The 118,473-nt window shown below is 40.9% G+C and overlaps 6 protein-coding genes across 7 annotated transcripts; 3 read left to right on the forward strand and 3 right to left on the reverse strand.

Annotated features, from left to right (window-relative positions):
- Positions 1–14,225: 14,225 nt before the first annotated feature.
- nt5c2l1 (5'-nucleotidase, cytosolic II, like 1) lies at positions 14,226–26,198 on the reverse strand. Its single transcript, XM_004538195.6, has 18 exons — positions 26,037–26,198; positions 24,902–24,975; positions 24,110–24,227; positions 23,903–23,998; positions 20,847–20,938; positions 20,668–20,725; positions 20,458–20,551; positions 20,312–20,365; positions 20,153–20,236; positions 19,693–19,728; positions 19,496–19,603; positions 19,348–19,414; positions 19,079–19,249; positions 18,951–19,002; positions 18,383–18,443; positions 16,580–16,756; positions 16,399–16,489; positions 14,226–16,307 (listed from the first exon to the last, which is right to left on the reverse strand). The coding sequence occupies exons 1-17, from the start codon at positions 26,093–26,095 to the stop codon at positions 16,400–16,402; spliced, it is 1,491 nt and encodes a 496-aa protein (XP_004538252.1). The 5' UTR covers positions 26,096–26,198; the 3' UTR covers positions 14,226–16,307; position 16,399.
- Positions 26,199–27,728: 1,530 nt separating this feature from the next.
- On the forward strand, positions 27,729–30,608 carry LOC143419501 (uncharacterized). Its single transcript, XM_076886440.1, has 4 exons — positions 27,729–27,893; positions 28,890–29,038; positions 29,748–29,912; positions 29,990–30,608. Exons 2-4 carry the CDS (start codon positions 28,982–28,984, stop codon positions 30,155–30,157), a joined length of 390 nt encoding a protein of 129 aa, XP_076742555.1. The 5' UTR covers positions 27,729–27,893; positions 28,890–28,981; the 3' UTR covers positions 30,158–30,608.
- A 996-nt stretch (positions 30,609–31,604) lies between these two features.
- On the reverse strand, positions 31,605–43,550 carry slc2a11l (solute carrier family 2 member 11, like). The gene is made up of 12 exons (XM_076886441.1): positions 43,444–43,550; positions 43,050–43,144; positions 42,794–42,954; positions 42,542–42,666; positions 42,300–42,429; positions 35,855–36,003; positions 35,574–35,761; positions 35,232–35,342; positions 34,594–34,695; positions 32,873–32,948; positions 32,629–32,756; positions 31,605–32,525 (listed from the first exon to the last, which is right to left on the reverse strand). The coding sequence occupies exons 1-12, from the start codon at positions 43,469–43,471 to the stop codon at positions 32,319–32,321; spliced, it is 1,500 nt and encodes a 499-aa protein (XP_076742556.1). The 5' UTR covers positions 43,472–43,550; the 3' UTR covers positions 31,605–32,318.
- A 14,212-nt stretch (positions 43,551–57,762) lies between these two features.
- On the forward strand, positions 57,763–84,842 carry kcnn2 (potassium calcium-activated channel subfamily N member 2). 2 transcript variants are annotated; one of them, XM_004538192.2, is made up of 9 exons: positions 57,763–58,667; positions 59,068–59,163; positions 73,375–73,793; positions 74,069–74,210; positions 74,367–74,477; positions 74,556–74,683; positions 76,492–76,500; positions 79,345–79,414; positions 82,826–84,842. In XM_004538192.2, the coding sequence occupies exons 1-9, from the start codon at positions 57,888–57,890 to the stop codon at positions 83,099–83,101; spliced, it is 2,031 nt and encodes a 676-aa protein (XP_004538249.1). In that variant the 5' UTR covers positions 57,763–57,887; the 3' UTR covers positions 83,102–84,842. The 2 variants fall into 2 exon arrangements, with proteins under 2 accessions (XP_004538249.1, XP_004538250.1); XM_004538193.3 differs by lacking the exons at positions 76,492–76,500; positions 79,345–79,414 and having other exon boundaries at positions 82,826–82,979.
- Positions 84,843–86,983: 2,141 nt separating this feature from the next.
- On the forward strand, positions 86,984–97,691 carry drg1 (developmentally regulated GTP binding protein 1). The gene is made up of 9 exons (XM_004538191.5): positions 86,984–87,184; positions 88,738–88,861; positions 88,990–89,165; positions 89,271–89,340; positions 92,807–92,976; positions 93,660–93,790; positions 96,328–96,495; positions 96,641–96,763; positions 97,325–97,691. The coding sequence occupies exons 1-9, from the start codon at positions 87,146–87,148 to the stop codon at positions 97,422–97,424; spliced, it is 1,101 nt and encodes a 366-aa protein (XP_004538248.1). The 5' UTR covers positions 86,984–87,145; the 3' UTR covers positions 97,425–97,691.
- Positions 97,692–104,512: 6,821 nt separating this feature from the next.
- On the reverse strand, positions 104,513–109,626 carry stard7 (StAR related lipid transfer domain containing 7). Its single transcript, XM_004538190.4, has 8 exons — positions 108,696–109,626; positions 108,291–108,454; positions 108,074–108,123; positions 107,579–107,689; positions 107,308–107,390; positions 107,104–107,203; positions 106,921–107,005; positions 104,513–106,363 (listed from the first exon to the last, which is right to left on the reverse strand). The coding sequence occupies exons 1-8, from the start codon at positions 109,148–109,150 to the stop codon at positions 106,185–106,187; spliced, it is 1,227 nt and encodes a 408-aa protein (XP_004538247.1). The 5' UTR covers positions 109,151–109,626; the 3' UTR covers positions 104,513–106,184.
- Positions 109,627–118,473: the final 8,847 nt, after the last annotated feature.

The following is a 118,473-nucleotide window of genomic DNA, read 5'->3' on the forward strand; positions in this document are numbered from 1 at the left end:
CAGTGCACTGATCCTAGTGGGATAAACACGGTCACCACCAATACCTCAGGTAAGCGGTGGTGGTTAAATGATGCTCGGCTGGTACTAAGGCGCTCAGAGGGTTGCAAGAAAATCTCCCACACTATTACACCACCACCAGTTTGAACTTTTGATGCAAGGCAGGATGTATTCATATCCCAAATTCTGATCCTACAGTCAGAAAGTTGCAGAAGAAATTGAGACTCATCAAACCAGGTGAAGGTTTTCCAATACTGTCCTGTTCTTCATGCGAGCCTTAATTGTAGCTTCGGTTTCCTGCTCTCAGCTAACTGGAGTGCTACCCAGCGTGGTCTTCTATGGCTGTAGTCCATCACCTTCAAGGTTCGACGTGTTGTCCATTCAGAGAGGCTCTTCTGCATACTTCAATTGTACTGAACAGTTATTTGAGTTGCTGTTTCCTTCCTATCAGCCTGAAGCAGTCTTGCTATTCTCCTCTGACCTCTGATAATAAAGCATTTTGTCTCAGAAAGCTGCAGCTCACTGGATATTTTCTCCTTTTCAGACCATTCTCTGTAAAATCCAGAGATGGTTGTGCGGGAAAACCTCAGTAGATCAACAGTTTTCTAAAATACTCACACTTGCCTCATAGAAAGTTCAAAAGTTACTTAAATCACCCTTCTTCTCCATTTCTGATGCGACAATTTGAACTCCAGCAAGTGATCTTGGCAATGAGTAAATCCACTGAATTGCTGCCATTTTATTAACTGATTGGGACAGTTATACAGGTGTGCCTAATAAAATAGCAGGTGAGCGTAATAAACGTTTTCCTATGCAACAATTTTACATGACATGCTAATATTGACTAAATAATGGGTGTCACACTTTTCATCAGCTCTGTGGTGTAAATCATCAACTCACACCAGAGATGGGTGATGAAGGCATCAGCAGTACAACCAAGTAAAGGTAACAGATATCGAGCAAAGAAAAGACTGTTTTTGAAGTCACCCCCCGCTGAATTCCAATATACGGCGTTTAAAAGAAACCACTGGAGGAAACGTCTGTGTCAGCATCCTGTAATATCCACAAGGTCCACTGGCAGAACAGAAGCCAGCTAGAGTTTTGGTCAAAGTAATATACCACATATAATGTGTGCCGGAGTCTTCACCCAAGCCTCTGCTCGCGTTTATGCGCACCCTATGGGCGCAGTGATGTGGTTTGCAGGTGTAAATTGGTAGAAAGAAAATAGTTCCCGTGTGAAACTGCTCACAGTAAGAATAGTGGATTATGATTTCTATTTTATGATGTACACTTTGGAGAAATACTTTAGCTAACAAACCTAAAAAAAAAACAAAAAAACTTACAGGTTTTCCCATTTACGTTAGATAAAAATAAAGAAAAATATATTGTCAGCCTAGAAACAGAAATTTCAAGCCATTTTTAAGGCAGAATGCATGCACTGGTGATAGATTCTGGCGGTTTTCATATGCAGCTACAGAATCGACCCCATATCTTCCTATCGAAAATGAAATTTTCCATTAACTATCAGTTGCATAATTCTCTGCAACATGAACATCGCCCAGCAGATGGCAGCAGAGCACAAATATCTGAAAACCCTATGACACCAGTCAGTTATGAAAGGTTTTTACTCCTAAACTCAGCGTGTGTATTTTCACTTATTGGCCGATGTTATAAGCTTGTTTTCCATTGTATATGAGCAGCTTTCACCCAATGTATCAACACGCAGATGAGCCGCAGCGTTTACAGTTCACATTTTCACAGCCAGGCTACATTGGGAGAAGCAGAAAGCTGCAGAATCAAACAATCAAAGAGAGAAATCATCCCTTGATTAAGCAGTTAACAGAAATGAAAGGTGTGCTCTCATCAAAGTACAGTAATTGGTTCCTGCAGGGCTCTGTAGGGAGATCTTAATGGGGGGAAATGGCTGCCTCAATGACAGACCAAAGACGCTGAGTCAAGAGTTTACAATAATGTTGAGATCTTCACTCCGTGCTTGTGTCTGTAGTGGATGTGAGGCATTTTGTCTGATCTGCTGTGGCAGATCAGCGCTAAAATATTTGAGTACGAGCAGGGTCAGGATTGAGCTCCAACGTTTATGGAGAGGAAGCCAATTTACTCTAGCAGGGACCAGTTTAATGAAAAGATGCTGGTGTAACATTTGGCTGAGGTTTCGTGCTAAAAGAAACGGCTCCATATTGAGTGCTCGTCATTGCTTAAAGACACCCAGAAGACCTTCAAACTGCCATACAGATGAACAGGCCGACCCACTGACTGACTGATTGACTGGCTCGGTGGATAGGTGGATGGTGTGGATGGTGAGGGGGTGGATGAAGGCCAGGACACTGAATGCGTGGCTGGGGGAGGTTTTTTGGGGGGGAAGGTCTCTGAGGTCAAAGCAGGCAGGGTCCATCCCCCTCCACCTATTGGCCAGAGCAATCCACGATTCCTGCACAGCTTTGAAGCCCTGAAGTGGACAGAATTCCACCACAGTCATGGGGATTGTAGCATGTCATTTGTAAGATATTTTGGCGAGATGGTCCTAAAACTCGGGAAGCTGGCCCTTGCCTGGAATGCAGGGTTTTGTATTTAGAGGCGCTCGTACCGCTCTCTCCTTTTGATCCTAAAATTAGAGACATGCAGATCAAGACACAGTCCCAATTAGCCAGCAACTGCTGTAGGAATCAATCCTTTGTTTTAATTTATGGGGACAGAAGATCAATAAAATCCAATGAACTTTCAGGATATTTGTCTAGTACTAAGTGTGAAAGCTGCACATGAAATAGAGACAAATGTGGATATAAGCCTCGCTGGTGTGTCTTAAGGAGTGCCAAACACAATTCATATGAAAGGTTTTCCAATAATATCAAAAATATTTGGATGAATTCTGCACAAGAGTTTTAAAAAACAATGCAAAAGTCACGAAAAACAGATTTGATTGGGCTTAACTAATAAAAAACAACAACAAGCCTATATTAATCTACGCAACACTGTCAGTATGTATATTAAACTGAGTATAAAGTCTATATGTATTCATTGTCCATCTTCAGAGCTTCTCTGTTTCAGAGGTTGATTGCACTTCCTCAGTCTGCACGGCACATCTGAGCACACATAGTAATTTCACCTATCATTACAGGAAGACTCATCTAAGCAGTAAACATCTAATGAGGGAAAGCTCATAATAAATTTCAGAGTCAGTAGCAGATGAACTCATCCAGTGCGGGTAATTTAAAAAGTGCTGGTATTCATTGGCAGTGGCCCCTTAACTCATTTTAATGGCATAGAGGTTCCTTCCCCTTCTTCTTCTCCTTCTTCTCCTCTCCTCAAACCAGGCATTCCTGGCTTGTTTAAATAAGGCCTGCCTGCCTGCCTGGGCGGGGGTGGATTCCCCTCTGGCCCTTTGCCCTTTGACCTAATGTGCATTCCGTATGTAAAGTGAGGAATTCCTCTGAAGTTCAGCTAATGGGGTTGAGTTTTTTCATCCTTTGGACTCTGCTCCTGCACTCGCCCGGTGGAAGTGAGGGGGGGGGGGGGGGGGGGAACAAGCCTGACGTAGCCTTCGCTGTGAGTTATGGACGAGGTTTGTTGTTTGTTGGTGGTAGGAGAGGAATCGATGTCTCCCACCCGCAGGTTTTGAGCTTCAGTAAGTTTCTGCAGTGATCCTCATGACTAATTGATTTAATGGAGGGTGCTGTTGAATGGAGGCATGAAGGTCTGTGGAAGCTGAAGGCTGTTTGGTGCTTCCACTCCCTGCTACCACTACAGCTCAGCTGTTGGGTTAATATGATGACAATAAAATTATTACTGATGCTTTTGAGTTTTTTCCCCGTTATTTATTCCAAGGGGGGCTGGGAGTCTCTGGGTAGAGGGGACAGATTGAGCCCCTTGTGGCAAATTTGTGACACTGAGCTGTATAAATACAAACAGAACATGTGTCAACAAGCAAAATCACAAATTATTAACCTGCGCTGACATGATTCATAGTAGACTGGTGAACAGTTTCTATAATTTTTAGTCGAGCACTGAAAGGCATTTTGTTTATTTTTGATATCCTCTTTACTTCTTCATAAACTCCACTCGTCTTTTTTAAAAACTACCAACTTTACTAACTTTAATAACCCTCACCCTAACTTTTAGAAGACCGCCATAAACCTTTGATCACTGGTTTGTGGTGCATGATAATGTAGTTGTGACCAGCTATAAGAACATTTTTTGTAAGGTTTGTAGGTCTCAGTATCCAATTTTGTCTTTTTGATTCCTGAAGCTGAGTCGTTAATGTAAATTATTACATTAACGACGTTATCATGATCTCTATCAGAGAAAAAAATGATGGTTCTGCCTTCAGTCAAATTTCTATTCACCAACTTTATTTATTGTGTGCTTTGTCTATTTTTTAACAAACGAATTACACGTAAAACAAAAGTATAGTGAAGGCGAGGGAGTCTCTGACCGTAAGAGTACGAAAGGTGCAATTAAACCTTTGAGCGACTTAATACATGTGCATGCGCAATGTTTATTCACTATTTCCTTCCACTAAATATCAAAGTTATTGCCATTACATGGATATATGGAGAACATTTTTGAGGTGAACTGAAGAGCAAAACGAAAAGTATTGTGATTACACTTACTAAAGATATAGTTCAAATGTTATATATGATATGGAAATGTATTAAAAATGTGAGCTTTCTTTAAACACAAAGGTAGGTTCCAGACAAATGTACACACTGCTGTAGATTCTGACTTTACTTATGAGACATATAACTGGCTATTAAAGGCTTTTAAAACTCCAGTAATGGAAAAGCTACATATTTATCACAGATACAGGGCACATGAAAATCTTTCATATTAAATTGTGTATTAAAGCTGCTGCCTACAGCTATTTCCCAAAACATATAACTAATTAGAAAAATCATGTTTAGAACAAAAACATATTTTTGAACAGCCATGAGGTGTCAAGGTGGTAAAACAAAATTCCAGGAATGCTTCTGAGCTCCTTAAAGCTCTTAAAACACAAAATCAGGGTTAAAGATAAAGAAGAGGGGAAAATGTGCCGCCTTGTGACTTATTCTTTCACGTGTCCTGCCCTGTGAACTTTTGGGTCATCAGATAACGAGCCATCAACATTTGTGATTACATTTCTCAGGTAAAACCGCGGCACAGAGCTGAAGTGATGAAGTGTAAGTGAAGATGGATCGTGGGCTCCTTTGCTGTTGTGCTTTAGGAGCCATGTGTACTGTTGGAGAAGCTGTAAAGGCTGTGCCACCCACACAGCTGGAATGTCATGTATGCAGTCCATAGAGTCTGTTTCAAGAAAGAGGAGAGAGGGGGGAGGTGAGGTGGGGAAACCTCTTTTAGGAAGGGAGCCGGTGCTCGAGGTGGGGTCTTCTACTACTACGTCTTCCACTACTAGCACTAATACTACTGCTGCTACTTCATAAAAAAAGATGAAGCAGAAAACACCTCTCTCCACTGACCAAAACCTTCTCCATTAACCTTTTTCTGTGTGTGGGAAATTATCAATGACGATCCATCACAGTTGTTTGGTCTTCAGCCGACGAGAGGCGAGAGGAAATGTTGAGGGGGAGAGACACGTAAGATGGAGGGATAGGGGGTTGGTAGAGGTTAAAGGGCAGAGGAAGAAAGGAGGTACATTTTCGGAGGATGGGAGGTTGGGAAAAAGAGAGGGAACAATAACTCCCATGTTTAAAAGGCTTTTCTCAACCCCCATGACACCTCACACAGGCAGCAGTTTAAAGTCAGGCCTTTTTTTTTAGCTTTTAGCTGGTAATTTTCTCCCAAGCTCGAGCTCAGAAGAAACATTTTGTGAAAAATGAAACATTTTTTTTATGTTTAAAAATATGTTTTTTGCTTCTGTTATTTGCTTAATGAAAGGAGGATTTGAGTGCACCACATCCTGTGTTTCTATAGGTGTATTCCTTCTTTAATGTCCTCTAGATTAACCAGTTTAATTAAGGTGTAGCTATCTCTGTTTTGGGAAATACTGATCTTCTAAATGTTTTTTAAAGTTAAACCAAAAAAAGAAAAATAATTGAAAAAATCTGATAAAACTGAATTGTTTGATCCTTTTAACTCGTGGTTTATTTATTAAATTATATCAGACGTAATTAGCTCAGAAAACATCAGCCCTAAATGTCAGAAATGTAGATAAAATGTCCTAAAAGGTGTAAAATTAACTTATAGATGTGTCAGGAACTGCAGTATATATGTGCATAAATGAACGGTGACATTATTGGTGTGTTTTCAGTGATAGCTGCTTTATCAGAAACTGTAAACAAATTTGCTTTATTAACAGTTTATAGTTTAAACCTAAAATGTAAAGGTTGAATTGTGGGATCCTCGTAAATGTGAGTCAAACACTGTATTTAAATCAGGAAACACATGTTTGAAATAATCATAAAACATATGTTGTTTTAGTCTTTGTTATTTACAGAATAAATTATTCAGTTCTGTAAATCTCTTAAATTACAGTTATTAAAAAATCCAACTGGATTTCCCTGAACTGAAGAATGCAAATCGTCATATCTGAATTAAACACAGCTGAAAATCAGCCTTTGGTGACCACAAACCTGATTTGAGTTTAGCTGTAAAATGGTTTAAATTGTCCAATCAATAAATGTATTTTATCTCCTTTTGTTTGATGTTATTTTATTTCAAAATATAAATATGTAATTGTGTCACATTTTAAATGAACAAATCTGAAAAGAAAGTATCTCTTTGTACTTTCTAAATTTGATTCCTTTTATTTTACCAAAGGTAAACCAAGTGTGAACAGAGTCTAATGAAGTGTATTCAGTTTTATAATCTTACAAAATATATACATATAAATTCATTTTAACAAATAATCAAGTCGTATCATAGATTAGTCGTTGCTGTGTCTTTGAAACAGTAAAATGTTTTTTTTGTAAAAGTAATTATGTCAATCCTGTTAAATACTCATTAATCTTTCCTCAAACATTTTTGAAAATATGCTTATTAATAATAGCAATAATAATAATTCATTTTCACTCCTTGTGAAACCAGATTTTTATTTTAAATCCAGCCTGAAGCAGCAGTGAATCAGCTCATTTCTCCAAATTGTTTTTGAAACTGTCTATTTCCTTTTAATAAATTAATTTCTTTAATGTGAAAAACAGGTCTATTTCATACATCCACCTAATATGGATCCACTCATTTTCATATATTGCATGTCAGTGTTTTTTAAACAGATTTCCAGTGTTCCTGGTGTATTTATCAGATTCATTAAAACGGATTTCCTGTCTGTCTGTTTCTATTTGGTTATGAATGAGGACAGAAACAATGTGTGAAAATGGGCTTCAGCAGCAGTGATAAAATCAGAATATATATACCATAATTGGTCTTTATGATCAGTTTCAGAGGTAGTAATAAACGTTGACAGGACTCGGTCCAGCATGCGAACAGTCACAGGAGGGGAAAAAAGCCTCTCTGTGTGGATTCAGATGGGACATCACTGGCCCAAACCTTCACCGGATCCATCATGCCTCGCCTTACATCAAACATATTTTGCCGACTGGCTGCACAATCAGATCCCTTCTGAGTGGGCTAGAGTCGGGTGGGTGTGTGGGGAGTAAAAAGTGGGCCCTCTCCCACTGGATAATGCCATTATTTCAGCTCCTCTGGCCAGGAATGCCAAATTTCACAGCCCGCTACTCCTCTCTGTGCGTCAATCAAAGCTCTGCGAGGGGCCGAGGCGCCCAGTAGGTCCGCCTCCAGCACCGTGTGATCCGATCCAAGCATTGACCCCTCACAAGCTGATCCATACAGGCTAATTATGGATATTCTTTAAAAGAAAAACTGTCTTAGTGGTTTAAAGCCTGTCCAAGTTGAATTTATTATTCTAATTTCTTTTAATAAAGGTTGCATATCGGCGCCCACTATGGACTACATACTACTTCCGCCTTCCTGTCATAATTATATTAAATCGATTATTTTAAATTTTGGGTCACTCCTGATGGTCTGATCCGAGCTATCCAAGCCGTGAGAATAAGCTGGACTTAGTCCACATTTTAACTAATGAGAAGCTTACTGTCCCCTCAGAGACCAATTACACACCAACCATAATCTCCTTTATAAGCGCACAAAAGGTTTGTGCGCCACGCAGTAAACGCAATAATTAGTGATTAAGTATCCAGATAATGTGCGGGGCAGATGATGAGAAATTTGTGAATGGGAAACATTTAATCAGGTATTCGTTGTACGCTGTGACGCTTCCACGCCCGCAGCCAATCCCGTGCGCGCTGAAAATGTCGAACACGCCGAAACCAAACCAATGGCGCATCATATAGCAAAGACTAGCGCAAGAAGAGGCCAATCAGCGGGAGGCATGCAAACGAGGAATTTGCTCCGGCAGGCTCTGAATGTCAAGTAGTCAAAGATGGAGTCCGGGTCTGCGAGGCCGTGTGCTTGTGCATGGAAGACTTGCGATTTTTTCTGACTCTCCGAGCTCCGCAGATTTGATCTGTATCCACCCGCAGCCTCGCAGGATGACGGCTCGAATCCTCAAACTAGCGGAACGCGAAGTGTGGTTTGTGGAGAGGGCTGCTTTTCTTTGTTTTATGGACAACTTTTTCCCTTTTCTCCCCCCCCCCCTTTCTCTCTCTCTCTCTTTTTTTTTTTTTTTGCCCATAACGGATTGTCCCTCCCTGGCTTGATACTATTCATGATTTTGGAGGAGGAGGTTATGGAGGTGGAGAAGGTGGAGGAGGGGGAGGTTGGCCACGATGAGTTGTAGCTGATTTTTATTTATTTATTTTTAAAATCTTTTCTTTTTTGTGTGCGTAAATTGTCAGGAGCTCAGTGCAAACTTGGAAGTTGCAAAGGTCGAGATACGAAGATTTTCCTGTTTCTGTGACCTAAAGGAGCAAAACGGCGATAAGAGTTGAGTGAATCCCGCGCGCTGCGCATCTGGAAGCTCGTTTCAAAACTTGATCAGGACACGATTTAACGCCTTGTGGACAGACACCCCGCGTCCTCCACCTTATCGCACCGTTATCTTAGTGCGGTGGGTCTCTCCGAGGGGGGTTCGGTGGGTGGGGGGGACATTTTCACGGTGCTAGCGTGTGCGTACGTTTAGTGCAGCCTATATGCTGTTGTGCAATCTAACAAGTCGTCAGTATGGTTCTGTGGGTTTGTGAGAGCTGGCCGGAGTGGCTCGCACAGCAAAGCCAGCGCTTCTAGATGGCGTATAGGCCGCTCACAGAGATGTATGGCGGATAAAGCTCCCAAGAACAGGTAAAAAAAGGGGGGAAGAAAAAAGGGGTGGGTGGGGGGGAGAGGAACACCTTGAGGTGTATTTATAGGAATCGTCAGATGTCTGAGGAATGAGGAAGCTACGCTGTGTTCTGGACGCTTGCAACGCCTCTTTCCTGTCATGCTATAGATTCTGTACGTTGTGTAACTGCGCACCCATTGTGTAAACTTGCAGGATTTGCTTCACTTTTATTTCCAGGGAGTGCTACAGTTTACTAATTTTTTCCTGTATTGATGCAAACTTTTTTTTCAGTTTGAATATGTTAAATAATTTAGCTCAATTTTTCCCCCACCATGTGTTCGTTTTGCACAAAACTAATATTTATTTATTTTTAAAATGTGTTTTTATAGTTTGGCATTATCAGCCCTGGCTCTTTGAATCCTTTGAGAGAGAGAGAGAGAGAGAGAGAGAGAGTGTGTGTGTGTGTGTGTGTGTGTGTGTGTGTGTGTCCCCCCTCCCCTGTTTCCAACCTCCCATTTCTCCACCAAAATTAGAATGCATGTCATTCACTGGAGAGAATAGTATGGGCCCACATGCTGGGAAATTCCCATTCTCCCAGGGTGAGAGTAACCAATGCTGTTTAATTTGGGAAGTTCATTTAACTCCTCAGCTGAAAAGCTATACTGTTAATCTGTGACATCCTAACTTTTGTTTCCAGGACATGCACGCTTGCAGGGCTGAACTTTTTTTGAGCTAAACCCATGACTTTGTGCAGAAGTAACAATTTGTTTCCGGTTTAATTTAGTTAGTTTGCAAACTAACTTTACTTTTTTTTCCCTCTTTTTTTTTTTTTTTTCTGATCCAACTGTGTGTGTGTGTGTGTGTGTGTGTGTGTGTGTGTGTGTTTTAATTCATTTGTGTGATTTAAGCAACTGTTTGTTGCAGGGCTGAGAAAACAAGGTGGGTAGTTGAGTCAGTATGTGCAGTGGAGGCTGATTGTGTCCATGTTGTTGTCCACTGCCCTTTTTCTGTTGCACTACTGGACACTGAGATGAGCAGTGCAATATTAAAAGGGCATTGGCTGATGAAACAGACACTCAAACCTCCCTTTACTGCCTTAACTCTTAACCTGCGTGTGGAGAGATTTATTTTTATTTTTTTTTCCCCGGGTGTGCTTAAATGTGATGCAACTGTGTCTCCTGCTGCACGGAAACCTGTAGACTTAAGTCCACACTCGACAGACGTTATCAGCCACATGGAAGAAGACAGGTAAATTTGCATTTCAACACCCACCTTCTTGTTTTGTTATAAATAACACCTTTGCTTCTTATTTAAGCGTAATTGGAGTTTGGCTGTGAAGAATGGCTGTAACCCCCCCCACCCCCCCACCCCCACCCCATGTCCACGTGCTGACACATGCTGAGGTCAGCTGCTTTGACAATGTTGCACTACTGTACCATCCATTCTAGCAGTGCAATAGTATTGTCATAGCATTTGGCCTCAGTTCACACTAAAACCGGTGCTTAAAGGGCTCGCTTCAGACGAGCTTGTGTAGAAGTAAAGCCAGTGTCTGATGGCAGGTAGAGGCAGAAAGCCTCCTAAGCTGTTTACCTAGTACTGTATTTACAGAGCAGAGTTTACACACATTTTCTAGGCTGACATAAGTCCTTGTGACCAGAGTTTTGGGTAATGGTTCACAAATGAGGCACATGAAGTAAAGAAGACACATATGGTACAGTTGGGTTTTTCTTTTTTTAGGAGGGGTCAAGCTTGTGATGGAAATCATCACATATTTCCATCAGGCGCCAAACAAAGTGTGAATTTAACTTAAAAAAAAAAACCACACACACAACTGTAGATGGATTTGAAGTAAAAGCGGACACTGCAGTTTATTTATGTTAAAATGATTAAACAATCAAGTTTTTCTCTTCTTATCAGACTTCTACCTTTTTTCTTCATGGTGTTCTGTTGTCAATGAGATGGTGAGCATGGATGTTGGGGTAAAATAAGCAGATGAAAAAGAAAAGGAGGAGGGGTGGGAGGTCAATGTATGTGGGGGGGGGGGGGGGTTCTTTCTTTCTGAGCATCCTCGGTGGTAGCAGGTCGATGGGGGGAGGGGACGTTTGTGAGGAATGTAGGGAGCAAGGCCCTCTCACCCTCTTGCCTTTTGCCTTCCCTTTATTTTCTTTCTTCCTTCTCTTTCCGTGTCGAGATTAGGTGTCACTGCTCCTGTGTGCGTGCGTGTGTGCCTCGTGTTTGAACCCTGAAGTAGGAGAGCAAAGACGTTTGTTTTGATGACTGTCAGCGGACCTTTCTGGGTGGAAATGTTTAACCACAGTCCAGTTGCTGTTACAAGCTGCTGGAGAAGGACTCAAGGTATTATTAAAAACAGACAGGAAGCATATTTTGGGGCACAGATTGCCCCGCTGCAGTAAAAGGTTTCAGGTGAAAAGAAGGTTTGCTGTGACTGTGTAGTAAAGCTGGTTTATAGAATCTCATTAGGTCTCTCCAGAAAGGAACAAGGGAAAAAAAAGACAAAAAAGAAAACGTATGATAGTAATAATACATTTTAAACGGTGACAGAGGTGTTTCAGATGTAAAGGTGGGTCTTTCTGATTGCTCACCAGAGGGAAAACAAAAGCAGGCTTCAGTCACTTGACTGTGTGAAATTCTTCCTGAGTAAAGAACGTGACTTGTTTAGGCTTGCTTGCAATGCTTGCTGGGAAATCCTGGAATGTGTGGAATGGGGGACGGTGGTGCTTCTGCAGCTATCTGACTGCATAGAGCAGCAAGTATCCTGCAGTGAAACCCAACATGTCAGCAGTGCTTTTTGAGCAGCTTAAAACCTCAATCAGAGAATGCACGGTTAAACTCCAGGCAAGAGAAGCTAATTAAATGATTACATGAACTCAATTACAGAGCAAACGCTGTGCTTGTTTTGTTTGTCATTTATTTTTGGAGCTACTGCTCACGAGTTAATGTGTTTGATTTAGTTTTTGGTAATGTACATTTTTGAAAAGGGGGAAAAAAAACAAGTTAAATTATGTGATGCATTTATATAATTGATCTTAAACCAAGTAAATGTGTATTTCTTTTAAATAATTTATTTAACAGGTTTGTGAAACCTTTCTCATTAATCTGCTGTCATGTTCTTCTGTCACCCTCTCTCTAAATAAAGTCAGTTAAATTTACATCTTTGTCAGTTTTTTATTTTTTTTGCAAAATGATGGGTTTAAATGAAACCACACGATTGCACAGCAGATGCAGCATTCTCATAAAAATATAAATTGCCCTTTATACTCCAGTGACAAAGTCTAGAAAGTAGAGGGTGGAAAAAAAACATGAAAATTGTCAGTTTTTGTACCTAAACTTTGAAATCCCTGCAGGCCTTAAACGGACGGTTTAGCAGGGTGCACTTACAGCTTCGACAGTTTTGATGCACAAACAGATTTTCGCTCTGGATCTTGTTGCAAAATTGTGTTGCATTTATTAAAAACATTTATTTATTTATTTATTTTGCAAAACTTACAGAACTCCATTTTTAATTTGAGAGGAAACTAGAAAGTTTAGAAAGATAGCAGAATAAATAATCAACTATTGTGAGTACGTGTGAACCGTATCGGTGTTATTGTGTCGTGGAAAAAATAAAAGTATATATTTGGGTTTAAATTTCACTTGGTGTAGACTATCCAGTCAAGTGGAAGACGGGGAAAACACTCAGAGCTTCACACGCAGTGAGGAAAAATGTTTGTAAATGCAAACAATGACCCAGCAAAGGCATAGGATCAACAAAGTGAAAATCATTAGGTTTGAAATTCATATGGCAAACATTAGGGGGTCAAACTCATCTGACTTCATGGGCCTTATACAGCCCAGTTTGACTGTAAGTGGGCCGGAGCAGTAAAAACCACCAGTAACTTTCAAATTACACCTCCAAGACTTTCCATTTGTTTTAGTGTAAGTAAGCACAATTTATTTTTAAATGTTTATATTCACTGAACCTTCCGTTTGCAAAGTAGATGATGAACAAGAAATAAAATATGATTTTTTTTAGTTTGTTGTGAACAATAGTATCTTATTTGTAGGCTCAGATCTAAAACCACTTTGGCATTCCATACATTTTCACTCTCGTGCAGTGATGCTGCTTTCGCTGCATAACAAAGCAAATAACTGGAATTATTAACGATTTCTTTGGCATTTTCACACTTTGCAAAGCCATTCAGTGTGGTGACATTTTTCACATTCTAATAAATGCAACAAACAGTTCAGAAAGGCCTCCAACCAAAAGCACATTAGCCACTGTGTTTAAATCAAACAGCAGGTTCTGGATGCTTCGACGGTGTGATGAGCTCTCTGGAGAGCAGACATGCTGTCATCGTTCAGCCGGGGTGCCATGTTAACCCTGACTGATGATAAAATACATCTAAACTGTGGCAGTAATACACATGTTGCATATATTGTAAAATATTTGCATAATTGTTCCCATTATATGCTTTTAGAAATTCATAACCACAGACTCTTTCACCACGTCTGTGCACTTGGATTTTGAGTCACATTCATTTCCCCCCAAAACACAGAACATATACGTGTTTTAATGGATTTCACCAACAGTATTATGGCTACTCGTGTTTCAAGTTCTCCTTTAATATCATGATAAAAATCATTGCTGTGAATTTTGTTTGCCAAAAATAATGCTGGTGTGAAACTTTATTAATGTCACGGCCCTATTTTGGATCCTGATGGCACTCCTCTTCCTCCTCTGTTTAAGCAGTTAGGCTATTAAAGGAGTGATCAGACGCTAAATTATTTTAAAGACAAACAGTTGTGATTTACAGTTCTCCCATCAGAGAGCGGTGTGGTGGCTATTGTGTGATGCGTAGGGTAGATTTGTATGTTAGTCTGATTTTTGGACAAGTCTAAAAAGGAAATTATTGTATTTTTGGCAGGGAACAAGTTTCCTATTTTATATAATCTCTTTTGTATTTCAGCAACTTTCAAAATATTTGAAACAGGAAGCAATGCTTTATTTTCATATTAAAAATGGGAGCTGGTACATTTGAAAAGAAAAGCAAAACTTGTCGTTTCTCTCGGCTCTTTTCTTTGCTGAGAGATAAATGAAGATGCACAGCCTCTCTGCTGATGTGCTGACCGTGCCCATCATTTAACCCTCTTCAAAGATTCATCCCTGCTGCAGAGAGGCAGTTTAATGCCATCCAAAGGACAGGCGCTGTAGTGCAGAGGCAACTAGTGAATTTGACACAATCACAAAATGCTCGTTATGCTGATGTGATAAATGATTAATGATGAAATGAAAATTTACCACAGCAACAAACTGATCATCAGAGCCTGCTTTAGTTTCACTGAACATCAAATAGCAGCGGACGCCGAGTGTGGGTTATTCTCACAAAATGCATTCATTCAAAAGCAGATTAAACAGAAGCGATCAGCTGATTTGTGCAGGTGAGAAAATACAACAGGGCAAAGCGAACACAATGACTCAAGAAACAGCAACAATAAACACGGGTGACCAACAGACAATGGGCAGGCAGAAATCCAAATAAACCAAAATAGCCCCGATACAAGAAGTGAAATCATCAAGGAAATGTTTATGTGCCTGTTTTGACAAGGAGGAGGAGGAGGGATTGAAAACTGAGCATTGGATTTACCTCTCGTGGCTTATCTGAAAACAATCTGAAGCAAGCAGCGAAAAAACGCAAAAGAGTTCATCTGTGTTAATCTTAAAGCAGCTGAAAGTTTGAAATATTTTTAAAACAATGATGACTTTAGATTAAGTTAGATTCACATTTAATCTCTTCACACACATCATCTTTACTAATGCTCTAAGTAGTTAATAAATAAAATAAAATAACACGATCAGCACATCACTGTGAAGCTGAAGTTTGGCTCCAGAGTGAAGCGTCACTGATGGTAAAGGATTTCACCATTTTCACCATCGTGACACTCTGATAGAAAATTCCTCCACAATCACACATGAGCGCGGAAATCCTACAGTAACAACGGAGAGAAAGTGTGTGTGTGTGTGCGTGTGTGTTCCTGAGATACAGAAGGAGAACAAATGCTAAATGTCCAGGTGCCCTGTGTCCTGCAGAGCCACACATATTTGTGAGTGTGTTTAGGTGTTTGCTCATGGATTGCGTCACATCTGTTTATGTTGGTGCTCTCCATGATGAATGAATACCCAGATGGAGGCTCCTGATATTAACATCTGCTTCTGCTTTCATGTATTCAAAATAAATGTAACTTATTTAAGTTTAACGATCAAGACGAGCTTCTGCAACAGCTGTGAGATAAATGTTTCTGGTATAAAAGTGATGAGAGCTTTTTGGAAGATTAAATATTTGTTTAAGGAGATAAAACTATTCAATATGTTTGTTGTGGGTATAAAAATAAACTCATTCAACCACACAGGAATCAATCCTCAGGTGGGCTGCAGAGGTGATCAGGCACCACCCACTGGACAAAAACTTTAATGCAGAAAGTAAAATCTTTAACTACACGTTATTTTTCCTAAAGTATGCTATATTGCTATATTTTTAAGATTTTGCCTCCTAGTTTAAACGATCTGTTGCTGAGCTTTAAAATAATAATACTTATATTTTTGTGTGAAAAATCACATCTAAAAACTGTGATTGCAACAACTACAAAAAAAATTCTGAATATTATTTATCTCTCTTAGACAAAACTGATTTATATGCTTATTTAGGAGCTTTACTTCATTGAGAACAATAAAAACGGATTTTATGAATGTTTTATTGAACCAATTCAACAGATTATGGAGTAAAGCTCCTTTTTTTGAACATTTAAAAAAAAATAATAAACCATTACATAACCTTTAAAACTAGAAGTAAAAACACTGAGTCTGTTTCTGTTTGAAATCCTAAACTGTCAGCGTGCATGTGGAGCAGTAAGTTAATTTCGTGCTAGTGTGTGCACCTTAGGTTTACAATAAACCCTTCATGTGTGCACGGGTACAAGCAGCCGTCTTCAGTGTGTGAAATGTTAATGACAAGAAGATGCACATTACTCTGTAGCTTCTTCATCCCTGAGTCTGACTCTGCCGTCACTGCAATGGAAGAAACAAATGAACTACTTGTGAACTTTTTAACATGAACAAATGTAGAGAAGAAATACAGTTTATCATAAAGATCTGTTACCTCAGTTTTTGTTTGTGAGAGGATAGCTGTTGAGAGTAAGCGGCGATGACACAAAGTCTGGAGATGCCTCAGAAACAACCTCGTGGGGCATCTGAGAGAGAAAAAAAAAGACTCTCAGGATAAATGATGAAAGAGACAAACATCTCCTTTCTGTGATGTTTGACCAAAGAGGAGGGCTGACCAGGACTGGAGGAGCCATGAAGAGGTAATTGACGGGGTAATGCATCAGATTCAGGCAGGAGGAAGAGTACAGATCTGCATAGCGCATGAGCTGGCTGGCGAACAGCGTCTGCCTGGAGCCGCTGCGCAGGAGGCTGCCCATCTGGCCATATGACATGTCCATCCTGTAGGTCAGCAACTGCAAGTATAAAATAAACAATGCAGTGGCTTAATGGCACACATCACATCGAACATTTTAAATGTTGATGAGTGAAAATATACCAATCTGACTTCCTGCTTAGTCCAATTTAATTCTAAGAAAGTTTACTTTTTTGGGAATAGACTTCTTATAGACAGAGGGAGTCAAAAGTCATAATCTACCTCTGACGTGTTGTTTTAAGGAGATTCGTGTTACGCTCAGGAGCGTGCAGAGGTTTCCCTGCAGTCTTGGAGACCACAGATATTATCTGTTACTCGGTCATTAGTGTTACTGTCCTTCTACAGTTTTCATAGCAGAGTGCAGTTGCTGTTGTGTTGGAAATCATGTTGCACCATGAGTGTCCATGGATGGTAAATTTCCACAGAGGAAATGTGTCAGTGTACAGTTCAAGTCTCTGGCATGAGAGACACATTCCAGGAGCATGTTCATTCTTGCTCATTCAGGGATGATTTCTTGTTCAAAAACAGCTTCATTTTAACCATAAACTTTTTTGTACTGTTTTCTTTTATTCTGTCCTTTTAGCAGTAGACTGTATATGAAAGCTAGACACAACCTCAGGGTCTGAAAACTAAAGCATATTTTGAGGTGCCTTAAACCTGTATTTTTTCCAAAGGCCAGCAGGGGGCATCACCACCAGCTGGCTACAAGTCAGAATGTATAAAAGTCTATTGTAACATGACTCCCTGTTCACTTGATTTATGACCTCAGCAAACACTTTTATTGTTAACACTCATGGTTATAAGTTTTAAGTCATACTGAAAAGTTGATTATGGTCTGGTTTATGGAAAGATTGGGTATCCTTCAGTATGACACACGAATGAGTTACATCCTCAGGTTTTTTTGTAGCCAAACTCACCTTTTGCTCCTCGCTACCACTTTTGAACAGCCTTTGGTGGACTCTGTTCCATCTTTTTCATACAGTCTATGGTACTGGGCGTGTCAGTGTAATCGGGGATTGTAAACAGACTCCGAACAGTTTCCATAAAATACAAATCAGCACATGATTTCAACATCGAAGGCAATTTTATGTCTTCCGTACTGTTAACATGCCAACACCTGTATTTACTATTAAAAAATACACTTATTCTGTGAACCTTAACACTATGGGTGACTTGTGCCAACTAGTGCTGCAACTCGGTGACTGTGGAAAGTTACTCAATACTTTAAAAAGTGTAGTTTTAACCATATGTAGAGCGAAGGAATAGAAACACTGTCAAAGTGGTGAAGTGAACTGTAATGGTGCTGAACGACAGTTATGCTGCACAGACACATTTGGGTTTTCTTCTGCTACAATAGTGAAGCATTGCTATCGTAGTGGTAAATTTTAGAAGTGCATTTATGCATTTAAAATGACATAAAACGTATTCCAGGTATATCTCAGGACATATGAGACATATTTATTTCATGGTGGTGATAATTTAGCTCCCATGCAGGACTTTGAGCTTTCAACATACAGAGAATGAGGCAGAATTTGAATCCAAAAAAGCATTTCTAATACCAGCTGAAGGTACAGTGTAGGTTGTACGAATGCATTGAACTTTACGCGCATCCACAACTAAGGTGTGGAAATGTTTAAAATACTGTGTTGTGGTGTGCAGAGCTCACCTTCATTCTCATATGAATGGAACCGATGTCACGATATTCTTGACTGGTGGTGTCTGGGTGCCTTCAAAAGACACATATAGAAAAATGAACACGTGCTATGTCACTTTATCTAACTGTGTCACATGTAGGAAATGAAAAATCAAATGCAAGTCTTATCAGCATTAGTGTTAGTGAGTAAATACGCAGCGAAGAGTTCTCTCGTTTGGAATCTCAAGAGCTGCAAAACATCAACAAACTTGTTTAATTTCCAGTAAAAATGCATGAATTAATAAAACATTTAAAATCTTACATATGGTTACTGAATAAAATGTTAGTCTATCCCATCTATTCATGACACAAGATGGGATTTTTTTTTTCCAAAACTGGGGCTTGTGGGTGCTTGTGCTCCACCTGCTAGCCACATATAGAACCCTGCACCTTATGAGAACATGTTGATTATTTCATTGGGTTTAACTATTTTAAATTATAGTAATGGTAAAGGCTCACCGATCTAAAAACTGCAGATCTGAGTGCCTTTCAAATCTAAACATATCTACAGGAAATATACCGAAACAAAAAATAGACTCACTTGTTAAGTTCAGCTAAGTAGAGATCAAGACACTTGAGCTCCTCAAAGATATCTGAAAAACCAAGTATTGCATCAAAACCATGACACAACAGTAAAACAGCACACAACGAGTGGATCATTGTTCTTACTTTTCCTTTCCTCCCACACTTGCAGCTCTTTGGTGAGCTCAGGAACGACCAGGAAAGTCTTCCAGCCCTGTCTCTTCTTAGACTTCAGGATGTCGCCAAAGATGTGATCTCCGACATAGAGGATGTCCTTGCCTATGACGCCCAGCAGATCACAAACAATGTCTGAGGATCCTGTAACCAGAAAACACAAGTTAAGCAGCTGAACTGAACAGAATTGAACGTTACTAATAAGGACAAAATAGTCAAAGGAAAACTCAGTGCTGTCTCACCTCCTGAGTAGACTGTTCCATGCTGGAGGTCACCGGTGTATGTCCCGATGCGAAGCTTTCCTGTGTTCTGTGTATAAAAAGGAAACAGATTACTGGAAACTGTTGATGCTCAACATTGTGATGCAACTCTTCAAACACTCTTTCACACCGTGTCCACTTGTCTCAGCACAGTCCCCTCTGCAAAGAACAGCGGCTTTTTGGTGTCCACAACGACAAGGTCGAAATACGAGCGCCAGCTCTTTCTGGGGCTTCCAGGCTGGAAGGAAAAAAAATTTTTTTTTAAATGTCATTCTCATGATTCTCTTTAGAGGACAGAAAGTCCAACCACAGTTGAAGATGCCTTACCTTCACATTACTTTCCAGCAGGTATGTCATGATGACCTTGATGAAGAAGGTAAAGTGTAAAATATACAGTTAGAATGATTTAAAAGGCAGAATGATCATTTACAATGATCTCATAAACATTAACAGGCCGCTTCATTAGGTCTACCTATTCAACTGCTTGTTAATGCAAATATCTAATCAACCAATCACATGGCAGCAACTCAGTGCGTTTAGCTGTGCCAGAACCCAGAGAAGCCAGACTACTTTGAGCCATAAAGGAAACAGTATCTCAAACTTTTGGCTTCAACATTCAGACTCAGAATTTGTTCTCCGAGGAAGGGCCTTGTTGAATATATGCCACAAAGAATTGAGGCAATTCTGAAGGAAAAAGGGGTCCAACCTAGTAATAGCAAGGTGTAGCTGACGATGGGGGCATTGATTTTCCTTTGTAGTTGGAAGGTTTTAGTCATGGCACACTCACCTCGGTGTAGTAGTAGTCACTGTTAGTGGCGAGGAAAACCTTGGCCACCTCTTTGATCCGGGTGAGGAGCACAGGGAGGTTTGGCTGTAAACATTTATACTTTCAGTGTTTCAGTCTGCTAACATAAACTCAGACTGATAATCTTTTCAGTTTACTCACATCTCTGACAACGTATTTCTCCAAATTCTTGGTAGTTAATTCTTTCAAGGATCCCTAAAAAACAGTTTGAACATTTTGTAATTTTGAGAAGTCCACACATTTTCTTTGTGTTTAACGTTGCACTTTGGCGGGTTTTGTGAACTCACCGTATCATGAGTGTAGTCCACGGCATCTCGAACATCCTGGAACATGCTTCTGTACGACATTAGCAAGTCACCGTGCTGGAAACCTTTCAGGAGGCTGGAAGAGTTTAACACAGGTATGGAAGGGACAAAGAGTTTATTCAACAGTGAATATTTCTCCAAGTCTTGGTGGGATGATAGTTTAATATAATATGGATAAAATATGTGACTTACTTTGTGTATCTGGTACATCCAGTAAAGAAGTCAACCAGGCAGGCATAGAGATAAGTCTCTGCAGGGTGCATATAAATCGTAAATTGTTTAGAATGCATAGGAAAATTTGAAAAATTGTAGAAAAGCAAAGACGCTAAACAAAATTTACACAAAGTATAGCAGAGTGCAGGATTTTATACCTGAAAGATTGAAGAGAGTGTTCAGGATGTAAAAGCGATCAGTGTCGTCTCTCTGGATGAACATGTTCGGGTAATATTTGTGAATGTCTTCACTGTGGCACAAAATGATAACACGGATCAATGTTAACAACCCAGATGCACTGACTGGCTGCAGAGAAACAAAAACATTTTTGCAAACGTGCGTGAATTTACATCTAGTTTGTGTAAATTCTTAGCTTTGAACTCACTTGCTTGTACTGACTGCTGCGATTTACAAGCAAAAAAGAAGAAGTTGACAGCCATTTCAGTGAGACAATATAAAGGCCAAAACAAAACTACTCAATTTTGAGATTTTTTTTTCTTCCTTGTCTGTTGGATATCAATGCAAACCAGTGTTTATTCAGTGAGGTAATATCTCATTTTCATATTTAAAAGGAAACCTGATGTTGCTTTTTTTATAACAACAACAAAAAGGTGGGACTTAATTACACAAGTGAGACCGCTGATGTTGATAACTGTTTGTTGACATTGTGTCTATATCTAACAATTTTATGCTGACTTGATTTTTTTTAAAACAAGTTTATGGAATTACAGCCATGTTCATACACATTCCCCTGTTTTCAGAGGCTCAACAGCAATTGAACAAACCAAAATTACTTTATATATAAGAATTGCTTATAATACTTCAATAAAAATCCTTTGCAGTCAGTAACTGTCTGAAGTCTAAAAGTCTAGAAGAATGGATGTCACCAAGTGCTACGTTTCTTCCCTGAAGTTTATTTGGGATTTTCAGTCTGATGATGGCCTTCTTCACTTGCACTGACAGCTCTTTGTACCTCCTGTTGAGAGTTTCAAATATAGTTATGCACTTGGACCAGGACCTCACCTGGCTATGAAACTGTCAGGGAGCCCTCTGTCACAGAAAATAGGGGACTGTGTATAAAAATTACTGTAATGTAATTTTTGAATTTAAGCTGAAAGTTTATAAGTTAATCACATCTTGATTGTTTATATATATATATATATATATATATATATATAAACAATCAATATATATATATATATATATATATTTATATTAGGGGTGCAACGATACACAAAATTCACGGTTCGGTTCGGTTCGATACTTTGGTGTCACGGTTCGATATTTTTTCGATACAAAAAAATGTTCATGCCTTTTTAATTTGTCATTTATTAAAATTATAAATATATATTTTAACTCAAAAGTACAGTTTTTAAATTTAACCCTAACCCTTGTGTGCGTTTTTTATTTTGACAGCGAATGCGCACCTGCGGACCACTTATGTGCAGCCCTGGTTATTTAGCTCGTCATATTGCAGCCACAGAAATTCTTTTGTCCATGAAACCATAAAGCTGCACTTTCTTTTTGCCTTATAGTCTGATTTGTCATAACTTCTCCGTTTTGTGGTAAGCTTTTCTTTGGCTGTCACTTCTTCACCCTGACCTGTCTTATTTGGCTCAGCAGAACTGAAATGCTTTTACACACTCACTCACATAAGCTCAGCGATTCTCTGCGCGATCAACCTCTCACATGTTTAAGCTGTGGGAGATTTCACTTGTCATGTTTGCGTAGTAAGCTAACGATTAATAAGACGATGTCAGAGGAATTGGTGCACAAATTATCATCACTCACAGATCAGTGCTGTCGCTCTCTATACACAGTTCGCACGATTGCAAAGTGAAAGCAAAAAAACAAGCGCAAATTCAAAGGCGACTTCAATATGTCACATATTGACAGTGGCTCACCGATGCCAATGACATAATTACCCAGCTACATTTCTGAAAGAATGCAAAAGCATTGACATATATTTTTCCTACAATAGCCCGACGGGCAGGGAAGAGATAGATTTTGGTAGCCCGACTGAAAAAAATCGCTAGCTCCGGGACGTCGGGCTAGCGATATTGCGAGCCCTGTATCTGATTGAGGAATCACTCATCTTTGGAAAAGAGAGTTTATTACAGAGAAATGTCTCTTTCGAAAATAAAAGCTATACTATCCGCTTCTTCTGGGCTATATTCTCAGCAGCATAAGGAGAATCATGTGCTAACAGCTGTCTAAATGACTCGGCTAAAGTTAGTAGCATGCTTGCTTTTTTTTGTCTGCTTCCACTTGTCTTTGCACTAGGATGATGTCGGCGTAAATGTGCAGTCATATTCGTTGTGTTCCCACTAGTGCTTTCAGGTTAATCTCGTTGAAATGACCTTAACGCCACAACACAGCAAATCTCCGTTAACGAGCTACCGCCAATCGCCCCGTGCATGGGGCTAGACGGCCAACATGTTAACGAGCTAACTGCGCTAACACACTAGTTCCCACCCATGTAATTGAGCATTGCATGGCACATCCAACATACTGTTTTACTTTAGTCCATGACTCGCTTACCTTCAGGGTCATACGTCACATGAAAACCAAAATAATTCCAAACGCCAGATCTGAATGAGGGTGGGGGAGGTCCATGTAAGGAGAGCTTAACTTCTGTCTCGCTAGCTTGCCCTGCGCTCTTCCTTCTGACGACGCTGTCTGTGTTGAGCGCTCAGTGGATCTGCGTTCGACTACTCCGCCTAGGCTGCACTGTCGACCCTAGGCGGAGTAGTCGAACGCAGATTCACTGAGCGCTCAACACAGACAGCATCGTCAGAAGGAAAGTTGATAAAATAAATTACAAATTTTGTATTGTTCGATACATATGCGTACCGAACCGAAAGCACTGTATCGAACGGTTCAATATCGATACGAGTATCGTTGCACCCCTAATATATATATATATATATATATATATATATATATATATATATATATATATATATATATATATATATATATATATGTGTGTGTGTGTGTGTGTGTGTGTGTGTGTGTGTGTGCGTGCGTGCGTGTGTGTGTGCGTGTGTGTGTGTTGAATTCAACTGGCCCAGCCTTGCTTGGGTTTTAGTCTTTATGTTTCTGTCTCTTTCTCTCTGCCTGTCCTCACCTCGATGATCTCTATCATTCCAAACAGTACAAAATAGATTATACAAACATTTTCTTTACTGTATTCACTTGTTTCCAACTTTACCCTTTGAGGAACTGAAAGCCATGACTGCAGACTAATATATTTCCATTTGAGTCCACCTTCAGGAGGTTCCCGTATGTAGTGTCAACCACTAAGCCACTGAGGGGGAGAAAAGGGGAGAAGGTTTATCAATAATAGACAAGAACAAAAAAAAATATAAGAAGAATTGATTGGCTACTTCATTGTAGCGTAAATCGACTTGGAACTAACCGAGTGGGGAAGCTGGGGTCGTACTTGTAGCGCAGAATCTCATGAGGGTATCCAATGGACACCATCCTGTCTCGTATCTGCTCAAAGCCCAAGCTCTCGTAGTCAGGAGACGTATACGCTGCAAGCAGAAATGCACACAGCAAAAGCATGAATACACAATCATCCACTGTTGTGCAGCTTGTTTGAAAGGAAAGTCAGAAACTAAAATGAAGAATTCAGCACAGAGAGTTCAAAATTATGAATGAAGACAACATGTAGCATCTTCAGGGTGATTTAATATTTTATACACATGCTGTAAAAAGTATGATAAGCAAAATATAGTTTAAAAATGAACAAATATAGATTAAGTACCTTATACTTCATTCTGCTCAGGGAAGGGTTTTATCCTTTGTTAAGTAATAATGACTTTATTGGTAGGATACATGGTATCCTGTTGGTATCTAGACCATTATACACTCTATATATTGTACTATAGATAAATAGGTGGCAATTTTTAAAAGTGTGCAGTAAACATAAATTAAACAATCAAGTTAAAGTAAAAGTAAAAATGACGTTATTATACAGTTATACATAAACTGTACTGTTCTTGGCCAAGTGTATCAAATGTAAACATTGTACAGCTGACATCATCACAACACTGCAAACTTAAGGATTTGTAGGTAAATAATAATCCTATGACTCTCTGTGCTAGACACAGTCATGTTCCTCAGAAAGCAAGGAGAAGTACAGATAACTCAATATCAAATAGAATAAATAAAGATGATTAAACTTTTTTTTTTTGCTTCTACTTACTTGCTAGCGTGTAGTCCATGTCGAAGCCATAGCATTTAATATTTTCCAGCGTCAGGCTTCTGTTGACAAACACCCTGTGATCAAACAGAAACACAGCTGAAGGCAGACAGTCATAGAAATTCATTTTTTATGCACTATGGTCAATTTGATGTTTTCATTTATCAGAATGGGTTTCCTAAGGTTCAGTTTGCGTCTTGGCTTTTTGACATCAGGTCTGCCCTGAGATGTGGATTAAATGAATCTTCAAGGGGCAGAAGTCATTTAGTGTGTGAAGCTATGATTTAATTTCTCTTTTCCACCAAAGAAATTCAGAGACTTCCATACTTAGTTTGAACCTATCCTACCCTTGAAGTCCCTCAAGTCAGGGTGGTGCTGGGTGGAGGCTAAAGATGTTATCAAAACCAATGTCATCACAGATGTTTGAAATGACTGCCAAATACTTAACATGGTGTATTTTGAACAACATATTAAAAATAATCATGACGTATTTTTGTCTGTCATGTATTTTCTACATCATTTGCCCCCAGATGCTACCTTTTAACCACACAGAGCAGGGAGGCCTGTCTGCAGCACCAGGATGGCCCAGTCTCAACCTTTCCTGACAGTTCATACATATAGAGTTGCTGTAAATAATTAATCTGTAAGCTCTTGTTCTGTGAATGTGTTTCTCCTGAGTTCCACACAGAAAATAAAAGCTGTCAGCAAGGGAGTGTTTCTGATGCAGGAGCACTTACTGACAGGAAGCAGCTGAATAAGCTGATGATTCAAATAGTTGTGTAGGTTAGAGTGCAAACTTTCAGAATAGAGAAATAGGTCAGAATGTCAGAAAGCACTGGAAGTTGTGGAAATATACCAGTGGATTTTTTAAATTTATTTTTTGCAATTCATTGTCTAACTTATTATATGAGCAACAGTATTCTTATGATGTAAAAATACGTAATTAACTTGTGATCAGCAAAAATGCAAAGAAAGAGCTGAAACTGACGACTTTTCTTTTCTTTTTGTGTTCTTTTTTTAAAAATATATTGTAAAACCTTAGAAATTCTGATCGTGGAAATTCATCTTTAGGTTAAAAAGTGTTTCAATTAGCAGCAGTTTACATATTCGTGTGCAATATTACCCCAGTTGAACTTACTTTTGTTCAAGGCGCCTCTTCTTCTCCTCGGTGGAGATGCTTGTGTCCATTGCCTCCATGGTCCACACCTGCTGATGTGCAGCTCCTCTTTTCAAAGAGGTATTTAAATTCTCAAATGTACCCAAAACTTTGTAGGCGTGCCGCTGAGCGTCTTCTCTGTTTTTGTGCACATGTTGAAACCCCTCCTTTTGACTAAGTGCTCATTAATGACGTAAACGGCCGTGGGACACGCGCACGCAGCCTGCCGCCCCCCTGCATTGACACCCATGGTGCTGCGGAGCTTTCAGCTTGGAGTGGGTAGATTGTGTTATCAGAGGCACACACATGTGCACAGGCTACATGTGTGCGTAACTAATGGGAGTTTTGCTGATGGCTGTCAGTCCCGCTGCGACTCGAGCAGCTCAAGTACACGCTGCATGTATCAAAGCAAAACATTTCTGATATTTGATTTATGAATCATTTGGTTTGCGTTTCATGTGCAGAAGCGTTATCAGCAGCATGCGCTCAAAGTAACAGCAACAATTTGGAGACATACTGTCCAATTTCACCCAGAAACACATCCCCATCCTCACATTTATGCACAAAGCAGCCTTAAGGGTCACCAGGAAGAGAAAAACTGTATACAAGCATCCATACATTGGAAATCATTTCCATTTCTCTTTCAGTCTCCCTCTCTTCGTTTTTACACTGTTAACTTCATATGTATAGTGTCACACAGGTGCTTTTACGTAATTGAATGTTGTCATTTTGTTTATGCATTGTGAATGTAAAAGCCCAACAAGGGAAACGTGTTGGAAATAGGCTACAGCTATATACTATGCACTCAGAAAAATTATGGTTCTTAAATGGTTCTTCAGATGGCTTCATGGTTCTTTAAAGAACCATCATACGTCAAAGAACCTTTTTATTTTGTGGATGGTTCTTCAGCTATTACAAATGGTTCTTTAAAGAACAAAAGGTTCTTCATCCTTAGCAATCTAAGTTTGATGGTGTAAATGGCATAAATATTTATTCACTATAATGAGGCTGTGAATTATACTGTGTGTTTTCTTTGTGTGCATGTGTGTGCGAAGGGAGAGGGCGGGTTACCTGGCAATTACCCTTTAAGAGAAGATGGTAGGAAACTGAATATTCAAGTAAAAGTTAGAAATATTTGCTTAAAAATATACTGGTGGCAGGGGTGGGGGCCAAAGCCTAAAGACCCTAACCCCCCCCCCCCACCCCCCCCCCCCACCCCCACACACACACACACACACACACACACCCCTAACCCCACAAACACATTATGAATATGGTGAGTTAACAAACAGTAGACACAATACACACATTCAAGTACTGTACTTTAGTTTTAAATTTTAATAAAGCATTAGTATTTTCTACTCCAAGGCATTACTTTTGAGATTATTATATATTTTTGAAAATACAGCATAATGATAATACTAGTTATTGTAAACTTTACAAACCACCCAGCAGTATGTAAAGTCAAATTATAAGATACAAGTAAATAACAATTGCAGAACAGAATGTCAGTGTAATGAACACACACTTCGTTTTGACAAAGCACAGCTTAGGTAAATGATCTGAGTAGTTGTTCATCACTGAGCAATTTGTTAATATGTGTTTCGAGCCAAATAAATGACAGGGAGAGAGAGTGACGTCAGAACACGTCATACTATAACCTCCCGGGAGCGAACGGAGGGGGTCAGTCGTTGGGATGCGCATGCGCAGACAGAGTGTGCGAGCGGCGGGCCTTGACCTTTCGGGGAAAAAAACTCACGGACGGTGACAGCGAAACGGATAACAGTCTTCAGTACCTGCTGGACTTTGAAGCTGTGGATTCTGGGACTGTTAGAAAAGGTAAAACATTTCCATTAAAACCTTATTACTGTTTTGTTTTTGTTACTCGTCATTGTAGCTTGCTGTTAATGTTGTGCTAACAGTAGCGATTAGCTAGATACGTTAGCCGTTGAGGTCAGCGCAATTTAGTATCCGGTATACAGAAACTGTTTTCCTAACAAAACCACTGTTATAATTAAGTGAAGGTGCTCCCAGCTAATTTGAACCTTTGGCTTCTAAAATATGTGGTTCAATTGCGTGCTGCGTACATAACCTAATGTCAGCTAGACCGAAATTAAAATTTAATATATTGTTAAAGTCACTAAAATGGCGCCTGAAGCCTGTTGTGAGCTCTGTGTCTGCTCTAGAAACTCTGAAATTCTGTAGATCTGAGCCGTACATTAAATACTCACATGAACCTGTACTTTGAATTCTGTATGAGCTGTATAAAATACAGCTATGCATAAGAGTTTTGAATGAATAATTAGATTAGATAACTCTTCATTGTCTAATCGAATTATATAGAAATGAATAGAAAGTGGTTCTTTAGACTGATGCCATAGAAGAACCTGTTTTGGTGCCACAAAGAACCTTTCAAACAATGGTTTCAAACATGAGAAGGTGTGTCTTTGACTGTTCCTGCATAACTTAGTTTCGGACTAGTTGACAAGTTATGCTCCGGTCATTTGATGTTTCCAAGATAGATGTTCTTTTGTAATATAGTTAAATTTTTTTGTATATTTAATTTATCCACCATCATACATCATACATACAAGCTAAGAAGAGGTCGTTATACTAACAAGAGGTATCAACGCTGGGCCAAAGTTCAGCACATGGTTAAAGTTTGTAATCCAGCCAGGGTGTAAATATCACTCAGCAGCCAGAGCTGAAGCAGGCAGCATCAACACATAAATCTACTCTACCCGGCTTAAATCACAAGAGCACCTCTGACCAAAAAGCTGTAGATTTTTCTTGTTTGCACAAATTAATCCAGATTCACATTAACTGTGTTCACAGCTCCAACAAAATGAGGAAGAGGAGGGGCAGAAACACAATTAGATTGAATTACAATTGGATGGAAGTTGAGGACAAGGAGAAGGAAGCTTTGGATGAGGAGGAAGAGAAGCAGCAGGAGCATCTTTAGGGATCCCTATGATGTCATTGAGGTTTGTTTCATTAATATGGTCCTCTCACAAAGAACGATGACATGTTTTAGTTCACCTACTTCCTGTATTAAATAGTGATGTGCAAAATGTTGTGAAAAACCATGGAGCAGGTACGTATAGTGCATCTGCAGGTAAATGAACATCAAATCTCTAAGACAGACTGAAATCTGTATATTTATCACCCTTATGATAAAACCCATGTCAGCCATTGGTTTATGGACTTTGTATTTTGAAGCCTCAACATTTGCATTATTGCTGTTGCTATGTTGGGACCATATTAGGATGAGGGATCAGAATCTGGAGTCATGCACACTATTATTTCATTTAGTGTGTATCCATAAGATTCGTACAGCAGATCCAAGTTGTGCCTTGAAAACAGGAAAGTCGTCTGCATAGAGGAGAACTGTAATAGCAGGCTTGTACAAAGTGAGGCTTTGTGCTCACATTTGCTGCAAACACTCATTTTACCCTGTTTTGATGCAGCTTTCACTTGAAATCAGGCAAGAACTGGACTTATTTTTTACAATGTGTTCTTGTGAATTGATTGTGTATCGCATATGTTTGGTTTGACTTTCTGCAAGACAACAGTCGTCCACTGGCCAAAACAATTTTCCAAATACCTCCACGTGATCTAGCCTGGATTTAGAAAAGAATAGCAAAAAAAATCTGCACCTCCTGCTTCAGATGCAATTTGTGTTTGTGCGTTCAGAGGCAGCGGCGAGAGGGGAGACCTCGGGTCATCCAGCTGGAGAGCCTGACCAGGAGGAGTCGAACATTAACTCAGCTCTTCCAGGGCACCCTGCAGACTCGGCTGTTGGCATCGACAAGGGATGACGTGAACGCCAAACTGGAGTCCATCACAGGTCAACTGCAGGTATGCGAGTCAGACCTTCTGAGGAGGGTTTCACTTTTCTCTCTTCTTTATAATTGACTCTTTTCTCTCTCTTTCAGCTCCTTGTCTCAGAGTGGGAGGGATTTGAAGCACAAAGGGAGGAACTTGTCATTTGGTTGGCTGATATGGATGTCCGCCTGAGTGAGGTTGACCAGCTGACAGGAAACACCAGTGAAAAACTGAAACAACTGCAGGTGTGGGCTTGTTTTGATATGACATATATTTGATATGAAACATACGTCAGAGACATTGTCCTAAACTGGACTAACAAAGGACCATGAGTACAACATGAAAAGTACATTACATAGCGTAAGGCTGAAGTTCATTGATCATTTTAATCATAAACTTGTTGTTGAAATGTTTTTACTGAACATGCAAATATCTGCTGATGAAAATGTGTTGATTTATTGGTCTGTTATGAAGCTATTGCTATTTCTAATGTGTTTTATCACTTTCTGATGTTTTATTAATTAAACAATACATGTATTATTTGTTGTGTTATCTGTAGATATAGTATTTATATATATATTTATTTATAGTATAGCCAATATATTTAATTATTACTTTTTAAAACACTAATATGTGACATGTATTAGTAGTGATGTTGTGCTGAGGGTTAAAATGCCTTTTTGTCTTTTGGTAACTACAAAATGACAATAAACCATTAATATATGTCTATGCTGTGCTCGTATTTATTTTACCCTACTCAAATTCAATTTATGATGCATTTTATTTTGAAAGATTTAAAATGGTTTTTTTAAAGAACCACTCAAAAAAGGTTCTTTAAAATGGTTCTTTTAAAGAACCATTTGAAGGACCTTTTTAAAAATGGTTCTTTAAAGAACCATTTTTAAAAAGGTTCTTTGAAAAACCATTAAAGGTGCCCCTTCTTGATGGTTCTTTGGGGCACCTTTAAAGGTTCTTCAATGAACCACTGAAAGAAATGGTTCTTCAAAGAACCATTGTTTGAAAGGTTCTTTGTGGCACCAAAAAAGGTTCTTCTATGGCATCAGTCTAAAGAACCACTTTTGGTTCCAGTTGGCACCTTTATTTTTCTGAGTGTGTGCTGCACATCTGTCTCATGCTCCATATATGTTAAACTGCATTGCCCCTTTAAGAAAAATAAGAAAATGCGTTTTCAAGTATGCTTTTAAATCTCTTCACCTTTTAGTAACTTACATCAAACTTGAGCTTCGCAGTTTTTGGGTTTTTTTTGTTTGTTTTGTAGCAAATATTATTTGTAAAACTCATGTTTTGTACATTTGTGGTTTGTGTAGTGCGGTTGTTTCTCTATGTGCTGTACTGTAAGTCCCTTTGGGCTGGGACTTATCTGCATGACACACCACCGTGACATAACCAACCCTCTTTTTCTATATATAGTGTCACACAGGTGGAAAAACGTCATCAGTATTTAAACGGCACTCCAGTGATACAACTGGTCAGGATGGAAAAAGACTGTGGAGCAGTTTCAACTATAGAAATGCATCATGTTTCAGACGAGTTAAATATTATTGTGTAATTTATGGTTGATTTACCACATTTGAGGAGAAATTAAAAATCATAGCTTATAGCAAAAAGCACAAGAGCAAACACAACAATATTTTAAGGTCTGATATTAAAGTTTTAGAGTAAAGTAAGAAAACGCAAATAGAAAAAAATGCTGCTACAACTCACTTTAAAATCATTTTTTTAATAATCAAACAAGAGTGAAAGATCTATAACGTGTCAGTAATGTCAAACTCACAATATGGGTCATGGGCCATATGCAGCCCACTTTGATCATAAGTGGGCTGGACCAGTGAAACTCTCCTTTCTGTCTGTGTAAAGACATTTAACTACACACTGAATCCCTAAGACATCTTAACATAAGAAAAAGAAGTGCAGTTACAACAGCACAGCTCAGTTTTTCTACGCCATATACTATACTGTTGTAGTAAATGAAAGAAAGTTCGGGTATAAACTGTAAGAAAATGTTTGACAGAAATGTTAAAAATTACAAAAAAAGTTCAGGTATGAAAACAGAAATAAATTATTCATTGACAGAAAATGTCCTATTTTATATTTAATTTTTTGTTTGTTTGTTTTTTATCTTACTGCGTATCCATTGTAAAGAAAGAAAAAGAAAAAAAGAATACGTTTTTATAGTAGATAAAATGACTTTTCTGTCATTTATTTGTTTTTTGTATTACACAGTTATTTTGGTGCAGTGTGAATGTCCTTCATCAGTAAAAAAAACAAAAACAAAAAAAACCTCTGTGCTATGTCCTTGATGACCAGTTTAATCCTAAATATTTATTAACGTCATTCATATCCTGTCTGTCTGACATACAGTGACTAATTCAAGCTGCACATTTAACAGCATATTTTCATTTTTTTAAATAAATCTAATCACAGTTTGGTTTCGTATGATATGATTCTATTGGCGTACTTCTCAGTCACGTCTTCTCTTTTGGGTTTGCAATGCATCTTATCAAATTCTGCAGCGATCTCCAGCGGTGTCTTATTTTTGATTTCGGGGACGTTGAACTTCATATAAAGCCCACAGATGAAGCAAGAAAACAGAAAAATGAGAAAGCAAAAGTAATCCAGTTTCTCCTGGAAATAAAGCATTTGGAGGCAATTTGTCAGTCCTTGTGCTTGACACATTTCAAATGATCTTAAAAATATGCCACATTTTACATACTTTTAACATACTTACCACTAGGATGGGGAAGACCATCCCAACCACAAACAGGACTAACCAGTTGAGGCTGCAAGAGATTGTGTACGCAGCCGATCTGAAAGGCTGAGCAAAGAGTTCCCCTGGAAGACTAGGTGTAACTCCAACTTTGGGGAAAATGTACATGCTACAATAAGATCTCCTCATTGTTTGGTCAAAAAGAAAAACTTCTTGGTGTTAATTTTACAGTCTTTAGAAATATTAGCTTGAGAGAGAAACGTACCTGGACCAATGGCAAAAAAGACTATACAGAGGAAAATAAGGACCATGCTGCAGTACGGCATCCAGGAGACCTGACTCTGAGGAAAACAAAAGGGTTTAAGTTTGTTTATTTATTCAAATATGCAGATGTATATACTATCTGTCAAAGGTTTCAGAACACCCCAATTTTTCCAGTCATTTATCACAATTCAAGTCATTCAAGTCCAGTGAATAGTTTGAAATGGTACAAAGGTAAGTGGTCAACTGCCAGATGTTTTTTTTTTTTTTTGTGAAGGTAAGTTTACCCAAAACTAAAAAATAATATACATTTCAAAATTATTTAAAAAAGGTCTTTTTCGGGGAACACAAAATGGGTTAACAATTTAAAGCTGTCGTTCAGCAATGGAGGTTGATCAACCATTGAAAGCTGGTGCTACTAATTGCAACTTTTCTGGATTACTTACTGGCCCCTCTGTCTGCATAAAAGCAGTGCTGGAACACACTGTGGTACCATGCCCTCGTGAGCATCAGTTGAACAGTATTGTACTACAGAAAGTGTGTGGCTACAAAAATGGCGAGAAAAATGGAAGAGAGACAGACCATCATAGCACCTAAAAATGTAGGTCTTTCCTACAGAGAAATTGCAAAGAAAGTAAAGGTGTCAGTGAGTACAGTTTCCTTCGACATCAAAAGGCACTCAGAAACTCAGACGGGAAGAGCTCTGGCAGACCCAAAGCCACAACTGAATCAGAGGACGAGTTTCTGAGAGTTAACAGTTTGCGTGATAGGCGGCTCACAGGACAACAGTTTCAAGCACAGCTTAATAGAGGTCGTAATAAGCAAGTCCCAGTTTCAACTGTGAAGAGAAGACTTTGAGCAGGTTTAACAGGACAAGTAGCAATAAGAAAGCCATTGCTAAGAATAATCAGAATAAGACAAAAGGCTTGCCTGGGCCATGAAACACTGCCATTGCACTACTGAAGACTGGAAAAAGGTATTATGGACTAATCAAAATTTGAAATCTTCCCATCATAACTACCCTTTCGAGTAGGCGAAAGGATGGTTTCACAGTGTGTGGTATCAACTGTCAAATGTGGGGAAGGAAATTTGATGGTGAGAGTGAAAGGGACCCTGAACCAAAACGGCTACCACAGCTTTCTGCAGCCCCAAGCAACACCCTCGGGTATGCGCCTAGTTGAGGTTTATCCTACAGCAAGATAATGACCCAAAAGATAAGTCCAAGCTTTACCAGAACTACCTCAGGAAAAAAAGAATGAGATAATTAGCTTGAAAACATGGAGAGGCCAGCACAGGCTCCAGACTGAAACCCCATCAAGCTGGTTTGGGATGAACTGGAAAGAAGAGTGAAAGCAAAGCAATCTACAAGTGTCACACATTTATGGGAACTTCTGCAAAAGATATGGGAAGAACTTCCTGAAGAATATTGGATTTCTATTGCAGAAAAAATGCCACGGGTGTGTTCAGCTGTTATATCTGCCAAAGCTGGCTACTTTGATAAATCAAAACTTTAGAATACATTTTTGTCTATAAATTGATTCCATGATTTCTCTTTTAACTCCAACAGCTTATTTGTACTATGCTTTCATTTCAGGGTGTAATGAGACATTAAACAGCGTAATTTTCAATTAAAAAATGGAAAAAAAATAATGTGTCCTAAAACATTTGACTGGTAGTGTATATATAAATATATTTTTAAAAGTGGTTAGTTTTGCAGTGACTTACTTGCAGGTACAAAGTGATGGTGAGGAAAACTAGTGTCACAGACATTCCTGCGTAGCCTCTGAAGAGCAGGGCCGTTTTTCCTGTTCTGTTAATAATCATGAACTGCAACATGAGAACAGATTTAGCCTGCTGCTGTAAATGTTTTGCACAGAATTAAAATTAAACAATTAATTAAACAGCCACATGGGGGAGCTACGATTACACATGAAAACAGCTGCCACAAGGCATTTACATCACTGGTGAGACCTCCAGACGTTTTTTCCCTTAAATGATTTGATACATCAGCAGGAAGTAAATAAAACAAACATTAATGATAGAGTGTTTACAGGATGTTAAACACAAAGTTTCCCTAAAATTGGCTTGTGCTAAGTGACTAACATTTCAACAGAAGTCTGAACAAAGAAATGACGATGAGTCATAGGACACAAGTTGCCCTTGTTAGTTTTTGTCCACTCTGGCTCCACCTGCTGAAATGCTAGTCTGTTTGCACAAGTAAACACCTTTGGATCAGTCATTGTGCTGCACTACTTTTTGTCCTTTAAAGTTTGTCGTTCTTGAGCTGAGCACCTATATTTTGCTGGACAGTCCGTTTTTTATTGGATACAAACATGATTGGATATCAGTGAAAGAGTACTTACACAGGATACAACAGTAGAAAATTCACAGAGCCCTGTCCCCAAGGCAGTGTATCGTAACTTTTCTTCTGGGATTCCCGCCGCACGAAACACATCAAAAGAATAAAAGTACACCTGTAGAGAAGTTAAACATACACAGATAAGAAACTGTGTAATGTTTCTATTCATTTTACTGAAACTGGCCAGTTTTCCTGCTGAATATTTCACTGTTATTGTTAGTTATGTATTTATTACATTTTATTATATTTAGACATTACAGGATTTTTTGAAAGAACATAATCTAAAAAAGGAGATTACAGAGACTGGTGAAAGAAAGACTCCTCTCTTTCTAGCATATACACTCACAGCATTGATGCCACAGAGCTGCACTGAGGTGAAAGTTACAGCGACAGTGATCAGCTGCCAGCGGATCGTTTTGTTCTGAATCAGCTCCAACACTGAGCAGCTGCGGACACTCTGCAGGGCAGCTTTCTCCTCCAGCATCTCCTCGATCTCTCTGCTGTAGTCCTTATTGCCCCAAAGCTGCTTTAAAGCTAAGGTGGCATGAAAAAACATGAGATTTAAATGGTAAGTTAACAGTCACTAAGTAAAAAAAATCCCCTAAGGCTAAAAATGTTTTTGTACACCTTTTTCACAGGTTCGTTGGTCTCCTCTGTCCAGCAACAGGAAGCTGGGAGATTCTGGCAGGAAGAACAGGGTGATGAGTTGAAACAACCCAGTGAAACCGATGAAACCAAGCAGCCAGGGCCACAGCTTCTCTGTACCAAGTAACTCACTGCAAGTATAACATCAATAGTCAAGTTATCACAGGTTAATATCTAAAATAGCAACATGCTTCCAAAAACACAGTTATGAAAAGTTTTAAAGGGACAAAGATTTTTGCATATAATTCTTTCATACATGGTAACAAAGTGCAATAAATTGCACTTAAATAAATTGCAAATAATCCATCCATCCATTTTCATCCGCTTTGTCCGGGGCCGGGTCGCGGGGGCAGCAGCCTAAGCAAAGAGGCCCAGACCTCCCTCTCCCCAGCCACCTCCTCCAGCTTATCCGGGGGAATACCAAGGCGTTCCCAGGCCAGCCGAGAGATATAATCTCTCCAGCGTGTCCTGGGTCTGCCCCGGGGCCTCCTCCCAGTGGGACATGCCTGGAACACCTCACCCAGGAGGCGCCCAGGGGGCATCCTTGTCAGATGCCCGAACCACCTCAGCTGGCTCCTTTCGATGTGGAGCAGCAGCTGCTCTACTCTGAGCCCCTCCCGGATGGCCGAACTTCTCACCCTATCTCTAAGGGAGAGGCCAGCCACCCTTCGGAGGAAGCTCATTTCTGCCGCTTGTATCCGCGATCTCGTTCTTTCGGTCACTACCCACAGCTCGTGGCCATAGGTGAGGGTAGGGACGTAGATTGACCGGTAAATTGAGAGCTTCGCTTTTACACTCAGCTCCCTCTTTACCACGACGGACCGGTGCAGCGTCTGCATTACTGCAGCTGCAGCCCCAATCCGTCTGTCGATCTCCGGCTCCCTTCTCCCATCACTCGCGAACAAGACCCCGAGATACTTGAACTCCTTCACTTGGGGCAGGAACTCATCCCCGACCCGGAGTGGGCACTCCACCCTTTTCCGGCTGAGAACCATGGCCTCAGATTTGGAGGTGCTGATCCTCATTCCCGCTGCTTCACACTCGGCTGCGAACCGCTCCAGTGCGAGCTGGAGGCCCTCACCCGATGAAGCCAACAGAACCACATCATCTGCAAAAATCAGAGATGAGATTCTGAGGCCACCAAAGCGAAAGCCCTCCGCCACTTGGCTGCGCCTAGAAATCCTGTCCATAAAAATTATGAACAGAACCGGAGACAAAGGGCAGCCCTGGCGGAGCCCATCACCCACCGGGAACGAGTCCAACTTATTGCCGGCAATGCGAACCAAGCTCTTGCAACGGTTGTATAGGGATCGAATGGCCCGTAGCAATGGGCCAGACACCCCATATTCCCGCAACACCTCCCACAGGACACCCCGAGGGACACGGTCGAATGCCTTCTCCAAGTCCACAAAACACATGTAGACTGGTTGGGCAAACTCCCATGCACCCTCAAGTATCCTGGAGAGGATAAAGAGCTGGTCCAGTGTTCCGCGACCAGGACGAAAACCGCATTGTTCCTCCTGTATCCGAGGTTCGACTAACGGACGAACTCTCCTCTCCAGCACCCTGGCATAGACTTTCCCAGGGAGGCTGAGGAGTGTGATCCCCCTGTAGTTGGAACACACCCTCCGGTCCCCTTTCTTGAAGATGGGGACCACCACCCCGGTCTGCCAGTCCACAGGTACTGCCCCTGATCTCCACGCAACATTGCAGAGGCGTGTCAACCAGGACAGCCCTACAACGTCCAGAGCCTTCAGGAACTCGGGGCGGACCTCATCAACACCAGGGGCTCTGCCACCAAGGAGTTGTTTAACTGCCTCAGTGACCTCGCCCCCGGAAATTGGCGGGTCATTCCCCTCATCCCCAGACTCTGCTTCCTCCTCGGAAGACGTGTCAGTGGGATTAAGGAGGTCTTCGAAGTATTCCTTCCACCGCCTGACAATTTTCTCAGTCGACGTCAGCAGCGCTCCGCCAGCACTATACACAGTGCAGGTAGAGCACCGCTTTCCCCTCCTGAGACGTCTGACGGTTTGCCAGAATCTCTTCGAGGCAGCCCGAAAGTCTTTTTCCATGGCCTCTCCGAACTCCTCCCACACCCGAGTTTTTGCTTCAGCCACTGCCCGAGCCGCATTCCGCTTGGCCTGTCGATACCTGTCGGCTGCCTCCGGAGTCCCACTGTCATGATCCTGGGTCGTTTTGTGTTTTCTCTTCACGATTTTGGTTCTGTTCTCTAATTGGTGTTTACCCTGTTCCCCCCGTGTGTTCCTGTTTTATTGTGAAGGTCTGCGTCTTATGTGAGTGTTTTCAGTTTGCCTCCCTGGTCTCGTCATGTTAATCACTCCCAGCTGTGTCTCCCACCTGTGTGTAATCTCCCTGTGTTCTGAGTGTATTTAAGTTGTATTTTCTGTCTTAGTAATCGCTGGTTCGTCTGTGTTGTTTCCCCTCGGTCTCCCTGCGTCTCCCCGTATGTATTTCTCCGGACCTCCCTGCATCCTCATTCTGGTTTGTCTTATTAGTTTACCCAGTTTAGGTTTCCGGTTTCATGTTTTGTCGCCACCGCTGTTTGTACTTACACCCCTGTAAATAAACACTCACCTGCACCAGAGCTGCCGCCTTTTGGGTCCTTACTACAAATCCACACGGCTTGCCCCGCAAACCGTGACAGAACGAACCAGCCACCATGGACCCAGCGGCAGTCAATCCGTCCGAGGAGCTCCAGGATGACATCGGCTACAATGTGGAGATCCTCCTCGGGCTGTGGCTGGAGAATCCTCCGTACGAGCTTCGCCGCGCCGTGGAAGGTCGGCTACAACGTCTCTTTTCCGGCCTGCCATGGCTACTGAATTCACTTCCTCCGACCATACAGGCTTTTCTCCGGCACACACCTCACCTTCTCTCAGCCACTCCTGCCTCGCTGCCCGACTCGCCGGATGTGATCTTGCCCGGCCCGTCGGAGCCGTCTGCGGGGAGGAAACGCCGATCGCGCCGCAAGCGCGCCACCCCACAGCCGTACGTTCGGGCTTCTAAATCACCGGCTGTGGTGAGTGAGGACTCTTTTTCATTTTCAGACTGCATGACTGTTCATTCAGGGGCTGCGTTTTGTGTGGCGGATGTCAACGCGAGCTGCTTATCGCCTGTGCAGCTACCGGCAGCTCAGTTAGCTCCCCCGCAGCCACTCTCAGCTCGGTTAGCTCCCCCGCAGCCACTCTCAGCTCGGTTAGCTCCCCCGCAGCCACTCTCAGCTCGGTTAGCTCCCCCGCAGCCACTCTCAGCTCGGTTAGCTCCCCCGCAGCCACTCTCAGCTCAGTTAGCTCCCCCGCAGCCACTCTCAGCTCAGTTAGCTCCCCCGCAGCCAGTGCTCCTTTCAGTTCAGTCTCCAGTGCCACCCTCAGTTCAGTCTCCAGTGCCACCCTCAGTTCAGTCTCCAGTGCCACCCTCAGTTCAGTCTCCAGTGCCACCCTCAGTTCAGTCTCCAGTGCCGCCTGTAGCGCAGGCCCCAGTAGCTCCAGTGCCGCCTGTAGCGCAGGCCCCAGTAGCTCCAGTGCCGCCTGTAGCGCAGGCCCCAGTAGCTCCAGTGCCGCCTGTAGCGCAGGCCTCAGTAGCTCCAGTGCCGCCTGTAGCGCAGGCCCCAGTAGCTCCAGTGCCTCCGCTACCCGTAGCTCTGGCTCCAGCAGTACCGGTTCCACTCATTCACTCCATGCAGGGAGAAGATTTAAGGTCCAGTCAGGGAGTTTCTCGCGCTTTAGCTGCTTCAAGCACCGTTCTGCACTCCAGGGCTTCCCCAGAGGCTAGGTCTCAGTCCCCAGCTGATTCTGGACCCCTGAAGATTAAGCAGCCCTCAGAGAACAACTCCGTGTCAGTGCTGTCTGAGCAGGGCCAGTGCTCAGCACAGCACCCATTGCGTTCATGTCTGCCAGAGGACTCCATGCCTGCTGGCTTTGTGATGGCTTCTGCTGGAGGGTCCAAGGGGCCCGTTCAGCCACCTGTCTCAGCTGGAGGGCCCGAGGAGCCCGTCCAGCCACCTGCTGCAGCATCATCATCATCCTCGCCGGCTGCAGCATCATCATCATCCTCGCCGGCTGCAGCATCATCATCATCCTCGTCTGGTCCAGCCTCAGAGCCTTCAGCCTCGTCTGGTCCAGCCTCAGAGCCTTCAGCCTCGTCTGGTCCAGCCTCAGAGCCTTCAGCCTCGTCTGGTCCAGCCTCAGAGCCTTCATCCTCGCCTGGTCCAGCCTCATCCGAGTCTTCAGCCTCGCCTGGTCCAGCTTCATCCGAGTCTTCAGCCTCGCCTGGTCCAGCTTCATCCGAGTCTTCAGCCTCGCCTGGTCCAGCTTCATCCGAGTCTTCAGCCTCGCCTGGTCCAGCCTCTGCAGCCTCGCCTGGTCCGGATCACCATCGCCTGAGTGGCCGCCGTTGCCTTCCGCACGGCCGGCCCCCGGACCGCCATCGCCTGAGTGGCCGCCGTTGCCTTCCGCACGGCCGGCCCCCGGACCGCCATCGCCTGAGTGGCCGCCGTTGCCGTCTGCACGGTCGGACCCCTGAACTGTTTTGGACTCCTGTGCTGTCGGCCCCCTGAACTCTTCTGTTTTGGGCTCTGTTTTTTCCTGTGTTCTGGTGTGCTTCGTTTCTTTTGGTTTTGGGCTCGTTTTTTGTTTTTGTCTTTTGGCCTTCTGGTGCTCCGGTTTTGTTTTGCTTCGAGCCCTCCTTCCTGGGCACCCGCCGCCCGCCCTGGTCGGGTTGTTTTCTGTTTTTTCTGGCTGTTTTGTTTCTTGTTGGGCTGTCTGGAGCCAGCCTTTGAGGGGGGGGGGGTACTGTCATGATCCTGGGTCCTTTTGACCCAGCGTTTTGTGTTTTCTCTTCGCGATTTTGGTTCTGTTCTCTAATTGGTGTTTACCCTGTTCCCCCCGTGTGTTCCTGTTTTATTGTGAAGGTCTGCGTCTTATGTGAGTGTTTTCAGTTTGCCTCCCTGGTCTCGTCATGTTAATCACTCCCAGCTGTGTCTCCCACCTGTGTATAATCTCCCTGTGTTCTGAGTGTATTTAAGTTGTATTTTCTGTCTTAGTAATCGCTGGTTCGTCTGTGTTGTTTCCCCTTGGTCTCCCTGCGTCTCCTCGTATGTATTTCTCCGGACCTCCCTGCATCCTCATTCTGGTTTGTCTTATTAGTTTACCCAGTTTAGGTTTCCGGTTTCATGTTTTGTCGCCATCGCTGTTTGTACTTACACCCCTGTAAATAAACACTCACCTGCACCAGAGCTGCCGCCTTTTGGGTCCTTACTACAAATCCACACGGCTTGCCCCGCAAACCGTGACACCCACAGGCTAACCAAGCCCGATAGGACTCCTTCTTCAGCCTGGTGGCTCCCTTCACCTCTGGTGTCCACCATTTGGTTCGGGGATTACCACCACGGCAGGCACCAACCACCTTGCGGCCGCAGCTCAATGCAGCAGCTTCGGCAATGGAGACGCTGAACATGGTCCATTCGGACTCAATGTCCCCAGTCTCCCTCGGAATGCTGTTGAAGCTCTGCCGGAGGTGTGCGTTGAAGATCTCGCGGACTGGGGCCTGAAACTGAAGCGGGACCTGCGCAGTCATGTTCACTCAAATGTCCCTGATGTACCATCCAACCCTGTTCCCTCCACTCCCACATCACTTTAGCCTCCTCCACTGCCTTTGAAGTGTGGCCATCCATCCCTGCAACTATCACTTTTTTGTTCTTTTTCCTTTTTTTGCAATTGCAAATAATACGAACCATAAAGGACTGTTTTTCAGAAATACAGTTAAATACTATAAAAACCTTAAAGTAGTGATGTTGTGTAGAATGCAAATAAAAGCTGAATGCAAATGATTTTCAAATTTCAGATTTTGTTCAAAATAGAAAAGATATGTTGTTTAAAATTTCATGTAAAATATTAGCTCATGATGAATTTCATGGCAACAAGACAGCTCAAAAAAGCTGGGAATGTGCAATGAAAGGCTGGGAAATTAAGTTTTACTAAGGAGTTGAAGGAACATTTTGCATCTAATTAGGCTAACGGTAACAAGTCAAAAGAGCATCTTACAGAGAAATGGCCAGATGAAATTTACCAATCCACAAAAAAATGTCTACAAATATGTGAATATGTCCCACATTGTAATACCACATGATCTGACCCTTTGCAGTCCTGTTGCATTGGCTGCAGTGACTCAGTCAAAATTAAGACCTGACTGAAATGCTGTGGTGAGCTCTTAAGAAAGCTAAATGAATGCCCAAAGCAGTGCTGTGAAGAAGAGTGAGCCAAATTTCCTCCACAATGAGAGAATGATGATGTTATACAGAAAATGATTACTTCTGGTTATTTCTGCTGAAGGTGTTAGAATCACGAGATGTACTTAGTTTTTCACAGGACTGTGAGATACTTTCGTTTTCACATGTAGGCTACCTCACCTGATCCCCAGCAGTTGGCCAGAGAACTTCCCCAAAGACATGAAGGAACCAATGAACATGCCAACAATCCCTTTCAGCTTCCGAGGAGCGATTTCCATGACGTACATTGGATAAACTGCAAGACTGGCTCCTAAAGTAACAGGAAAAATCAACAACACACATACACAATCTGACCAGATTCAATGAGGTGACAGTTTGGACAGCCGGGAAACTAGCTCCAGTGAGTTTGCTCAAAAGGTTACCTGAATTAATGCCAAAGAAAAATCGTCCTGCCATGATCATCTCAAAGGACATGGCTGTTTTACTCAAGAGCATCAACACGCTGCCAAGTATAGCCACAAAGGTGTTTAACAAAAGGCATCGCTTTCTATGGGACAGGAAAACAGAGACTTAGAGCCTGAGGCCAACGCAGAACATCTATTTATGCATGTCTTTGACAGTGCCATGTTAATAGCTAAACAGAATATGGAATTTTTATGCTCATGTACACCAACCTGCCAAATTTTGACGCCAGTGAACCAGCTGTTAGCGACCCCAGTAAACCCCCAATGCAGAAAATGGACACTGTGAAGGACCAGATGAGCGAGAGCTGCCATGGCTCCAGGGAGAGACCGTATCTTTGCACGCATGTTTGCTTCACCAGCTCCTTTATAAACTACAACAAGGTGAACAGGTATAGACTTGTCTATGCATGCTGAAAATACAGCTTAAGGTTGTCTGTATTTTAATTTAGTAAAGTATCTCACTTACAACAGAGGGGGAGGTCATCACAGACACGCTGTATCCATAATGAAATGTCCCACCGATACCACACACAAAAATGGCAGCAAATACAACAGGATAAGCTACCTGTAAAAATGTTTTTAAAGAAATCAAGAAATGTTTTTATGGAAAATGTAGGTACATTTTGTTTAACGTCAATCATGCTAAATAATCAAATTTTAATTTTTCAATACCACATTTCCCTAAACTTACATCTGTCAGTCTGTATGTTCAATTATTTTTATGGATTGTGTCAATTCTCCATATACAGCAGTCATTTAAATATCAAAAAAAAGAAGTTTTCCTTTCATTTATATGCTTGAGCTAGCCATTCACAATTCAAAAAACATAATGTAAACATAAAAATAGTTTTAACTGTCACCTACCAGGAGTCCTAAGTGCTGAATCATTGTTGTAGGTCTGTCGCTTTCGGGTGAGAAGTCTTTTCAGATCATTCACATGGATGCAGCACACATTTAACTGAGCGCTGAAATGATTAACTTTTTTCTGGGCCAAAGAATAAAAGGTGTTTGGAACAAAAACAACAACTTAAAAAGTTATGTGTCTGATGTGGAATAAGTCATGTGGGCATGACTTTTGTTTGCTTAAGGATTCTGCCCAGTGATCATGAAAGACCCTTAACCCTCTCCAGGCAGAAGTTGCAGATTTGCAACAGTTAAAAACTAACAACCTGATTACCCCACATACATATTTAATGAGTTTTTTTTTACTCAGAAGTACCACTGCAGGACTTGGTTGTGCATTAGCAACAAAAAACTTAATTTGGGCCTGAGAGGGTTAACAGGCTGCTCTAAAGAAAAGTTATTTATTGTCCTGCAATCTGTTTAAAAGTTTGAAAAAGTTACACAGAGAGAGACAAAGACGTGATTATGAAGTTAAGCCAAAACCTTTAACCTATTTTTATTTGTCTCAAAGCTTAGTGGAGAATTGCATCACAAAACACAACAGGAAAATCATCTCATGGAAGGGATACAGAGCCATAAGTCTCAAAAGAAAGGTTACATTTTGGAAAATGTATTAGCTATCCAGACAGGGAAAACCTCAGTGTCAGTTGTCAGTAAACATTAAGCTACAACCAACATAACTTCCTTAATGTTTGCACATACCTCATTCAGTTATACAAACAGTGAACAGGAGAAACTGGATGTTGCTGGAAGATTCTTCAGCAAAGAAAGAAACACATTGGTCTTGCACTTTTGTTTTGTAAAAAAAAAATATTGTGTGGGAGTTTCTTTTTATTCTAAATCCTTTGTTAATTGTGTATAGTAATCTGTCTTTGAAAGGCACAGTGAGATGTCTATTTATTCAAAGTGTTGCTTATTAGGTTTGATACCCAAATTAAGCTGTTTCAGTCGTTTCCACTAGAAAAACAAGAGTGGCCCAACACACCTATTATTACAAAACTCTGGTTCAGAGTCAGAATCACAAATATAAAGTATCAACGAACGATCAAAAGCAGCAGTAAGATGCTTCACTGTGAAAAGCACAAATTTTGTTACATAACATCTGGTTCTCAAAAGTAAGCCGGTTCTCCAAAAAGGACAAAAGCTGTGCACAACTGTCCCAAGGAGACAGTGTGTCTGTGTCTGACACATGATGCAGCCAGATGTCACACAGCTGACCTCCAGAGAGGAAGCAGAGTCAGCTTCAGACTAAAAACACTGTCAATAAAGCACTGAAAGACCAGAACTTAAAAAAATAAATTCCTGCTGGTGAATGAAGCTTTTGCAACTGCCGTTGAGGCTGTATTTTCAGCTTGACTGAAGGAGAAACAGCTGACACTTTATGAGAAAGCTGTAAGACTTTTCTTACGGAGTCATTACTGCGAACTGAATGATGAACCAGTGTGTTTTTTCTTTCTTTGGAGAACCACACATGCACCCTCAGATCAAATTATAAAGGATTCAATCTTTAACTTGGGCTCCAAATTGACTCGTTGTCAATAGTGAAAAGGACTAAAGAAACAATGGGGATAAAGGGGAAAATAATCTTCATCTGAAATCAGTAAAAGATACATAAATATATATTTCACCAAGGAAGGCAAACCTACATACATATTTAAAAAACCCCACAATATTCATGAAAAACCTACTAATGCAGGGCAAAAATAAAACCATCAGTATCAATGTTGTACAGGTTACACACGTTGCTGTTCAATTCTCTGACTTTGTTGTTGGATAAAAGTTATTTTGAATAGCTGTGAGTCTCTATGTCAGACTTCCCACTCTGAGAAGCATAGGCCGATCTTCTTTATAAGCCTGTAACTGCAGCCACATCCACCTGCCCATCACTCTCCTGTGTGAAGAGAACATTCCTGTCAAAATACTGTGATGATCTATCAAAACAAACAACTAGAACTTAAATACAATACACTGGTTTTAAATGGTGTTGGTGAAACATGAGCAAAGTTAAACCATGAGCAATCTGTGTTGTGTGCTAACTGAGACCAGCTATACCAAGCAAACATGGCTGGAGCCCCAGATGGGTCCCAAGCCCATACTATGTGCCCCATGGTACACTATCACCGTGACCTGGTGTGGCTTTGTAGTATGTTTGCTGGGTACTACAAAGACACTTCCACATTATGATGCTTTCTTTATGCTAGCTATCCTCAGAAAACATAAAGACCCCGTCAGCAATAATAGGGGTGACATCAGCGTTATCGACTTTCTTTGTTAACTCGTGCTCTCTCCTTTAGGCTCTGTTCTGAAAAGTTCCACAAACTTTACCAGCGAGACACATCATTGTGTGCCTCAACTTCACAGGGTGTTTTGGTCTTTTATCCCCAGGCTAATCCACCATTTTTTACCCTCCTTGGTTAGGTTTAGGGATTAGAGATCTGGTCTACATTATCATATTAAAATTTGGGACACATCGTCAGTAGTGGACCTTGGATTCATCGGGTGTTATCACTAGACACCCTCATCCAAGGAGGCCCTGCCAGGGTTGATCAAGCCCCAGAGTGTGTCAGTGTGTCAATTTAAAATAAACTTTTAAATTGTTATTTCTCTTCTACTTTCTTCTGTTTAGTTTTCTACAATTTATTTTCTTCTATCAATTCACCGCAACTGAGAAATAATACTTACCTCTCTAATATTTATGGAGCCTCACTTCTTCAAAGGAATAGAAAAGGTAATAGAGAGAAGTAAGACAAAAGAGACAAAATAGAAGAGAGCAGAGAGTGCCTGGCATCCCGCACCTCCCCGCCGGATCGGGCTGTGCGCTCTACCTCCCCACTGCCTCCCAGAAAAGGGAAGAAGAGCAGAGGGGAGAAGAGCAGAACATTTTTTTCTTTTTCTTTTTTTCTCTTTCATTCCTCCTTTAGGTTTCACTTTCATGAACTGCACAGCTCCCAGTAGGCTCTTAGCCAGCTGTATCAGTCAACCAGCAAAACTTCTACTGTTAGGTTTTCTACCCTTTTGACACCCTCTCCTGAGGCAGGCCCACCACGGGTTGTCTCACGGTTAGCAGACTGCCTTAGCTACCCAAGTGATGTCAGCCCTCTTTAGCCATAACCAGTGACTGGTCCTCTCAGCAGTGTTAGCTAATTCTCTTATAGCCTGCTGTCGTGCCTGTCCTCTGATCCCAAACTCTATAAACAGGTTTGCTGTTGTACTGGCAACAAAGCACCTGCACCCCACTTCCACCGGGCACACTTTGATCTTCCAGCCTCTGTCCTCTGCCTCAGCTGCCAAGTTGGCATAGCGCAGTGTCTTACGCTCAAATGCTTCTTCAATTGCTTCCTCCCATGGTACCATCAGCTCAGTTACGTACACAAATTTTTGGGAGTTAGACCTAAGGACGCGGTCTGGTCGCAGAGTAGTTCTTACGATCTCTGTGGGAAAAATTTGCCTCTGATCCAAGTCCACTTGCATCTGCCAATCCCTGGCAACCTTCAGTGAGGTTGAAGGGCTAGTCCTCAGCTTGTCCCCCTCCCAGACAAATGCTGATGAATACTGACGCTCCTCTTGGTTCATGAAAGGTTGAGCGTTGATGGATTTTATCTTGCTCTCAATTTTCTCAGCTAGACACCTGAGGACCTGATTGTGTCTCCATGTGTATCTGCCCTGAGTAAGGCTAGTCCTACAACCAACCAAGATGTGCTTAAATGTTGCTGTGACTGTACACAGGGTGCAAGATGGGTCCTTTCCAAACCACAGCTGCAGATTTATTGGGGAAGGTAGCACATCGTATGTCGCTCGGATGATGAAACTTAGCCTATTGGACTCCATTCCCCAGATTTCACTCCATGTGAGTTTCCTCTTTTCAACACTCTCCCAATTCATCCAGCGACCCTGCTTGGCCAGCGCTATGGCTCTGGCATGTCTTACTGTTTCCTCCTGTCGACGCACCTCCTCCACCACCATTTTTTGACGTTCGGTTACAGATGCCTGTTGCCACAGAGGTGTTACTGCTCCAAGACCAAATCCTCTTCTGCCAAGTTGGACGTGACCCACCACGTCACAATGGCGAAGAGCAGATTTGGCCCGTGGCACAGCTGTGGCTGGGGTCCACTTCCTCCCTGTTGCTAGGGTGGGAGCAGTGCCTCTCACTATTGGGTCCCGGAATTCCGTGAGTGTGATCTCAAGCCTCAATTTAGGGATAGGCAATGACAGTATCCATTCACTGTAGATTCCAACTCTGCTGAGGAATTTGGGAAGTCTGAGCCACTTCTTATCGTAGGAGCTCATTAGCCTCTTTAGTTGATTGGCATGACTGAGTGAGACCTCGTACACTGTCAACGGCCACAGTAGTCTGGGTAATAACCCAAACTGGAAGCACCAGCGCTTCAGTTTCCCTCAGAGTGCAGTGTTGTTAATCCGCTTGAGGTCGTTAGCCATGTTCTGCCTTAGTTGTTCAAGTTGCCACATCTGCATTATACCACTGTCCCAGGCTCTTGATGGACTTCTCTAAGACTGTTGGAATTGGTTCTCCACTGATATAGAATTGCTCGGCTGTCAGTTTTCCTTTTATGATGGAGATGCTGTGAGATTTACTTGGCTTAAACTCCATTCTTGCCCATTCGATGTTTTCCCGGAGCTTATAGCAATCACCTAGTACATGGTTTTGTTTTCGTAATGATGGTCATGTCATCCATGTAGACTCTAATGGGAGGAAGATGAAGGCCACTACTGAGTCTCTCATCTCCCGCTACCCACCAAGATGCCCGCATGACCAACTCCATTGTCATGATAAATGCCAGAAGAGAAATCGTGCAGCCTGCCATAACTCCAATTCCCAGATGCTGCCAGGCTGTGGTGGTGTTCTCAGCTCTCACACAAAACTATAAATCCTGAAAATAGGTCTTGACCAGTCCTGTGATGTTGTTTGGTACACTGAAATAGTTGAAGGCCATCCACAAGATCTCATGCAGAACTGATCAAAAGGCCAGATGAAGGTCTCTTCGTTCTTTCTTGGCAGTTTGAATCTGGTGCCAGATGACGGTGGCATGCTCCAGACATCCCAAGAAGCCCCGGATGCTGGCCTTCTGCACTGATCTGTCAGCATAGTTATTTCTTTGCAAGAAAGTAGATAGTCTTTGACCAAGACACTGAAGAAGATCTTTCCCTCTACATTCAGCAGGCTAAACTGACGAAAGTGGCTGATGGATGAGAAGTTCTTCTCCTTAGGGATCAGAATACCTCCTGCTCTTCGCCAAGCCCTTGGAACCACTCCTTTATGCCATGCTACCTCCATCAGAAGGTGAGAACTGTTTCTTTTATCTGGCAGGGTTTGGCCTGGGATGTTATAAGAGAGAGAAAGATGCCACTGAAAGAAAATCAAACTGAAATCTGTGCTAAAACAGCAAATACAAGGGTGAAAGTACAAGTTAAAATAGGAAAGCTTGTTAAACCTAAATTTGAAGCAAAGTCAGCAGGTTTGAAGCTGCATTTATCAGATTGAACTGGTGATTGTACAAATGTACTTTTTATGTCTCCATTAAAATGTAATTTAATTAAGGTTCATTTAGATAATGCTTCAAAATTACTGCTCAAATAAATGTCCAAAGTGGTTTTGAGTGGGTGCAAAGCAGTGAGACTCTTCTTATATTTTCTAAGAACTTCAAACTAAACTGTGTCAACAACTACCAGATATCCATAAGACAAACCCTAATAACCCTGGTGATCCCTAGCCCTTTTATTTAGCATCACCAGCAGGACAAATCTTCACTTAATGGTAATGATAACAATAATAATATTATTAATATACATTCTGTATATAGACAGCCAAAGCGTCCCCGCACAGAGATGGAGGCAAAACTCATTCTTGTTTTAAGTGGTCTCTTGTGAGCCCTCCAGTTTAATAGAAGTGCAAAATGAATCAGTGAAGAACGCCTTAAATGAAGTCAGCCTGAGAAGCTGCTCCAAACCGAGGTGTCACTTAGCATTTTCATGAGTGCTGTTATTTTTCCATTGCATTTATCCAAACTGTCTTCACTTTTATCCAAGCAGTTTCGGTTCTTGCAAACTTTTAACCACGGTAGAGATTTTGTTTATATTGTGTATGGTGTAAGAATGTTTAGTACACAAATGGGAAAAGCAGCACAGTGGTGCAGTACTTAACACAGTCACCTCAGATGAGTTTGCATGTTCCTCCCATGTATCTGCGTGAATTCTGTCCGGGTCCTCTGGGATCCTCCCACAGTTCAAAGACAAGCAGTTAGTGGAGTTGGGATAATTATTGATCCTAAATTTCCTAGAGGTGTAAATGTGAGGGCAAATGGTTGTCTGTCTCTTTGTGTTGGCTCTGTGATAGTCTGGTGTTTTCTCTTGTCATGTGTCAGTGACATGTTTTGCATCTTCCATCCCTTGCACTGACTTTAGATTTGGAACAATGTGTCAGTTTCTCCATTTATATTCCCAGGAAATAACTCTGTATTTCTGAGTCTGGGCTCTTTGTTTCAGGCTGTCTCAGAAACACTTGGCAGTAGAAACTGACACTCAAGGCCTGGTGCCAAACTCGTGAAGTCCTCCTAAGTAGACGGAGACCCATGGCAACGCTTGATCACGATAAATAATGAATGCCTAACAGGTTCACTTTACAAGGAGCTTTTCAGGTTCACACACACACCTTCTATATCCTCATTAACTCCAGTCTGGTCAGGGTGACTTAAACTGTCTAACAGTTTTATAACCTCTCCTCTCGGCTGATTATTTCCAGAAACACTGCACCCCTGCTTGGCAGGAATCAACCCTTTCAGCTAAAATGAAAGGCACATGATTGCAATAAATTATGGGGATGGGGGGTCTCTATCAGAACTTCCACTGACTCTGTGGAGAATCAGACTAAAGAAAACTGTTGAATAGGCTTCCTTAGAGCACACACAAAGCAATCACAATCCTACTTCTATTCAATGAACTTAAACTAAAATCACTTTTTTTATAGTTCAGGGAAGTGAGGTTGTAATCACTTGATTAAACATACAGATGAACAAAAGGGGAGAAGCAGAATATCAAACTGAAGATATAACCAAGCCAGTCTGAACGAGAAACTCAGAGAAACCACTAAACAGGAAGTGGGAAAAACTGGCTAGTTGATCAAGACTGGAGGAAAGCACAAAGAATAAATTTACGCAAGGGAGGCCAGGGTGAGCACAAACAGTTCACAGCAGAGCAGGCCATCACAAGGACAGGAAAAGAACAAAGACAGGATGAGGCACAAAGAAAAGTATTTACCAAAATAAAACAGGGAGAGCAGATAACTGAGACCCAGAAAGGACACACACACACAAACACACAAAAAGAGAAAGAAAGACAGACAAGAAAAGTACCCAAAACACAAATAAGGATTAAAATAAAACTGGAACTAAAACTCAAAAAAAAAAAAACTATGAAAATTGACTGGTGCTTTCACCGATCAGACATAACATTATGACTATCTGTCTAACATTATCCTGGCGGAATAGACTCACTAGTCGCCTAAAGGTGTGCTGACGTATCTGCACCGAGATGCAAATCCTGATACAGAGAAACTCGTTGTTGTGCATCCTGGTCTTATTTTTTACCCAGTAAGAAGCGCACAGGCACCCAACCATCCACATGATGCAAACGAAAATGTGATTCATACGACATGACCGCCTTCTTCCTGTGATGGCATCAGCCACACAGGGGTAAATCAGTCCATTTTTCCACTTTATTAGTTTGTTTTGCAGTTTTCTTCATTAATATAATTCATTAATCATCAGTGTTGGGAAGGTTACTTTTAAAATGTATTCCATTACAGATTACAGAATACATGCCCCAAAATGTATTCTGTAACGTATACGTTACTCAATGAGAGTAACGTATTCTGAATACTTTGGATTACTTAATATATTATCATGCTGTTTACAACTACATGAATGTGCTATTGCTGTGATTTATTACTGTTACTGAAGGTCCGCGGCTCCGGACCGTAGTAAAGGGACCTCTGACTAATACGGTGGGTTCTGTGTCAGGCACGTAGCCGAAAAATAGCTTTACTTTGTTGTGTGGGTCAACTTTGCTGGCGAGAGACAGAAAGAGGAGTTGAAAGACTGCTCCAACGGAACTTATTGTTTTTGGAGGAAAACACGAACAGTCGAGTCAACTCCAAAGCCCTTACTTACAACTGGGCTCGTCAGACACTCTTCTTGGCTGCAGTGGTTATTATTATATTTACATGCTTCCAGCTCCCGTTTCTGCTCCGTGACAGCTTGTACTTTTCCTTTTTCTCCCTCCTCGCGCTCACAGACACATAACAGGTATGGCAGTCCATTCTCCCTGCAGCACGGACTACACTGCCCATGAGGCTACATTCTTCCTGTAGCATTCTGCCTATTAGCTTAGCACAACAACAACAAAAAGGCGCTCTCTCACCCAGAAAACAAGCAGAGAGAGAGCCTCACCCTGTAACGATGGCAACCGTAACGCTGCCGCCTGGAACAACAGAACATCACAGCTGTCAAACAAAACCCAAACAGTCCTGACCCGCCACAATATGAAACAGGGAAGTACCGCCATGTAATCCATTTATTTCAACAAAGTAACTGTATTCTAAATACCACCTTTTTAAACGGTAACTGTAACGGAATACAGTTACTCATATTTTGTATGTAACGGCGGTACATGTATTCCGTTACTCCCCAACACTGTTGATCACTTGGTTAAACCTAACACTGATATTACGAGGCGTGCACATAGCATCGTGTGGTTTTTCTAAAATGTTTTGTTATATTAATTATGTTTCTCTTTCTTTGAGTTCCCTGGGTTTGGGCGGTGGCTGTTTCCTGTCTGGGCAAAAAGGCTGAGGACTCTGGGAACAAAATGCCTGCTCAGCAGGACCAACCATGGGCTTACCAGGAGCAGGGGTGTTTTAGGTTTAGTTAGGTTATTCTGTGCTTAGTTAATATTAGTATGTTTTTGTTTTCCCCCTATTGTGTGTAAATGGTTTGGCCAAATCATTATAAAAGCTACCCTCATGCATCTTTCTAATTAGGTCAGTTTGTGAGTTAAGTTGTGTCTCACTTTGTTTTGGTTAAGTTTCTGGAAATTACTTTTCGTAGCGTTATATTTAGTTGACCTCTTTTACGGGCCTGCTAAGTATGTTTTTGAATGTTGTTAATTTTGGACTTTTTGGGGGTTAAAATAAAGAAAACACTTTTTGAAGATACCTTTTTGCCTGTGTCCTCTTTGCTTTGGTTGCTTGGTCCCTCACACTTCCATTGCTCTGTGGTCCGGTTCTAATGCTCATGTGCCCATCCGGTGCTCAATTGTAATGGAAAACATCAGAAACTGAGATGTGTCAAGTTGAGCCATGTCAGCCGAGTCGAGGCGAGTAAGTGCTAGTGGAAAAGGACTTTTCGACTTGTGGACCCAGGTGCTGCACCGTCAACACTCTAAATGACACACAACCATCTCTGTCCAACATGTCTGTGGGAGAACATGCAAAAGCCACACAAAAAGGCTGAGAACCTCCAAACCCAGCATCTTCTTGCTGAGAGGTAAGAGTACTAAGTGCTACACCACCATGCTGCCCAGAATTAGACTCTCCAGGCTTAATACAGAATTATTATTCCAGAGAAGTTTTCTTTTGTTATCTGTAGGTGGGGTTATAGAAATGATCAAAGAACAGCAAAGGGGAAAGGCACAGCTGACGTCAGACTTTCAGATAACCCCTCATTTAAGTTGCTGTGCTCAAAGCAGTGTCCTATTATGTACTCGAGCGATGCTGCATTTCTGGATCCATAATTTGTACAAAATGACAAAGAGTGGTACTTTCAGGTTGTCAGACAGACACACACACACACATAATTTGAAGAAAAAACATGCTGAGCTTGTCAGGGTTGTCCTCAAAGTGCCACTCACAGTGGATACATTTTCTAATCTCCAGTGGCAGGAAAGAGACCGATGAAAACAAAGCAAGTTTAATAAAAGGATTTTGCAAGTACTGATGTTAATTATGTTCAGATACGTAAAATATGTCTTTGTGTTTTACTACTAAATCTTCATTTCTTGATGCCACATGCCGCAGTCAGAAACCTCACTCCTCACTTTGTGTTTCACATTCATCTTCAGTTTTCTTGCCATAAAGCACACGAAAGTCAGACAGACTAATTAGGCTGCGAATTTCTGCCAATGCATGCATGGCTGCTGCCCATTCTCCAGATTACAAGTGACACATTTACAGATGAATCAGCACAGCAGCACTATATCACTCTTCCTCATGGAAACCGAGAGTCAAAATCCCAGGTTCCATGACGCGCCATCATGCCCTTGAAGGTGCCACTTAAATCAGATTGCCAGTAAATCTGCGTCTCAACACAAATGGCTCTTCTGTCAGGTGTGACGCACCTAAAAGCCCTCCGTAATCAGGTATCAGCGACATTAGAGGAGGAATTGTAGTGAAAACAGATGCAAACTGATGCTGGAGTTAAAGCTTCTCACTCAAGTCAGGTATCCAGTGTCCATATGACTCACAGCTAAATAAATCATGTTTAATTCATTCCCAGCACAATGGAGGTGGGTGACATTGAGCTTGAAATGCCTCAAGAAAGTACTTTCCCTTCTTTATCTATCCATCTACAAAATCACAATGTAAATAATTGCGTACGCACATTTACATTCAAATACGAATCATTTATGTGCAGATGGACAACAGCAGGATACCGCCCATTATAAGACCAAATGATAATAACAATTATAAGACTTATTTGTCATTTTACATAAGAAATATGCATTTAAACATTAATTAATATTAAATGGTTATTTAAAAATAAAAATAAAAAACATTAAGAGCAGACACTCGTATTTGTACATGTTGGACATGACTGGGCTTAAGAGATTATATTGAAGGCAGTATCACCTTGAGCAATTTTAATACTGTTTTGTCACCAAAGCATCTAAATAAAGATGTTCGGGAATCTGTTTTGGTGACACTGGGTTCAGGTGCACGACTCCGTCAGATGTGCTTTGAAAGGAAGGAGCAAACTATACTGTTGACTAAGCAGGCTGTTAACTTTGCAGCTTGCTTCTCTCCTCACTTTTTCCTAACCTACTTGTCAGTATGATCAAAACACAGTCCAGTAGATAAACACATGGAGTTGCAGAGCAAACTGGTGCTGACTCTATAATTGTGTAAGGAAGCATTATGTTTCTCTTTCAAGGTACATCAGAGGCAAGAATGGAGAAATGGCACAAAGGAGGACAGACATAACTCTGGTGCAAAACTCATGAATCTAATCCTGGAAATTTCAACACACATTCCTGTCGACGGAACCAAAGCTACACACGTTCTCTTAATTACAGTACAGTTTAAGCCTGAATGAACAGAGATAGCATACTTTTAGATTGTAAATGCAAAGGCCCATATATTCAGTCATGTGGAAAAGGAACTTTTTCACATGACTCCATGTAGTCCTGTAAAAAACTAAGTACTCCATTACTGTTTCTAATTAAGAGGGTAAGTAGCAGCCAGGTGCTGCTAATCAAAGGTACGTGGTTAATTGATCATCAGCAAATGTGAGCACCTCTGAAAAAGCATCGGTTTTGGCGGTTTGCTGCTCTGGAGCATTCAACTGTGTGTAAACACAATGTCACACTCTGTGCAGAAGTTGATGTCCTAACAAATTCACTCCAAAGTCAGATCATGCAATGTTCAGAGAAACTGCAAAATGTTATATCTCGAACTCTACAGGCTTTAGTTAATGTGTTAAATGTTAAAGGTAAAGTTCTGAAAAAAGCTGAACAACTGTGTCTTGTTTGGAAGGATTGCCAAGAAAACGTCTTCCATGTCTAATAAGAGCATGACAGCAAGGCTCAGGTTTGTAATGTTGTATCTGAACAAACCACAGAACATCTGGAGCAATGTCCTGTGGACAGATGGGACCAAAATGGAGATATTTGGCAACAATGCACAACACCATATTTGGAGAAAACCAAATACACTATATTAGCACATATCAGCACCTGGACGCCTTGCAGACATTGAGTCGACTATGAAATCTTCTTTATATCAAAGTATTCTATAGTCAAAGGTGACTGACTGAAATGCTGCAGCTGGATCTTAAGAGAGCTGTGCATAGATAAAGCCCATAAATCTCAATGAACAGAAGCAATGCTGTAGAGAAGAGTGGACCCAAATTCATCCCTAACGATGTGACAGACTGACAAAGTCAAACGAAAACCATTATTTCAAGTTATGTTATTCCACAAAGACCCAAAGTTTTCCATGGAACTCCATATGGTCCTGTGAAACACTTTGGTTTTCATATAACTGGATCTACAAAAAGGCATGAATATAAAACAATTTATCTGGGTTTATTCTCCAGCTTGGAATTCACATTCATGTTTATTCTTCCTTGTTTGGTGCACGCCATTTTGAAAGAATAAAATGTACACCATCACAGCTGCCAGCATCTCATTAGAATATGTGCTTCCTGTCTCCTTGTCTACTGAAATCTCTCTCCCCTTCTGTGCAACCACTAGAAGGCGCAATAATTAGTTCCTCTGAAGTGAGTAACTCGATCATAAATCTGTACCTGGGTGGGTTAGCCAGGCTTTAGCAGTTTTAAAATACTATTTTAACTAAATATAAATTACCGAGAATATCTGATTTTATAACTCCCTGTTTTTCCCATATTATTGTGCATATGATTGTTCTGGATCTTGTGGGGTTTTTTCCTAAGATCTGGAATTCCCTTACAATTAGAGCTTCTCTTTTTTTGTCTTATAACAAAAATAGTGTTGTGACATTGTAAAATAAACATATTTTTAAATTACCTAAGAGGACAAACGTGTTGCTGTTCTTACGGTGTAATTTCAAAACACCGCTCAAAATGCTTTTAAGGACTAAAATGCTCTGCCCGTTTTGCAGAGAAACGAAGGCTAAGATATCTGACAATGCTTTCTATTCAAAGTGGGGGGAAGAAATGACCATTCTGTTTCAATGAAGGCTATTTTATCTGCCTTACAGAAAAGAGTCCATAGACTCCCATAGATTGCGTGCGATTTGTGGCTTGAATTAACGAGCACGGCTCTCATTCACCGGACTTCACAGAGAGAGAGAGAGAGAGAGAGAGAGGGAGAGAGAAGAAGAAGCTTCCGGCTCGTGAAGGCGAGAGATGTCACGTGGCGTGTGCATCAGCCAATCAGGAGTAAGTGCGCATTGCGATCCTGTGCTGAAGGTTTGTTTTATTGAGGGGTTGGTAGTGATCAATGGGCGAGTGGAGCAGTCCACGGAGTCGAAGTTTCTGACTTTGAAGACTCAAATTTTTTGTCTGTGAGCTCCAGTAAACAGCTCCACTTAGATAACTGCAGGAAAACACGTGCACTTTAATGCTTTACCACGCACTCTCGTGCAGTTCAAACTTTTGCGCCCGTTTGGAGCTGTTTTGTTGTTTCTGGATCTACGCTTTATGCTTAATGTAAATATTGCATAGAAGGGCAACTTTACGACTTCACTGCAGATGAAGCAAAGAAATCATTCCGAGCAATCAAACTGCGCAGCTCGCACTCAAATCCCACCGCAAACACAACAACATAACTCCAATAGCGCCAAACGGCCCTATGACTAAATTTGCTGCTGCTGCTGCTGCTGTTACGCCGCGATGTCTGGATGATTAGGTTTCGGTCTTTGTTTTATGCCACAGCTGCTCAATCTCGGGCAGTTGGTTGTATTTCCTTGGGGTGATATAACTCTTGCACTCCATTAATAAGGTAGCTACCAGCGCTCACATCAATCTGGCTGCGGAGACAGAGGGCCGTTGCTCGCGAAGGCGTCACGCGCTCAACGGCCAATGAGCTGAATGAAATCAGCACCTTGTTGTAAATCACGGGTGACAGCGAGCTACTTGTGTTTCCTCTCAAGTAAGAAATTGGAAATCAGTCCGGGTTTTCTTAATAGGAGGTGCTGATGTGTTGTTGGGGGCAAAAGCTAAAATGCACCTGTGGGAGTGGCGGTGTCTCAGCAAAGCAGAGCTGCACTGATCAAGGGATGTTTCACAAATCAATAGAAATAATGAGAAATAAAAAACACACACCTTGAGTAAGTTTTCCCTGTGTGTCTTTGTAAAGGTGTGACAGTGCAGGTGGGGGGAAGCAACAATTCACTCGCTTATATTGATGAGAATGAAACGAGGCTGGGCTTCAGTTCCTGTGGTTGCAACCTTTTCATGACGTCGAGACAGTTGTTTTGGTCCCCTCTGCCCAATCGGAGGCTCCTCTCACACATCTACCGGAGCCGAAATGGATCTATTCATGCAGCAGCTCTGTCCTCCCGTAAGGACCGTGACGCCCTTTGTCGGGGGCTCTGTGGCGCCTGGTCGCTGCTTTAAAAAGCAGCACTGACATGGAAACCCCATTACAGCTGCAGAACGATTTCTTCCCAGAGCAGCAGCTCCAGCACTGTAAGTACCAGCACTACTGCGGACGCGAGGATCGCCTCGGCAAGCAGCACGACCAATGCTGCACCTGCAATAATTGCACCTGTGATGCGAGAAAAAGCCTCGTCTTTCGCGGGACGTCGCCGGCCACTGTGGGAACTTTAAGGGCACCTTCGGAAACGTCTTCGAGGCAAGGCTGCCAGTACAGTGTCTGCGAGTTCACACCTTCTAGTCATGGTAGTTCATCCAGACATCATCATCATCCTCACCATCAGCAGCAGCAGCAGCATTGCCGCGATAGGCAGCGGGGCAGCCTGGGCAGCAGCCACAAAGACAGTAACTCCTACAATGAAATAGCCATGAGCAGCTGCAGATACAACGGCGGCGTAATGCGGCCGCTGAGCAACTTGAGCTCATCCCGCAGAAACATACACGAGTTTGATTCCGAGTCCCAGCCTTTGCAGCCCATCTCCGCCGCAGATGCGTCGGACACTTTAGTATCCAAGCCGGAGAATAATTCAAGCACCCTGATGCCTTACGCATCGGGAGACGGAGGGGGAGGCTGCAGCCACAGCGGGGCCAAATCGGGTAAAAAGAAGAACCAGAACATTGGGGAGAAGCTGGGGCACAGGAGGGCCTTGTTTGAGAAAAGGAAACGGCTCAGCGACTATGCTTTAATCTTTGGGATGTTTGGGATCGTTGTTATGGTTATAGAGACTGAACTCTCATGGGGAGCGTATGGAAAGGTGCGTATAGCCCACTCAAAGTCCGTGCCTCGCAGTCCCATGTAGGCTAGAGTTGATTTAGGGGACATGTGACTCACGAAACAAGTGTTTTTAACGTTAAACAACTTGTGGTAGGATAAAGTGTTCTCAGGCAGGTCCCAGGCACGCAGGCCAAAAGGCCCACAGCTGTCCAGCCATGAAGGGGACCCCCCACCACCATCACCTCCAAAAAAATGAATGGGAGAAGAAGCTGCAATGTTAGAATTTGTTGCACTGTGTCCTAAAAAGCTAAATCGTGCCGTTTTTACTTACTTATTTATTTATTTTGGCACATTAGTAGGAGTTACTCCAGCATGTAAGACAAGATCTTCTGTCATGTTGTTGTGTCTTCTTTGACTTTACTGTCCTTGCTCTTTTGCAGGAATCCCTATATTCATTAGCTCTAAAATGCCTGATAAGCCTTTCTACAATCATTCTCCTGGGGCTGATTATCATCTACCATGCAAGGGAGATACAGGTAATGCTGATGCACTCTGTTGTTTTTTTTTTTTGTTTTTTGTTTTAATCAAAGCATGTTTTATCAGTTTTATGTCTAATCTGTTGTATTTCTGCACACTTTTCCCCTTCTTTTACACTGTTACAGGTTGATTTTAAAGTCATTGCTGCTCATTTAGTGTCAGATTTAAGTATTTTGTGCATTTAATGCATGAACATTGTGAAACATGTGAAATGTGTGTTTGTTTCTTTGCCATCTTTTTTTTTTTCTTTCAAAGAATCAAAGACTTTCTGCAGCCCTGTGAGTGTGTAAATGATGGGAGAGGTTGTTGCACTGGTGCTGTTGTAGGCCTAATCATCAGCTATTGAAGCCGCATTAACAGTTCATTATAGATATTGGGAAGAATAAGGAACTCCTCGCAGGGTTGAGTGGATGAATGATTATTAGCCTGAGATACTCCAACATGACAGTTTTATGACCATGCCTCGGAGCATTGTTGCATTACTGTGCTTCAGTACTCATGTCTTTGCCACAAATTTTCACTTCCTGCAGCATGGGCCTCCGTTGCATGCCAGACGGCTTCCATGTGCCTGATGTGTTTCTGTCTCTTTCTTTTTAAATTCACCTAAATGGGAAAAGCTTCACCTTAAAAGAAACACCACCCAAGCATTTTCTCAAATACTAAACAACGCCATGTTTAATCATGTTAATGGAGTTTCTTACCTTTGCACAAGAGGGTGATTTTAAAAATGCCTTCAGCTGAACTGTAAAAGCTGATCCAGCTGTTTTCATCTGACCTTATTTCTTCACTTTGTTGCCAGTCTATAGTCTCAAACTCAAGACATAGCCTCATTTTGTTTATGAAATAGTGCATTACACTTTGATAAAACATCACTTCTTACCTCTTGCATCTGGCAAACAGAATCTTCATCAGCTTTGTTGGTATATTTAGCAGCTACAAACCCCAGGAGAGGATCAGTCATTAAAATAGCCCAACAGTAAAATGTGTCACTGCCTTGAGATCTCTCATTGTAAACCTTTCTTCATAAGAGATGGTAGAAAGGCATCATTATCATATTTCACCGTACAACAGAAGCTGTTTCATTTCCCCTGCAGATGGTTCCCAGGATCTGTGTATAAATTAGAAAGAAAATCATACGTTGGTATGAAAGTATCAAACCCATTTTTTTCTTCTTCTTCCTCTTTTTTTTGGCCATTGGATATTTCTGCTAAAATACAGAGCAAATAAATAAATCCATAAACAGAGCTTTTTTTCACCATTTGCTTATGCAGCTGCCGACCGGTGTAAAGAGACATTCTTTGTACACAGCATGTTTCTATTTAGGTAGAGGTATCAAATTAGTCCTGCATCAGCCACGCGGTTATTGTTCCCATTCACAGGAAACCAGTTTGCTGAGACGCTGAGACTACTTTTATGTATATATATCCTTGCTGCAATGTTACAGCAACACATCTGTATATTATAAACATGGATTCAAGAAGTTGAAATCTCTTTTCTCTGCTTAAAATGACTCTGAGGAACCGCTGTTTCCTGAGCGCAAGTGATTATTTTAGCTCTAAAGCAAGGATTTCTTTCCATTCCTTTAATTGTCAGCAGATGCATATTTAACACACAGGCAGGCTGCTCAGATATCTTTGATCAAGTCCCCTCTGACAGTCACGTCAATATCCACAACATTTTTCACCCCGCATAGCTCTCTTTTTGCTATAAAAGACATTTCCTCCTTTGTTGACCTAGAAAACTTTATTAAGGCAGTTGTTTCTTCACAGCTGATTATTGCAATTCGCCACATATTCACGCTGACTGAAGTAGAAGCTGGAACACTTTGATGAGTCAGAAAACATTATCAAGTCACCGCAGTCTTACTCACTAGACCTGCTCTGTAAATATACAAGTTGATTAGAAGGTCTGTCCTCTAATTCATCACATTCCCTTTGGGAGTAACCAGTCCCTGGAACTGACTTTGTCTCACTATTTAAATCCAGTTCACACTGTTATACTTCAACATCCACCACAACAGCTGCTCCCATCCCTCCTTGCCTGAGGCTCTTTTGTGTCAATTGTTGCTGTTTTTTGTGCCAGTTGTGGCTTTTTTGGTTCCTGCAGATTGACATATGTGCCTTCAAAAACGTACACATGCACATGTGTAGACGGCTGAATTAATTCTGAATCTGCCTTGCTGATGGTAAACGCAAGTACACACAAGCACACAGAACAGAGAGAGACCGGAGAGAGCTGATAAAATGTGTTTTTCTTTCTGATTTTCTCTGTCCGTGTGCTGCCTGCTACTCAATACACTTGTGAAAAAAACAAACTGATTGTTTTCTTTCGGTTTATTTTTTGTTTAAGGAAGATAAACTGAAACAGACTCCAGATTGAATCCTTAAACATTTAAATATCAGGACTAAATGAAGGTGTAATGCCCCAAATTGAAAATCCTGATTGAAGGTTGACTTTTTTATTAGCAGTGAGGTGCTACGTCGGGTGCATTAGGAACTTGTCCAATGCAAATTTTACCATTGCCAATATTTTGATAGATGATTAAATTGGGGTGATACAACAGTTAGCACATTCACTTCACTTCAAGAAGGTTTGAGATTGAACCTGGTCACCTGCAGGCACTGTGCTGAGTGCAAATGTCCAAAGGCATGCATGTTAGGTTAACTGGTGATTCTAAACTGGTTTGGGTGTAGATATTAGTCATGTGATGCACTGGTGATATGTTCAGTGTGTATGTCCAGTTTCACCTGGACTTTAGTGTCTTTGCAGTTAGGATTGATGGAGATGGATGGATTTAAATGCGCATTTTTCTACGTGACATCATGTTACTTCAGATTTTATATCATTAAGTCTTCACTATATCTCTAAATAATCTGGTGTCGTTTATTGGTGCTGAATTAGCCTTTTTTCCATTATTAAATGCAGAGATTTTGTACAATGCTTGCAAACACTGACAGTGATGTAATACAAACAAAAACCAGCAAATTGTCACACCAGACGAGCTGAAACAAGAGAATTTTTTGGGGGGGAGGGGGGTTCTTGATTTTTAATTTGGCATTTAATTTTTAACTTGATTATCTGCTTAACTGGCAGTTTTGGAAAGTCTTTTGAGAAAAGCTTCTCCAAAGTCAGAAACATTACTTTAACAGGTGGAAGAATACGACTACTGACTGGTAAATTTTCAGTGATTCGTAAATTCACACAGGGAAATCTGGCAGTGGCAAAGAGGTTATCAGATGCTATACAAGTATTAACAACAAAGTACAAAATCATATAAAGTCAATCATTTTAAAAGCTCAGCTGAAAGTAAAGCTACTGAAAGTGTTTCTTATGTATCTATAAATGTGATTAGGAAGTTTACCTAAAATATCAGAAGTAGAAGCTTTCGCTGCAAAGAAATGAACAACGTAACATCTAAAAACTCGTGTTTTATCAAATAGTCTAAACCTAAAGAGGAATCAGTTGCCAACTAACTTTCTGATAGTTGAATCATTCTGTCTTTGACCATGTTTTGTTTACCTCACATAAAGGCTGCCAAGTAGTAAGTGTAGCAAAGCAAAAAGTACAGTATTTTCCCATGAATGAAGTCAATGTAAATGTGCACTACAATGCAAAAGCCAACGACAATTGCTTCATATTTTCTTTCCAAGGAACAAGATGTGTAATTTTTTAAAGTGCTCTTGAACAATAGCTCTCCAGGATGGAGGTGTTTTAAAGATTTTCTTTGGACATTGCCCATTTTCAGAGGAATATTTTTACCTACTGCATGAATCATTCAAGTATTAAAAAACACCTAACTCAAGGATCAGCCGGTGTTGTGTCTACACATAACACACAACTTAGCAAAGAATGAATATTGAATTGAGTTGTTAGACACTTTGTTGCTAGCAGCCTGTCACAAAAGCTCATCCTTTGTTCCCGTTTCTTTAGCTGAACCAGTTTGGCAGACTTAAAATAGGATTTTTGTAACAAAAGGTGATTCCTAAAGAGCTATTAATCGAAAACTTGGCATAACTCAGCATGCTGTGGAGCGTGTCTTTAAAATTTTGAGGAAACAGGGCAGTGGAGGACAAAACAAGAAGTGGCAGGTCTAAAAAAAACTCTCTACAGCTCTGGAAGTTGTGTCCTTGACAAATTGGAAAAAAATCCAACAAAGACCTGACGCAGGACCTGAAAGATGCATCTGACACTCCAGTTTACTCGTGTACAGTTCACTGAAGACTCATCAGAAATAGTCTCAGTGGCAACAGGTCTGATGCAAAGAGTGTCTACAGCCTTTTGTAAACACAGTGGAGGCTCTGCCATGTCAGCATCCAAAGCAGCGCTTTAACAAGAAGCCTGGAAACTATTCTTGAAGACAAAAGTAATTATGAGAAAGCTTGTCTAAAAGAGTTCAAGCTCTATTTCTATATTTGTTTAGACAATTTCTGCATCTATTTCCCATTTTCCTAACAAAATGTAAAGAAATGAGGGGTGGCTACTCCAAATATTTGACATTAGAGCCTGAGTTCAGAAACGAATCGCTTTAAATGATAGATTTCCCATGTAGAGCTTCACCAACCCAAATATTTTTATTTTCTATCTGCAAATGACGTCCCCTGGAGAAAAAGTTTGAAAACCACCGCGCCCACCAAAACACAAACACACCCATCGACTGAATCCTTATTTAGCATTACTGCATCAGCACTCTGTCAGCTGTTGTGTTATTCGGTTTTATGCAATGTTCTTAGGTTTAACACGCCCTCCCCATCCACATCCCCGCGCTTCATTTTTACGCCTCTACGAGAGCCTAATGTGTTTGCAATGTTGCAATATGAATTGCTGTTTCTAAAGTGCACTTTGCCATGTGGGAAATGTTGTTCCTGCAGTGAAGTAGATTATGCATGCACATCCATGTGTACTCACAGATGCCTGTCAGATGTAGAGGCATAAGTCAGGGTGATGAAATGGTTTCCCCACCACTTCTAGCCCCTTAAAACTGATTTACTTGTCAAGCTCGGTAAAGTCTGCGCTCTCTGATTTCCACAACACAGAGTTTGTTCTGCGCAGAGTGACTGAAAACTCAAAAAAAGGTCACTCTGAGCAGGCAGGAGAGAGGTCGGACACAGGCTGTCATTTGTTTAGGGATACAACTGCTGTGCTGCATTGGCAGTGAGGAGTGACCTACTGAGCTGAGTGTGCTTAAAAAAAAAGAAAAAGATTTGTCCTTAGTTTTTGTTTTGTTTTTAGTGTCCACAAGGAAAATTATATGTATTCCTCCCTCTACACACCAGCTTTGATAAAGAGCCGGAAGCATGAATCTCATTATACGTCTCCTTAATATTTCCAGATGAGTAATTTTTAGACTTCTTAGTTAGGCAATGCAGCTGTGTTGTGGAAGTTAACACAGCTGCATTGAGTGTGTAGCTCTTTCCTAACTTTGACTTGTCCTTGTCAGAGTCTGATATGAGCTGCAAGCTGCTGAGGTGGTTGATGAGTTCTCTCTGTTTTTCTAAGCGAACACAAACTGACATTTTGCAAGTTTCCCTCTTCTTCTCACATCAAAGTGTTGTGTTAAGGCCACTGCTGTGTCACTCTACCTTGTGATGACAGTTCTGCTGAGTTCTCTTAAACTAATGCAAAATGCTTTGGGGGCTGGGTTGGGGGTTTTTTTGTCTTTGATGTGTACTTTTGCGATAAGGGTCTGCGCTGATGTTTCACAGTCGCGCAATATTACATTTTTCGGTTCAGCGGAAAAGATAAAACAACAACGCGTCACCCAAACTGTGCCAGCAAAATTCTGCCAAAGCCAAACTTGGCTGTGCTCTGCAGATTGCCCCTGAGTGCTGCGTATGTGTCAGAGATATGGTGTAACTGCAGGAGACGCTCTAAATTTCTCACAGTGAAATCTGTCCTCTACCTGAGACTCCAGACTGGAGTCAGATAACCACCACTGGCTGGTGACCTCAATGTTTTCACTGAACGTACCGCCTTTCAAGGGCACAGATACCAAACCACCCATAGAGTTGAGGATCCTGAAGATTATTTATGAAATTGCTCTTTTTGTGCGTGTGTGTGACTCCAAACATGCAGCTGAATGTAGATTATTAATGTGTGGCGACTTGGCTGCAGCCACAGCACTTTAAAGAAAGATTTATACGAGCTTTTACTTTGGCTCAGAAATGTTTCACTTTGCTCGAATGGAAAAATTGCACATGCAAATGTGAGACTTAATCTCGGAAGCGAAAGCAAACAGAATTTGCGAAAGCTTCAGATTTATTCTGCAAACTGGCCTCTTAGTGGCTCACTTTGATATCATAAATAAAGCATTGCATTAATGCCTAATTGGACTGAACCTCTCAACCTAATTCACTAATGAGATTGAGTGATTTCATTCTCAGTGACAAGATATATGTTCCCATCTCCACATTACACAGATTAAATATTGAGCTGCACTCCATTAGTTATATTGAGAGTAGTGAAACCAGTAACCAACCCAGCTAGCAGCGCAGGTGAGCTCCTCCGGGGCTGCACAGTGCAGACACAGGACATCGGCAGGCAGGGAATGAGCTCAAGACATATTCGGCTGTGCTGTCTCTCAGACTGACATGAAGAAGCCTTTTCGATGATGGGAAAGGGGCATGCACTCTGAGTGATTAGACTGTATTTTAAGTCCATCAGAAAACAAGATGAATGTCAAAGAGAAACCGCTGATGCTTTGATTTGGCCCGAGTTAGAAACAGGCTGGCGCCCTGTTCCCTGGGCTCTGTTGTACATTGCAGGGGATTAACGTCTGTGCTCTTGAACTGATTTTGGGTTTTTTTTCCTAAGGTAAGGTGGGGATTTTGGAGAGAGCTGTTTTAGAATAAAGGCACACAGTTAAGGTTAGGACACATATATAGATACAAACAAACGTGTCTTTCAATATCCATGTGATGAATATAGATTGTAAGAATTTAAAGGCCTGTTTTTCGTCTATTATTTTTGTGACTAAATTTTTAGCCATTTTATTATTAAAGGAACGACCATGAAACTTTATTATAGGCATTCATACTGAGCAGATAAGGATAAATCCTAATCTCTTGTGTGACCCCACACACAGTTCACATTCAAATAATATGTCTGGGCAACTATTGGATGGATTGCCACTGAATAAAGTGCACATGTTTGTCTTTCCCCCAGGATATACTGAAATATATTTAGTGACTCCTTAGCTTTTAATCTAATGCCATTAAGGTCTTGTCTTCTTCTTTTTTTTTTTACCTGATCCTTTAGTTTATAACCTCACAGACTTAATGGCATTCCCATCACTCTGAGCTGTACTGTGTGCTAATTAGAAATGTCACTGGCCACTATATTAGGTACCAGGTGCTAATGCCAGGTTAGATCCCCCTTTATATTTAGAACGTCTTTAATTCTTCATTGTACAGGTTCAACAAGGTGCTGGAATTATTCCTCAGAGATTTTAAAGCATAGTGACATGACAGCATCACACAGCTGCTGCTGATTTTTCAGCTCCACATTCCCATCTTTGTGCTTTATTAGATTGTGACTGTGTGGGTCATATGAGGCCACTGTCATATGCAAGAAACCATGATCAGGAGATGATTTGAGTTTTGTGATATGGAGCTTTATCCTGTAGGAAGCAGGCATCAGAAGATGGGTGCACGCACTATGGCCATTGAGGGATGGACATGGTCACCAAGATACTCAGGTAGACCGGCGCTGTTACTAAGGGGTCCAATGTGTGTCAAAAAAACATCCCTCAAGCCAGTACATGCTCGGCAACCTGAACTGCTGATACAAGGCAGCATGGATACACACTTTCAACTTGTTTATGCCAATTTCTGGCTCTACCATCACCAGACAACATTTTTTTAGGCTTCTGTTATCCATTTTTGGTGAGCCGAATTATAGCCTTAGTTTCCCAGCTGGAGTGGCACCCATTGTGATCTTCTGCTGCTGTAGCACATCTGCTTCAAGGTTTCACATGTTGTGCATTCAAAGATGCTCTTCTGCATCACTTGGTTGTAACAAGCAGTTGTTTGAGTTTTTGTTGCCTGTTCATCACCCATCTAGCACCGATAACAATGCCACATTCAGTGTCACATAGATCTTCTTGCAGTCCCATTCTGACGTTCGGTTTTGACTCTAGCAGGTCATCTTGACCCTGTCTATAAGCCTAAATGCACTGAGCTGCAGCCATGCAATTGGCTGATGAAATATTTGCATTAACGAGCATTTGAACAGATGTACCTAATAAAGTGGTTAACAAGTGTACGCTAAGTAACATACACGTGTAGCATTTGAGCAGATTAAACAAGTTGATTTTAGCAACTAGGTTGCTAATTGACACCTGATAAAGTTTCTGCCACTTTTACAAAAGATTAACCGTATTTAAATGTCATATTTCCACACAGTGAGCACGACAAAGAAAGTCTATGCACAAGATTTTTTTTGAAAAGAAAAATGATTTCTTCTATTCTAGCTGTGCCTCTGTTTCATCTTCAAATCTTAATGATCCACTGTGTACGAGGTTAAGATGCGGCGCTCTTACCGCTTGAAATAGATTCTTTTTACCTTCTTTATCTTAAAAATAAACTTTCAGGTATGTTTCTCAAGTCACAGGCCTTTATTTTATTCTCATGTTAGGTTGGACATATTTTTAATAATCATGTCTCTGTGGTTATAATTTTCATTTATGTAATTGTCTATATGTAAATAAAATAAAAAATGTAATAATAATTTAATGATCACCACAAGATTTACTTGTGGACTCATTTGTTTTTTGAACCTCTATTAATTGTTTCATATTTTCATTCTTAACATTAAAAAATGTAACTATGATGTAACTGAAATTATTATATTTATAGCCTGTTTTTATAGTACTTAAACCATCTGTGCTGTAAATAATTAACCTTCTATTTCTCATCAGGGCTTTTGTTTTTCACACTGTTAACATAAGTTTTTTCTTTTTTAAAAAAATAAACCTCACAGTTGAATATTTTTCATCCATAGATGCAGTTTCTTCCGCCTCTCTGTCATGGTTTTCCAGCGAGTATGAAATATTTCATGCTGTGCGGTTAAAGCCCCATGAGTATTGTATTTCAGGCCATTACCATAATTGCTTTTACTCACCAAGTAGGCTTTCCTTATGCAAGCTCCTGCTAAATGTTTAATTACATTGTTTGGAGGTAACAAACTTTGTAACTGCTTTTGACACGACCGGTTTGTTGTTTAAAATGTAAAATAAAACGTCGCTTGTGCCGCGTACAAACAATAGATTTAGCCTCTTTCAGAGAGCTAATTCTGTAAGTAAGAGACCACAGTGTGAGTGGAGACACAGCTTGTGTTTCCATGTCTACATTACACTCAGCTGGAAAGCTGAACAGGACAAGCTGTGGTTAGAGTTACACACTTCTTTGTCAGATGTCAGTTTGTTAAAGGAGCTCAGTGTCGCTCATTTGATAGGAACAACCACAGCTGAAAATTTAATTCACGTGTTTTCTGTGTTTGGGGGAGGGCGGGGGACTTTGATTGTAGCTTCTGAATAAATACAAATGAGCTGCAGAGGCTACGTGGGGTTGTTGTACCATTTATTCACGGACTTGTTGCTGTTGTTGTTGGCTGGTGTTGTACTGTGCCGGCTTGTTGACAGCTGATATTTCCTGCACATTTCTTGGCTCAGAAGCTATAATAAGCGTGCAGTGTGCCGTTTCTGCATTAAAGCAGCTGAAGCTGTAGTCTCGGAGTCCCTTTGAAGCTGTCGAACTGTAGCATGTGGAGCACTCGTACACGTCTGTAGCGCAGTCTTATTGATTTCTGCGCGCTGGCTTTGTCCTTGAGATGAACGCTTTGAATGGGGAGCTTTATTTAAGATGTGAGAAACATGACTATTTCAGCGATTCCATTTTAGGTAACATGTCACAGCTAAAATTACAATCTAGGTCAGTGATCCCATTAGCCTTTCAGGAGTGGGACAGTTTTCTTTTTGCTTCTATAATGAGAAATTCCAAATTAAATGGAGAGTAGCTGGCAAACTGCCGAGTCATGATGTATGCCTCCAGAGTGTCCGGAAAATTATGACCATATGATTTGTCATAAAGTTTAAGACAGACTGATTTGCAAATCATATAAGCCCTATATAAATGATTAAAAGTGCGAGGGCAAGGTAATAGATGCTAAAAGAGAGGCATATAATTGCTTTTGAAAAATACACCCACATTTTTAATGCTAGCTACACATTTTAAAAAGGTTAGGATCAGGTTTTCCTCTGTTTCTAACAACACACTCTTTAAATGTTTGGGGATCGAGGAGACCAGCTGCTGCAGTTTTGTAAATCAAATGCTTCTTGCTGCTTCTTGTTGTCTTTTTTTTTGCCTATTAATCCAATGTTTTCAATAGGCGACAGGTCTGAACTGCAGACAGGCCAGTTTTTCACCCTGACTCTCTTGCAACAGAGCCGTGCTGTGTACTCTGCGCAGAATGGGCTCTGGCATTGTCTTACACAAATAAATAAGGCCTTTCCTGACAGCAAGACAACAAGTCGAACGGTCCCTCTCCTCTTTAGCCTGGTTAGAGCAGCGCGCGTGAATTCAAGCATGAATTTAAAATTTGATACATAAGAACACAGACAGCTTTCCACTTCACCTCGGTCCATCTTACACGAGCAGAGGATGCAGCAGCATTTCTGTAACCTGTTTTTTTCTTTGCCAGTCAGTTTTGTTTTTCAGTGTTGTCCTTTGTGTGTAGGGATTTCTTCAGATACAATGTTTACTAATATTATGTGCTGCAAATGATGAATTATTCTAAAAATGGTCATCTAATTTTCTTTAAAATCTTTTTACTCCTATTCAGTTCAATTCAGTTTTATTTATATATTGCCAAATCACAACAACGGTCACCTCAAGGCACTTTATAGGTAAAGACCCTACAATAATACAGAGAACCCCCCTATGAGCAAGCACTTGGCAACAGTGGGAAGGAAAAACTTCCTTTTTATAGCAAGAAACTTCCAGCAGAATCAGGCTCAGGGAGGGGCGGCCATCTGGCGTGACCAGTTCGGGGGATGGGGACAGGACAAAAGACATGCTGTGGAGCCAGGCATCAATAATAACTAATGATTAAATGCAGAGTGATGTATAAACACATTAACAGCACGTTAAAAGAGGTGAGTGATGAAGATACACTTAATGCATCATGGGAATCCACCAGCAGCCCAGACCTATTGTAGCATAACTAAGGTATCACTCAGGGTCACCTGATTCATCCCTAACTATATGCTTCATCAGTAATTAAAGTTATAAGGCTAATCTTAGAATAAGAGAGGGTTTCTGTCTCCTGAATCCAAACTGGGAGCTGGTTCCACAGAACCGGGCCCTCAAAGCTGAAAGCTCTGCCTCCCGTTCTACTTTTATCCTGTAAGTGAGCCAGTGGTCTGAGAGTAAGGAGCTTTATTGGGATGATACATTAATATGAGGTGTTTAAGATAAAATGGGGCCTGATTATTCAAGACCATGTATGGGAAGAGAAGGACTTTAAATTCAATTCCAGATTTAACTGGGAGCCAAGCCAAGCGAGAACTCAAAAGGGTTTTTTGATGGCTCCACCTCTCGAGTTATATCACTGACACGTTTAAGATGACCTGACTGCTTGTGAGATGTTGCCCCTGCAACATGTGCATTTATGAACAATAGAAACTCAACGACATAGTTGCAGACCACATAAAGTTACAGAGCGGCATCACCGAGTGCCTCTGAATGGCACAGAGAGAAAAACTCGCTAACGCTCTGCCGACTCAGTAACTGCAGTGTTTCAGCTGTTCTCTCGCATTAAGATCAGCACAAAACCTCTGCAGCGAGCATCATGACTTCTTTTTAACTATACATTTTCTGTGACTTACGACATAACCTGAAACTAATCCTTCCATTAAATATCTGGGTTATTTTTTGATTTTCATTTCTTACCATTGAGTAAGCAAACAAATACTTCAGTATTATATAACACATTAATAGGACAAATTGTGAAGATGTTCCTCTTACTTTAATAATTCTTGTACATTTCTGAGCTGAAAGATGAACAGAACTGTGCAGGATGTTGTTTCAGAGGGCTGTAAGCAAAATCATTGTACTGTATATCATAGTTAAGCCTGAGAAGTCAGTGGACACCCCATAATTTATTACCGAGTACATTATAGGGAGGTTTCGGACGGCACGTAATAGTGCAGTTTTCCTTTTCTTTTTTCCCCCTTCATAAAGGCGTCTGCTCTCATGGCAAAAAAAAAGCTGCCAGGAAACCTCGATTGGATTTGCTGACAACAATGTTTTGTGAAAAATCTACTGCCACTTGTGACAGCTTGTACAGGCGCAGGACCTTGATGTGATTGAGTGGATAGAGCGGGCGCATTAGAGAAGGGATACCAGTGCGAGGTGTCAGAGAGAGGAATACAGTTTGGAGCGCTTTTTATCTACAAGCCTCACAATACAAAGCAACAGGTATAAAATTGAGATCGCCTGTTTACAACCTTTAGCGTGAGAAGTGGAGACCGTGAAGGAGCTGATATTGGTAGTTGTGTGAGGACACGAGTTGAAGATAGCTGTAGAAAGTGATAAAGAGGAGTGAAGGGACATCAGCAGGAATGACCATGTGAGAAAGCTCCTGCGTATATATGACAGAGGACGGGGTGGAGAAGAGCGATGGGAGGTGTTGAAATCCACTCACACTGAAGTCCCCAGTGAGACAGCCAGCCTTCTGGTCAGGGTGGCCAGGCGATCAGCACCTAATGCTATGTGGAGGTGGCAGATGTTCTCATTAGTATACTGCTTAGAAGTTGAAAATGCTTACTGCACACCGCTAATGTATTGCCTGATGTAATAATATTTTATTTTAATGCATTTTAATGAAGAAGTCAAAATTTTCAGTCATCTTCAGAACAATTTATTCTACAGGCACTAAGATGCTTTACACTAAGGATTGTCATTTATTCCAGAAATTTCAATAATTTATTGTATGCAGAAGCTGTTTTATACAGCATTGATGAGTCTGCCGTTTCCTGGCTTTCTTTTTCTTTTTACATTATTTAGTTTTCACGTCAAAGTAGCTTTAAAAAGTCCATACTGCCCTGACAATCTTTAAATGTCTCGGTTTTGTTGAAAAGGTAAAACTTTAAAGAAAACTGGTTTACAATCATAAGTGAACATCTGAAGTCTTTGGACTATTTTGTTTTTTAAATTTGATGCTGAAATAACCGTTTACTGTACCAACAGTTAAGTTGTCCACTGCCACAGTGGATTTTAAATCAAGCAATTGAGATGTGGGTGAAGTGCAGACTTTCAGATTTAAATCGATGGCTGTAACAAAGGTATTGCATTAACTGTTTAAGAACTGCAGTCGTTTTTATAAGTAGTCCCATTTTCAGCTGCTTTCAGATCAAAGAAAATAAACACACAAATCCTCTCTGAACCCAAGCTCATTTAAGATGGACTGGGGTGGAAACTAACTCTGCTGTGGTCAGAACAACCAAAGGTTTCCACATTTTCAAAAGCGTCTTTAATGCTGAATGGCATACGCAGGTTTTAGAGGAACATATTGCCATCCAGAAGTCTTTCTCAGAGGTTTCCAGTGTTTTACACACATCGCAACAGTGAGTCTGTGTTGAAGTCAAACAGCTGAGCAGCTGCGACCCCACATCAAGCAAAAATGGGGAAACGTTTGACTTTCAAAGCTTTAGTTCTCAAATGCTTTAAGATTGTTGTTAAAAAGGGGGGGTGATGCAACACAGTGGTAAACATGACCCGGCCCCAGTCTTATTTTGTTACAAAGACCTTTGGCATTAAAGGAAATGGGAAAAATAGCAACAAACGTTCCTTAAGGCATTAAAACTTACACACCTGGTGTGGTGCGCTCACAAACACAGATATGACATTAAAGCCATGATGAGGTCATTAGATGTTGTATATATCTGTAAATATCTGAAAGCTTGTAACATCCTCCCCTTGTCATGAAATCTTTTCCGTTTTCTTTGGCTACACTTCCTTCAAATGTTCTGAGCACAGTTTCTTTTTAAAAAAAAATGTAATTTAATGGCTTGAGGCGATTTGCTGTTTACTCTTTAATGGGCTTAATGATTTCCTGTAGTGTGCTGTGTCAACATGATGAAAATTTCAGCTGTTTCCTTTTGTTTGATTGCTTTTTCTACCCTTCATCACTCTCATGGTGCCCTTTCCTTGCAGCTATTTATGGTGGACAATGCAGCTGATGACTGGAGGATAGCCATGACATACGAGCGCATCTTCTTCATCTGCCTGGAGATCCTGGTGTGCGCCATACACCCCATCCCAGGCAACTACACCTTCACCTGGACGGCACGCTTGGCCTACTCCTACGTGGCATCCAAGACGGATGCAGATGTGGACATCATCCTGTCCATCCCCATGTTCCTGCGCCTGTACCTCATCGCTCGCGTCATGCTGCTGCACAGCAAGCTCTTCACCGATGCCTCGTCCCGCAGCATCGGTGCACTCAACAAGATTAACTTTAACACGCGATTTGTGATGAAGACTCTCATGACCATCTGCCCCGGCACTGTGCTGCTGGTCTTCACCATCTCGCTATGGATAATCGCTGCATGGACAGTGAGAGCCTGCGAGAGGTGCCTGGATCAGTTTTCTCATGCTATGCCGCGCTGCTCAGCATGAAACATAGATAAGGCTTAAAAATAGATAGAATACTCACTCTCTGTCTGAGCATCAAGATAGAAGGATTAACACAAGCTGTAAGAAAAGATTATGAAACTGCAGAGTCCTGAAACGTTGGATTTTAGGCATTACAGTCGCTAAAACCTCTTTTTTTAAAAAAAGAAATAAGTAGCAGTTTGTTCAGGTGCATGAAGGTGTGTCAGTCTGATACATTTATTATTCATTACAGGTACCATGATAACCAGGACATAACCAGCAACTTTCTTGGAGCCATGTGGTTGATCTCAATCACGTTTCTTACCATTGGTTATGGGGATATGGTCCCACATACGTACTGTGGGAAAGGAGTCTGCCTCCTGACTGGCATTATGGTGAGATTATGATGCTTGTTTTGTTTTTTTATCAGCTTGTGAAACTATTGAAAGACTCTTATTAATTATGTAAAAGCAGCCGATCTGCTGCTAATTTATCGTGACTGAAAAATATTGACAAGTAAAGGAACGCTGTATATTTTCTCTGGCTCCCAGGGCGCTGGCTGCACTGCCTTGGTGGTGGCTGTGGTGGCAAAGAAACTGGAATTAACCAAAGCTGAAAAACATGTTCACAATTTTATGATGGACACCCAGCTAACCAAAAGAGTAAGTGAAAGCGCTGCAAGGTGTCATAGATGCTTTATTTCATTACGGTCTTAAGCAATTTTGTTTTTGCACCCTAAGGTGAAAAACACAGCTGCGAACGTTCTCAGGGAGACGTGGCTCATCTACAAGAACACTAAACTGGTGAGGAAGATGGACCACGCCAGAGTCAGGAAGCACCAGAGAAAATTTCTCCAAGCCATTCACCAGTAGGTGCCGTGCTCTTAACCCTGACCTCGCCACTTTTCTTCAGCAATTTCATTCACCAGAGCAACACAAACCTGAAATCTGAATTGTTTGACACCTGTAGCAAAGCTTTGTGCTCATAGATTTGGAGGATCTTGTATTTTTATAACCATGCTTTGACTTGACTGATTTCACAACTTCCTCTGCTGATGTTTGAATGTTATATATGTATATATACACAATGACTCATTGGAGATTCCTGTAAAGCATTTACCCGTTTTTTAAAAGGCATAAACTAGCATCATGAAAAAGAAACTCTGTGTAAAGTTCATTTTACCTCAAAATATGCAGGTTTTACAGAATTCACAGGAGTATGATATCGATTTCTCCACCTTTTGCTGTCAGGTTGACTCTTGTGTGTCTTCTTCGCTGTGAGTCAGATGTCAGGCTGACCTCAGGGCTGACACATTTCGGTTTCTACTCCTCTAGCGCTTGCTCAGACATTCACCTGTCAGCTAGTGTTTTAGTGGGTCCCCAAGGACCCCCAAAGTGCTATCTCACTCCAAAACAGTATTGATTTTAACCTCACCTCACTGTTGTTTTCCTTCAGCTTACAGTGCTTACCAGCACAGCCACACTGAGGCTTCTTTCATTAACTGGCAATCACCTCGGCGCTTTATTAGAATAAATAATAGCAAATACGCTGGTATATTGTTCATACTCAAGTAAAAATGTCCTCTGTTTGTATGTTTGTTTTGCTTTCTGTGGTTTTATTCACACACACATATATATATATATGGTGTACTGTGTGCAACTTTGCTTTGCTCGTGAATCTTTTGGACACACATTTAAGTTTTAACGGCATTCGGATGTTTATTGGGAAGGTAGGGAAACACAAATATACACAAACTGTCTGCTGCTGCTGCAACCCGCATCCAGACTTGCAGTTTAATAGCTTTCTCTCATTGTTGCTGCTTTTCGAGTCATTATGCCCTTGCTGTTGGGTTCAGGTGATTCGCGGCATTGATGACGGCTTCTCATGTCCACCTCCTGTTCTCTTGGACAGCCTAATAATGGAAATGGCTCAGAGCTAAAGTGCAATCTATAAAGAACCAGATTCAGTTGGGAAAAGTCACGTTGCTCTGTGTGCTTAGAACGACCACTCAGCGTGGTATCAACATCTCCTGGTCACATTCTTTGTGTTAGAGAGATTCGGTCTCGGTTATGAGGCAGAGTGTTCACGGGGTTCGTGTGGGAGAGTTTTAAGTAGGGCCTGTAGCCTAATCGCAGGGTGTGACAGACAAACTCTGGCGTGCAATTAATATAGAATAGGAAGTGGATTAACAAGTGGAGGCTTTTAATAGGCCTACAGCAATCTTTGACTTCCTCTACTGGTCAAAGTTGTAAGACAGTGAGAAAACTTTGCTCACACATCCTTATTAGTTGAGGGGGGTAAAAGCTGTTGTTAAACAGACACTTCTGGTTTGCCGGCATTAACAGGAAGATTGCTTTTATTCACTGTCTTTCTGATAGGACCAGAAAAGGCTAAATTAGATTCAGAGAACAAAAACAGCTGCAACCACCAGAAACGGTCCACGCAGGGTAAAATGACAAACTGGTTTCAAGATGAGGGAAGTCAGGAGAAGCGGTGGCTGCTCTTCACAGGTGACAGTGTAGCGATGAGGGTTTCAGCAGCCAGACGTGAGCAAACACAGTTTGCCATCTGACTATGTTTATCTGATATTGTAATAATTCATTTGTCTACTTCATGTTTCCTTTTTGTTCCTGTTTTGTTTTTGTTTTTCCTGTTTGTGTCGACACAATGCAATAGAGCTCGAAAGTAAGTCTTCGCCTCTCATGTAGATACAGACCTGTTGTGTGCATGCTAACGAGAGCTTGTCCTTGAACCCAATAACTACCAAAAAAAAAAAAAATTACACTCCCTCATTTGATAAGTGAAATTCATCCCTCAAAAATCTTTGCTTCACACAACCCAGTCACACCTGCTAAAAGTGTGTTTTTCTTAGTTGGCATGTCAGTTTGACGAAACACACAGCATCACATTTTTCTTTGTCTGATTTAAATCACCGGTACAGGCACCTTGTTAGTGAACAGATATGCGCTGCACATTGTATACACACCCACAGATGCAGTTTAAGTGAATTTCAATTATCAATGATGGAGGGTGTTTTTCTTTCCATTTCTGCATGGATGTGATGAGACTTTTGATCTTTAATCAGAAAGCAACTGATTAAACTCCAATCGACTGTGCTTTCACCTACCGAAGGATGACGACCAGAGTGGCATTAGCCTGCAGACGTGTACGTTCTGTGATACCCCAAAAAGTCATGCGATACGCCCAAGCGGCCACGCTCGCACAGATCAGGGCTCAGGGTCATCTTTCGGCAAGTGGAACCATTGTTACGCCTGTTACGACATTTGCAGCTACATTTCCTCCATTTCCCTGTTGGATGACACAGTAGCAGAGATGCCAGTCCATTGTTGTTGTCATGGCTGGTAAACAGCATAATAGCAACGACATGCAGCTGCCATGCAAGAAGAGTTTGGAGACACAACAACACTGAGGTCCTTTGGATGACTCGTGCTAGAGGCACGGTATGACACAAGTGCTAGCCAAATGTCTTGCAGAATGTTTTAGGCCATAACGGCTGTGAAATCAAATGTCTCCCTTTGGGGAGGAAGTCTTTTTCCATGCGCAAGGCTGAAGGAGGAACCATAGTGGGGACAAAAAAAAAAAAAAAAAGCAGGACAGTGAGCGCTTGTTAGCTCAGAGATCAGCGAATTGAACAAAGAGGGAAGTGACCTAAGAGGAAGGTCAGGGTAAAGCCTTGAAGAAATCCCGTTTGTGCTCGAGAGGCTGCAACTGTGACCAACAGTGTGAATGGTCAGCAGGGACAAGGGCGACGGGGGGGGGGTAAAAAAAGAAGACGTCAGACCCATCCATTACTTTGAAGAATAATTTGCATTTCTTTTCACCATGAGTTTAATGGAGGTCATGACAAATAAAGCAACTTGAGAGGGTAAAAAATGTGGAGCAGCACTAACTGAGATTGAAACGCTTAGCATAGCCGTTTTCCCCCGATGAACACCAACCGCATATAAAGTGCCCGTTCACAAAGGGAAGTGCCCATGAGCAGTGACTGATTGTGGAAAACATACTTTGAATATAAAATAGAAGGTCAGCAGGCTTTCTCGCCCTCACCTCAACCTGCCCTCTGACAGCTATTGGTCTTCCAATTGTGAAATGTATATTTCTAACAGGTCTCATGTCAACTACAAAACCATGTAACCCCGAACACCTATTATCTTCTGTAATTTAGAGCAGACCACTGCTCTTTTCTTTATTTGTTTCATTATAACTAGAAGAATATAAGAGTGATGTTTTGAAATTTGTTCTGCATTTGTCTGAGAGTCTTCTTTGTATGAAGCATAATGGGGCTAAGGTGGCAGGACATTTTTGCCCTATGCTTGAAGTTTTCTTTAGTGGCTTCTGTGGCACTCTCTGTTGGTCTTCGCTGCACATTTGGGAGTTTCTCGATGAAATATCAGTCTCCCTCGAAGACTCTTGAATTTCTTCGTCTTTAGCAATCTTAAAATTTGACCCTCAATCATCACCTAAGAATCAGACTGTATTAATGGTGTATTATTATTTTTAAGCGATTCAGGAGGAAGGAAAAAAACCCTCTTTAATATGTTGATGCCACGTGGCTAATACTCTACAATAGTGCACATTTTGCTGTTTTTAAGTCCCCTGAGAAGAAGAGTTTAAAATGGTGCTTCAGTAGCATAATTAAACAGGAGCTGTAAATTATTTAAGCACATTTTATAAAGTAGGCAATTTTCAGTCTTTGCAGGTAGGATTTTTGGGTGATAGAAAAATTAGCGTTTTGCATGGTTTTTTAGCCCACAAGAGAGTTTCTGGAAAAATCTTTTCATTTCCTGCCCGCAATTAACAATTAAAACGATTCTTTAAGTTGTCACTTAAAAAAAAAGAGAGAAGAAAAAATAAGAAAGAAAAAAAAAAGTTGTCACCATGACACGATTTTCTCTGTTCTAATGGGAATATTGGAAAGTCTCAAAAGGGAAGCAGGCTTATAGCTGCTGTTTAAAGGTTAAACTTTACCCTCTGTGTTAATACAAAACAGTGTGTGATGTTTTTGGCTCTCTGAGTGACTAAATGGGAATAGTAAAGAGAAAAAAGTTAACCAGAAGGGAACTTTACAGGAACAACAGCTGACCTTTTTACCCTTGCTGTTGATGTTTTCTAATCTCATATGTCAAGAAGACATACAGTAGGACTTGATAAATGCTGTTTACACTGTACCCAGATATGACCCCCCACCCCCATTCCCTTGTGGTGTGTATTGGTTGAGTAGGACGCAGAGCTGATTTCATTCACCCCCCGTGGCAGCTCCCTCTCCTCCCCCCCACCCTTTCTTTCTCTGTGGTCTCCTTTCCACTTGCATGCAGCTCAACCAAGCAGACTGCCCCTCCAAACCCTGCATTCTCTACACATATCCCATGCATGTCCTGGGAGTGTTCTTCATGTGTATGCCTTGTGTGTGCACAAATTTACAACAAGAACAAAAAAGAAAAGAAAAAGAAAAAACATATCGACACTAATAGCGTTAATTTATTGGGTTCTGAATGGTCTTGTGTTCAGATTGAGAAGTGTTAAAATGGAGCAACGCAAGCTGAATGACCAAGCAAACTCACTAGTGGACCTTGCTAAGGTAAGCTAGACTAACAGTACACTGCTGCCTTTGTAGGTTTCCTCCCTCTGTGTGGCTGAATCCGATGCATGCTAGCTGACTGGCTGAATTAGTTGTGTTTTCTAATATAAATCAAAGTCTACAGGTGTCAAATAAACAGACAGGCTTTACAATCTGTGTGTTGATTGCGGTTGACTGCGCTCACCTGGAATTCAATTTGCTTGGGGTATGAAATAATAACGCATCTTCATTTTGCAGTGTAAATCACTGTCCCCGGGACAAAAAAATTACTGAATGGGAGTAATGAGAAACCCGGCACAGTTTTTCCCTCTATGTATTCTCTGATGTTTGTCTCCAGATGCACTAAACAGAAGTCGACAAACCTTAGGGAAAGACCAGGCAGTGCGCCAGCCTGACACAGCAGAAACAGTAACCTGGAAAGGGAGACACACTGTGATCTGATGATTCAGCCAGAAATAAAGGCAGAGAAAAAGAGGAGAGAAAAGCAGAGCACTCTGACATTCAAAAGTACACCACAGTCAAACTGGATTCAGGCCAGCATGTCATGAAAGGTATTAGTTAATATTGCCTAATCACCTCATGCTGTAAAACAGCACGGAAACCTGCGACGTGACATTGAGTAAGGTGGCTTATGGCCAGTGTTGTATGAGTCTGCAACCATAGGAGGGCAGTGTGGCTTCAGTCTTTTCACGCTCTCGGTGGAAAGACGGAGCTAAATAGAGCTGAACATATCTTTTTGGAAGATGCATTGCCACTGCAGTGCACAGTGAAATTCCTCAGATCATAACGTATCCCCTTATTTCATCATCTCCTCCAGAGTCACTTATACAGACCCTGTTTATTCATCCAGCGTGACATAAACGATGTGACATTGGCTGAATGCAGTTTCCTTCCACAGGATTTTTTTTTCTTTTTCATTTTTTCCAGTACATATCCTTAAATTACAAAAGTGCTCACTCAAGTGGCTTTAACAACCATCTCTGCCACTCTGCTCGCGCTTCTTCCCTCGTCTTGTACAGAAATTGGTTTATAATGTCAATTTGCGGTTTTACATTACAGCCCAAGTGGATGTCTATTAACCACCTGTATTCTTGCTCCATCACATATATTCCTCAATGATCTACTAATGGTTTTCTTGCTCTCTATCATCCATTCCACCTTATTTGAGCATGTTCTCCTTTCATTTCACGGTTTGAAACTTGGAGGCCTGTGCCTGGATGCAATCATTTCTTAATTACACTAAGAGGAAAAAGACCTTTATTGGATTGATTTGATATTAATAGCACAACCCTAACAACAGTTGTCAGGTTAAGTAGTGTCATGGCTTCCTTAGTCCTCACTGATTCATATAAACAAGCTATCCCATCATCCCCGCCTCAAATCAGAAGAGGACAAGGTAAGTGATGGATGACATCGCCTCTAAGCTGCCAGGGGTTATTAGTCCTGCACTGAATAGTACCTCAGAGACCACCTTCCAGCAGCCTCACCACCACTTCTCATCTGGAATGTGACATGAATTTCTTAGGCTGTTGCTGACTATTTTGGAAGCCCAAACCGTTTTAGAGAAGAGTAGTTATACGGTAGTTATATAATTTTCATGGAGGTTTTTTTGTTTGTTTGTGTGTTTGTTTGTTTTTCTTTTCTTGTTGTTGTTTTTTAATAGCCTGTTATGAGATGGCTGATGCATCAGAAGAGCATTATGTGAAGTCAGCAGGCACCTTTCCTGTCTCCTCAAGGTCACAAACTAATGTACTCTGGTCTGCATGAAAACATAAAGCTCCTGTAAACTGTCCAAATAAAATTCACCCTTCTAGATCAGTTTACGGTAGATACTGTGCTCCCAATAATGTTCCTCTGACCTTATTTTGAAGGATGGTGAAGGTTTCTCTGGGTGAGACACAAGCCATTGCAGACAAGATGGATAAAATGGCAGTATCATAAAGCACTTTGTAAAATCTGAACTGTTGATTCAGCTCAAGAAGCCTGCGCAGGAACATCTTACCGTGCAGTATTACGACAGCGTGCAGCCTGACACATAAACTGAAGCATTGGTGCAATCACCATCCTGTCATATAATGCAGGTTCTGTACAGGCTGATCTCGTGTGTGGCGTAAGGTGTATACACTCACTGGACACTTTATTAGATGCACCTTGCTAATACCAGGGTGGACCCTTTTTTGCCTTCATAACTGCATTAAGTCTTCGGGATACAGATTCAGCAAGAAGTTGGAAACATTCTCCTGAGAGATTTTGATCCATATTGACATGACAGCATCACACAGTTGCAAATGTGTTGGCTGCACATAATGGAAATCTCACATCCCACTACATCCCAAAGGTGCTCTATTGGATTAGGTTGTGATGACTGTGGAGGGCGTTTGAGTACAATTTTGATGATTTGAGGAGCATGACATGGTGCACTATCCTGCTGAAAGCAGCCATTAGCAGATGGGCACACTGTGGCCATAAAGGGCATAAAGAGATGGACAAGATCCGCAGTAATATTCAGTTAGGCTGTGGCATTTAAATATTCATTTGGTACTAAGTGGCCAAAGTGTATCAAGAAAATATCCTCCACACCATTACAAGTAAATTGTAGCTCCGTTTCCTGTTCTTAGCTGACAGAAGTGGCACCCAGTGTGGTCTTCTGCTGTAGCTCATCAATATGTTGTTCATTCAGAGATGCTCTTCTGCATACCTTAGCTGTAACGAGGAGTTGTTTGACTTCCCGTTGCCATCCTATCAACTCAAAGCAGTCTGGCTGATTAGAAGTTTGCATTAACAAGCAGTGGAGCAGGTGTACCTAACAAAGTGGCTGTTGAGTGTATCCGAGTCATTACTGCACTCAGTCATGAACATTTTTTGTTGTCATTTAAGAGAAACATGAAATCCTAAAATACTTTGAATGTGATGGTGAGTTTTTTCTTCCTTCTATCTTGGTTTAGCAAGCAAATATTGTGCAATACAGTGAAAAAAGCCTGTAACATCTGAAACTGTGAGCTTTATAGATCTGACTCAGACTGTGGAAGCATCATATTAGCTGAACTTTTATTGCACTTTTACACAGCATAGCGCCATTGATGTTTATTCACGATTTCTGACATTGAAATTGCAGGCAGAATGTGAGTATTGTTTTCAGACAGACGTACAAATAGATATACATCAGTTTATTATTTTAAAGTCATTCTTTACTTTGACTTTGATGTGTTTGAACAGTGAATCTTTAGCACTCGTAGCCTCTTGTAACCAGTTTTCTTTCTTCTCTTTTCAGAACTATCAGTGCATCTTGATGTGATGAAAATGCATTTTCCCTATTTTTTTTAATGTATAATAAATTTTCTGGTGGTCCATCAAAAGTAACGTCGGTTTGAAAATGTTAACAATAAGCTTGTTTTATCTCTCCTATTCCAGACTCAGAACATCATGTATGACATGGTATCAGACCTGAATGAGAGAGGGGAGGACATGGAGAAAAGGATTGCCCTGCTGGAGACGAAGCTGGAGACTCTACTGAGTAACTTGCAAGCTTTGCCCGGACTCATCAGCCAGGTCATCAGCCAGCAGCACAGGGACTTCCTGGAGGTGCAGCTCCAGCCTTATGACAAACACAGCCCTGAGCGCTCACAGTCAGTGTCCCGGCGGAGGTCGTCCTCCACGGCACCGCCCACCTCCTCCGAGAGCAGCTAGAGTCCAGGGGGAACGCCTCCACTGGAGACTTTTGCCATCATATGGCCAAGTTGCATTTATCGTAAAGCCTTATGGTTTCAATAAGTATTATCCAAATTCTGATGACAGAATCCAAGATACTGGGGACAATACATTTTAATGGATAACTTCATGCTGTTATTTATTTTTTTATTACCTCAAAAGATGTTGTTATCCTTGCTCTGGTGACATAAAAATAATGGCGCTTCCCTCAGTAACAACTAAAAGGCCTATCGATGGGGCTGTGATAAGAACTCTTCTCCATCTCTATGCAGAGGTAGCCAGTTTTAGGTAGCAGAGTTACCAAGTGTGAAACTATTGCACTAAAATAGTGCTTCTCACAGACTTTGTGCTTCTGCTGGCTTGATTCAGTCTCTGTGTTCCTCAAAGGAAACCGAGAAACCACTGAGAAATCAGTCAGGGAGCATGGCAGTGATATTGAGGAAAAATGCTGCGGTTTACGGACTGGAGTGAGCTGACAGCAGAAGCCAGATGAAAATCGCTCCTACACACTGTCACTCAGAGATAACTTTAAAAGCTTGAAATGAGGAAAACAGCATATATCTTTTAGGTTAGAAACAGCATCAACTATAATGGTTTTCCTTTGCAGAGTGCCCCTGTAGAATGACTATTTTTTGGGGCCACGTTGCAAATAATTTAATCCTCTAGTAAAAATGAATGCATCAGAACCTGTACTTGCACTTACTTTTTAATCAATGCACTTCAATGCTGACTAAGATATGATATAAAGATACGTTGCTCATTAAAAGAAGAACATTTTAAATGTTTGGGCATGGGTTTATTATTGTCAATTATCGAGTTGTGGCTAGTGTTAATGATTCAAATCGAAGCCCTATTTCTGTTTCTCACAAAGAAGCATCATCTTAGACCTGCAAAAGTCTTTAGAAACTTACTGAGTGATCATACATTTACTAATTAACCCCCAGTCTCGCTGTGTCTCACCTCCTGTCCTTTTTTTTTCTTTTACCTGTGCTCTTTATGCTTGCTGCCATCAAATGCTGAACAACAAAACCATAACCATATCTACCTTTTAAAAAGTAAATGCCTATTTTTATATACTTTAATGAGGAGAAGCACACCTCTTAAAACTAAACAAACAACAACGTGGGATCGATTAAGAGGCAGATTCAGCATAACTAGCACACGGTAAGGATATCTCGGACTGGAGTTAAGATACATAAAACTGTCTGTGAGACTTTTTCCTGAACATAATTAACAAACAGTGTGATTTAAAAACTGTGGTATTCTTCACACTTCATCTATCGTTTACAGCATACGCTTTGGATGATACTGCGGGATGAGCTGGAAGAGCAGGGCTGGTAAATGTGATTGGCATTTACTACACTTGGAAATGTTACGGTCCACAATTGATTTAACATATATTCTGATTTTATTCATATATCCACTTTGGTCATTAATGCACAGTAGCTACATATGAACTGTGAGATCTCCTGATGTGTCCAACATACCCTTTTATGCATTATTACTCAGTATACGACCATAATGGTTGTGTATTTTTAAAACAGCCGTTCCAAGGTTCACAGAGCATTGCATGGGTCAGAGGAGATCCATCACAGGTCTTGTTCAACCAGCTCACTCATTAACCAATAAATCAATCAGAGAGTTGACAAAACACAGATGTTCCGTCCACAAACTTTAGCAGCATAGAAACCAATGACAGACTATACTGTATGCGACTTAAACGATAAAGAATTAAACAATAAAAATATACAATTTCACCGGTCTCCATCCTTTTTGTGTGCATTTAAATGTGGGTTTGTATCTTATGTGCTTTTGTAGAAAGATGTTACACAGTTCAGTGCAATAACCAGTGTTGTAGACAATGTGCTCATCAGTATGTACGCTCCAGGTAAAGTGCACCACAGACTTTGTAGATCTTCTAAAGAAATAGGCTCGCTATGACATACATTAGGTTATTTGATATAGCCAGAGTTGCCATTGTGTTGGCAAAAGTAAAGGCATAGTCCTTAAGTATATAACAAAGTTATAAGATTTTTCTTATTTAGAAGCAGAAAGGTAGAATTGATTATTTCTTAAAAGTTAGCATGCAACAATTTTACAATTATACACCAGAAATCCAGTTACAGTATTTAAACGTCTACCTGAATAAATGTAATTATTATTAAACAAATGTGATATTATATTAATCTTACCGAAGCATCAGTTTGCAATACTTTGACTTTATATGCAGTTATACACTCACTGGATGCTTTTTTGGTACACCTTTTCAACAGCTCATAAATAAGACAAAAACCCATGTGTTAAATATGATACACATCACATGGCAGGTAGATACGGTCAAGACAACCTGCTGAAGTTCACACGGAGGATCAGAATTGGGAAGAAAGGTGATTCAAGTGACTTTGAACATGGCGTGGTTATTGGTGCTAGACGGGCTGATGGGTGACATGAAATACGATACATGAAATATAAACAAATTTCCAAAATATCTGTTATGTTATTTATGAGTCCTTCCAATTCAGTTTAAAAATAATCATATTTTATTGTCAAAGCAAGTCCTGGATTACTCGTTCATGCTCTGCCTGACTCTACTTAGATCTGCCGTGTTTGTGCCAACCAATGACAGTCATTGGTGCCAGCAGAGACGTTAAAGAGTGCCCTCTGGTGGACAAACTATGCAACATGAAAACTGATAACATTACCACTCATAACATAACTCATAATATCAGCAGTGCCGATATATCGGTCGGTCTTCAGTATGATCACAGTGTGTCCATCTTCTGATGGCTGTTTTCAGGAGGATTACACATGATGTCACAAAGTCCAGATCATCTCATACTGACTGATAATGAGTTGACTGTACTCAAATGGTCTGATCTCAATCCAATAGAGCACCTTTGGGATGTGGCAATGGGGGATTCTCATAAAGGGTTGTGCAGCTGCAAAATCTGCAGCAATTGTGTGATCATTTCAACATAGACCAAAATCTCTGAGGAATGTTTCCGGCGTTTCGTTGAATCTGTGTCACGAAGAATTAAGGCTATTCAAAAGGCAAAGGGTATTCTAACCTCATATCACTAAGGTGTACTCAGTGAAGTGGCCCACGAGCTTATTTTTTCATCAAAATTTTCTTCTATAGAGGTGTTTTTTATTCATAACCTAATTTAGGAGACGATAATTTAGTTCATGTGTAGTTAAATAGTTTTGTTTTATACTGAAAAGCACTTCTAATATTTAACTTGTGGATTATTTCAATAAAAGAGCAAAATAAATAAAAGCGCACTATCCAACCTGAGTAAATGTACTCATGCAGTATTTTAGGTACAACTTTTGTATGACGATATAAGACAACAGTGGTACATTCTCAGCTAGACACTGATTAAATCTGATGTTTTACAGCGACGATGTCTCCTCACAACTCAGAAACATCCGAAACTTGAGAAAAGTACAAGCCAATGCTCATCTGCACAGGCACACAGGCCTCATTAATTCTTAATAAAATATTGTGTTTAATAGCTTTGTTGTACGTTTTGACGTAAAGATTTTTTTTTCCTCGAAGAGCTAACTGGGATTTATCAAGCAAGTTAACTAAACGTTTTTTTTCCTGATATCCAGTGAAGTAGAACAACCTTTCCAAATGAATAATGGAATTTTCCATTATCCATAGCCGTACTATAGCAGTACTTGTGTTTATACATTTTATTTGAAATTTTAGTTGTACTAAATTCCACCTTCCTGATTCGCAAATGAAGCATTTGCACTTATGGAAGCTCATGCTGCGTTGGCGTTTCTCTTTTTTGTTCAGTGAGCAACCTGTGAGTGAACGCGGGCTGTCATTGGTCAACGCACCGGGTATCACGCCCCGCCTCTGTCCGGGTTCTCGCGAGATTTCCCTGGAAACGCCGCACCACCGCGTTCGTGTGGTGTGCATGCTAAAGTACCCCAATAACTTTGCCAACTTCCATGTAAAACCTTTTCAGTTTCAATCGGTAACGTGAATTTTACACGGGGAACACCGTCACCATGAGTATACTCGCCAAAATAGCAGAAATTGAAAATGAGGTAAGATGGAAACAGCGGGCGGGCTAACCCGCTGACTGTCACGTTTAAGCTAGCCACAAGCTGTTAGCGTTAGCAAAAATATTACAGCCGGGCTTTGTTTTGCTCTTAATATTTCTAACTCACATTTTTTCTTTTGGCCACAAAGTGCATATAAAGTTGCTTTACCCAGTCAGTGAACTTGTGAATCCATTACTAATCATATAAGACAGTGTAACGGACGTGCTAGTGCAGGTTGATGGTGGTAACAAGTAACAAGTTCGCCTTTAAATAATGTGTACACGTTAACTGTTCAATACAAGTTAACTTAAAACGACAGTGTTGTCTTTTAATTCACACGTATCCATATATTATGATCTTTGTATGGTGTGCCGTCTGTTGTTGTATTGAGAAAGCCTCAAATTTGAACATAAGAGTTCGTACCAGCAGGGGTACTTGCTTTAAATTACACTGAATGTTTTTGTTTAAGTTTTTAGTTTAGTTTAAACTTAACTTTAGCTTAACATTCAGCAATTGTTTCATTTCAGCTCAAAACATTCAGCTATCGGCATTCACGCTGCAGTTTCTTCAGAAAATGCCTTTTCTAGTTTTTAATGGAAACCTTACTGTATTATCAGAGGCAGTAAAAGGAAACTCTCCAGGTTGCAGTGCAAAGACTACTTGTTTCACTGTCTTCTTTAAGGGTTGCCACAGCAGATCATTGCTTTCATCGGTCTTCTCTGTGGTCGTCCTCTTATCTCCCTGCCTGGCAGATCCATCTTGAACATCCTTTCCTTTGTTAGCCATTTCTCTCACTTTACCAGCCATAATTCCTACATTTAAAATCTTGCCTTCTATTTTACTGCCTCCAAACATGCCTTCCCCTACTATTCTTTCTCAGTCTTTGGCCATTAGCAGCCACCCTGCTGGTCAGTTGTACCGGTAGCGGTTCTTGTAAGTCACTAGTAACATTTCTAGCTAACGTGTTTGATTTGGCAAAGACTTTACACCGGACGCCCTCCCTGTCACAACCTACCCATTTATCTTTAACTTGAGACCAGCACTAGGTGTACATTTTAATGTGCAGAGAAACACAGTTGTGTTGATCTTGGCCAGGACTTTTCTGCCTATTAAAAATGTTTCCTCCCACATTAAATGCTTTAAACTGTATTATTTATCAAATGGACAGAAAAACTAGGATTATTAAATAAAATGAATGAGTATCTGTTAATTTAGGGTTAAAAAAAACTCTTTGCCTTAACTATGATCATTCAAGTATGTAAGTTTGAGTTAAAGTTGCATGTCAAATGTAAGAAACTCTTGCATTTAAGTTGGCATAAAGTAAAAACTGTACAACATGAGAGAATGGGACCAGGTTTATAGTGTTGTTACTGTGTTGTTACTGCACTGACATTACAGTAAATCCAGATGGGCAAAATTAAACTTTGAATTGTAAAGGATAAGTCTATTCTGTTTTAAGTTTCACCATGACTGTACCTGAGTGCAGTCAGTAAAAACTGCTTACTTAATGTTTTTTAGAAAGTTCTCATGCAGACTGGTATTATTGTTCACTGTAGATGGCCAGGACGCAGAAGAACAAGGCCACAGCTCACCACTTGGGTCTGCTCAAAGCACGTCTTGCCAAACTCAGAAGGGAACTCATCACACCTAAAGGAGGCAGCGGTGGTGGGACAGGAGAAGGTGAGATCAGGATACTTGTGTCCTAATGATGTTACCAAAATTTTGTTTTAAATATTTCTTTATTTTTGCCCGGCAAAGAATGCTAATGCATATTTGATTTTTTTTCATGTGTTTCCTCCAACTTTTAGGTTTTGATGTAGCGAAAACCGGTGACGCTCGTGTCGGCTTTGTCGGCTTTCCTTCTGTAGGAAAGTCTACACTGCTAAGTAACCTTGCAGGTGTATACTCTGAGGTTGCTGCCTACGAGTTCACCACTCTAACAACAGTACCTGGAGTCATTCGGTATAAAGGTGCTAAAATTCAGGTACAAGAGTTTCTGCTTTCTTCAAAATCTGGAATATTGTTCATGCTGTGATAAGGTTTAAGTTATTTGCTTATATTTTTCTTTTTCTGACTTCGTCCTTTTTAGCTCCTGGATCTCCCAGGAATCATTGAGGGCGCCAAAGATGGAAAGGGCAGAGGCCGACAGGTCATCGCAGGTAATGATTTGATTACAGTGGAATCTGCTTGGAGGGAAATACAATGGCAGTTAGAGCAGGGCAATATGACCAAAAATATTTATCACGATATACATTTGAAAATTTGCGATAACGATATAACTGACGATATAATTGACACTAGACAAAATACTTTACAACTCCACAACTTTATTAGTGCAAAAAAAACCATCAATGTATTTTCACTTAAACAAGCAGCTGTTTTTTATGTGCATTAAAGTTCTATAAAAATTTAACAGTGCAAATGCAAATTCCTTGCTGACAGTTAAACCAAAAGGCATTTCCAGTGGAAATTGGCCGACATATCCTCAGCATAACCATGTATAATATCCACAAAACTTAAGAGGTTATACACACACAATACCGTAATATTATGCTGAAGCACAGTACGTATCACTCAGCGAGGCGCCTGCCTACGATAGCCGTAATGCTCCGACAATCCATCAAGCGCTGTGGGTTTGTAGCTTAGCAAAGTCATACTAAAACATTTGACAGATTTTCAAGCGCCGTGTACGACATAAAATCGTTTCGAGGTCAGTAAACACAACCATTGGCTTCATCGGGTGAGGGCCTCCAGCTCGCACTGGAACGGTTCGCAGCCGAGTGTGAAGCAGCGGGAATGAGGATCAGCACCTCCAGATCTGAGGCCATGGTTCTCAGCCGGAAAAGGGTGGAGTGCCCACTCCGGGTCGGGGATGAGTTCCTGCCCCAAGTGGAGGAGTTCAAGTATCTCGGGGTCTTGTTCGCGAGTGATGGGAGAAGGGAGCCGGAGATCGACAGACGGATTGGGGCTGCAGCTGCAGTAATGCGGACGCTGCACCGGTCCGTCGTGGTGAAGAGGGAGCTGAGTGTAAAAGCGAAGCTCTCAATTTACCGGTCGGTCTACGTCCCTACCCTCACCTATGGCCATAAGCTGTGGGTAGTGACCGAAAGAACGAGATCACGGATACAAGCGGCAGAAATGAGCTTCCTCCGAAGGGTGGCTGGCCTCTCCCTTAGAGATAGGGTGAGAAGTTCGGCCATCCGGGAGGGGCTCAGAGTAGAGCAGCTGCTGCTCCACATCGAAAGGAGCCAGCTGAGGTGGTTCGGGCATCTGACAAGGATGCCCCCTGGGCGCCTCCTGGGTGAGGTGTTCCAGGCATGTCCCACCGGGAGGAGGCCCCGGGGCAGACCCAGGACACGCTGGAGAGATTATATCTCTCGGCTGGCCTGGGAACGCCTTGGTATTCCCCCGGATAAGCTGGAGGAGGTGGCTGGGGAGAGGGAGGTCTGGGCCTCTTTGCTTAGGCTGCTGCCCCCGCGACCCGGCCCCGGACAAAGCGGATGAGGATGGATGGGTCAGTAAACACAACCAGAATTCATACATAAGGCACACAGGATTATAAGGGGCACTGTCGATTTTCAGAAAAATCAAAGGATTGATTTTAGGGGTGCCGCATTTTCCAAAAAACATGGTAATAACGACGGCCGGCTAGCATGCTCTACCAAAAATAGTGCTTTGTTGTGTATCTGACAGACGAAAGCTAAACCAGTTCCACACCACTGAAGTTGCAGCATTTTTACAAACCAATTCTGGTTCATCCATTTCATTCAACGATCCGCTTTCGCCCTTCTCATTCTCCGTCGCCGCCATGCTTTTTCCGCCATGTGCGTATGAAAACAAAGGCACTGCACATGCGCGTTTTACCCATATTCTATCGCGAGATTTCATTTTCTTATCGTTGCCCAACATTATACCGGTATTACTGTGAACGGTATGATATGGCCCAGCCCTAATGGCAGCACTACTAATAGTGCTACTAGAATTTAGCTTTCTCCTGTATATATTTATAGACAAATTAAATCATAAGATGTTGTATTTGTAGATGCGAGAACACTAAAATCAATGATTTTCAGTGAGACAATGTTTCACGTCTTTATCTAAAGTTTGCTTAAAACACAACTGCTGATGCTCTACAGATTGACTGTGGCCTTTGGCCTGGAGCTGATGTCATGCCCAGGCTTAACCTGGCGTTTCAACCCTTAACTGCAACACCCTCCATCTGGCGTGTCAGCAGCGATGGCCAAATCACTGCCCACCACCTCCACACTTCCAACCCTACACCTCCCTTTTATACCAGAGCCCATAAGAGGCTCTTTCTGCTGCTTCCACCATCCTGCATACAGCTGTCTTCCGCTCATTTTCTGAAACTCTGAGTGTAGTGAGTGCCATCTACAGTGACTGTACTGGGAACCTTCCACACCCCACTTCTAGAGGAAACAGACATACTTGCCACCCTTTCACTCTACACTCTTGAATAAAGTCTTGGTGTTTTAAGCTCTTCCTTTCATGAGCCTCTTCATTACTGTTACATTTTTCTCTGGCATCAAAAAGTGCAAGCCTGCTCAAAGATTTCTTTTGACCATTATGGCCAGGCAGTGAACCTCAGCTTTATCCACTCACTGGACAATTTATTAGTTACGCTTTCATTGTACCAGGTTGTGGTACTTCCATTAGAACTGCTTTCATTCTATGTGGCACAGATTCAACAAGGTGCTGGAAACATTCCTCAGATATTTACATGATAACGTGACACAGTTGCTGCAGATTTATCAGCTGCTGACAACTTAATGTCATGTTTACAAAATCTGTTTTAAGATGCTTTGTGACATGGTGTGCTATCCTGCTGCAACAATACCTAGGTAGGCTGTGACATTTTAAATAGTGCTCAGTGGTCTATGTAGATTTTACAGGTCATGGTAGTCTTAAGTGCTTGAAAAGAAGGTAACCAGATTTCTTTAGGTTTGTGAAAACATTTCTTGCACCTCATATGAGCTATCGAGGTCACCTGAGGCAAGGTGAGAGTGGGTGTGGAAATGCTCGGGAAAGTTTCTCAAATTTGCATTGTAGGTGGCTGATAACTCGTGTCACACCCACCACCTCTGTTTAGTGACAGACATTCACAGTGGATGTAGATGGACTTCTTTACTCGTCTCTCAAACCGTCTGTGTTCGTGGTCCAAAATGTGAACACTGGCATCCTCAAAAAATGTGCTTTCTCCTTTAAGTTCATTTGTTTTGTTCTGTTGAGCTTTCCCTCCTGTATTGTGCCATGTGTTTATGGAGTGGTCATTTGGTTTCCATAAAAAGCACTCCTCACAGCACTCTCTGGATATTTTCCCTTTTTCAGACAATTCTGTTGATCCTGAAAGCTTTTTCCGAAATGCAGACCAGCTCGTCCTGCATCAAAAACCAAAGTCACTTAAATCCCCATTCTGAAGCTCAAGTTAGAACTTCAGCAAGTCGTCTTGACCCATATGACCTACCTGGCTATATGTCTAAATATTGCCTTGTGATTGGTTGATTTCATATTTGCATTAACGAGCAGCTGAACAGGTGTACTTCAACTGGGATTTCTTTTTACACATTTCTGACTGATGTTATTGTTTCTTTTTCCGCTCTCTCACAGTGGCTCGAACCTGCAATCTGATTCTGATAGTGCTCGATGTGTTGAAGCCTCTTCTTCATAAGAAGCTAATAGAACATGAGCTGGAAGGCTTTGGCATTCGGCTTAACAAGCAACCACCAAACATTGGTTTCAAGAAAAAGGACAAAGGAGGCATCAACTTTACCGCTACGGTACGTCTCATATAATAAACACACTAAATGAAACTTCGCACTTACAGTTTTCACTTTAGAATTAAAAACTCAAGTGAACAATTACACTGATACTTAAAACATCATTTACTTGTCATTAAAGTTAAAGCCTCTACATTCAAGTGTAATGTGTTCTCCAAGCTAAGTTTTTAAAATCTCACAGTCCCAGACATTTTGATGTTTTGTCCTTTATTTGTGTTTATCCTCCTGTCCGGCATTTGTGTCTATCTGTACTTTCGAGAACAGTTTAACCCTCTTGCTACAGCTTACCTGCGCTAATGTTAGCCTAACAGTAGTTCTGTAGCTCATCATGAGGTAGCAGAATGTCAGCTATCCCATTTTCTCTAATCAAACAAACATGGGTGGTATTTAATTTTCCCTTTTTCGTTTATGTCCAGAGCTGAATGTTTTTCATATTTTGCAGTTTATTGTAACACCTTGGAGAGCAGCCACTTTTATTAATTCAGCAGAGCATTTAGATGCAGAAATGGGTAGTGATGCCACATGGATTAGAACATATGGATTTTTATTGTATTGCTGACTCTAATATGTAATAATTGATTAATACAGATCTTTAAATTGTGACTTTTTTAATGACTATTTTCTTGCTTTTTTGTGTTACTTTAAGTCATCCATCCACATGCACTCTCTCTTTCTCTCTCCAGTGTGCACAGAGTGAGCTTGACGCTGAAACAGTTAAGAGTATCTTGGCAGAGTACAAGATCCACAACGCCGACATCACTCTGCGCAGTGACTCCACAGCTGATGACCTCATCGATGTGGTGGAGGGAAATCGGTGAGCTGCTGAAGTGTCACAATGGGCCTTTCTTAGTCATTCTCAGTGGGTGTGGCCTGCCGGTCTGAAATCCTATTTAACACTCCCATCATTCCCACTACAGATGGATTTAAATATGCTGTTTATGTGCTAGGCAGCATCTGGGAGAACTCCTGTTTTAATCTTACTTAGATGACTCAAAGGTTTTTATCTTAATATAAGAAGTCAACAAATATGGGATCAGAGATATGTGGAGTTGAGCATGGTCCCTCCTCTGAAAAAAGCAACTAGGAGAAAGACCACAATACAATAAAATAAAAACTACAATTTCTGCACGGAAACAAATTTATCAAACACTATGTCTATAGAATATTTTTTAAATAATGTCTAAATCCTGTACACCCCCATGTGGATCTTAAGACTGGCCAATCAAAGTCTGAAGTCCGGACTTATTGTCAGCTTTATTGTAAGGGATTTGGCCAAAAAATGCATTACATGTTTAGGATTTACAGCATTTCTTAATGCTGTAAATCCTAAACAATCCTGAAAAGTAATTGGAAAAACATAATTTTAAATACAAGGACTTTTTTTTGTAATTCTTGCAGTGAGTGCTTGAAGTCACCCTTGGACATCACAAGATGTTGTTTCCTCCCATGAGATGCTCCACTAGGCTTTTACCACAGCTGCCTTCAGCTGCTGCTTGTTTGTGGGTCTCTCTGCCCTCACTTTTGTATTTAATAACTGAAAAGCTGCTCTACTGATTTGAGATCAGGTGACTTGGCCACTGAAGAATGTCTCATTTCTTTCCCTTGAGAAACTCGTCATTGCTTTTGCAGTATGCTTTGGGTCATCATCCATTTGCACTGCAAAGCTCTGTCTGATCAGTTTTGCAGCATTTGGCTGAACCTGAGCAGAGAAGGGTTTTTTGTGAAAATCCCTTGAATTAATGATGAAATTCTGGCTTTCATTCACATTTAATTGAGTTAAAATCCACTGTGATGTTTCATAAGGGCAAAATATTTTTAAAAATTCTCATAATTCAGAAGCCTATGGGCCTATTAACTGTAATTGCATAAAGCACTAGGTGGGGCCCCCTCCTTGCCTGTATACTTACAGTATTTATTTGAAGAGAGGTGTCTTAACAAAAGGAAATGTAGCACTACATATTTTAAACATAATTAAAATTACTTAATATACATCTAAAAAAAATAAAGTCAAATGTTCCTGTGAAAAGTAAACACTTTTTCCTTCAAAAAATTACTGAACTTTGGGAGGAAAATGGACACAGTGGAAACTGTAACCACCTGTTATACAATTGAATGAAATATACATTATTTATTCCATCCATCCAGCCATTCTCTTCCATTTATCCAATTCAGGGTAGCAGAGGGTTCGAGGCTATCACAGCTACCATAGAGAGGTGGGGTACACCCTGGATAAAACACCAGTCTGTGGCAGGACTAACGCGGAGAAACAGACAACGATTCACACCGACACAGACAGCCAATTTGCAATCACCAATTAACGTAAACCCACTAACTGCATGTCTTTGGACTGGAAGGAAGTACAGCGAGAACCCAGGCGTGTAAACTCCACATCAGGCAGTAGTGCTTAAACAGTATATAGATCGATAAAATAAGATATGTCAAAAGAAATAAGGCAGAAAGTAATTTGAAGTTAAAAAATAAATACAATAAATTAAGATAAGTTTACATTTAAATGAAAATATTAAGCTTTATATGAAAAACAAAATATCTCAAAATCAACAAGCAGAATAAAGGAATTAAATGTCTTACTAAATGTAGTAGAAACAGTAGAGCATGTCAGTGACTCAGAGTATACTAGAGTGTATAGTTGACAATGCAGTTCAGTTTTATTTATGTAGCACCAAATCATCACAATGGTCTCAAGACACTTAATATTTTAAGCTAAAGACAACATTATAGACGAACCCCAGTGATTCAGCGATTTCCTTATGAACACAAACTTGGCATCAGTGGGAAGAAAAACTCATTTTCAACAGGAAGAGGCTTCTGGCAGAACGCGGCTCAGGGTGGAGCAGCCATCTGCTGTGAGGGGAAAGGGAAAAGCACAGAGATGGCAAAGCACAAACTGTGACAGAGTGCAAAAAAAGGACTTACTCTAGTCGCATGTAAGTGCAAGAGGAGTGAAAGAGGCAAATGCATTATGGGAGGTCGTGCATTATTCTGAGCCAACAGCAGCAACACCGAGGGATAGTTCAAGGTCACCTGATCTTACTTTTACTGCAAGCTCTATGAATTTATAATGATATTCATTAGGAGTTATTCTGCCAAAAGTAATTGATTTGTAAATCTTCTGTTTGAGACCGCGTGCACCCTGTGCTAGGCAAATGGCATTAGTTGTAATATCTAACATTTGCGTATCAGCTGACATGTTAGTTAACAAGTAAATGTAGTAGAAGGCTTCATGCTGCACCAAAATATAGACTCATTTATTCACCATTTTATTTCTTGGATTATTTAGTATAACTGAGTATGTAGTGGTTTCACTTACAGACTCTGTCCCTGTCCCAACAGCGTCTACATCCCATGCATTTATGTGCTCAACAAAATCGACCAGATCTCCATTGAAGAGCTCGACATCATCTACAAAGTGCCCCACACTGTGCCCATCTCAGCCCACCACCGCTGGAACTTTGATGACCTGCTGGAGAGGATGTGGGACTACTTAAGGCTTGTGCGCATGTAAGAATTTCCATCAATACAACCTGCAAAAGATTCTGTGAATGCGGCGAAAGTCAGTTATAGATTTAAAGCAAGTCTTTGGAAAATTGGAGTGTTTGTGTGTTCAAACTGGAAAAAGTTACTGAGATGATACGTTTACTTACAGCTACACCAAACCCAAAGGCCAGCTTCCTGATTACACGTCTCCTGTTGTGCTCCCCAATGACCGAACTTCAGTGGAGGATTTCTGCATGAAGATTCACAAAAACCTCATCAAAGAATTTAAGTAGTGAGTATAGTTGCCTTAGCTAAAATGCTAATATTTTAAAAATATTTTTGTCATCTGAGGTTATATGTAAGTGATTTTAGAGTGTGGTGTTGATCAGATTATTCTTAATGTGTTTTTATGCGTCAAAACCTTAAAACTAAAACTGGGTGGACATTCTTTTTCTCATGACTCTATCACCTCCCTTAATGGCAACATTTACCAGACTAAATGTTGCCATCACTGGAACGTTTGATTTTTAGACATGTGACCGCGTGTTGCACCACCATCTCTAAATGGCCCTGGCAAGATAACATCGTCAATCATTCATTATGTTAGTGCTGCTGAGCATTAGCCATCCTCAAGGGAACGGACGGGTAAAACTGTGACACATGGAAGCTTTTGCTCCTTAAGGATGTCACATACCCAGTAGGTTCCTTTATAATAGAGCTGTAGCAAAGAATGATTTGTCGGGCTACTTTATAATGGCCTGATATCTTTTCTTTTCACACTCTTGAACGAATCATCAGTCAACCAGGATCAAACTCTTTTTTTTTTTTTTCTTTTCTTAACTCTTTCTTTCAGTGCACTTGTTTGGGGCTCCTCTGTAAAGCACAACCCTCAAAAGGTGGGCAAGGACCATGTGATGGAGGATGAAGATGTTATCCAGCTGGTGAAAAAGTAAAAAAAAAAAAAGGATTCTTAATGCTCACTGCATGACCCATGTTATCACAAAGTGTTCTGTACAGCTGCTCAATAAACTACCGGACATGTCTGTCATTACAGCATCTGTTGTTTTTGCTTTCATTGATTTAAAACAATGGCAGGTTAAAGTGTCATATTTAAAGTAACACACAGTACTTAACACCATGAATAGTTCATATTGAATATTGGTTAAGGCTTCCATTGACTCCTAAAAGAACTGTACAATAAAATCACAGTGGAATCTCAATGTGTCTGTTATTTTATGCTTTTTATTATTCTGTGCTTTTATTCAGATAATAGATTTATTACTTTATCAAAAAGTGTAACCAGGAGTGTTCTGTGTTGTGCTAAATTTGGTTTTTTAGGAAAAATCCGACAGAAATGTTGCAGATGCGTACCCGCAGCCAGCATTATGGCTAACATTTAACTGTGGCTTAGAGGGGGGAGGGGGGGAAAGAGATTTATATGACATTGATGATGGGGATAGTTATTCAAACTGGTGGCCCACCCACTCCCCCGCTCTCTGGTGGGGACGGCCACTCAGGTTAATAAGTTCATTCACTCAGATGCAGTCTGAGGGTTGTTGGGATGTTCACAAGTAGCCAAACTCCACAGAGCAAAATAAAGCTGCTTTTTATTGGCACTGGGTGCACTCTTGGAAGTTGGTGTTATTTAATGTCCGTATGTTACAACAAGACCACTCGGAGTGCGAGTACCAGAAGCTAATGAATGAATGCGATGGATGACACCAAGCATGTAAACTGTGGTATAATATGGCTGGATTAGAAATTTGAAGAGTGAAATCAAGCAGTCCAAACATGAAAGATACTCATGTTTTGTTTTTTAATTATCAAGCGTGTGTGCAAAACCCATGCAAAGATGTTGCCAAGCTAAATAGGAGACCCTTACAGTATATTTAATATGTATACATCAAATGCAGGCATTTTATCATATATTGGATATAGTATTGCAAAAAAATGCATGCTTTTATCTTCATTTACTAAATTAATATGATATGGAACCGCAAAGAAAAATGATTCCAGTTTGCCAGCGAGAGAAATCCACTGCATGTTTCCACAAAATCTTTCTCTGCTCATAGGTAAAAAGCCACTTATTTGTTAGAAGTGTCATCAACATTGTGCTTTTTTTCTAAAATAAATTGGTTACAGTGTCTAATTCGGGATCATCCTTAACACTTTAGATTTGCACAGATGTGTTTAGGAAAAAAAACAGATGTGAAAGTGAGACAGCATGACCGACAGTATAACGGTTCATGGAGTGTATTTGATATCTTTTGACTCCAGTTCTTTTAGCCCAAAAGCCACTTTTTAGTAAAAGCTGCAGTGGTTGAAGGTGAAGCCTGCCTGTCCAGCAGAAGCAGCAGCAGCAGGATCAACCCTTCCCAGACACCGCCTCTTCCCCACCCCCTTTTACCCTGTAAATTATAGCAGCACTTTAGCTAATGAAAGAGTTGAACACTGGGCACTAATAAAAGCCATTAAGTGAATAAAGCACTTCCCCCTCTAACAAAATTAAAGAATCTACCCATTTGGAGAGAGAGGACTCTGTATTAATATTTATGAAATGCGGAACCGGCGCCCCCCCATTCAGACTCCCCAACCTACATCCAATCCCAGCCTGACCAAGTCCTCCTTGCCAGTGCACCTATCCCAAGAGAACATCCCCAACCCCTCCTAGCTTGAAGGAGGGGCAGGAGTTGGGGACTTGAAGGGTGCTGAGGACGCAGTCAGGACAGTCTGTCTCCAGTAGAGCAAGCTGGAAGACCCCAAGACACAGCTCAGAGCACCCAGCGGTCTTCACCACCCCTCAACCACCTGCGCCTTACGCTTGCTTTGAGGCTAGCGAATGGAAAGGTGAGTTTCTTGGAAAGACAATGTGTAGAGGAGACTTTCCAACGAAAGCAGCTGGAAAGTTGTCCGTTAAACACAGAGTAGGTTGAGACCAACTGTTTTCAGTGATACTGTGCTGGTCAGGTTTGAAGAACAGTTGCTTTAGGTTTTGTTGCTTTAGCTCAGAAAGCACTTTTTTCAAATACTTCTCTTAGTATTTTAAGCCGTGTTGGTTTCCAGAAGAAGACAGGAAAATAGAAGGTAAGTAAGCGTAATCATGTATCACAATCATCATCTGTGCATAAAACCCATTAAACCATCCCATCAGCTGCGCTGCATCCCTTTCAAACATCCTCATTGTTCTGAAAAACAAAAGTCTGTTTCATCACCGCCGCCCACCATCTTCACCCAAAGTACTCCAATTTTCGTGCCATTTGGTCACTTCCAAAGGCAGCTTTTTTCCTGTTTGGTGCATTAATATGCATTATGGTGTAATTTCATCACACAAAGTGGTTTCACTTGCTGAGCCTTGTAAGTTGATTATTGTGCCGTGCCTTTTCATTGTAGTAAAATGTCCTCAGGGAGCTAGAAAGAGACACAAGGGAAGGTAACAAGATTGTCAAACCTTTTGGAAAAGAAGCTCTCTTAGCCTGATGGTATCACAACACAGGAACACTTAACATAGTTAAGACTAAAATGTTAGGAGTGGTTTTTCTTTGCTCTTAGTAGATGGCAGATGCACCCCAGATGGACTACAGAGAAGTAGCTATACCTCTAATTCTTAATTCAATAGTGTCCAGGGAGCATGGTTTGTTTTTAGTCAATAACTACTAAAATTTCAGGGACTTGGACTCTATGAGATCTTGCGACTCTAATAAGATCACAGATGAATTACCCAAACTCTGTTTCCATTGATCACTTTGGGAATGCCCAATGAGGAAACAAATTTAATCAAGCCAACATTTTTCAGGCCTGCTGCAGGTCCTTTCTTAAAAATGTTTGAGATTTGAGTTTTAAAAGAGTGAAAAGTGATCAAATGGTGACTTTTTTCCTCTGTTAGAGTTGGGCGTGAAGGGCGAGAGGGTGGGGTTTGACGCAGTTCGTGCGCAGGAAGGGTGTAGCCCTTTTTTCCCGCAGTGACCATGACCTGTGAGTAATCTTTTGCTCTTTTTAATTCTGCAGCTCTTCCTAGCTACAAGTCTCTTCATCTTTTTTTGATCGTAGACCAACCAGTAGCATTTCTTTTCTTTCTTTCTTTCTTTCTTTCTTTCTTTTTTTAAACATCCCCATGAGATCAGATCACTTCTCTCACACTTTTTGGATTTTTCTGAAATTTTGCATTGCCGACAGCTCCGACTGCAGGACCGTCCTTCAGCAAAACCCATAAAATATTCTAACAATGCTGTGTCTTTTTTCAGGAAAAAAATAAAACCTGCTACTTAACATTTGCACAAAAACCTGGTCGATACGGCACGTTGCTTGGTCAATTTGTGCAGAGTTGCATCTGTGCAATATCTGTTGGACTTTTTTTTTGCCGTTGCTCATGACTCCATTGTGCTTGATCTAACCATGCAGTGCATCTTCTGTCCATGGTTGTGCCAAGCACCTTGGAGTCTTGTGTGCACTGTCTGCCTCAGCTATCTGGATATCTATTTCAATGTCTCTGCATTTTTCCAAATATTCATGTATAAATGAAATGATCACAAAAAATAGGGCAGTAAATAAGACTGGACGACAGCGGTGGTGTGTGGTAGAAAAACACAAAGAAGATCAATAACCACAGGGTCAATTTTAATAATATTACAAGTGTTTAGTTTATATTTTAATAAAATCTCATGATGCAGTAAGATGTGGGGCTATGGCTCATTAATACCATCTAAATATTCTGTGTATTTTTACTGGTTATGTTGAATAAAGTGGAAAACTTAACAGTGAAAGCAAGCAATCGGGTTCATAGCATTCATATAAAAAAAAGTGTTTTGTTTTTTTTATCTAGAAGTTGGATAGCAAAAAATATGGGAGGTTTGTGGAAATGATCAATTACAATAAGTGCTCAGTGATTTTGAGCATGTCCAGTGATTTCAGCCTGGTAGAGGTCATATATTAAAACAATGTGTCGTTTGTAAGGACTGCAGACTCATCACAGATCTGTAAATCAAATGACGAGACTCTTAGAAACGCCTGAAACTTACAAGCCAATATGTCTCAGCCCGAGTTTATGTTCTTGAAATGATCATCAAATATATTACTCCATTTTCTCCGCAGAGGTCGGCTATTTCTTTTAAAATTCAGTCTGTGTTGTCCAATCCCAACTAATGCATCAAACCAATAAATCTGAAATATGAAAACCAGACTCCTCCTTTCTTTACGACTCTTATTTTAATCAATCAACTCATTATGGATGTGGTGCCATGCCATTTGTTATTCCTCAGCTGTAGCTGCTATTTTAAATACAGTAATTGTGTAAGTGTTACTAATACATTCTACTCAAATGTCTCACAGAGAACGTTTGCAGTGACAGAATCATCCATCCATCCACTTTGTTAACCACTTACCCAATGCGAGGGGGCTCAAGCCATTAAGAGAGAGGTCGGGTAAATTCTGGGTACGTGGTCAGTCTATAATAGAGTTAACAAATGCACAGGGACACAGAAACATACGCACTCACAGTCACGACAACTTCAGAATAAAGAATGAACATGCTCTGAGAAAACTGATGGAGGCAGCAGAAGAACATGAAATATCGACACAAAGACAGCCACAGTCAACAAGCAGCTTTGGACGTCTGTCAGGCGACCTCCTAAACACTACAGTCTGCAGTCAGCATGGCAGTGCAAAGTGAAAAATAATAAGACCTCACCATCTGCCGTTCAAAACAATGATTACATAGCCCTAAATTCTGCTGTGAAGCATAAAAAACACTTTAAGGTATAATATTCGATAAACCTCTCAAACTAAAACTAGTTAGGACTGGATAAGCAGGTTCAGTAAGGTTAATTCACTAGATACACACATCACAGCAGACAGTTTTTATTTTTCAAACTAGACTTGACAAGAATATTGTTAAATGAGAACAACTATTCCCATTCCCATGTGAAACTACTCTTAGCTTGAGCTATTCAATCTTCAGATCTCTATCTATGAATTTAAACGGGCAGATTTGTGTTTGCAGGTCCTCAGTCTTCAGTGCTTGTGTTGAAGGCGGCTAGGCTTCTTTCTGGTCTGCGAGGATGTTTCACGTTTCTTTCAAGTGGCGGGTTCAGCTAATCGCATGTACCTGGTATTTAACCCTGGGAAGCTGTCATCTTGGAGGTAGTCCTGAGGATTGTTTGCCAACTTAAAGTAAAGACTACACAATGTCCGGTGTGCAATACAATGAGGAGTTCTTGTACATATAAAAGACCAAACATCCACCCCAGAGATGCAAAGAAGAAACACCTCATCAGAATAAGAGCCAGTGGTACGTCTGCACTTAAAGGAGAGGGGACGCTCTTGTGAGAATCCGAATGTTCCCAAAGACAGATGGTTTGAGAAAGGAGTAAAGGACATCAACAGCCAAAGTGAAAGATCATCACTGAAGAGAACTGGTGTCCTGCAACGCCAGCAATCAGCCACCTATAATGCAATCCAGAGATCCCAAGTGTTTCAACCTCTGTAATCCTTCTTTGTGTGTCCCTCTTTCGCCTCTTTTCCCTCCCTTCATTGCATTCATAAGTGGTCACGGCAGACGGCTGCCCCTCCACGATTCTGGCGCTACTGGAGATTACTTCCTGTTGAAAAAAGGAGGTTATTTTTCCTTTCCACTGTTGCAAAGTCTTTATTCATAAGGGGTCCTCTGATTGTTGGAGTGTTCTCCCTATTATTGTAGGGTCTTTAATCTAAACTATAAAGGACATTGAGGCAACTGTTGTTGGGATCTGCCCCTACAAAGGGTTAAAGATTGTTTGACCTCTACCTGTCAAATCAGACTGCTATAGTGCAATGTGGGGAGCAGAATTACTTAATAAGTGACATAATAGCTTATTTGGAGTGCCAGTAGATCTTTCTCTGAGTAGACTGATCAGTCACCTATAAAAGCAGCAGCTGACCTGTGCTGCTGCTTTCTGTGGATTAAGTCAGTCGAATTAAAGGTTGCAAGATGTTTTGCAAAAACATCTGTTGTGCCCACTAAGGTCTCTCTCCCTGAGAAATACAGCAACTGGACATTAGCTAGCAGAGAACTTTTTTGCGACAAACTGTGCAGAAACTATGTTTGCTGTTATTTAGTAAGCAACTTTGAAAAGTTGCATTTCAAATTTCCTGCCACTTGAAAAAAAGACTACTCTGTTTAAGTTGACTCCTCAGGGTCCTCCTAAGGACCCCAAAGCGCTTTACATATCCAGTCATCCACCCATTCACACACACATTCACACACTGGTGATGGCAAGCTACATTGTAGCCACAGCCACCCTGGGGCGCACTGACAGAGGCGATGAACCTAAATGAACCTTCATGAACCTAAAAAGATGTGGAGGTAACTTCAAGTCAAGCACTTAAGACAAAACTGGCAGATATCTTTTATAAACGACATGCAGCTATTTTAACACGTATAAATATTTGATGGTAAAGTAGTACACTGTGCTGATTATCTGCAAAGAATCAATAGTCAGCATAGATATAGCAGTGAGTGTTATCCAGAGCAGACAAATTAAACAGTGTGTGTGCAGTAAAGCTTATATGTGCAGAGTGTCACAGACCGTCTGACCAGACAGCCTATTGGATTTACAGATTATCCCATTAGACTGGACGATGGTGGCCCTTCAGTACAAACACTATGCTAATCAATCATGGCCCCGAGCAGCACAAGTCAAAGCCAAATGCTTTCTGCATCAAAAGTTGAACCCACAATGATACACATAAAGGACTGTTTATTTCATCAGATTAATGTTTCTTCCATTTCAGAAATTAATTTTAAATCACGTGGATTACAAGTGCACCTGTTCATAAGCCACACTTTCCCCCTCTTTCTTTTCCTAAAAGTTTAACAATGGAGAGAGAGAAAAAAAGTTACCTGCAAAACAAAAATAAGATGTGAAAACTGGTTTTAAATACTGCAGGTGGCACAGAGGTGTCTTCAGTTATCAGATCATTCAAATGTCACACACACACACACACACACACACACACACACACACACACACACACACACACACACACACACACACAAAACATTAGCAAGTATGACATACTGTTTAATTGGGTTATAATGAGAGTCAATTTGCACAGTCAACCCATGAAGAGTATCTCATCTTACACTGCCATTGTTAAAAACACAAACAGCAGGAAAACACTTCACAACAGAATATAATTACACACACTTTTGATACACTGGGAGCATACGCGTATCCACACATGGGACCTCCCTCACACAAGTGGAAACCACCATATAGAATTAGCCACTTCACTCAAATGTACCATTTGAGTGAATCACATCTCGCAGCACAAGCTTGCGCTACAAGATGTTAGGGTTTTTTTACAACATTATTTCACGATTCTTGTGCCAGTCTGTAAACAGTGAACTGTGTTAGGCGATGTTATATATTCTGTGGCATGTGCTGCTATTTGTACATTCATAGCACCCCCTGCATGCAAGGGTGACATGGAAAGATGAATTCAAAGGAGTTTCAGTAGGACACACGAGAACAAAACGGTAGCATCAAAATTTAGGAGAAAGACGTGAATCTCATTGCACCCATTGACAAAAAAACAAAAACAAAATAAAAATCCAGTCCTCCAGATGTGACTTTTTGAGTATACAAGATCTACAGCAACACAGAAATATCCAGACCTCCAGGAGTGCAAACTGTGTTGATGAACCCAACAGTAACAAAATAAATTCTGAACTGAAATTGGACCACCTCTTAAAAACACAAAAAAAACCAAAAAAAAAAAAAACTATCACATTAAATGCAAATGGCTTGGGATGTGGCACAAATACCTAAAACTTTACACCACTGTATCTGAGGATTTATATGGTTGTTATAAGACACTATGCCCCTAATGCTGAAGGACTGGTTCATCTTCAGAAGGCTGGATGCTTTAAACACTTGCAGGAACACAGTGAGACGGACCGTCTGATACCTCAACAGGGTGGATAGTAAACTAATGTCGATAGCAAACAAAAAGCTTTATTTTTTATTTTTAAATTCAGTAATTGTATCATTTTTTGTCCAAACTCATAATTTAACTTGTCATCTGTCATGCTTCAAACAAATCAAAATCACTTGCTTTAAATTCCCAGCAGGGGGCCTCAGTTCTTCTCTTAATCCATAATTTGACCAAGCGTTAACTTCTTAGTAAAAACAAGGCAGGTGTAGTTGCAGTTCTATGTCATACTCATTTCCGCCACAACTTGTTGAAATCACACTAAAGACGCTAATACAGTAGTGAGCAAGCTGGCGGTTTGAATAGAGTTTAAAGTCAAGCTTTGTCTAAAAACATAAGACAAGCCATTAAATACTAAAATGAGTAAAACTGTGTGTTTGGCAAAAACATGTCTATGGTTAGGAAATTCGGCTCAATTGTATAATTGCAGGAAAACATCAGGTGGCATTGACTGGCTGAAGAAGAAAAATGCCAAAACCAGCAGTCTGAACGACAACTTGCATTGCAACACTTTCTCCAGTGACAACAATGCCGTCACTAATGTAGTCCATCGTTCTTGTGACATCTCCTCTATAAACAGCATAAACATGTCTATGGATGGACACGTGCCGCTATTTTAGATCGCACCTTTCATTTTCAGTTCTTCTAATCTACCCCTAAGTTTGGGGTTGGAGGGTTATTGTTCCTGACTTGAGTGCAAGTGAAAACACACCAAGAAAACCTCTGCTCTCTACGAAATCTCCATCTCAAGCGTAGATCTGTCCAGAACCACCTGTATGGGCATTTTCTCCAGTGAGGCGCTCCTGGCTTGACGGCCTGTTTGTGTCACTGGATTTAATGACACTCGTGTAGTCTTGAATTCCCACTTCTAAGTTTTTGGCCCGCAGGGCAGCAGTGTGCAGTTTATCCAGAAATTCGGGCATACCTAGACAGGTTTTAAGAGGGAGAACATTCTCAAAATCAGGCTGGAAAAGGCATAACATGATGGAACACTCTCTCTGAAAACTAAATTTTACATTTTAGATTGCTACATTTCTGTCCAGACTTCTACAAAATGTAGTATTATTCATATATATTATTCAATTAAATATGAATACATGTGGTTAAATATGATGTAAAATATGGTCAAAATCTTGCCTTATGTCCGTTAGTTATGGTGTTGATTAACAACATCATGACAAATTGCACTGCCACAGTGTAGTCAACTTTTTAAATATTGTTTTAAACCGTGTTTGCCTCCAAACTTGTTAGAGCATCCCCCACCCCGTCTGCTCCTTCCACTGAGACTTTTAAAACTAGACTGAAAACTTATATTTATTCACTGGAATTTGAGTCAGTTTCCTTTATTCCATTCCTTTATCCTCTTTCTGTTTTGTGCTTTGTACAGCTCTTTGATCAACATTAGTCATTTTGAAATATTCTTTTTTGAATAAATTTCAGTTAATCCTTACGTGATTAGCGTATGACTTTTTCAGTACTCACCGCTCGACACCATCCAGCTCACACAATAGCGGGGGAAGACGGTCTGAGGGTCATCACTGTAGGTCAGCAGATAATCAAATCCATTCTGTGAGGAGATAAGAAAAACTATGCTGAGCAACTTCAAAAAAAGGACACAGTTGTTTAAAATTAAATAATCTGTGCAGCATGACATTCATCACTAACCTCATCAAAGGACTTGTGTGGGCGAATGACCATCTTTGACTGGTATGAATGAACTCTCACATATTCCTGTGTCTCTGGTACTCTGGGATGCTGTACGGCTCTGCACAGCCAGATTATCAATGCACAAGATAAGATACAGCATTTAGTCTGATTATATAAATACACCCCAAAATAAACAAATTAACAAACATCTCTAAGTCTGACCTGGAGACCAAGATCATCAGGTTGTTGTTGAAATCAACATCATAGCGGCGCACATATACATAGTCCCTCGAATACATGGGATACTGTGAAGGACATCAAACAAGATCAAATAACAACTGAGTGTGCGAAATGCAACCTAACTTCCTTACTTGGTTGGCAGTTGCTCTTGATCAAAAGGTAAATTAAGGTTATTCATACTTTGACTGATAACAAAAAAAGTGTCACGGGTGAATGCAGGGTAGGCTGAACAAATAGCAATCTACAAACTCACAGGAAAGTGTGTAGCCCAATGCACAACTTCAGAGCCAGTATTGGCATGTCGGTCCACCACTTCAAGCTTGATAACGAGAGAATCCCACTTCTTCCTGTACTCTATGTCCAACTGGGGGGAAGGGAAAGGCAGAGTGTTATTGCTGTTAAAGCATTCCTGTGATGTGTAATGCGATTCCAAAAAAATAAAATCCCATAACCCCGAAAAACCCACTCCAATTAATATTAATCTATAACCCAACTTGATGTGTCGATTTTAAAAGGTTGTCTGAGTAAACAGTGGTTCAGAAGGTCAGACTTCAAGAGTAAAGAGATTGCTGCACACCTAAATCCCCAATAATGGATTAGGAGTGTAGCCTAATCGTACGTCCTAATCATTTCCTCATGTATGTCAGCACTGAAATAGAATAGGTGATCAGCTTCACGCAGTTTCCTCAACGACTTAAACTTTTGAGGTAGTCAAAATTGCACATAATTAGACTGAACTTAAATATACCTGTACATTGAAGAATTGTCTTGGTGTGACATCATCATAAGAGCCCAATACTGCAAATAAAAGATAACAAATCAGACCAGCTCAAAGTACCTTCAATTAACTGCTTAAAATGCAAGAAAAATCTGCAGAATCCTTTAGAGCTACAAATATTTCTCCCTCTATGACAAAACTGGACAAATATGTGAGACACTGTTAAACATGTGTGTGACTAGCTGACCTCGATATTCGTAGAGGTGACTGTTGGGAATAGGTCGCTTCCACACTCTGAAGTCCTTCTTTTCCACCACAATTTCCCAGCCAGATTCCTGTTGCCCAGTTGCAGTCTCCGAAGACACACTTAGTCGTTTTGCTGCCTCCAGCGCCTGCAGCTCCAGTCCACACCTTCACAAAGATGCAAATAACAAGCTTAGATTACTTACAGGTTATATTCAGGTCATAATGAAATACTTAACTGTACATACAAATGTAAGAACAAATTTAACTGCACTGTTTACTCAAATTTTGAATCAAGACAGGAATATCAATGCTGCTTTGTTGAGAGTGTCAACAGAGTAAGAGGCATGTTTACATCTATTCCTTTTTTTTTTGCAAAAATATATGCCTTTATAAAATGTTGTCCCACCTCTGAATTTCCTCATCTTGGATTTTCTCATTCTCCCACATGAAGACACCAGCCAGGGCAGCCACAAATTTCCCAGTAGGGGCGTGCTTGCTCTGTAATCTGCGCCATATGTTGCCAACCAGGGTCCACTTGGTGCGCTCCGAGTACAGGTTGGAGTAAAGCTCTCCAACCTGGCATGCACGCCGGAGTCTCTGGCCGGTCACAAAGCCGCAATGGTCCGCAAATATGGACAGCAAACCCTTCCTCTTGGGACCAGAGGCCGCGGAGTCGCTAGCACCCACACCTGCCCTCTGCAGCCAGGACAGCAGCAGGCCCACGTTCCTGCCTAGCAACGGGAGCCTCTCAAGCTTTCCCCTTCCCTCCTCGACAGTGCGTCGAAATGACCAGCTGCTCTGAAGCCTCACTGTATTTATACCGATCTCACAGATCGGACGGCGGGGCACCGAGTGAAACATGACAGCTGTGTCCGTGACACAAGTTCACAAAGACAACGTGAATTCCAGAAGTAGCAGAGTGCAGCAGCAAGGGTTAGCTAGCAAACTTTGTTTCCAAAGCTAATGCGCTGCGAGCTACCACCGCGCATTCCCTCTCTACCTACGCAGATAATGATGCACAACTATAGAAAGAAAAATTCATAACTTACTCTAGTAGTGCCACTAGCTGCGGAGTTGTCTGCAAACACGCGACATGTAACGTTAGCCTTAGCTAACCTTATCTCTCTTCACTAGCTTCTAAATTAGCGGAAGTTACCAGCACAAACTAAAATGCACAGAAACCCCCCCGCTCCTGCCTCTGAATATAATATCTAATAACTCCACTGTAAACTGAACTGTTATATTGTAGCTATCTGTCCTGAAACAGCCTCACGTTTTCACTCAATACATTTGACCTCCTCTTCCTACTCTCTACCTTATGCACGCGCTTTTTAAGCCCGCCCACAATTCGCTATACGCCCTGTGATTGGATGTTTCTTGCTTAATGTCACTTCTTATTGGACAGGGCCACACTCCGTTTGATTTTGAGTCGTTTAATCACCAGCATGTCTGGTTGTCCAGCTTCGTGTGTCTACTAAAGCCCATCCACCTCAGTTGCAGCGCTTAAGCGATGATCTGGGTTAAAGGTGAAGAGAAGGTAAACTGCAGCTGGAGTCCAGGATAAGTGTTTACGGAAAGTAAAAATCATGCATAATAGAAAGGGGAATGCTGGTACTTCGTGCCATGGAGCATCTGAAGAAGAGGAAGTCAAGTCGCCCTCCAGCGGCACAAAAGTCGTAGTAAGAGTGGTGACTCTAACCATGACCATAAATTACGCGCAAAACGCTATCGGAGCGGTGATACTTGATTGCTAAAATATGGTCCGTGGCCACATGGAGGTCCTGGAGATGCTTCAAGTGAGGAGTAAAGTCATTTTAACTTCAAACAGGGGAGTCAGATAAATCGAGGAACGTACTCCTCGTCATTAACTTTTAATAAATGTACACATTAATTTGCAAAAGTCTTAAGACACCCATCATTTCTTTATATTATGCTAGGAAAAAAATTGAATAGGTGAAAGAAATTAAAAATAATGTGCAGTCATACATGAAAATACAATATAGAAAGGGAAAAAAGTTTAATTCTAACGAGCTTGAAAGTCAATATTTGATACAACCACTTTTATTCTTTCTTTGCTTTTGTTTGCTATGTTGTCTGTTATCTACAGACACAGAAATGGTTCATCCTTTCAGTTAGATATTTTGAATGATTTCTAAGTGGCCTAAAATACAAACAAACTGTTAAGTATGGAAGCCCGTTTCCGCCACTAAAAAAAAAAAAAGTATCCATAACTCGAAATTTCGAGCTGTCTTTCTCGAAATTTTGACTTATTAGTAGTTCTAAAATGTTGACTTACTTTTCTCAAAATTTTGAGTTAATAACTCGAAATTTCGAGTTAGCGCTGCCAATCAGTAATCTAAGTGAATGATGTAATTTCCTTGTTATGTAGTTCTAAAAAGCTTGATAATATATTAAGTAATTCAAAGTATTCAGAATACGTTACTCTCATTGCGTAATGTAATGGAAAACATTACAAAATACATTTTGGGGCATGTATTGTGTAATCTGTAGTGGAATACATTTTGAAAGTAACCTTCCCAACACTGCACAAAGCAGAAGATGAAGCATTGCCAAATATGTTTCCAAACAACTTCCTTCCAAGCCAAATACTAGAAAATGTGATGGAGCATAGCTTCCCTTTGGCTTCACCTGCACAAGTGCCAAGGTAGGTCTCCCTGACAGAATTTATCTTGTAAGGCAAAGGGGGGCCTAGCAAAAAAAGTTTAGGAACCCCTGTGCTAATGCATCCTGTTGTGTTCAATGTGTTCTACACATGTTCAACAGCCACCAAAATCTAACACTACTGCAAGGCATTTTAACATTTTCTGCATTCAATGCTCTGTCTAAAGGGTTGAAGTTCAAATGTAAAGTTCAAATTCAAAGATACGCTGCAGATACTCACCAAACATTGAGCTGAAATATCAAGCCATCAGTGCTCAGAGCCGTTGTACATGTCCACTCAATCGCTCACTTTGGCCCCAAGAAGCACAGACCCCAGGGTCTCAAACACCGTTGCTAGAATACATGCCTGACGCAAAGTGAGTCCACGGCTGTGCCAAATGAGTTAGTAACATCATTGGCAAAGAGGGAAAAGGCTAAGATGAAGGCAATGATGAAGCCAACAAGGAATAAATGTCTGACAAAATAGGTTTTTATATAAATTGTTTCAAAACAGCAGCTAGTAAAATAAAGAGGTACAGAGATGTAAATAAATAATTAGCTTTATTTTTAGGCCCATTTGTCTTTTTGTGGGATTCAGCAGTGCAAACTTCTGGAAGTTAGTTGCTGATTGTTAGTTGTTGTAGGTGAAACCTTTTTTAAAGTGAACTCACTTGTTGTTGCACTCAGACACTTAGCAAAGAAACTATCAGATTATGTGGTGTGTATATGTATATATATATACATATATGTATATATATATATATATATATATATATATATATATATATATATACACACATATATTAGATCCGGGGCCATCAACACGTACGCCCTGCCTGTGATCAGGTACCCTGCTGGGGGTAATAGGCTGGCCAAAGGAGGAGATAGAAGCCACTGACATAGGTAAGCTCCTTACCATGCATGGAGGGTTTCACCCCAAGTCCAGCACCCTGAGGCTGTACGCTAAGCAGAAGGAAGGGGGCCGGGGACTGGTGAGTGTCAGCACCATAGTCCAGGATGAGACAACGAACATCCAAGAATACATTGGGAAGATGGCCCCAACTGACCGAGTGCTCAGTGAATACCTCAGGCAGCAGAAACCCAAGAAAGAGGAGGGAGACGAGGAACCATCATGGAAGGACAGGCCCCTGCACGGTATGTACCACCGGCAGATAGAGGAGGTGGCTGATATCCAGAAATCCTACCAGTGGCTGGACAAAGCTGGACTGAAAGACAGCACAGAGGCACTAATCATGGCAGCACAAGAACAAGCTCTGAGTACAAGATCCATAGAGGCTGGGGTCTATCACACCAGGCAAGACCCCAGGTGCAGGCTTTGTAAAGATGCCCCAGAGACTATCCAGCACATAACAGCAGGGTGCAAGATGCTAGCAGGCAAGGCATACATGGAACGCCATAACCAAGTGGCCGGCATAGTGTACAGGAACATCTGTGCCGAGTATAACCTAGAAGTCCCGAGGTCAAAATGGGAGATGCCCCCAAGGGTGGTGGAGAATGACCGAGCTAAGATCCTGTGGGACTTCCAGATACAGACGGACAAAATGGTGGTGGCTAACCAACCGGACATAGTGGTGGTAGACAAACAGAAGAAGACGGCCGTAGTGATCGATGTAGCGGTTCTGAATGACAGCAATATCAGGAAGAAGGAACACGAGAAGCTGGAGAAATACCAAGGGCTCAGAGAAGAGCTCGAGAGGATGTGGAGGGTGAAGGTAACAGTGGTCCCCGTGGTAATCGGAGCACTAGGCGCGGTGACTCCCAAGCTAGGCGAGTGGCTCCAGCAGATCCCGGGAACAACATCGGAGATCTCTGTCCAGAAGAGCGCAGTCCTGGGAACAGCTAAGATACTGCACAGGACCCTAAAGCTCCCAGGCCTCTGGTAGAGGACCCGAGCTTGAAGGATAAAACCGCCCGCAGGGGCGTGCTGGGTGTTTTATATATATGACAGTTGTTTATTGCAGGTACCGTCAACTTAAGTTCACGTTATTTTTCTGGACGAACTATTTCTCAGGCAAACTGCAAAAGAAATTTCCCTCGTAACTTCCCGGTACTGGTAATTTTTCTTATACGGATGAGGCCTTGTTTCTGTACCATTATTTAATTCCAGAGGTTTTTAAGATTGTTTGTTTTTTTTCACTTTTTGACTAAAAGCCTATATGACATTTTTTTATTTCACCATTCATTAACTGCAAGGTTTAAATATGTTAAAATTTTCTTCAAACAAACAGTATTTTTAAAGTTGTTGATGTCTGAGCCAATTGTCCTCTTTTTTGGAAATCAAAATATGATCACCCTAGGAGACGCACAAAGAGAAGGTTGGTTGTTGACTAGGGGTGGGTTTTTATAATCGATTCATGGATTAAAATCGATTCATTAAAATCCTGAATCGATTTTTTAATATAAATTTATTTTGCCCAAAATGCCAGAATCTCAGGTGACATCTCACAAAATTTCAAGAACCACCAAACAGTTAAGACAGTAAATGAGAGCAGGAACACGGATTCTGCACATATACTTAAACACACAGCGCGACCCGCGGATCAGAATCAGTTAGATGTCACCTTTCTCACGGTCGGGGCTGAAAGCCGACAGCTCGCTGATTCTGATCTGTCGCCGGGTCCGCGCTTTGTGTTCACGCCCTTTATGAGCCGATTCTAAAGCTGTTAGTTTGATCTCTCTCCAAACAATATTGACCGAACCAGCAGCAAAAGAAGATCCAAACGCCTCACATAAACATCGTCATGAATTCACTCTGACTTTTACTGTTTTGCTTCCACCGCGATGCACAGCTCTCTCTCTCTCCCTCCCTCTCTCTCTCTCTCTGTACTTCAAGAACAGTTTCCCTTTCTTCATTATTTGCTTGCTTGTTACGCACAAGTCTACTGTTGCTTACAGCGCTGTCGGCCGCTGTTTTTTTCCCTTTTACATTCTTCCGAAAAGAAAACCTCATTTCTGCTGTTCAATACTGAACAAATTTAAACTTTTTAAAATTATTCAAAATGCAAAACGCTTAGCCGTGTCTCTAATAAAACCGCTGTAACGTCAGAGGTGATGTTCATATGTTGATTAGTGGTTTTCTTTCGTTTTTGATGTACTGCAGAATATTTTTACAAAATCCCAGGCCAGGAAAATCACCTTCATGTTTTTCTGTGTTTTATCTTCAGCTACTTTGACACAAAAGCATCTGCTGACTGTCAAAATTTCCCAGATTTAAATTGAATCGAATCGAATTAAATCGAATCGTGGATCGAATCGATTCGGGACCTTGTGAATCGGAATTGAATCGATTCTAGAAATCAGTGACGATACCCAGCCCTATTGTTGACATAGGACATTTTGTGTTGCAGTACCAGTGATGCCAGCAGAGGGAGTATTGAGGCTGTGCTAGAAGGGAACATCACGTAACATCATGTAAGACTGTAGAAGAAGAGTAGATGGTTTGTTGTTTTTGTTTTTTTTTTCAAACATTTTTTTTTCCAAACTTTATTTGAAATTATAAAACGAACAGTCAGTCATTCCAGTTCAGTTTGTACAGTAGACATACAGGGCAAATAAGAGTAACAATATACAGTACAATGAAATAAGAAGGATAAATAAATAAAGGGGGAAAAAAAGGGGGAATGTGACAGACTTCATAACAACTTTGTACTTGAAAGTTGTGACAGCTCATTCGTTAAACATTTCTGAATGAATTTCAATCAATGATAAACTTTTTTTATTGGAAGTTAATTTAAGAGAGTTTAAGTAATATTCAATTTCAATCAAAAACAAATTAAATGATGGGGTTGAGTTTTGAAATTTACATTTATGTATATGGAATTTCCCTAATAAGATATAAAGATTGACAATGGCACTTTTTTTTCCTTTAGTTTCAAAATAAGTGATAATGTTCTTCCCTTCAATTTTGATTTCGTATGTTGTTTTGCACAGTATATAATTTTCAAGCTCTCTCCAAAATGTAGCACTATGTGAACAGCCATAAAACAAATGAGTAACACTTTCAAGTTGAGTTTTACAGAAGAAGAGTAGCTGTACAAAGCTGTGCCTGTAACGTGTGACACAAGGTTCAATAAAAAGGAAGTGACTATATTCCTCATGTGTGAAGCTACAAAAATAACTATAATTAGGATATGTTTCAATGAACAGGTAAAAAAACAAAACTTGTATATGTGGATGGAGTTTTCGATAGTTTTCCCAATTTGTCTTCTCGTTATAATCTCGCTATTACCCATTTGTTTCGCTATTTTCAAATTCGACATTTTGTTGCCAAGTGTTTCCCAAATTTACCCTCTTTACCTCCAGAACAGCAGTGGGAAACTACGTTATCATTTATTCCTCATCACAGAGGAACCATTTCGAAACTCTATGATGCTATTCTATCTTTTAGTAACCACTCTAATGTTAAGCTTAAGTGTACATGGGAAAGGGAACTAGGAATTCGAATACATGAGGAGTCTTGGGAACAGGCTATAGCGAGGATACGATCTTCCACCTCCTGTGCTCGTCTTGGACTTATTCAATTTAAGGTCATACACAGGGTGCATTTCTCTAAGTCTAGACTTCCTGAATTGTATCCAGAAGTGGAAAATAAATGTGATAAATGCCATCGTTCTCCTTGTCACCTTAGCCACATGTTTTTTCTGTGTCCTGAGCTACAAGGTTTCTGGTCAGGGTATTTTGCTATTATGTCAACTGTTCTTGGGGTAACTCTTCATCCTTGTCCTCTGATTGCTGTATTTGGGATTCCTGTTCGCTCACTTACACTTGATTCCACACAAAAGGATATTATAGCCTTCACATCCCTATTAGCGAGACGTCTAATATTGTTGCATTGGAAGTCTGTTAAGTATCCTACTATTTCCCGGTGGCTTAAAGATGTCATGTTTTTTTTTTTAAACTTGAAAAAAGTAAATATATGTTGAGAGGTTGCACAGCCAAATTTTTTCACAAGTGGCAACCCTTTATCTCTTATTTTGGTAGTCTAGAGGAATTGCCTGTTTAAATGTACTTCTGTTACTGTTATATTCCTCTCACATGTTTGATGGTTGTGTTGATCTGGGGGGGGGGGGGGGGGGGGGGGTCTTTGTTTTAGAATGCGTCTTTTGTTCTTTTTTAGTTGGTTTTTATATACATATATATATATATATATATATATATATATAAGTATATTTACTTAGGAAAATGAAGAAAGGTTAATTGTATTTCGGTAGCTGCAAGTACTGTTGTTTTCTTTTTTCAATAAAAATATTTTCAAAAAAAGAAAAAAAAAACATGTATCACTCCAAATATAAATGGACCTAACGGTATGTAAAATACGAATTGGTAGAACAGTAATGGCCATTACGGCCACTGTATTCAGGATGCTAGGGTAACATGGCAACTTCTACAAACCTCTGCCTCATGGTATATACCATGGCGGGCCCATTTCTCAAGCTCTTTTTAAATAACCATAACTCCATTGTGCTAAAGACAAAATTAGAAGGGTTTCAGAAAAAAGCCAAGACAAGCTTTACAGAAATATTCAATATATTATGGTTGCACAAGACATTCACAAGGTACTGCAGAAACTGCGCCATCAAGTGGACACAGAGCAGAGCACAAATTAGTCAAATTACAAAACAGCAGATTTTAAAGTAAACATACATCTTTGTATCACTGGAAAAAAATCATATGACTTCATTTGTGATGCAACTGCTTTGAATTGTTTTATTGATATGATTTAATTTAGTGTCTAGGCAGAAGTGAGGCAGTCGATCAGAGAGCTGAATTTCCCCTTATTTATATCAAATAGATAAAATATACCAATAAAAATATCACAATGGTAAATAAATGCAAGGCATACTATCAGCATGGAAATGAGAAACTACCTGTGCACGTCTGTGTTTTTAAACATTTTGTGAGCTAAAGTATGTTTCCAGTTTAGTTAGACATCTATAACTTCACCATGTCTAAACAGTACATTTATCAGGTCTGCTATCATCTGCTTCTGGATCTTTTAGGACCACAGATCATTCATTCTTCTCCTAAAACTGCTAAAATGATTGTTTACAAATTGACCAACTTAACTGGACCTAGGGTTTTTTGATTCACCTAACTGTGGTGAGACAAGTTAAATCTATAATGGAACCTCTTTATGCACTGATAATAAAAAATCTCTTATAAAAAATGATACCAGTCACAGTAAATTCTGGCCCATTAAAGGATACAGTAAGCATTGCTTTGTGTTTCCACACACCACTAAAATCATATTTTATCAGTACCTGTGCACAAGTAAGACAAAAAAAACCCATACCAGAGTCAAAGTTTTTGGTATATGTGTACCAAGAAGGGGAAACTCTCCTATTCCAATTTCACAGATTTACTGAAGTGAATAAGCAAATGAGCACATGGATACCAGTATCATCAGGCAGTGCATGACAGCGCTGGTATGCACTTTCCAGTTTTTCACCTTAGAAATATTTTGGGGTTTTTTGTTTTTGTCTTTGTTTGGTTTTTTTGCCAGGATTTACTCCCAACTTTCAGGGGATTTTTTTTTTTTTTTTTTTTTTTTAGAAAATCTCATTTCCACGAGGAGCTACTCTTCATACTGGTACTGAATACCAGAATGGGATTTTATTTAAAATAATGGTAATAATAATGTGCAGCAGGTGGCACTGTTAGTTTTCACTTATAATAATAATAATAATAACAAGTATACATTTTATTTATAGGCACCTTTTAAGGCACTTACAAGCAATTAAAAGCCAAAATCACAGTGTGCATAAAATAACAGAATTAAACTTGAACAATGCATAATCAAATAAAAGGTATTAATAACGTTTCTATGGAAGGATTTAGACTGTTTTCATGAGTTACTCTTAGCACTAGGGAGCTGTGCAAATTCGTGCAGAACAAATAGAATAATAATAATATACATCAGGTGGCGCTGTTGCACCACGCATATCTGTTCGTGCAGACATGGTTTATGTGAATTATTTTTTTATAGTTAAAGATCAAGCTGTAAATTGGGTGCACCACACAATTCTGGTAGTCTGAATTTTACAGACTCTGTAGTATCTCAGTATCCCAGAGAAAGGTTAATATCGTGTCTCCCTTCGTGGAGCCCACCATCAGTGACAGCAAAACAGGTCAGGGTACTAAAATAAAAGAGTTTACCACAGCATGTCTTTTTCCTCAAAAAATGCTGATGAAGAGGGTGAGGCAGATTAAATATACCGCATGCTCAGTTCATCACATTCTTTAAAATCTTGTGTGTTTGTGTTTGTTGCTCATTAAAGCTGTGAAGGACTTTTGTGTCTTAACCCTTATGGCAGTGGTTACCATACCTTTTTTTGCTAGGCCCCCCTTTGTTCTACAAGAAAATCCCCCCCCCCCCCCCCCCCCCCCCCCCGACACACACACACACACACAAAGACATTCTCCAACCACACACCCATATTTTGTTTTCAAACTCCATTGCTGTTTATTTCACACACATTTAATAAACAATTACACAATTAAAA

The sequence above is a fragment of the Maylandia zebra genome, linkage group LG7 (genome assembly GCF_041146795.1).
Source record: "Maylandia zebra isolate NMK-2024a linkage group LG7, Mzebra_GT3a, whole genome shotgun sequence".
Lineage (NCBI taxonomy): Eukaryota > Metazoa > Chordata > Actinopteri > Cichliformes > Cichlidae > Maylandia > Maylandia zebra.

What these genes read in the sequence shown, in the direction of transcription:
- stard7 (XM_004538190.4), bottom strand. Translation starts at nt 109,150, where the DNA reads ATGTTTCACTCGGTGCCCCGCCGTCCGATCTGTGAGATCGGTATAAAT. An exon ending in CAAGATGAGGAAATTCAGAG is followed by an intron (nt 108,455 to 108,695) that starts GTGGGACAACAT and finishes ATCTTTGTGAAG; the next exon opens with GTGTGGACTGGAGCTGCAGG. An exon ending in ATTGGGCTACACACTTTCCT is followed by an intron (nt 107,391 to 107,578) that starts GTGAGTTTGTAG and finishes TGTCCTTCACAG; the next exon opens with TATCCCATGTATTCGAGGGA.
- slc2a11l (XM_076886441.1), bottom strand. Translation starts at nt 43,471, where the DNA reads ATGATTCAGCACTTAGGACTCCTGGTAG. An exon ending in CTGGCGTCAAAATTTGGCAG is followed by an intron (nt 42,667 to 42,793) that starts GTTGGTGTACAT and finishes CCTGTCCCATAG; the next exon opens with AAAGCGATGCCTTTTGTTAA. An exon ending in TTTCTACTGTTGTATCCTGT is followed by an intron (nt 34,696 to 35,231) that starts GTAAGTACTCTT and finishes CTCATGTTGCAG; the next exon opens with TTCATGATTATTAACAGAAC.
- drg1 (XM_004538191.5), top strand. Translation starts at nt 87,146, where the DNA reads ATGAGTATACTCGCCAAAATAGCAGAAATTGAAAATGAG. An exon ending in TAGCAGAAATTGAAAATGAG is followed by an intron (nt 87,185 to 88,737) that starts GTAAGATGGAAA and finishes TGTTCACTGTAG; the next exon opens with ATGGCCAGGACGCAGAAGAA. An exon ending in ATAAAGGTGCTAAAATTCAG is followed by an intron (nt 89,166 to 89,270) that starts GTACAAGAGTTT and finishes CGTCCTTTTTAG; the next exon opens with CTCCTGGATCTCCCAGGAAT.
- nt5c2l1 (XM_004538195.6), bottom strand. Translation starts at nt 26,095, where the DNA reads ATGGAGGCAATGGACACAAGCATCTCCACCGAGGAGAAGAAGAGGCGC. An exon ending in TGGAACAGTCTACTCAGGAG is followed by an intron (nt 19,250 to 19,347) that starts GTGAGACAGCAC and finishes TTCTGGTTACAG; the next exon opens with GATCCTCAGACATTGTTTGT. An exon ending in TACTTAGCTGAACTTAACAA is followed by an intron (nt 18,444 to 18,950) that starts GTGAGTCTATTT and finishes TGTCTTTTGAAG; the next exon opens with GCACCCAGACACCACCAGTC.
- kcnn2 (XM_004538192.2), top strand. Translation starts at nt 57,888, where the DNA reads ATGGAAACCCCATTACAGCTGCAGAACGATTTCTTCCCAGAGCAGCAG. An exon ending in ACCATGCAAGGGAGATACAG is followed by an intron (nt 59,164 to 73,374) that starts GTAATGCTGATG and finishes CTTTCCTTGCAG; the next exon opens with CTATTTATGGTGGACAATGC. An exon ending in CACTAGTGGACCTTGCTAAG is followed by an intron (nt 79,415 to 82,825) that starts GTAAGCTAGACT and finishes CTCCTATTCCAG; the next exon opens with ACTCAGAACATCATGTATGA.
- LOC143419501 (XM_076886440.1), top strand. Translation starts at nt 28,982, where the DNA reads ATGAGGAGGAAGAGAAGCAGCAGGAGCATCTTTAGGGATCCCTATGAT. An exon ending in ATCCCTATGATGTCATTGAG is followed by an intron (nt 29,039 to 29,747) that starts GTTTGTTTCATT and finishes TTGTGCGTTCAG; the next exon opens with AGGCAGCGGCGAGAGGGGAG. An exon ending in CCATCACAGGTCAACTGCAG is followed by an intron (nt 29,913 to 29,989) that starts GTATGCGAGTCA and finishes TCTCTCTTTCAG; the next exon opens with CTCCTTGTCTCAGAGTGGGA.